Genomic DNA, 144,179 nt, shown 5'->3' with positions numbered 1-144,179 from the left:
TGACCTTTCAGCACAATGTATGATGACAGTCTGTGACGCTTTTGATGAAAGATAGATCTGAACCCTATCACTCTGTTGGTCAAGCTTTCTCCCGATCGTAATGTCTAACGAACACCATCCTAATGCTGAAATGCTTGAAACTCATTTGTTTTATGTGGTAGTAACACAAGTAACACTTATGGTAAAGAATGACGACTATATATATTTTTTTATATATATATATACATATAAGGAAATTGTACAAACAATCCAAGCCTCAATGTAGCGTGAGTCTTTATTGATGGCACTCTTTGTCCCTGCGCTTCCAGGCCAGGAAGGGCATTATTCAGACTTTTCATTGGCAGATAATGGGACTCCTAATTGGGGGCCAGTGCCAAATCGACTGAGTGGTTAAGTTTCCCGAAGGGAGTGTCCCTCTTTCAGTTAGGATGTGTAAAGAACAGAGGAGTGGAGATGTGATGTGACTGGGATGTTTAGGGAGGACAAAGAGGTGAACGTGTGTTTGTGAGGGGGACAAAAAGGAGAAGTGGTTGCAAAGTGATTTCTTAAGTAGCAAGATAGATGTACTCAAATGCAGAACACCTAGCATGTTGACTTTCAAAGTGCTTTGTGGAACTCTACTAGGCACACAACAGTAATATTGAACTAAGTGGCTCAGCATCATGAAAATACAATAACCAGTGAATAAGAACCAGAAACAAGAAGGTACCGAACCATAACCATAAACCGTGTTAGTTTCATAGATCTGCTTATGGGGATATGACTGCAATATGACGACTTCTTATTCTCCATCTCTGTGTCCCCATCCAGGCCCCAGCCCAGACCAGGGGGTTCCAGTGAAGGAGGAACCTGGTTGCCCTGATCGGGGGGAGCGAGGCTGGGCTTCCACAGGGGCCAGGAGAAGGCCCGGGATGCTGGAGTGCATAATGAGGGAGAAGGAGTGAAAAAGGGAGGAGAGAAAGACAAAGGTGCTAAACATCTACTCCAGACTCCAGGACAGCGGGCCCCTCCAGCCCAGCCGCAACAGGGGCCCCTCCAGCCCAGCCGCAACAGGGGCCCATCCAGCCCAGCCGCAACAGGGGCCGCTCCAGGTTTGAGGACTGTGAGTGTATCAGTGTATTCATCCACCCTCACACATTTAAAACCCCAAACTGCCAACCGACACATACTGATATGCCCACTGCCTCGTACCGTAAGGGAGCATGTTAGCAAAACACAAACGCATCTATGCTCAACACTGCGGCCTCTCTACTTGTTTAAATAATTATTCTCCCCAACACAATTGTCCTTTAGTCCAGAGCACAGCATTTGATTTCACCATTTCCATTAGCTGCTTTGTAAACAAGAGTTTACCCTGAAATTCTTCAGTTTCTCCCAAATGTCTAATTTCTGTCATGCCACCCATTGTCACTGCACCGAGCCTGGCAAGTCCCACAATGAGCCTGTACACCTCGGGTCAAGGTTAAGGGGGTGGGGCCCCCAGAATGTTCACAGGGTCAGGGTTTCTCCTGTGTGCACAGCCACTTGTCTGATTGGACAGGTTCATTCAGCCAGTAATAAACCAAGAGGAAGAACCCTGCAGCTGTCCTTCCACACAACAAAAGAAAGTTTTTTTTACCAATGATGAGCTTTTGTGTTTGTGTGTGTGGTGGGGAGAGGGAACTGTTTCTCTTTCATAACTGTGTATTGGCTTCAACTATTTCTCAGTTCTCAGCTCGTTTTGTATTTTTAGCAGTCGTCTTCAAGCATCATCTTTGTCTGCCGGTGTTACTTTCTGTTTTTCTTTGTGGGTTTGTGTGACAATGAGTGTCAGTATGTGTGTGTTTGCACGTGTGTTTGTGTGCTGCTGCCCCTGCCCCTCATTATTGGCTGAAAGGCATTAATTGGCCTTAATTGGCGCCCTCTCGTCTGGCACTGACCACTGGCCAAAGCACTCCTAAAATAGAAACCCCTCCCTCGTTCTTCCGCTCCTCCTCTATGCACTTTTCTCCCACTTTCTTCCTTTATTTCCCCACTCATCCATCCTTCCTGCCCCTAGACATTCACTTTCTCTAGTGCCTGTTTGTGCCACACTCCCTGTTTCCCATCGAGAGTACATGACTGGGCTAGCACAGTAGTAGATAGACTGTAGATTGTAAACAGTAAGTATAAGCAATAGCAGAGTGATGATTGTTTTCATACAGATAAGAGCGGGGTCAGGTCTGAACCTCAATGTTTTCCTAGTAGGCTAGGAACATACAATGCCTGTGTTGACTGAGTGCATGATTGTTTTGGATAGATACACGAGGGATGACTAAGTGCATGCAGGGAGACTGGTGTCCGCTCGGAGCTCCATTGTGTGCTGTTGTCCCATGGAGTGCTGCTCAGTAGCTGTACCTGTGCTGCTGGCGTCAGTGACTCACTCTGCCAGGGTCTCTGATGAATGTCAGTGTTGATGGGGAACACCTGGCGGCCCCGTGACTGCACCACCTCAGCCCTGCCCCCTGGACGCCACTCAGCCTCCCGTGTATTAGTGTTCTATTCAGGTAGGTGGGGAATCCACTGCAGTCGTTTGCTCGGTTGTTTTCACCAAAGTGAATAGCTTCTCAATGAATGAGCAAGGGAGACCAATCACTTAGAAGAGAGGGTGTGTGTGTGTGTGCGTGCGTGTCTGCACGCATGCGCTTGTGTCTGTGTGTATCTGTGTGTGTGTGTCGGTGTGTTTGTGTGTGTGTGCCCATGAGCTAGGGTACAGTGCCTTTATGTAACGGCTGTTTGCTCAGCCTTTGGTCTAGAATACCTGTCTATTTACCATTAGCGCCAAATGACTGGACAAACAAACAGCCAACCTATTGATGAGCATCAGCGTGGAATATGCACGTTAGCTGCTGATTTTTTTTTCAAAGAGAGCAGGGAAGGAGAGAGGCAGAGAGCGGCAAAGTGAATCTGTCAAAGAGTCTATTATATGGTGTCTGAACAGAGGGCCCTCCACAATGGCTTTATTAATGGCATAATGTCAAGGAGAGTCTGGGAAATAATAACACATCATTTGGCTTTGTCAGCTTATCAGTACAGATCAGTTATAGCAGATGATTAGAGGCTTTGAGGACTTATCTTTGTGGATCTGTGTGCGTGTGTAGTAGCGCTAGGTGATTGGATGTAGGCATGTGTGTGTGTGTGTAAGCGTGTGTGCGCGCCGTGGTTTGTGGTGAGGTGGGTGGCGTGCTGCCAGGGTCAGGAGTGTGGCCGCTGCGTGTGTCTTTGTTTGTTTTCCTGACGCAGAGTTTTCCCCCGCATCCTTTTGGGGAAAGTGTAGGGGCGGGGCCACGGGTCCATGGAGAAATAATGAGGCCTGTTGCCAAATTCTGCCCCCCTCCTGAATCCACCACGCTCAAAGGGACTGGAGCACAGTGCCAAATTCTGCCCCCCTCCTGAATCCACCACGCTCAAAGGGACTGGAGCACAGTGCCAAATTCTGCCCCCCTCCTGAATCCACCACGCTCAAAGGGACTGGAGCACAGTGCCAAATTCTCCTCCGACTCAAAAGAGATGTTGAATAACATTTGGTCGGGTTATTAAAGAATCACAAAGTTGATGAACTATCCTGTAAATATGGTTCTAAATTGCTTCCCTGTAAAACGATAACATCACGGAATCATCATTGATGAATTGGCTAGTCTGGCCACTGCTGTTCCAAGACTAGAGGAAATGTACAGTATGTTTAAGTAATGTCCAGACCCCTGTCTTCAGCTAACAGTTGTGTGTGGATGTGGACATTGTCTTAGATACACACTCTCTGTTAAGGAGTTTAAACATTGAATGGAGCTCAGGAATTAAAGGGCGGGTTATTGCATCTCCTCCTGCACCTCCTACTGGCCTACTGAAGCTCTCAACTTCCTGCTTGTATAATGCTGTTACTGTAACATGTAGCCTTCATATAAACCTCATTGGTCGCTCCATTGTGTAATTAATACACTCAAATATACTCTAGAATCATATCATGAAATAATCTAGACCAGTTTGGTTGAATTAATGACAGTGACTGGATGATTTTATCATCCTCATACAACATGTCAAGCTACTCAAACTATAGTGAAGCTTTGGTTTATTTTAAGAATGTAGGACTAGCACTCATGTCATGTTTTGACGCTACAGAATTAAAAGATCACAGCACTTAAAGAGCTTAAAACCCAACGTATCCCCAAATGTTCCCACGTAGTCTGTCTGTTGTGTCACCGTCACAGTGGCTAACGTTTGAGTCTAGCCAACGCCATGGAAAATCCATGCTCATTACATGAATGTAATTACTCTAAATACAGGTTTTTAATCAGACACTGTGCGGGTTAGGTTGGGCTCTGACGTTCTCCCGCTGGAAAAACGGGGTCATTTCTCCTCTAGCACTGAATGTGACCTTTGTTTGGGGAATTATGGACACTTTATACACGTGATGATGAGCAGAAACAAAGGTCTGGGATTAAGCGGGGAAGAGAGGGATTAGAAATAAACAAGAGGACAACACATCATACAACACAATCTATTCTAACCACAGTCCAGACACTGTTTACATACAGTTGAAGTGGGAAGTTTACATACACTTACGCTGGAGTCATTCAAACTCGTTTTTCATCCACTCCACAAATGTCTTGTTAACAAACTATAGTTTTGGCAAGTTGGTTAGAACACCTACTTTGTGCATGACGCAAGTCATTTTTACAACAATTGTTTACAGACAGTGAAATAATCTTATAATTCACTGTATCACAACTCCAGTGGGTCAGATGTTTACATACACTAAGTTGACTGTGCCTTTGAACAGCTTGGAAAATTCCAGAAAATGTTGTCATGGCTTTAGAAGCTTCTGATAGGCTAATTGATATAATTAGAGTCAATTGGAGATGTACCTGTGGATGTATTTCAAGGCCTACCTTCAAACTCAGTGCCTCTTTGCTTGACATTACGGGAAAATAAAAAATAATCAGCCAAGACCTCAGAAAATATATTGTAGACCTCCACAAGTCTGGTTCATCTTTGGGAGCAATTTCCAAATGCTTGAAGGTACCACATTCATCTGTACAAACAATAGTACACAAGTATAAACACCATGGGACCACACAGCCATCATTCTGCTCAGGAAGGAGACGAGTTCTGTCTCCCAGAGATGTACGTACTTTGGTGCAAAAAGTGCATATCAATCTCAGAACAAGAGGAAAAGATCTTGTGAAGATGCTAGAGGAAACAGTTACAAAAGTATCTATATCTGTCACGAACGTCGTCAGGGAAATGACCGGACCAAGGTGCAGTGTGGTGAGCGTGCATTTCTTTTTATTATGAATGTCACCAACAACAACAACAACAACAACAACAACAACAACAACAACAACAACAACACGACCGTGCCGCTTACTAGGGCTATACAGGCCACTAACAAAGTCAACTACCCACAACTAAGGTGGAAAAACAAACTGCCTAAGTATGATTCCCAATCAGAGACAACGATAGACAGCTATCCCTGATTGAGAACCATACCCGGCCAAAACATAGAAACAGAAAACATAGAAATAAAGAAACTAGAATGCCCACCCTAGTCACACCCTGGCCTAACCAAAATAGAGAATAAAAGCCTCTCTATGGCCAGGGCGTGACAATATCCACAGCAAAACAAGTCCTACATCCACATAACCTGAAAGGCCGCTCAGCAAGGAAGAAGCCACTGCTCCAAAACCGCCATAATAAAGCCAGACTACGGTTTGCAACTGCACATGGAGACAAAGATCTTACGTTTTGGAGAAAAAAATAGAACTGTTTGGCCATAATGACCATCGTTATGTTTGGAGGAAAAAGGGGGAGGCTTGCAAGCCGAAGATCACCATCCCAACCGTGAAGAACGGGGGTGGCAGCATCATGTTGTGGGGGTGCTTTGCTGCCGGAGGGACTGGTGCACTTCTCAAAATAGATGGGCAGAACTGAAAAAGCGTGTGCGAGCAAGGAGCCTACAAACCTGACTCAGTTACACCAGCTCTGTCAGGAGGAATGGGCCATAATTCACCCAACTTATTGTGGGAAGCTTGTGGAAGGCTTCCCGATACGTTTGACCCAAGTTAAACTATTTAAAGGCAATGCTACCAAACACTCAATTGTATATGTAAACTTCTTACCCATTGGGAATGTGATGAAAGAAATAAAAGCTGAAAAAAATAATTCTCTCTAATATTATTCTGACATTTCACATTCTTAAAATAAAGTGGTGATCCTAACTGACCTACGACAGGGAATTTTTACTAGGAATGAATGTCAGAAATTGTGAAAAACAGTTTAAATGTATTTGGCTAAGGTGTATGTAAACCTCCAACTGTATTTCCTGACTATAATGTACGGTATTGAGAAATGTTGTTGCAGCCCTTCAGTTATTCAGACTTAACCTTGATTTCGATAAAATAACAGTTATATGCAAACTACTTTCTCTCTTTGAATGATGTTTGTTTTGTTCAGGTTGTGATTCTGTGAGAAAATATGAATCATGCGTTCATGAATGCCTACACGGTGTCAGATCAGCAATCAGGCCGTTTGTCATCTGTCAGCTGGAGTCATTGACAGTGATGTCCAAGTGTGTGTTAAATGAGATGTGACTGGTGGCTTTTCGCCGCCTGCGGAACCGGTGGACGTCTTTGTGGTGACTGAAGAAACCGAACAAAAAGAAGCAAAACAAACGGCAGTAAAAGTGAACCTCCTTGCTCATCATCATCATCACGGCCCCATTGTTCCTCCCTCAATCGCTACTGAATCGCCTCACTCTCATTACAGATTACAGCTTCAGCGGAGTGACTGTCCCCTTTCTCTCGCCTTTCTGTGCCACGGTCCTTCTCTTGATTAACATTTTCTGCTAGGCTTCACACCAAAGGCACAACCTGTGTGCTTTAAAGGCCATCTGAAAAAAAAGCCATCATGCGCTGGAGTGGAATCAGATAAGGCTATCTGGCAGGAGGTTTTAGTGCCTGGGCTTTGTCCCGCTCCTCCACCCGCCTTCGCTTCCTCCCTCAATCTCTCACTCCACTGCACCTTTTGTCCGGCTGATTTCCCGACGGAGTGGCCCCCTCAGTTGCAGACCCCCTGATCTCCCTTCAGCACGGACGTGTGTGTGTGTGTGTGTGTGTGTGTGTGTGTGTGTGTGTGTGTGTGTGTGTGTAAAAGTGAGTGCTTGAGAGGTGCAAGGCAGAGGCCCAGGAAAGAGAGGCAGGCCTAGGATAGAGAAAGAGAGAGAGTGTGGTAGAATAGAGTCCCCATTAGGGGGTTGGAGCACTACCTACCACGGACAGGACTGATGGGACCTGCCTCAGCCCGCCACCATGCTAAAGAGAGGAGACGGGGGATCCATTTACTCTGTCACATAAGCTGTCAATTCACTTCATTGGATTGATCAGTGCACTGATCCAGGCAGTGGAGTGTGTGTGTGTGTCTATTGAAGAGGGTTAGATTGGGGTCTGGGGGCTAGCTAATACCCAGCCCAGATGCTGCTCTGGGACCGAACGTGTGACTCGTGGGTCTCAGCGAAAGCCCCTTCTCGTCACAGATATTTGCAAACAGATGTACACAGCTCCACCGCAGGTTTTGATCAATCAAGCTTTAACAAGTCAAGTTGACTGGATGCGAATGTAATGCTTTGCATGTGAAAGGCGGAGGCTGCTGAAGGCCTGGTTTTGATTAGGCCTAAGCAGATAAATGGCAGATTGAAACGGCCCCCTGCAACCGGGGAGCAACCCAGAGGTCCAGGGGTTTAAGTCAGACTGATATAAACTCTGTTTCTGTTACTTTCTTCTGCTACCCAATGAATAGATCCATTATTCAGTGGACTCTTTCTCATCTCTACTGTATTGAAGTGGAAGCAGCTTAAAGTGCTTTCCCCTTGTCTCCCGTTTCTCTTCTCTCCCCTTCTCTCCCCTTGTCTCCCGTTTCTCTTGTCTCCCCTTGTCTCCCCTTCTCTCCCGTTTCTCTTCTCTCCCCTTCTCTCCCCTTGTCTCCCGTTTCTCTTGTCTCCCCTTGTCTCCCATTTCTCTTCTCTCCCCTTCTCTCCCATTTCTCTTCTCTCCCCTTGTCTCCCGTTTCTCTTGTCTCCCCTTGTCTCCCCTTCTCTCCCGTTTCTCTTCTCTCCCCTTGTCTCCCCTTCTCTTCTCTCCCCTTCTCTCCCCTTGTCTCCCGTTTCTCTTGTCTCCCCTTGTCTCCCCTTCTCTCCCGTTTCTCTTCTCTCCCCTTCTCTCCCCTTGTCTCCCGTTTCTCTTGTCTCCCCTTGTCTCCCATTTCTCTTCTCTCCCCTTCTCTCCCATTTCTCTTCTCTCCCCTTGTTTCTCTTGTCTCCCCTTGTCTCCCCTTCTCTCCCGTTTCTCTTCTCTCCCCTTCTCTCCCCTTGTCTCCCCTTCTCTTCTCTCCCCTTCTCTCCCATTTCTCTACTCTCCCCTTCTCTCCCATTTCTCTTCTCTCCCCTTCTCTCCCCCTGTCTCCCCGTCTCTCCCGTTTCTCTTCTCTCCCTTCTCTCCCATTTCTCTTCTCTCCCCTTCTCTCCCATTTCTCTTCTCTCCCCTTGTTTCTCTTCTCTCCCCTTCTCTCCCCTTCTCTCCCATTTCTCTTCTCTCCCCTTGTCTCCCCTTGTCTCCCCTTGTCTCCCCTTGTCTCCTGTTTCTCTTCTCTCTCCTTCTCTCCCATTTCTCTTCTCTCCCCTTCTCTCCCCTTGTCTCCCCTTCTCTCCCCTTGTCTCCTGTTTCTCTTCTCTCCCCTTCTCTCCCATTTCTCTTCTCTCCCCTTGTCTCCCGTTTCTCTTCTCTCCCCTTCTCTCCCATTTCTCTTCTCTCCCCTTCTCTCCCCTTGTCTCCCCTTCTCTCCCCTTGTCTCCCGTTTCTCTTCTCTCCCCTTCTCTCCCATTTCTCTTCTCTCCCCTTCTCTCCCCTTGTCTCCCCTTCTCTCCCCTTGTCTCCTGTTTCTCTTCTCTCCCCTTCTCTCCCCTTCTCTCCCATTTCTCTTCTCTCCCCCTGTCTCCCCTTCTCTCCCGTTTCTCTTATCTCCCCTTCTCTCCCCTTGTCTCCCCTTCTCTCCCATTTCTCTTCTCTCCCCTTGTCTCCCGTTTCTCTTCTCTCCCGTTTCTCCTATTTCTCTTCTCTCCCCTTCTCTCCAATTTCTCTTCTTCCCCTTCTCTCCCCTTGTCTCCCGCTTCTCTTCTCTCCGCTTCTCTTCTCTCCCGTTTCTCTTCTCTCCCCTTCTCTCCCCTTGTCTCCCCTTCTCTCCCGTTTCTATTCTCTCCCCTTCTCTCCCCTTGTCTCCCCTTCTCTCCCCTTCTCTCCCCCTGTCTCCCCTTCTCTCCCCTGTCTCCCCTTCTCTCCCCTTGTCTCCCCTTCTCTCCCCTTCTCTCCCCTTCTCTCCCCCTGTCTCCCCTTCTCTCCCGTTTCTCTTCTCTCCGCTTCTCTTCTCTCCTGTTTCTCTCCCCTTCTCTCCCCTTGTCTCCCCTTGTCTCCCCTTCTCTTCCCTTCTCTTCCCTTCTCTCCCGTTTCTCTTCTCTCCGCTTCTCTTCTCTCCCGTTTCTCTCCCCTTCTTTCCCCTTCTCTCCCGTTTCTCTCCCCTTCTCTCCCCTTTTCTCCCGTTTCTCTCCCCTACTCTCCCGTTTATCTTCTCTCCGCTTCTCTTCTCTCCCGTTTCTCCTTTCTGCTGCTTTCTCTTCTCCTCCTCCAGATTTGCTTTCTGAAATTGACGTGGATGTGTGATTAGCGATCATAGCAAACAAGCTGTAGGCCCTTCAGTTGCTATCTGAAATGTTGACCACTGTAGACTGGCGTCCTCACCATCCGTATATATCATCTCTAAAACGTGTACTACATGCTCAAACCCTTGTACTTGTATTAAACGTTTCCCCTAAAGTGAGTTATGATGCCTGTTTCTCTTAGTTAAACAATACATTGACCTCAGCCTACCCCAGGTTTGTAAAAACTCCTCTCTCTCTACACACACGAAGATTTAGCAGCCAAGTGCCACAGGAGGCCCCAGAGTGTGCTGCCTGCCCGGCTGGGAACCCCAGTGGACACACTGGCCCTTATTGCCCCCCCACTCACCACCAGAGGGATGCTGCTGGCCTCACATTGATAAAGACCAGACTCTCTCACACACACATACACATACATACACCTGAAGCCTGGCATACTGTATATCTAGATATTATTAGAAAATGTCAAAATGCTCACAGATGTTTCGTGATCAGTATGAAATAAGATATAAACCCAGTTTGAGATAACATTAAGTTTATATTTCAGTTTGGTGATGTGTGAGGATTTGTAAGCAGTGGATTTGAATTGAACACTATAGCAGAGGGTTGTGTGTGGCTTCTCTTCCCGCCAGAGAGCCTGTTAAACACAGAGGTTTGTATTTACTCTCTTTTTCCCTCTTCTCCTCTTCCTTTCTTTCTTGCAGTCGACTTCTTGGCAAAGTATTGCATTTTCAGCCAGGAGAAGCTGGCAGAATACAAAAGGGCTTTTGAAGCGGTAAGTGAAAGGGGATTTAAACCCTCTCTGTTCACACTATGCCTCAGATACACTCCCTCTTTCTTCCTTGTTTTCTGTCTCTCTCTTTTTCTAGTTCTTACTCTCTCCTTTTCACTCTTCCTGTCTCTCTCTTTCTCTCCTTGTTACTCTCCCTCCTTTTCACTCTTCCTGTCTCTATCTTTCTGTAGTTTTTACTCTCCCCCCTTTTCACTCTGCCTGTCTCTCTCTTTCTGTAGGCACCCTCATTTGTTGACTTCTGTGATCGAAAAAGCCTTGGTTTCATGCATGTCAACATCAGAAGCCTCCTCCCTAAGTTTGTTTTACCCACTGCTTTAGCACACTCTGCTAACCCTGATGTCCTTGCCCTGTCTGAATCCTGGCTTAGGAAGGCCACCAAAAATTCTGAGATTTCCATACCCAACTATAACACTTTCCGTCAAGATAGAACTGCCAAAGGGGGAGGAGTTGCAATCTACTGCAGAGATAGCCTGCAGAGTTCTGTCATACTTTCCAGGTCTATGCCCAAACAGTTCGAACTTCTCATTTTAAAAATGAATCTCTCCAGAAATAAGTCTCTCACTGTTGCCGCCTGCTACCGACCCCCCTCAGCTCCCAGCTGTGCCCTGGTCACCATCTGTGAATTGATCGCCCCCCATCTAGCTTCAGAGTTTGTTCTGTTAGGTGACCTAAACTGGGATATGCTTAACACCCCGGCAGTCCTACAATCTAAGCTAGATGCCCTCAATCTCACACAAATCATCAAGGAACCCACCAGGTACAACCCTAAATCCGTAAACATGGGTACCCTAATTGACATTATCCTGACCAACTTGCCCTCCAAATACACCTCTGCTGTCTTCAATCAGGATCTCAGCGATCACTGCCTCACTGCCTGTATCCGCTACGGGTCCGCGGTCAAACGACCACCCCTCATCACTGTCAAACGCTCCCTAAAACACTTCTGCGAGCAGGCCTTTCTAATCGACCTGGCCCGGGTATCCTGGAAGGATATTGACCTCATCCCGTCAGTTGAGGATGCCTGGTCATTCTTTAAAAGTAACTTCCTCACCATCTTAGACAAGCATGCCTGCAAAAAATGCAGAACTAAGAACAGATATAGCCCTTGGTTCACTCCAGACCTGACTGCCCTCGACCAGCACAAAAACATCCTGTGGCGGACTACAATGGCATCAAATAATCCCCGCGATATGCAACTGTTCAGGGAAGTCAGGAACCAATACATGCAGTCAGTCAGGAAAGCAAAGGCCAGCTTTTTCAAGCAGAAATTTGCATCCTGTAGCTCTAACTCCAAAAAGTTCTGGGACACTGTACAGTCCATGGAGAACAAGAGCACCTCCTCCCAGCTGGCCGTGCCTTCCTCCTGGCTACTCCAACCTCGGCCAACAGCTCCGCCCCCCTCCCCCGCAGCTACTCACCCACGCCTCCCCAGCTTCTCCTTTACCCAAATCCAGATAGCACATGTTCTGAAAGAGCTGCAAAACCTGGACCCATACAAATCAGCTGGGATTGACAATCTGGACCCTCTATTTCTGAAACTGTCCGCCGCCATTGTCGCAACCCCTATTACCAGCCTGTTCAACCCCTATTACCAGCCTGTTCAACCCCTATTACCAGCCTGTTCAACCCCTATTACCAGCCTGTTCAACCCCTATTACCAGCCTGTTCAACCCTTATTACCAGCCTGTTCAACCCTTATTACCAGCCTGTTCAACCCCTATTACCAGCCTGTTCAACCCCTATTACCAGCCTGTTCAACCCCTATTACCAGCCTGTTCAACCCCTATTACCAGCCTGTTCAACCCCTATTACCAGCCTGTTCAACCCTTATTACCAGCCTGTTCAACCCTTATTACCAGCCTGTTCAACCCCTATTACCAGCCTGTTCAACCCCTATTACCAGCCTGTTCAACCCCTATTACCAGCCTGTTCAACCCCTATTACCAGCCTGTTCAACCCCTATTACCAGCCTGTTCAACCCCTATTACCAGCCTGTTCAACCCTTATTACCAGCCTGTTCAACCCCTATTACCAGCCTGTTCAACCCCTATTACCAGCCTGTTCAACCTCTCCTTCGTATCATCTGAGATCCCCAAGGATTGGAAAGCTGCCCCGGTCATCCCCCTCTTCAAAGGGGGAGACACCTTGGAGCCAAACTGTTACAGACCTATATCCATCCTGCCCCGACTATCTAAGGTCTTCGAAAGCCAAGTTAACAAACAGATCACTGACCATCTCGAATCCCACCGTACCTTCTCCGCTGTGCAATCCGGTTTCCGAGCCGGTCACGGGTGCACCTCTAAACAATATCATAACCGCCATCGATAAAAGACAGTACTGTGCAGCAGTCTTCATCGACCTGGCCAAGGCTTTCGACTCTGTCAATCACCATATTCTTATCGGCAGACTCAGTAGCCTCGGTTTTTCTAATGACTGCCTAGCCTGGTTCACCAACTACTTTGCAGACAGAGTTCAGTGTGTCAAATCGGAGGGCATGTTGTCCGGTCCTCTGGCAGTCTCTATGGGGGTACCACAGGGTTCAACTCTCGGGCCAACTATTTTCTCTGTATATATCAATGGTGTTGCTCTTGCTGCGGGCGATTCCCTAATCCACCTCTACGCAGACGACACCATTCTGTATACTTCTGGCCCTTCCTTGGACACTGTACTATTTAACCTCCAAACGAGCTTCAATGCCATACAACACTCCTTCCATGGCCTCCAACTGCTCTTAAACGCTAGTAAAACCAAATGCATGCTTTTCAACCGTTCGCTGCCTGCACCCGCACGCCCGACTAGCATCACCACCCTGGATGGTTCCGAACTAGAATATGTGGACATCTATAAGTACCTAGGTGTCTGGCTAGACTACAAACTCTCCTTCCAGACTCATATCAAACATCTCCAATCCAAAATCAAATCAAGAGTCGGCTTTATATTTCGCAACAAAGCCTCCTTTACTCACGCCGCAAAACTTACCCTAGTAAAACTGGCTATCCTACCGATCCTCGACTTCGGCGATGTCATCTACAAAATAGCTTCCAATACTCTACTCAGCAAACTGGATGCAGTTTATCACAGTGCCATCCGTTTGGTTACTAAAGCACCTTATACAACCCACCACTGCGACCTGTATGCTCTAGTCGGCTGGCACTCGCTACATGTTCGTCGCCAGACCCACTGGCTCCAGGTCATCTACAAGTCTATGCTAGGTAAAGCTCCGCCTTATCTCAGTTCACTGGTCACGATGGCAACACCCACCCATAGCACGCGCTCCAGCAGGTGTATCTCACTGATCATCCCTAAAGCCAAAACCTAATTTGGCCGCCTTTCCTTCCAGTTCTCTGCTGCCTGCGACTGGAACGAATTGCAAAAATCTCTGAAGTAAGTTTTATCTCCCTCACCAACTTTAAACATCTGCTATCTGAGCAGCTAACCGATCGCTGCAGCTGTACATAGTCCATCGGTATATAGCCCACCCAATTTACCTACCTCATCCCCATACTGTTTTTATTTGATTTACTTTTCTGCTTTTTTGCACACCAATATCTCTACCTGCACATGTTCATCTGATCATTTATCACTCCAGTGTTAATCTGCTAAATTGTAATTATTCGCTCCTATGGCCTATTTATTGCCTACCTCCTCATGCCTTTTGCACACAATGTATATAGATTATTTTTTTCTACTATGTTATTGACTTGTTTATTGTTTACTCCATGTGTAACTCTGTGTTGTTGTCTGTTCACACTGCTATGCTTTATCTTGGCCAGGTCGCAGTTGCAAATGAGAACTTGTTCTCAACTAGCCTACCTGGTTAAATAAAGGTGAAATAAAATAAAACATTACAAAAGTAGTTCTAACTCTCTCTGTGGTTCTTACTCTCTCTCTCCTTTTCACTCTTCCTGTCTCTCTCTTTCTCTAGTTCTTACTCTCTCTCTCCTTTTCACTCTTCCTGTCTCTCTCTTTCTCTAGTTCTTACTCTCTCTCTCCTTTTCACTCTTCCTGTCTCTCTCTTTCTCTAGTTCTTACTCTCTCTCTCCACTTCACTCTTCCTGTCTCTCGTGATCCTAACTGCTATCCTGCTTACATGATGATGTTGTTGTTGATTATGATCATGTTCATGATGATCCCTTCAGGTTGTCATCGATGCTGATGGTTACATCTCCTGCCTGTAAGTGCTGATGGCACTAAAGAAGGTTATTCCTCCAGAGCTGCCCTCTGATGAAGACGAGATATACGTCTACAGGGTGAATACACACACACACAACACCTTCCGTATCACTTTGACCATGATGGTTTTTCTCTCAGATCCTGGAGATGGTGGATTTCAGGGTAACAGATGGACTTACAGACCTGAGGCTCTCTGCTGTGATTGCGAGCCTGGCGCAGAAAATAGCTACCATGGAGTAAGTAGTCCAAGTCACTAATCCAACTCCCTTTTCACGATGAAGTCGGAAGAGGTGTCACTGACCACCCCACCATAAATAAGAATAATAGTATGTCTGTCCACTGTGTATGCATCGGTATGTCTGTCCACTGTGTATGCCTCAGTGCGTGTGTACTGTTTTGAATGTGTTTGTGTATGCCTGTGAATATATTAAGACTACAACACGCCTAGTCAGGCCATTAAATCTGACCCGGGCAGTCATGATCCCAATACAGAACCCCCTCACACTGATTAGAGTTTGGGGCCTCTGTCACTACATTATGTCCCATATGCCACAGATTCCCACACACTGCACGTTTCTCCCTGGCCGTGGTTTATGGCTGAGTACTAAGTACTGTGAACAGGGCCCGCCTGAAGCTCCAGGGGTCTCCGGGGGTCAGGGGCTGCTCAGGGAGACACAGTCCAGTGTGAGAGCTCCCTCTCAGGGTGGATGCGGCCAGGGTCATGGGTCCCCTGATTTACGGCGGGCCCTTTGTGCTGCCCGGTGAAGAGGAGAAGAGGTTCCTACTCAATCCCATCTATGACTATAGACTGTCTGACTTCTCCATAAATGGAGAGGGACTAACTGGGGTGTTTAGTCTGGGAAGAAGTAATTGTGATCGTGATTCATTTTAACGCCCTGTGCATGGAAATGGTACTCTTTTCAGGGATCTTGTAAATGGTTCCTGGATATTTCTAACAGGGACCATGCCCAATCATTAACATCTCAGATAATACTGGCATATAATACTTCCAGAGTTTCCTAAACCGCCGATTTTCATCTGTAGGTCGTTAGATGGAAGTACAAGCTTCAAGACAAAGATTAGTCATCTTAATACCCTTCCCTAAAAAAACAATAGCGTCAGTCTCTCATCTGGCCCTAGCTGAACTAAATTGATCCTGTTACCTGCTCTAATCCTGTTGACTTTAGTCCTAGCGTAAAACTAATCTGTAACGGTACCCGAAAGATTCTACTCTCTGGTTGCCTTTGAGGATTGACCAGCATGAGTATACCAAATAATGATGTACCATGCCCTTATTTCCCCCTTCCCCCGCAATTCCCTTTATATCCTTCGCAATGTCACTCTACTATTCAATCTAGTTCTCCCCTCTGTGCCTCAGTATCTTTCGCTCTCTCGCTCTCTCTCAATGTCTCTCGCTCTCTCAATGTCTTTCTTTCTCTCTCTCTCTATCTCTCTCAATGTCTCTCCCTCTCTCTCTGGCGTGTTGCCCCCTGACTCAGTCCATCTGTCCCTGTATAACACTGTGCTTCTCAGCCTGCCTTGTACATTGCTATTCCCTCAGGGCAGGTCACATGACCTGAGAGACACATTTCCATACAGCAGCAGCCCATCAGAGCCAGGGTTGCATTCCCTTACAGGACACCAGTGGACCCCCCCCCCCCCCCCCCCCGAACCTGGAAGATCTGTAGTAGAATGTCACTCCTAGTAGTCTTTCCTCACTCTGACCTGTGTGTGTGTGTCACTTCTGAGTCCCTCCAAATGCATTCTCCTCTTCTTCTCCCTCAGACATGCTTTTATTAATTCTCTCCTTCCTTCACACTGCATTCAGACCAACTGTGGCCTGCTCAAATCCCCCTCTTCCAAAAACAAGTCTCAATTTCTCCATGTCACTCGATTTTAACTGGGTCAGCATGCATTTGCGTTCCAACACTGACCCCCAACCTCATCATGCCCCTGCCCCCCTAATGGAGGACTGACCAAAATGTTGGACATTACGTAAGTACGAAGTCTGCTGGGTTGTCCATGGCAGGGTGCCGTAGGAGGGCCAACAAAAGAAGTGGGTTAGGCTGCTATTATCCTCACTGGTCCTTCCCGGACCCATGTTTAGGGCGGCCATTATCATGACTGTCCTTCCCTGCACTGTCGTTTGGGCTCTTTTACGGCAAACCAAGTGCAATTAATGATCATTAGCTGCCCTGTCTCCTCTCGTTCCCATCAAGCCCCTCCCGTCTTGGCCCCGGTTGGGGAAGTGGGCCAATCGCAGAGCTGTGAGCACTCAGGCGTGCGCTCAACTCGGTGGCAGAGTGCTGATTCCATTCTTTCCCACTAACAGGCCATTCAGCGCGTGGGCCTGGCCGGGGAGGGACAAGGGCTCATTAGCACGGGGGGCTCGTTAGAGACCGGGGGACGGCCGTCGCTGTGCCACACGCTGGACAGGAGAGGTCTGTCCCAACACAATCTTCCGTGTCTCTGTCTAATTATTTGAACGGGGACTAGATTGTGTCGGTCAGCGAGTGGTCATATTGCACCAGAGCGTGCCCTGATCCCGGTCTCTCCCTCCTCTTCCTCTAATCTACCTCCACTGAACCCCCCAACCCTACTACCCCTCACCACCCACTCACTGTCTCCATCCAGAGCAGTTTTATCCGTTATCTGTGGCGGGATGTCCCCTTATCCATGGTCATTGTTTTGAGGACAGGCCACTGTGAGCAACCACAATGGGCTCAGAACACTTTACCATCACGTCTCCCCAAACAGCGTCACATGGGAGAGCCCCGCCAAAAAACACGTCGTCCGGGTTTGGCCGGGGTAGGCCGTCATTGTAAATAAGAATTTGTTCTTAATTGACTTACCTAGTTAAATACTTTTTTTTAAATAAACACGGATTCAAAGAACCGGGTAGGTTTTCCAATGCCTCGAGTAAGTAAAAAAACTAAACAGACATTGAATATCTCTTTGAGCATGGTGAAGTTATTAATTACACTTTGGATGGTTTATCAGTACACCCAGTCACTGCAAAGTTACAGGCGTCCATCCTAACTCAGTTGCCGGAGAGTAAGGAAACCGTTTAGGAATGTCATCATGCGGTCAATGGTGACTTTAAAACAGTTACAGAGTTTAATGGCTGTGATAGGAGAAAACTGAGGATAAATCAACAACATTGTAGTTACTCCACAAAACGAACCAAATTGACAGAGTGAAAAAAAAGGAAGTCTGTACAGAATAAAAATATTACAAAACATGCATCCTGTTTACAACAAGGCACTAAAGTAATACTGCAAAAAATGTGACGAAGCAATTAACTTTTTGTCCTGAATACAAAGTGTTATGGTTGGGGAAAATCCAATACAGTACATTACTGAGTACCACTTCCTATTTTCAAGCATAGGGGTGGCTGCATTGGGTTATGGGTATTCTTGTAATCATTAAGGACTGGGGAGTTTTTCAGTAAAGAAAAAACACAGAATGGAGCTAAGCACAGGCATAATCCTAGAGGAAAACCTGTTTCAGTCTGCTTTCCATCAGACACTGGGAGATTAATTTACCTTTCAGCAGGACAATAACGTAAATCAGAGTTTCCCAAACTCAGTCGTGGGGCCCCCCATGGGTACACTTTTAGTTTTTTGCCCTAGCACTACACAGCTGATTCAAATAATCAAAGCTTGATGATGAGTTGGCTATTTGAATCAGTTGTGTAGTGCTAGGGCAAAACATTTAACTTGCACCCAGCGGGGGCCCCAGAACCAAGTTTGGAAAACCCTGACCTAAAACACAAGGCCAAATCTACACTTGAGTTGCTTACCAAGACAACATTGAATTTTACTCGTGGCCGAGTTACAGTTTTGACTTAAGTCTGCTGGAAAGTCTATGTCAAGACCTGAACATGGTTGTCTAGAAATGATCAACAACCAATTTGACAGAGCTTGAAGAATTCTGAAAAGAATAATGGGTAAATGTTGCACATCCAGGTATGGAAAGCTCTTATAGACATACCCAGAAAGACTCATAGCTGTAATTACTGCCAAAGGTGATTCTAACATGTATTGACTACTTACATTACTGAGTAATTTGTGTAGATTGCTGACAAAAAAAATGTCAATGAAATCCATTTTAATCCCACTTTCTGAATGCACTATTCATGTGGTAATAATATTCAATATAATTCAGGTAGTTTGCTTACTCCCTAACTGTAAAGCCCATCTTTACCATGTACAGTATAGTTTAGCATTTACCATAATCACTCTCATGAAGGTATTTTCATGCTTACATCACAATCTCTTCCAACCTGCGGTACCTCTCCCTCTTTCATGGCCCCGGGAGGGTAATTACAGTGAAATAAAGACTTGGTAAACACTTTGAAGGGCATTTCAAATGAAATCTTAGTAAAACTAGCTTTTTCCAGAAGGACCAAGTGCATCTATAGAAAGAGAGAGAGAGAGAGAGGCTCCTTTTCGCTTTCATGGATTGCGGGGCCTTAATCTCGTTAAAGTGCCCAGCGGTGTACCTCCCGCGCCGCTCCGCCCCTCCCTCCCTTTAATCAGCCCTGAGACACACTACCACTCATCTCAGATGGACCAGGGTTATAGGATGGCCATTCACAAGAGGCAAGGCAGCCCGTCACATTCAAATGGGGAGGGCAGGCCGACGGGGCTGCTGAAAGGCACATAGGGAACATGAAAGCATGTGGCCATGGGTGTGGAAACTGAGCCTGGTCTAGGTGGAGGAAGGCTTTGTAATTATAGAGCTGGTGGTAGGGATAAGGTTATTAACTGGGCTGCAGGAGCTGGAGGGTAGAAGTGGGCTGATTGCCAGAGGATTATACCCCCTCCCCCCAATTATTACCTAGAATGCATTTAACTGTGCAAACAGGTGCACTCATACAAGACTAGAAACAGGCCGATGTAACATGAGGCGCTAGAAGAGGCACACACCGACCGACACACACATATACGAGACACACACGCACACCTCTGCCCTGTCTAAACCAAGTCCACACCATTGCATATTGAAAGGGCCTCTCTTTTTTTCCACCATGGTGTTTGTCCCTCCACAGCAGCTGTTCCTGTTCCTGCTGGAGGTGCAGACAGGGGGTGCTGTGGCCCAGCAGGGCTGTATCAGCGCAGAGCAGCTCCTGGTGGACCTAAAGGCCGGGGGCATCCGACCAGAACAAGAAGAAGCCATCAAACAGGAGCTCCGATACATCAGCTCCCTGGACCTGCTGGACTTCCTGGCGTACCAGCCCCTCTTTGTCCTAATCCACAACTCGGTCATCGCCAACCCACTGGATGACTCCAGCAACCTGTGTTGTCATTGGCTACACAGGCTTGATCCCTATTTGTCATTAGCTACCACACACTGTGGCAACAGGGTTCCAGGGTTCTCTTTCTAAAATGCTAGCTAATGCACTTAAAGCTGTTTTTTAGATGTTTTTTTTCGGGGGGGGGTGGGGGGCACATTTCATGTAACAAGGTCGACATTCTGAGACATTTCTTCAAAAGGGCTTTGGAGACACCCTTTGGAATATGCATTGATAAATAGCCTACTGAAGGTGGACATCTAAGCTTGAGAAGGGTGCTGTCTATGGTACTGAAATATGCAGGGCTTTTCAGTTGCGGTTCATGCTGAATCAGTAATGCACTGAATAGGGACATAACACGTTTAGACTCCAGTTAGACAAGGGATACACAATTGATGCTCATGGGGGGGGGGTCCTAAAATGCAAGATGCAGGTGCAACTTCAAACTTTTGCACAAATTAAGCATTGATTTAATGCATGATTTATGCCAAACCTTTGTGCGGGTTCTCCACCGCTTTAGTAACTGAGTAATGTGGCATTATGAAAATAAAATAAATGAAGCATGACCTAACCTAAATCCTCCTATGTGTTTTCAATCATCTCCCTCAGCTTCAAGTGAGAGGGTCCGGCAAGAAATTACAAATTAGATATAGCAGTTCTTTCTTTAATTTCTCTCAGGCTTGACAGAGTCGGGGAGGAAAGCATTAACGCACTCTGACAGGCGGTCACGGAATTGTTCGGACCATTCATTGCTGTTTTCGAGTAACTGTGTCATAGAAATTCTATAATGCCTAATAAGGGTACTAAAGAGAGCTATACATATTACCTGTCGTTTTTGTGTCTTGTGCCCTTCTTGGTAAGCTCTATTTTTATTTCATCTTTATTGTAACCCTTTCCTGCAGTCAAATGATCAAATCGCCCGCTAGAGCAATCCTGGGTGTAATGTTATTTTTTTCATAATTAATAAACATTTTCTGTTTTTTACGCCGAGAATTCGGTGTTTCTATGTCAAACGGTTTTGTTATATTTCAGTCTTCTGTGATGTATAATGTTGGGATGCAAAGTCAAAATGTAATACATTTTCGCTGACGCTTTTCATCTGAAAGCGTTAATGTTTTCAGTTGCCAATTTTTTTATTTGTGGTTTAAGCCCATAACCGTGTGTGAAGTGTATACTTTTGTTTCAAAGTACAGTAGATTTGTTTAAGACTACCAAGAAAGACTGTGTGACCCTGACTTAGCCCACTGCAGTAAAAGGTTAACAGGGAGTTCCATTGAGACCAAGGTTTATTTACCAAGCAAGCCCAGCATATACACAATTTAAAATATAATACAAATAGGCCTATACAAAATGACAAACACATTCAAGCAAAACAATCACATTCCTCAGCAAAGAGGTCCCCAATCAACAATTTCAACGAGAGGCACCACACATCCGGGAACTCTATAGATTGTTCCATACATAGGGTGCTAACAAACTAAAAGCAGAGACCGAAGGGATTTCCAGAGTAAGCCATCCCTGAGACCAGGTATGATACTGTAATTCGTATCTCTAAAAGTGATTAATTATGCTAGGTACGGCCAGAGTTTTTGAAAATAGCGCAATGAATCGACCAATATGACTTCAAAGAGGGCCAGCCTACTTTTTGGTAAAGAAGGCAGTGATGTGTATTGAACCTGCCGCCAGTAATAAAACGAAGTGCGCTATGGTAAACTGCATTTAACGGCGTTAATGAAGTGGCTGCTGCATTCATATAGATGTCACCATAGTCTAGGAACGGTAGGAACGTCGATAAAATGATCTGCGTTCTACAATTAAGCGAGAGGCAGGGCCTATTTCTATAGTAGAAGCCCATTTTTATTCTCAGCTTCCTCACTAAATCATCAATATGCTTTTTAAAAGACAGCCCGTCGTCTATCGAGATGCCCAGATATGTGCATGCAGGGACACAGTCGATGTTAGCACAATCTAAAGTACATGTGCTCTAAAAACATATAATTAAATACTAGTTTGAGGTCAATAAAGGTTTTCTGTAAGTCAATGAAGGCAGATTGATGATCAGATAGAGCCATGTCAACAGAAATGGCAGCAGAACACACAACTGTATGCCCGCGCACACAAGTGAAGGTAAAAACATTTTTTTTACAGACAAACCAATATTGTTTCTGTACTGTAGTTAGTAAAATGTACAGGACCCAAAATCAAACCTTGTATAACACCTTTCCTAATATCAAGGAAAGCTGACTTAACACCATCAGAAAATACACGTTGTGTCCTGTCTATAAAGAACTTGGTCCCAGCAATAGATTTCAAATCAGTATTTGTCCCTCTAGAGAGTTAGATAATGGTGCATTATACACAATGCACAGGCTTGATGTAATAGTAGGCTCCACTCAAATAATATGTAGGCCTAGTAGCCACGCCTTAGAATATATTCTTATATGACTACCATTTTACCGAATAAATCATTAATGAAGCATCAGCTATGATGTTTATCTTGGTGTCAAGGAATTGTATTGTGGTAACATCACAAGTTCATTACTGCTGAGCAATAACCCTTTCAGCTAGAGATAGTGGTGAACAATACCTGGCACTCTTTGACGATATTCCCTCTGGCAGCTGCACGCAACAAATGGTTTAAATTCAGCCAAACTGTTTTTTTTTCTTCCCAAGGACATTTGTTGAGTGCTAGTCGCGCGCTGCTGTAGGAAAGGCACACGCCGTCAGCCAATTCAATGCGCGGTCTCCACTCCACCACCAGACAACCGCATTCACTCATTAAACCAGGCACGCGCCTCGAAGCAAACGCGTCCCTACCTGTCAAACTCGATGCTTCTTGGCCTCGGGGAATAGATAGGTACCTGAACTAAACATATTTTCATCTAAAATATTTAATCAGTCTCTGTTTCATTGATTAAATCTTATGAACCAAGGCAAACAAGACCACCAACTGTCAACTTTTGTAATCAATATAATCAAACAACTACAAATGATTCCCTTCCCCTTGATTATGCTTATTGTGAGTTTCAATATATAGCCTACAGTTACGGTCAAATATACTGTCACCGTAGCACTTTACAGAGTGAAATGGAGCAGAATGTTATGGGCGCTCTTTGCAAAACTGTTTGAATGTCTATTTGTACACTGTAGGCACCTGCAACTTACCACAGGTGAGATCATTTACATGTAGGCTAAACAAGAATAACGTTTTAAGCTTTGCGTTTTTTCTTGTCATCGCAATTAACTTTATTTTCAGAGCTTAAACCCCTACAGTTCTATATGATTCAGAATCCTAATGTTGATGGTTTGCCAACGAAATAAGTATGTTTAAATTAGAAATATGATTGTTTGTTTTACAGAATTGCACAATATATTAGAGGTTCCAAAAACATAGTAAACTGATATAATTCAGTTATTTATACCGTTTCGTTTACTAAAGTTGTTTTTTTAGAGTTTATTGTAATGGATTTGACAAAGAGGATGGCATAGACGGACTGACGGAGTCATTGTCACAACTGGGACTTTTTCAAGTGCTATTTTGGGATGCTGGGCTTAGCTACATATTTTTCTCACTCTGATATGCACGCGCTTGCGCGCTTCAGCATTGAGCTGGTGCACAACAGAATTGACATGCAGCATGAACGCTCCAATATTCATGACACGTCTCCGCTAGCCTAAAGCCAGGCAAGACGTATTATCCCCCCATTAAGTATCCTCGGGCTAGAAACAGGGCTATTGGATTCTTGAGGATTCGAATTTGCTATTGTTATATTACTCTATTTGTATGTTAATAACTTATATTACAGGATGTACCGTTTTTTACGCAAATGGAGCCTCGCATAAAATGTGTTCGTTGGTGGAAGTGTGCGTAAAATGGGTAATATTTGTATAAAAAAATGTAACAGAAATATATTTCATTCCCCCCTCTCCTATATCCTTTCTCCCATTCCATCTCCAGTCAAAACACACTGTAACTAAAAGTGAATGTAAAATGCAAACGTAAAAAAGTCTGAGGTACAAAAGGAAATACTAGAAAAAAATTTATTATGAGACTAGAGTGTAGAAAATATGGTTATAGGCTTTTCTCTTTTCAACCAACATGATATAAGTAAAGGCAGTGTGGAGCTGGCAGTATAGCAATAGACAATGAATCGCCATTGTGCTCTGTTTGGACAATAGCTGCATAACCTTTGATCATCGTGAACTCCATGTACAATAACATGTATTTCCTATTAAATAAGACACATTGGTGCTAAATTCAAACGTCGGAGTGTCAAACCCCTTCTTGAAACCTCATTAATCAATGACCATACACAGAATAGCCAGCTGCAGAGCATCATACAAGTCTAAAATAGGCAAGAGGTAAGAGCAACGTATCAATATAAATATATACAAAAGAAAACATCTAAAAACAATCTCTTTACATACAAAAATATCTTGATATATTTCAAAAACATGTTTGATATAGAATTTCATATAATAAAATCCGCACATTGGAAGCATTTTAGAACTAAATGTCACATGAGTTTACAAAGAAGGGTTGATGTTCTTTGATTGGATTAAGCATAGTTTGAGAACAACATTTTAAATTATGCTTTGTGTGCTGTTGTAAAATCACTTTTGAAATGTTGTTTTCGTGGGCGAATGTGCTGGAAGGTTGGATTCCCACGCTGTCAGACATGGAGAGCCCGTTTTCTTTTTAGTCCTTTGGCGTTTTTGCTCAACACTGGCCTGCATGTCCGCAGTTTCTCTGGTTTCAAGGCGGTTCCTTTAGGTGGACTGGGTCGTGGACGACCGGAGCAGAACGCCAGCTCAGTGCGTCTTGTTCTAGAGGGCGCGAGCTCCTCTGTAATCCTCCCGAGCCATGCTGAGAGCTTACATCATTCAATTGATCCATATTCCTATAGTAACGAACAAGAAAAGGGGGTAAGACATTAGTTCAGTTATTTTCAATTGATCTTGAAAACCTAATAATGCAAATATTTATTATAACAAAGCATAATACAGTACTTGTAGAATATGAATGATAGGCCTGTTATAAAAACATTTTTACCTTATAGGATACAGTTTCTCAGAACCAGTTAGTGAAGTCCAGGAGTTCCTGCTCCTCGGGGCTGAGAGGGTCGTAGGACCCCTCGTCGGACGAGTAGGAGGACACTGGAGAGCCTGCCATGGAGTTCATCTCGTTGGGGTAGTTGTTGGGCGACAGGACCCCGGACTGAAATGCTGCGCTCACGGCGTCGTGCTCATCCAAAAGTTGTTGTAGTGCGCGAATGTACTCCACCGCCGACCGTAACGTTTCCACTTTGCTCATCTTCTTGTTGGCCGCGCCATTGGGGACGTGTTCCCGGAGAGTGGCGAAGCCGTTGTTGACAAGTTTCACTCTGTTGCGCTCCCTCTCGTTCCGCCGCGCCACAGTGTGCGGCTGCTGCTGCGGCAGGCTGTACCCAAAGCCGGCAAAGTTCAGCCTCCTCTTGCATCTTAGCAGCTCGGGCGAGGATGAGCGCTGTCTCTTCACCTTGGATGCTGACTTGCCGCTCCCTTGGCTGCTGGTAGGGCTGAGCTGGATACTCTGCGCTGCGGCAGCAAAGAAGCAGGAGGGCGGCATGAACTGCTGCTGGCTCACATTTATTTCCATCTTGGCTGTGATGTCCATTGGCACGTATTGAAAAATAAAATATAAGAGCTGCAGAGAATCTCAGAGTTCTTCTTTGGATTGATCGGTAGCAGTTGCGTCCTGCTCGTGGCGTTCACGTGTGGCTTAATGCTCACTTTAGCCGTGTTTAATGGGCGGTCTTGTGGGCTTCTGCCTCGCACACTCCTCAGTCTGAACTGAGTCCTGAGAAAGGCTAGTAGCGAGGCTTATACACTGGCAGCCCCACGCGCTGGACCTGACCACGCCTCCTCCTCGTGCTAGTTGTATTCACCTTGGCTCCTGTGCTGTTGCAATGCGTACGCCGGTCGCGTGCCACTTGAACCACTGAACAAACAGTCACCAAAGCACAACTGGTTGCAGCATGCCGACTTGTTCCAGATGTCTTGAGAGTTTTGAGCACTAATAGAATGTTAGTTTTCTTTCAACTCTGCTTTGAAAATCTAGCACCGGATCGCATGATTACGCGCAAAGGTTCCAAAATGCTCCTCATATAAAATGCATAAAAATAGAGCGTCTTTGGTTCAGAAATGGGACCTTATATAATATATATATTGAATTGTTTCATGGCGAATGAGAGATTGGGGGTATTGTTCATAAAAGTTGGCCACAATGTGATAGAATATAAAATAAGATCGAGGTCAAAAGACAAATAAGGCGTAATTTCATTTTATGCGTAAAATGAGTTAAACGTGTCCCTTTATGGGTGACTCAAACAACTGTTGAATTTTTTTGAATATATAATTTTTAAAAATTAGCTTATACAAGCGAACCTATTAGGCTATACTAGCTTTTTACGCATGCAGATAACCAATTTCTCAAGTGGACCGAAAAGTAGTGCTGAAAGGCAGCTCTCAAACTCAGGCGGACCTTAAAGGCGCTTATCAAAGATGTTAAGATGTAGTTGTTTGCATTGTCTTTGCGGTCCATACAGTATGGGCAGTATACTATAAGGTATACCTTATAGACCCCATTGACTGTAAGTTGTTTGGAACACTGTCGGGTTGGCAGGCACAAGCAGACCCCACAGTCTTGGATGACCCACAGTTTATTGTTAACACTTTTACAACCGCATTTGAATGCTTCGTCTTTCGAAGAATGGAGCTTTGTCCAGCAGAGGCGAATTTCCCACTTTCATTAGGCTAGAGCTAATCATCACCCTCGGAGAGGCGGAACGGAAGGGTAAATCTGAGAAGGGGCCATAAAGACGGACGCATTCGAGGATGTTTTGTGTATGATTTGATACACCCTATTTTGTTACAGTAACGACTCGACACAGTGTATTTCGACAATTTTGTTTTCTTTTAAAGGGCAGCATAATAGAACATGCCTTTCACTCAGAACAAAACCAACCGACTCCACTCATGGGGATGAGTGTGTGTGTGTGTGTGTGTGTGTGTGTGTGTGTGTGTGTGTGTGTGTGTGTGTGTGTGTGTGTGTGTGTGTGTGTGTGTGTGTGTGTGTGTGTGTTTTGAGGGGAGGGGGTAAATTGTGAAAATTTTCTGTGTTGGCTGTGGCATTCAAAATCAAGCCTGCATTGAAGAACCCAGCCCCCACCAACTTTTCTTTTCTTTTTCCTCCTTTTTTTGCACAGCAAGAGAGTTTAGAAAATAAGCGTGGGTTCTATTCAGTTTCCCCCAGTCCTCTCGCCATCGTCGGCTTTCTGAAACCTATCTACCATCCCCTGTCAGTGCGGTTCCAGAGTCCAATTAGCGCTTTGTAAAGACTTGTTTCTACTGCAGATCTTCCAGAGGCAGGCAGAGCGCTCCCTCTATTCGAGGGTTCCAGTCATAGCCGAGTGTAATAATTAATATGACATCTGGGCGCCCGAGTCTCCATTGAAACACCTCTGTCTTTCTGCTTTTGGAGTTCACTGAGACATCATAAAACAAAACTCATAAGGGCCCATTTGTCCTGGGAAATAATCCCTATGTGATATGCGGGATTAATTTTCAATTTGTTAGCTGTTAAACTAAATTGTGGTGTTTATTTTTTTAAATAATGTGGTCGTTTGGGGTCGCCCATGGCACTGACTCTACTTTGTATAATTTCTGCAGGTGCATTACAACAGATCAGTCTTATAATAACGTGAAAAGCCGCCACTGAATGCATTTTCAAAGATGCAAACACAGTGATCACGGTTATCAAAATTCTGATTCATCTTTACTAACAATTTATATACATGAATAGGTCTAAATAAAAAGTTTGAAGGGCATAGCCTATATTCAACTGCATTACCTATTCAATTGTGCTAAAAATAGAGTTTTAGATGAAAGACCATATCTGAAATAAAACATTTGAAGTGGACTATAGCATAGTGTTGTCTAGCTGGCGTACATGACAGTAATAGGGGACTTTAATTTTGAAAGTTTTGGACGTTTAAAATTAGGCTACTTTAAACATCTATCTGATGCTTTTGTTTTACTTATTGAGTAAAAGAAAACTGTTGTGCTATGCATTAATTAATTAATGAGACCTGTCAAGAACATCTGGAGTGAATGGTAATGACCTATGCCATCACAAGGCATCTGAGTAATCTGAATCTACTTCTCTCAGCAGTTAGCCTATTGAAGAGATGCTGAACTGAATATTTATCTGAAATTCCCTACAGTCGATGTGGACAATCATCCAGTCCTGTCTGTGGCCAGTGATGTGCAGCTGTTTAATGGGTCGTGACTACCTGTTCTGGTCTTTACACACACACACACACACACACACACACACACACACACACACACACACACACACACACACACACACACACACACACACACACATAATTAGAGAGACAGATCACCAGTGGTAGAAAAAGTACCCAACTGTCATACTTGAGTAAAAGAAAAGCTACTTTAATAGAAAATGATTCAAGTAAAAGTCACCCTGTAAAATTCTACTTGAGTAGAAGTCTATAAGTATTTGGTTTAAAATATACATAAGTATCAAAGTAAAAGTATAAATCATTTCAAATTCCTTATATTAAACAAGCCAGATGGCACCATTTTCTTGTTTTTATTTATTTACAGAAAGCCACGGGCACACTCCAACCTTCAAACATAATTTACAAACGAAGCATTAGTGTGTTTAGTGAGTCCACCAGATCAGAGGCAGTAGGGATGAACAGAGATGTTCGGTTGATAAGTGCATGAATTTGACAATTTTTCTGTCCTGCTAAGTATTCAAAATATTCAAAGTACTTTTGGGTGTCAAGGAAAATGTATGGAGTAAAAAGTACAATATTTTCTCAAGGAATGTAGTGAAATAAAAGTACAAGTAGTCAAAAATATAAATAGTAAAATAAAGTACAGATACCCCCCAAAAACGACTTAAGTAGTACTTTAAAGTATTCTTACTTAAGTACTTTACACCACTGGAGATCACTGAAAACAGCAGCTCTGCTGCAGTAAATATCCACAGGCTGTGCACTGAAATTATTCCGCACTTCTGAGAATATACCAACAAATGTAGGTCTTTCAAACATGTAGGCCTAATATCTAGGCAAAACAGTGGTGGCTTGGGTTCCTCACTCAAAGTGTCATATGGGTCAGAAGGGCCTTGGGTCCCTAGACAGAATGGATGAGGTGAAATAGTTGGAAAATATTTTGTCTTGTACAACAGCACCCTCTAGAGGATTGACAGTGCATCACCCAAATGCACCCGGACGAGTAACCACTTGATGGCAGTTGTACTTAGTTTTTAAATCTTTTGATTTAATGCCCACAGCAGTTTACCACGTTATTATTTTAGTTTACTGACATTATAATTTATCATTTACACTCATAGAATATTCTGGAATTACTAGGCTACATGTGAGTGTGACAGTCTATATTATGAACAATTGAATAATTAGCTAGGTGGGATTCAGTATTTGTGCATAAATACAAATGCAGGGATTATGTTACAATATCACATTTCCGTTGGCTGTTTCATTTTTTATTTACTTCACAATAACTAACGATATCTGTGGGATTATAATAAATATCGCCACGTGACCATACGAATCGCAAAATACAAAACGCATGAAGTCTGTCTCAAGTATGTTTCCGTACTGTTTTTGTCACGTGAGCGTTGTTTAAGGAGGAGCGTACAAATCCTCAGGTCTTACAAGTTTAGTATAGCTTTCTGTTATTTTTAGTGGTTATGGTTGATAACAGTTATCACGCCAAGTTTAAAAGCAGAAGCAACGCTTAAATATACGCTTTAACACAGCTAACTACTTGACGTTTATCTAACTTGCATCTGGATGTTGCAAATTGCAGCTGTCAGTGTCCAGCTCAGCTGTCAAACTGTTGTCTGGTGATATGCGGTCCTTGAGCTATGTTCAGCTTGTTAGTTTGGATTTCACCGGAACCCTTTTCCCTCGTGCAATTTGTCTTGGGGAGGCGGACAATGACTCAGTAAAATATCAGCAGCTAGACAATTATTCAGCGATCTTTCATTGTGTCCATGTTTTCAGACATAGGCCATCCTTGAAAAAAATGTGTGTAGTCGCAATGCTCACGGCGTTAGTGTATCCACCTGCTAGGGCCAGTTATACATACTGTAGCCTACCAATGACATGTATCAACTCGTTTTTTTGCCAGTTATTTACCCACCTACGTGGCAACATATAAATCATTTTCCAGAAGTCATAAACTGCTCTGCCCACTCTCCAATTGCCCACTCGTTGTCCAGCTGTGCCTTTCTAGTCCCTGTACTGTAAATAACAACTCTTGCTTTAGAGGGTCTCTGACTCATTCCCTCCAGTCACGATAAGAGGGTCAAGAGTGAAATAGTAGATGCCATAACAGTCCTCTTATCACATTCCTTGACCTTCAACATATTTATGACAACATATCTTGTATCTATGGAAACAAAATGTACCCATGGCCTTGACACCAAAACCTTGACATGAACTGTTATTATTTTTGAACAGCTGAATGAACTTATCGTGGGTGACACCAGTGGAAAGCTGCATGTGTACAAGAACGATGAGTCCAAGCCTTGGATCACTAGAGCATGTGTGGGCATGGTAAGTGGCTGCTTAGAGGGCATTTCATCACCTCTCTTTGAGTTCAAATATCGTCACATTTAAGTACAACTGTAGTGGCGTTAAAGAGGGAATTAGAACACCCCTGCCTGCACATCTGATTTCTGTTGTTATTTGAGCAGATGTAGACAAATATTTAATGAATTCTCTTTTTTGTTTCTTCTTTAGCTCACCTGTGTTGGTGTTGGAGACATCTGCAACTACGGAAGGGTGGGTGTGCAGAAACTGCATAGTCCTCCAGTCAGATGAGGAATAGTTGTGTTTTTCCCCCTTGCATCCAAAGAGTGCTATCATCTAACTATTCACCGCCTTAACTCATCCATCAGAAATGTGTAGTTGCTGTGGGTGCAGAAGGATGGTTTCACCTGTTTGACCTGTCTGCAGTGGCAGGAGCCAAGTCAGATTCATCCAGCCAGCAGGAGGCGCTGTTCTCTAATGACCAGAAACCCTGCTTCTCTCAGCACATTTCTGCCAGCACCAAAGTCATCCTTATTAGTGACATAGGTAACCTCTCTGTTCTGCACCCATTTCATCCTAGATGTAGGGACCCTCAATGCAATTGACCGTTTCTGTTTTGACTGCTTTATTCTCAGCCGTGTGTGTGTGTGTTTTGCAGATGGGGATGGGCGCAGTGAGCTTGTAGTGGGATACACAGACCGTGTGGTGAGAGCGTTCTGCTGGGAGGAGCCTACCGATTCTTCAGACCTGAGCTCTGGACAGCTGGTCCTGCTGAAGAAGTGGCTTCTGGAGGGACAGGCAGGTCTATACACAAACATGGAATATGTCAATCAAAGGCTGAAAAACTCCTGAGGGGTTTCCTATGGAGTAATCTAGATGACTCTACTCAGGGTTTTCTTACCATCTTCAGCAAGCTTTACATTCCAGCTCAGGCTTGGTCCGTTCTACGACGGTGGATATTGCTCGTCCGACTGCCGCTAACTCTAACAGGCTAGTAAACGGCGCATGTCGCACATGGCTAGTCGAACTCTTCATTGAGACAATGCTGAAACCTTCATCTATGAATTAATCAGTGTCACATTTTTATTTGTTCTGAGAGAAAAATTCTCTTGCAAGTTCAGCAGGCTATGGTGTGAAATAGGCTCTTAAAAGTGCCGTCTTTATTTTCCAACTTTTCGTTAAGGCCGGTGTGTTTATCAATGCACAAGCACCTTCCCACTCCTATTGATATTTGTTATTTATTAAGTCACACAAAAGTGTTACATTGCGTGAAGTTTAAAATGCATTCTATCATTACTAAATGTGAAATGTGATATCTTAACATTAGTATTTTGTAGCACACAACAAACATTTGATTAATAAAATATTGAGTCAGTCGTCTTCCTCAAATGGAGGGGATGATGCAGTCTTTGCAAGAGGGAGTGAATCTGAGTTAATTGATCCTCAACTCGTGGCTCAGTCATTTCATACAGGGTAAGTGGAGTTAGCTTGCCCAGGAGCAGGTTCGTTCTGAAAGATTCGTTGCCATAGAAATTGACCTGGCTAAAAGCTGAGCTACTTTTGTATGACCGGTTATCCCAAGTTGAACTCTGGCCCGACATATAAACCCCACATAACACTGGATGACTTCACATCCTGTAAAGTGTACACTCTACTATTTCTAATCCATTATTTCCTCCTGTGACAGGTGGACAGCCTGTCAGTAAACCCAGACCTAGAGGGTCTTCCTGAACTGATGGTGACCCAGCCTGGTTGTGGCTTTGCCATCCTGCTGTGCACATGGACGGACACAACAGGGCTCCTCTGAGGCGGGGCCTGGGGAGGAGGCTCCACCCACTCCTGGCAGGTACATACCACTGGACATGCAGAGCACCTAATACTTATGCAGAGAACCTAATACATCTTTAGATGACTAGGTTGGTGTCCAGCACTGAGTGCTGCTGTAAACGTATGAATAATTCATTCCATTTCTATGGCTTTAATGTTTTCCTTAACCCCGTGAGAACCAGTGATCTGCAGGTCTTGAGCTGTTTTAGTTCTTTAAAAAAATGTATCAGACTGTCGTATTATTATTATTATATGCAGTTTAAACAATACTCTTGATGCCATTAACAATTTTAAGCATAAAATGTTGGTAATTTTAGTATGTAAACAATGTGATCGTGTAGTTTTTTGTGTTCCAGGCACACTGAAACTGATGGACAGTTCAGAGCAGTTGAGGTGCTCAGTGCAGGTGGATCACCAGCTTTTTGCTCTGCAGAAGCTGGACATCACAGTGAGTTTATAAAAACAGTAAATGTTTTTTTTTAAGTGACTGCCTGTGACCGTGCGGTTTTTGACTGTGCCTCTTGTCTCCAGGGCGACGGCAGAGAGGTGGTGGTGGCGTGTGCCTGGGATGGTCAGACCTACATCATCGACCACAACCGCGTGGTGGTGCGCTTCCAGTTTGACGAGAACGTCAATGCTTTCTGTGCAGGTGAGATCTCATTCTGAACCACACATTCTTGTCAGATCCCTCACCTATGTATACCTGATTTACGTGATGACGAAGCAAATGATATTGACAGTATTAATACAAAAAATGTTTCCAGCTCATGTCACCATTAGATGGCAGTGTTGGACTTCAGGCTCACATAAACAAGCTACATCCTCTCTATCTCCCACTCTCTCGCTCGCTGTCAAACGCTGTCTCTCCAATTTCTGCACGAGCCCCACTGCCTCTGAGAGCAGAGAGAGATCCTATTGTTATCTAATAAGAGGATTAAAGAAATGGGCAAGAGAGAATCAAATGAAATTCTTTTTGTCACATGCTTCTTAAACAACAGGTGTGGAGTAACTGTGAAATGCTAATTTACGGGCGCTTTTCAACAGGGAATAAATGCAGAATGTGTAACGATGACTGCATGTTGAAGCTACAGACAGGACTGTCAGAGTCAGTGTGTGAACAACACACACTCAGGGGTCATCCATGCTTTGTCTCTGTGGTTATTGGAGTGAAATAGTTCAGCCTCACCACTGTTGGCATTGCTTGCGAAACACACATTATTATAGGCCAGTGTTCACAGGGCCACAGTGATGAGCAAATATTTTCTTACAAGAAAACCTGCATTGTTGGTTAAGGGCTTGTCATTTCATGGTAAGGTCTACGACACCTGTTTTATTCGGCGCATGTAACAAATAACATCTGGTTTGATTTATTTGATTTGAACAATCCTATTTCTAAGCCTCTCCTATTGTCACTGAATGTATATTTTACTGTAATGACTAGGGCCTGGAGTTTTTCCTGATTAAGACATGTGATTAGGGGAAACCCTTGTTGTCTAACCGGCCTTACATGTTGGTGTTTAACAGGTCAGTACACCTGTAAGGATGGCAAGAACAGCCCCTGTCTGGTGTACGTCAGCTTCAACCACAAGATCTATGTGTACTGGAGGGTGGAGCTGGAGCGCATGGAGCCCACCCATCTCCTTAGGGTCCTGGAGGAGAGGCCAGAGTTCAAGGCCCGGCTGGAGCAACTGGGAGTGGGTGAGTTGGAGTTAGACAACAATATAAACCTAAAAGCTACTCTCACTCAAACCATATCAAGGGAAAAAATGAGTTAGTTCTAACCTCCTCCGCAGGCTCGTTACTAGAGAGAGCCGACAGGTGGGCTAAGTAGGTCAAAATACAAAAATAATCTTGCACGTAATTTAATTAGAACACAGCACCAGGTAGAAAGCTCCTGGTTTTCCCTGTCCACCATTTTGTTTAGTTCCCCATTAACTCAGCTAATGCTACCTGACACACAAATAGTGCATGTACTGTTCTGTATTCATGTCCTCTAACTGAGAGTAAGGGAAACAGATTAAATGTGTGTGTCCTCTACTCGTCTAAATGTATGTAAAAACCTGTCCCCGCCAGCAGACTTTTGTTCTGATGCGTGACTGGAGTATTTATAGAGGCAGAGGCTGGAATCCACGCATTCACTCCTGTGGAGCAGACGGGACCACTCTCTACATCTCTCTCTCTGCCTCTCTCTTCTTTGCTCTCTATATCCCAGGGGAATTCTCTCTCAGCAGGCTAGCAACACTGTCAAAGGGCTGCCCAGATTCACAAACACATACATCACACACACACACACACACACACACACACACACACACACACACACACACACTGAGGGACACATCTAGAGACGTACAGAAGTTCCATCACACAGCTGTTCATTGTAGGGTGTGGGTGGACATGCACAGGACAGACTGGGGATATACAGTTGAAGTCGGAAGTTTACATACACCTTAGCTAAATACATTGTTATTCACAATTCCTGACATTTAATCCTAGTAAGAATTCTCTGTCTTAGGTCAGTTAGAATCACCACCTTATTTTAAGAATGTGAAATATCAGAATAATAGTAGAGAGAGTAATTTATTTCAGCTTTTATTTCTTTCATCACATTCCCAGTGGGTCAGAAGTTTACATACACACAATTAGTATTTGGTAGCATTGCCTTTAAATTGTTTAACTTGGGTCAAACATTTCGGGTAGCCTTCCACAAGCTTCCCACAATAAGTTGGGTGAGTCAGTTTTGTAGGCCTCCTTGCTCGCACACGCTTTTTCAGTTCGGCCCACAGTTTTTCTATGGGATTGAGGTCAGGGCTTTGTGATGGCCACTCCAATACTCCAATACCTTGACTTTGTTGTCCTTAAGCCATTTTGCCACAACTTTGGAAGTATGCTTGGGGTCATTGTCCATTTGGAAGACCCATTTGCGACCAAGCTTTAACTTCCTGACTGATGTCTTGAGATGTTGCTTCAATATATCCACATAATTTTCCATCCACATAATTTTCCTACCTCATGATGCCATCTATTTTGTGAAGTGCACCAGCCCCTCCTGCAGCAAATCACCCCCACAACATGATGCTGCCACCCCCTTGCTTCACGGTTGGGATGGTGTTCTTCGGCTTGCAAGCCTCCCTCTTTTTCCTACAAACATAACGACGGTCATTAATGACAAACAGTTCTATTTTGTTTTATCAGACCAGAGGACATTTCTCCAAAAAGTACGATCTTTGTCCTCATGTGCAGTTGCAAACCGTAGTCTGGCTTTTTTATGGCGGTTTTGGAGCAGTGGCTTCTTCCTTGCTGAGCTGCCTTTCAGGTTATGTCGATATAGGACTGGTTTTACATTTTCCTCCAGAATCTTCACAAGGTCCTTTGCTGTTGTTCTGGGATTGATTAGCATTTTCGCACCAAAGTGCATTCATCTCTAGGAGACAGAACGCGTCGCCTTCCTGAGCGGTATGACAGCTGCGTGGTCCCATGGTGTTTATACGTGCGTACTATTGTTTGTACAGATGAAGGTGGTACTTTCAAGCATTTGGAAATTGCTCCCAAGGATGAACCAGACTTGTGGAGGCCTACAATTTTTCTTCTGCGGTCTTGGCTGATTTCTTTTGATTTTCCCATGATGTCAAGCAAAGAGGCACCGAGTTTGAAGGTAGGCCTTGAAATACATCCACAGGTACACCTCCAAATGACTCAAATGATGTCAATTAGCCTATCAGCAGCTGCTAAAGCCATGATGTCGTTTTCTGGAATTTTCCAAACTGTTTAAAGGCACAGTCAACTTAGTGTATGTAAACATCTGACCCACTGGAATTGTGATACAGTGAATTATAAGTGAAATAATCTGTCTGTAAACAAGTGTTACAAAAAGTACTTGTGCCATGCACAAAGTAGATGCCCTAACCGACTTGCCAAAACTATAGTTTGTTAACAAGAAATTTGTGGAGTGGTTGAAAAACGAGTTTTAATGACTCCAACGTAAGTGTATGTAAACTTCCGCCTTCAACTGTATTATACATCATGTGAATAGAGAGAAATAGTAATGGTGTCTTTTTGTAGGCACCACTCTGCCATGGTTCGTTGGGAAAGGCCTATGGGTAAATGAATGGAGGTTTTGGATATACGCCATGAAACAAGGTTGGTGGTAAACACAGGCTTGTTCTATGAGACGATCTTCATCTGCTAACATCACTTTTTTTTGTGTATTCTGAAGCATTTATGTCGTCAGAAAAAGCACACAGTGCACATGAAAGGCTTCATAATTCATAAAGCCCATGTTTACTGCCTGATATTATCTCATCGAACAAAACGTAGAAGATCTCCTAAGCCTGTGTCAACCTCAGACCTTATTTTCGGCGTTTATCCCAAAACCCCGTTCTTTCCCATTCATTTCCCCCAAAGAAACGAACCAGAGGTATCTCTTTTCCGTTTTTTTCAGGACGACAAGCTGCCGAGCTCTATACAGGCTTATCTTTCTGCTACATGAGCACTATCTCCATCTGTCCCTGGGCTCCCACCAATGAATGACATAGACTGCACTACATAATACAGTAGCTAGCTTCCTGTCTGTTTATGTTTGTGTTGCGTATGCACGTACTGTGTGACTGTTCGTTTGTACTATACTCTGCTGCTCTGCATGGCCCTCTCTGTCGGAACCAGTAGCTGCTGTGCTCACAGAGTGACAGATGGTCCAGCTACGGCTCATAATAATGGCCGGAACGGCGCAAATGGAATGGCATCAAACCCCTGGAAACCATGTGTTTGATGTATTTGATACCATTCCCTGATTCTGCTCCAGTCATTACAACGAGCCCGTCCTCCCAAATTAAGGTACCACCAACCTCCTGTGCACGACACTGACAGCTTCTATATAAACACTGCCATCCTGGCTACAGGGCAGACACGCTGTTGAACTGTCTCCTGTTTCAACAACAGAATGAAGCACTAGCAGGGTAAATCAATTTGGCCCAAAGAAATGATCATTAATCCCTTAATTAGCCTCTTGATTAAATCAAAGGTCTGGTGAGCTGACTGCTCGCCTAAATGATTACATAGTCTGCAGATAGCCATTTCAGGTAGGCCTTATTCATAAAAATAAAATAAAAAGATTTCCTAACAGCAGCTAAGCCTAGTGGCTTCCTGTTCCTGCAGCGTGTTAATAATTCAACCCCTGGGCGTGTTGGTGCTCCTTCCTGCAATTTCAGAGAACTGTTACCTAACTCGCCATGAGACACATAGTGGTCATGGAGAAGGGGCTGGGGGGGGGGCAGAGAGAGAGAGGGGGTAGGGACAGAGGGGCAAGGACAGAGAGAGACAGAGGGGGTAGGGACAGAGAGAGAGAGGGGTAGGGACAGAGAGATAGAGGGTGTAGGGACAGAGGGGGCAAGGACAGAGAGAGACAAAGGGAGTAGGGACAGAGAGACAAAGGGGGTAGGGACAGAGAGAGAGAGAGGGGTTGGGTCAGAGAGATAGAGGGTGTAGGGACAGAGGGGGCAAGGACAGAGAGAGACAGAGGGGGTAGGGACAGAGGGGGGGACAGAGAGAGACAGAGGGGGTAGGGACAGAGAGAGAGAGAGAGAGAGAGAGAGAGAGGGGGGGTAGGGACAGAGAGAGAGTGGGGGTAGGGACAGAGGGGGTAGGGACAGAGAGAGACAAAGGGGGTAGGGACAGAGAGAGACAGAGGGGGTAGGGACAGAGACAGAGGGGGTAGGGGCAGATAGAGAGAGGGATAGGGACAGATAGAGAGAGGGGTAGGGACAGAGAGAGAGAGGGGTAGGGACAGAGAGAGGGTGTAGGGACAGAGGGGGCAAGGACAGAGAGAGACAGAGGGGGTAGGGACAGAGGGGGGGACAGAGAGAGACAGAGGGGGTAGGGACAGAGAGAGAGAGAGAGAGAGGGGGGGTAGGGACAGAGAGAGAGTGGGGGGTAGGGACAGAGAGAGACAAAGGGGGTAGGGACAGAGAGAGACAGCGGGGGTAGGGACAGAGAGAGACAGAGGGGGTAGGGACAGAGACAGAGGGGTAGGGGCAGAGAGAGAGAGGGGATAGGGACAGATAGAGAGAGGGGTAGGGACAGAGAGAGAGAGGGGTAGGGACAGAGAGAGGGTGTAGGGACAGAGGGGGCAAGGAAAGAGAGAGACAAAGGGGGTAGGGACAGAGAGACAAAGGGGGTAGGGACAGAGAGAGACAGAGGGAGTAGGGACAGAGAGACAAAGGGGGTAGGGACAGAGAGAGAGAGAGAGAGGGGGTTGGGACAGAGAGATAGAGGGTGTAGGGACAGAGGGGGCAAGGACAGAGAGAGACAGAGGGGGTAGGGACAGAGGGGGAGACAGAGAGAGACAGAGGGGGTAGGGACAGAGAGAGAGAGAGAGAGAGAGGGGGGGGGTAGGGACAGAGAGAGAGTGGGGGGTAGGGACAGAGGGGGTAGGGACAGAGAGAGACAGAGGGGGTAGGGACAGAGACAGAGGGGGTAGGGGCAGATAGAGAGAGGGGATAGGGACAGATAGAGAGAGGGGGTAGGGACAGAGAGAGAGAGGGGGTAGGGACAGAGAGAGGGTGTAGGGACAGAGGGGGCAAGGACAGAGAGAGACAGAGGGGTAGGGACAGAGGGGGGGGACAGAGAGAGACAGAGGGGGTAGGGACAGAGAGAGAGAGAGAGAGAGAGGGGGGTAGGGACAGAGAGAGAGTGGGGGGTAGGGACAGAGAGAGACAAAGGGGTAGGGACAGAGAGAGACAGCGGGGTAGGGACAGAGAGAGACAGAGGGGGTAGGGACAGAGACAGAGGGGGTAGGGGCAGAGAGAGAGGGGATAGGGACAGATAGAGAGAGGGGGTAGGGACAGAGAGAGAGAGGGGTAGGGACAGAGAGAGGGTGTAGGGACAGAGGGGGCAAGGAAAGAGAGAGACAAAGGGGTAGGGACAGAGAGACAAAGGGGTAGGGACAGAGAGAGACAGAGGGAGTAGGGACAGAGAGACAAAGGGGGTAGGGACAGAGAGAGAGAGAGAGAGGGGGTTGGGACAGAGAGATAGAGGGTGTAGGGACAGAGGGGGCAAGGACAGAGAGAGAGACAGAGGGGGTAGGGACAGAGGGGGGGCAGAGAGAGAGAGAGAGAGGGGGGGACAGGGACAGAGAGAGACAAAGGGGTAGGGACAGAGGGTGGTAGGGACAGAGAGAGAAAAAGGGGTAGGGACAGAGAGAGACAGAGGGGGTAGGGAGAGAGAGAGAGGGGGTAGGGACAGAGGGGCAAGGACAGAGAGAGACAGAGGGGGTAGGGACAGAGAGAGAGAGAGTGGGGTAGGGACAGAGAGAGAGTGGGGGTAGGGACAGAGAGAGACAAAGGGGTAGGGACAGAGGGTGGTAGGGACAGAGAGAGAAAAGGGGGTAGGGACAGAGAGAGACAGAGGGGTAGGGACAGAGAGAGACAGAGAGAGGGTGTAGGGACAGAGGGGCAAGGACAGAGAGACAAAGGGGTAGGGACAGAGAGAGACAGAGGGGGTAGGGGCAGAGAGAGAGAGGGGTAGGGGCAGAGAGAGAGAGGGATAGGGACAGAGAGAGAGAGGGGGTAGGGACAGAGAGATAGAGGGTGTAGGGACAGAGGGGGCAATGACAAAGAGAGACAAAGGGAGTAGGGACAGAGAGATAAAGGGGGTAGGGACAGAGAGAGACAGAGGGGTTGGGACAGAGAGATAGAGGGTGTAGGGACAGAGGGGGCAAGGACAGAGAGAGACAGAGGGGGGGGGGCAGAGAGAGACAGAGGGGGTAGGGACAGAGAGAGAGAGGGGGGGGGGTAGGGACAGAGGGGGTAGGGACAGAGAGAGACAAAGGGGTAGGGACAGAGGGTGGTAGGGACAGAGAGAGACAGAGGGGTAGGGACAGAGAGAGACAGAGGGGGTAGGGACAGAGAGAGACAGGGGGATAGGGACAGAGAGAGAGAGAGGGGGAGGTAGGGAGAGAAGGGGTAGGGACAGAGAGAGACAGAGGGGGTATGGACAGAGAGAGACAGAAGGGGTAGGGAGGGAGAGAGAGAGGGGGAGGTAGGGAGAGAAGGGGTAGGGAGAGTAAGGGAGAAGTAGGGAGAGGGGGTTGGGAGAGAAGGGGTAGGGAGAGTAAGGGAGAAGTAGGGAGAGGGGGTTGGGAGAGAGAGAAGGGAGTGGAATAGAAAGAGGCTCAAAGAGAGGGAGATGTTAGAGAGAAAAGGAGTGACAGACTGTAGCTAGAGAGAGAGAGGTCCTTATGGCTAAACCCAGTTTGCAGTGCGACATCAGTTTATTGCTGATAGATAGCGCTGCCTGTGTGTGTGTGTAGCTGTCGCCTGTCACCAAGTCTGAGTTCCACACACAATGGTAGACATCTTCACCCACCCATCACAAATAACAACCAAACGCATCCCCCTTCTCTGACTGTCGACAGACCTGAGGTATTATATATGAGTCATTTCTTAATAACACGGAAGGGAGTAAAGTAAATGTATCTACAGTGTGTTTTATGTTTATCAGGAAGCTTATTTTCTCTGACTTCACAATGTGACAATGCAGGATAATTCTGGCTGTTGCTGTACAAGGCGTCGTGAGGAGAGATGCATGTTGTTATACCTATGGGGACTTTTATCTCTCTCTGCTTGTGCTTATTTCTGCAGTAAATGAATAACCCGAGCGGCGTTGCCATGCAGACGGTACAGTTGACTTTGTACCACCACTCTCAGGTGTTTCACTGTGGCAAGCTGAAACATTTATGTTAAGTGAACCTGTGTACCTGTCTGCAGTATGTCATTACTATGTAAATATGGGTTTGAACAGCACTTACAAAGTTGGGCCCTCAACAAGAAAGCTCAGACATGCAGCTACTACATACTGTCTGTCTGCATCTCTTGATTTAACATGCTGCCCTAATGCATTTTCTTTAAGGGGCCAGCTATATGAATGGCCCATCCGTAATGCATGGCATCCTGCTTCTGCATGATGATGTCACACTTTTTTCTGCATTACCTTCCCTAAGCAACCATGGTCATGCATTCTAAACTCCCCAGTTTAAGTGAATGCCGGTAGAAGAGCTCCTCAGAGCAGCAGGGAGCTCCTCCACTGGCTCAGCCGTGATTTATTCATCTAAAGCAGTGCTCTCATCTTGATAGAGGAAATGATGGTTGAAATGACTAATTATGTATACATTCCAATCAGAACTGACTAGTCCAAATGCTATAATGTACTGTACATGTGAGTTTTCTCTCTTGCTCCCTTTCCCAATTGTATATAATGTAGTCAGGAGTTTAGTAACAATGAAGGTCTGTTCCTTAGTTCATTCAGTTGTACAAATCTCCAGGTGGTGGGAACGGGCCATCTCCAGATTGTCGGGAATGTTGATTTATGCTGACTGGCCTTGACTTCGTGCTGATAACGCGAGGGCTCAAGAGCTAGAGGGGCCCTCTGTTTGTGAAATGGAACGTTTGGAAAACGCTGACGTCATTTTCAGTTTATAACCTGTGGAAATGTGTGTAAGCATTTAGTACTCTCTGGAATAAAACGCTCTTACCTGGCTTTTAAGACTGGTCTCGATCTACTTCATGCATAATTAATGAACTTACACCTCATTAATGAATTAGAAACGAGTGCGATTTTGGTTTTGGCAACAAAATACATAGGAATCTAGAATTCCTCTATCACATCTACATTTCAAAACCCCACTAAAGACAGAGTTTAATACAGAGCGACTCGGTCGAGCCACTGCGGTCGTTCGTGAGGAGTTCAGTTTTTTTGTTGTGGCCCTTCCCTGCCCTAAGGCAAGATGCCGGTTTGACAGAGTTAATGTAGCGATGGGTTCAACCACCAATATTTATTCCCGGCTTTTCATCTTGTAAATTATACCAAATGTGGGCCATTTTAGTCCCATTCTCTCTGTCTTTTTGTTCTGTGATCGTTGATCCTCAAGGATCTGGAGTGGTACTGCTGTTACATAATTACCAACAGCGTTATGTAACTTGACCATCAGCGTAGCAGCAAGACTGTACTCTTGTTTGTCAGTTTTGTATTGCAGAGGACTTCTAAGTCGAGGCAACAAGTGTAAACGCTGGCTGACTGCTGGATGGGTCTATAAGGGAAAATCCTATATCAGCTTCTAGTCTGTCTACTCTGGTTCTCATGTATTATAAATGAGGAGGGACGAGTGGAGGACTCAGTGGCTGCCTCAAGTGTGTACTGTATGTGTGTGTCTAGACTCTGGGCTCAGGTGTCTCTTGGGTATCCTACTCTGGAGCTCCCCTCCCCTTTATGGGCCAAGGCCCTGCAGTGCAGTGTGTACCAAAGCATGGACACTTTGTTTTTCATCTGTTTAGTTTCACTTCTCCAGGTTAGAAGTTGCATACAGGTAGCTGCCAAAATAATGGAAACAAAGGGAAATTGACAGCAGGTGCTTCCACACAGGTTCCTGAGTTAGTTAAGTGTTTAACATCATGCTTAGGGTCATGTAAAAAAATTAATCTGGGCAGGCCATTATTTCTCCTACCATGACTATGCCCCCATAGGATGACTATGCCCCCATAGGATGACAATGCCCCCATAGGATGACTATGCCCCCATAGGATGACTATGCCCCCATAGGATGGCAAAGCCCCCATAGGATGACAAAGCCCCCATAGGATGACTATGCCCCCATAGGATGACAAAGTCCCCATAGGATGGCAAAGCCCCCATAGGATGACAAAGCCCCCATAGGATGCCAAAGCCCCCATAGGATGACTATGCCCCCATAGGATGACTATGCCCCCATAGGATGACAAAGCCCCCATAGGATGACAAAGCCCCCATAGGATGACTATGCCCCCATAGGATGACTATGCCCCCATAGGATGACTATGCCCCCCCATAGGATGACAATGCCCCCATAGGATGACAAAGCCCCCATAGGATGACAATGCCCCCATAGGATGACAAAGCCCCCATAGGATGACTATGCCCCCCATAGGATGACAATGCCCCCATAGGATGACAAAGCCCCCATAGGATGACAATGCCCCCATAGGATGACAAAGCCCCCATAGGATGACAAAGCCCCCATAGGATGACAATGCCCCCATAGGATGACAAAGCCCCCATAGGATGACAATGCCCCCATAGGATGACAAAGCCCCCATAGGATGACAAAGCCCCCATAGGATGACAAAGCCCCCATAGGATGACAAAGCCCCCATAGGATGACAAAGCCCCCATAGGATGACAAAGCCCCCATAGGATGACAAAGCGTTTTCCACCACCATCAACAAAACACTAAAGGATGGAATTTCTTGTGGAGGAGGTGTGTCTCATCCCTCCAATAGAGTTCCACGCCCTATTAAGATATTTTTATGTTGGTGTTTCCTTTATTTTGTCAGTTTCCTGTACGTTCATTAAGGTATTTAATGAACCGGTGATGGGAACTGTAGAATGTGTGTTCTATGTCCTCCTTCCTCTCTGTTAATCATTATATTCATGGGTCTGGCCAGGCTGTTCAACAAGTTATGTGATTATGTTTTTAGGTTGATCGTTACTGTTACTGTGGCATGAGAAAAACAACGCTGATATATGCCCTTATATGTAGCCGGCTCATTGGTCAGCAGCATTCCTATCAGCTTTGTCGAGACTTGTTCCTGTTTTGCCCGTTAATGGTCAAACGGTTGGCACGTCCGTGTGTCACGCTGCTTCCCAGGACCTGTGTCTCTGTGCGTCAAGACTGAAGGGACAGAAAAACACTGCATTCTATAACTGGGTTCCACTTTGACTCCGTCTGCCGACTAAGGCCTCTGACTGCAGTCCCAGTACTTGCTACATCATGTTATTCAGTATATCAAATCTACTAATGTTAGGTTCTTAAGTGTTTGTCTACTTTATGTAGACGTGTGTCAAGCCCCTGCAAATAGAGTAATGTCAAGGCCAGCAATTGGTTCCATATTTTATTTGTTTATTTTCCACATAGGACACAGCTGGCCTGGTATAATAAATGCAACATGGAGGAGTGGAATGGTTCCTGTGTGAATTTGACCTTTGCCCTGACATTTACCCAATGCCATCAGGCTGGATGTTACACTATCTAATACAGAAGCAGCAGACAGATGACCCTGGGAACTAACCACCCAGGGGTAATGTCCCCACCAGCTGTGTGTATGTGTGTGTGTGTGTGTGTGTGTGTGTGTGTGTGTGTGTGTGTGTGTGTGTGTGTGTGTGTGTGTGTGTGTTTTAAGCAATGGGAGCTATTCTTGTCTCCACTCTCCTGTAGTTTTTACACTTTGTATTGATAGTCAGTGTTGACATCTGTTTCAGTGTTGACATCTGTTTGGTCTCACTTGTCCAGGTTAGAAGTTAGAGCTCGTAACAGAAGTTCATTAGGGAATAGAGTAAACCGACGACGGGGACTGTAGAATGATGTGTGTGTTCTATGTCCTCCTTCCGTTCTGTTAATCATTATATTCATGGGTCTGGCCAGGCTGTTTTGGGATTATGTTTTTAAGTTGTCTCTCCCATTACCGTGGCATAAGAAAAACAACACTTTTTTTGTGTGTAATGGACGGAGGACTTTTTTTTGACTGTGTGTAATGGACGGAGGACTTTTTTTCTCTCTCAGAGATAGAGAATGTTATCATTTCATGTGCTTCCACAGAGCATGGCTACCGGGTTAGTGTAATTGTAGGAAGGTTGAAAACAACTGTTCTGATGAAGCAGAATGGTGAGGCTATGATCAGGGCGTCTCTAAACACACTCTATAATGGATGCATTTGTATCATTGTAAATGAAGGATATATATATATTTTTTTGTCTGCTGTTATTGAAGTTGATTTGCAACATGCCATTTTATTTACACTACATAATATAATTTTGGGTAAAGCATCAACAGCTATAATTACCTTAGAAGAAAGGGGTATATTTGAATGTCATTACAAATGATAATAATCTAGTTATAATTGAAGTTAAAGCTGGAGGGGGAAAAATGTGATATGGTGTTGAAAGCATTAGGCTGTAAGAGCTTTAGCCAACATAAAAGGGTTTGGAAAACGTTCCCCTTTGAGTCCCATCTAAGCTCAAAGACAGGGCTAATAATAAGTACTGTCGGAAATAGTATTTCCTCTTTGCGGGAAAAGAAAATGGTCCTACTATGAAAACTGACAGCCGCCTCTCGTACAAACAGCCTTTACGGAAAAACCCCATGAACTTCACGTGATCTTATGTGAAATGAATGTGACATGTAAAGCGACATGTGATTAACATCAACCGACACATGAAAATGTGATCACGTGAAGTGTTCCAAAAACATGATTTCAACGTGAAATATCGTTTTCTGTGTAAGGGAGTATCCCCCTCAAATCCTTCACCTTCGCCATCAGGTCACTCGGTTGTCATGGCAGTCTCCTCACACGACTAATAATAATATTGCGGGTCAGATAGCACTTGTGTGACACTAAAGAAGCCCCCTGATCCCTAGCACTGAGACTGATTCATATTTCAGTTCAGCCATCATTGACCCTTCAAGGTCTCCTCTCTATCAAACACTGTATATCAATTCAAGGCGCTTTATTGGCATGTGAAACATACAGTTGAAGTCGGAAGTTTCTCACAATTCCTGACATTTAATCCCAGTAAAAATGTCTTGTCTTAGATCAGTTAGGATCACCACTTTATTTTAAGAATGTGAAAAGTTCGGGGAGCACGTGATGCCGCGGAGCTGAGCAGACGTTGACAAACCGAGCTCTTCAAAGTTATTCTATTTTTACCTAAATAACAACGTTGAAACAATATTCTAACATCGGCTGATAAATTGTCAAGTACTTACCTTCCCAAAGAGCCATGGACCTCCGACCGAGAGGCGAGAAGGACGACCAAAACGTTGTTGATTCCCAAGATAACGATAACGCTACAGCTAGCAAGATTAGCATTAGCCCTCATAACTCAGACGACAGTTCCAGGCTTTTGCTCTCGGCAGCCTCTTGCGAGCCTGCCGACATGCTGGCTACTCTCCTCCGGGAAATTCAGGATGGTAACAGAGGTCTTTCTCTGAAAATCGATAAGAAATCGGCTGAACTCCATTCTTCCATTGACGACCTGAAATCCTCCATGAATGATCTCCTTTTGAGAACGACTGAGGCAGAGTTGCGCATTAGCACAGTTGAAGATACCATCGCTAGACATGACCAGGTCTTGACACAACTGCAAAAGGACAATGTCTACCTCAAAAACAAAGTAGATCAGATGGAGAATCAGAGTAGACGTAGTAATATCCGTGTGGTGAGATTGAAAGAGGACAGCGGGGGCCGTGACCCGGTCCGTTTCTTCACACAATGGATCCCGGAGGTCCTAGGCATAATCAACTTCACCAAGCCGCTGGAAATCGAACGCGCCCACAGAACATCAGCGCCGAAACCCCGGCCAGACGAGCCCCCACGAGCCGTCCTGATCAGGTTCCTCCGTTTCCAAGACAGAGAGAAGACACTGCAACTCGCAAGAGCCAAAGGGGACATCACCATCGATGGAAAGAGGGTCAGCCTTTTCCCAGATATGAGCACGGATCTCGCCAGACGCCGCAAGCAGTTCAGACCTGCCGCCAAAGCACTGAAGGAGAAGAACATCACCGGCTACCTCATCCACCCTGCGCGGATGAAAGTTCAGGTCAAAGGCCGAAGCCATCTCTTCAACACACCGGGAGAAGTGCACACTTTTCTCAAAGAACTGAGCAACGTCTGAGTCTGAGCCAGGACGGTCTCTCTGGGGGATAAAATGCAGTTCGTTTGTTTTCTCTTATCCGGATTGAACTGCTGGTATCTCCCGGTCACTTTAATTGATTTGTACATTTTCAACTAACCGTATCTTCCCGGGGTGAGTTCTATTACATTTACAGGAGAGTATATTTTGGTTTAGTCCATATCTACTGGGCGAAGCAATAAGTGGGTTTAGGCCCACTGCTTTCCCCCTCATTTATGTTAATCTTTCGTAAAGAGACTCAAGCATCCCTTACCGTGGGCAGTAAATATTCAGCCATAAATATCTATTCACAACGTTTGTTTTCAATTTAGAGAGCTCGCAGGATTTAGTTTACGCCAAGGTTTAGCTAGTTAAGAGCAAGATGGAAAGCGAGCAGCAACGTAATCTCTACAAGTGTATTCATGTTTGATTGTTGGGATTGTTGTTTTAGTCTGACAATCGGGGTGGGTGGGATTTTTATTATTTTTTTCTTCCTTTTTTCTATGTTTATTGTTTCCTTCCTAAAGAGACACACAGGTCACTTTTGTGCTCAAACCAAAGTTGAAACATTTCCTAATTATCTGCATATGATAGATTTCTATTCAGTTACATATTTGAAACCCAACCTATGCTTAATCCACTAAAATATGTCACATTCAACGTAAAAGGTCTTAACAGCCCGATTAAAAGGAAAAGAGTCTATACATACCTTAAGAAATGAAAGGCTGACATTTGTGTTTTTACAAGAAACACATCTTACAGCCAGTGAACACAAGAAATTGAAGAGGGAATGGGTAGGACAAGTTTTTGCATCCTCTTTTAACTCCAAAGCATGCGTCAACAACACCATCTCTGATCCCTCTGGCAGGATTGTTTTGGTGCAGGGGCATATGTTTTCAGAGGCTTGGACCCTATTGAATATTTATGCTCCTAACTTCGATGACCATATGTTTATTCAGAATGTCTTCCTTCAGGTTGCTCAAGCACCACCAGGATGGCTACTGGTTGGAGGAGATTTAAATTTTTGCTTAGATACAGTTCTTGATAGGTCTTCTGATAAACCCTCACTTCTTACCAAAGCCGGCAAGCTCACCATGTCATTCATGAAAGATCTCAATTTACTAGACATCTGGAGACAGTTGCACCCACAGGATAGGGACTACTATTTTTATTCACACACACACAAGACACACACACGCATAGATAACTTTTTACTTTCGACACAACTGTTTCATAGAGTGTTAGATGTCGAGTATCTCCCCAGATTTCTTAGTGACCATTCTCCTCTGGTATTATCAATCTCCATTCCTACTAAGGTAAATGGAGCACATAGATGGAGACTAAATTCTACACTTCTAAAATAACCTGAATTTTGTGCATTCATCAAAGGGCAGATCAATATTTTTACTTTGACAAACAAACCCTCTGCTCCTGACAGCTTCATTCTTTGGGACACATTGAAGGCCTATCTGAGGGGACAGATTATTTCCTATACTAAAGGGCTGATGAAAAAACACGGTGCGGAACTGAGTGCCCTTGAATCTGAAATCTCTGAGCTAGAGAAAACCTACCAAAGAGGCCAGACTAAAGATCTATACAGGCTTTTGGTAAATAAAAAACTTAAATATAATATTCTGAACACATATCAAGCTGAGAGGGCCATCACTAAATCAAAACAGCGTTATTATGAGCTTGGAGAGAAAGCTCACAAAGTATTGGCATGGCAACTGAAAGCAGAGGAAAGTAAGAGGACAATTAATGCCATAGAAACTCTTACTAATGAGATATCTTTCCACCCTACTGAAATTAATAATACTTTTAAGAAATACTATGAAGACCTCTACACTTCCCAATCAAGCGATGATCTATCAGAGATAGACTCCTTTCTCTCCTCTCTCAACCTCCCATGCCTGTCAGGGGAAGACAGCGAGCGCCTGAGTGAACACTTCTCAGTTCCTGAATTGTTGGAGGCCATTAAATCCTTACCTTCTAATAAATCTCCTGGGGAGGATGGCTTCCCTCCAGAGTTCTATAAAGAATTTAGGGAGCTGTTGGTCCCCTACCTTATGGAGGTACTTAAAAAAGCCAGAGAAGACAACTGCTTTCCAGAGTCCTTCTCTCAAGCAGTGATAACTGTAATCCACAAGAAAGGGAAAAACCCGCTAAAGTGCGCCTCCTATAGACCAATCTCTCTCCTTAACACAGATTGTAAACTGGTCACCAAGATGCTATCTAAGAGACTGGAGTCATGTCTTCCCCTGTTGGTCAACCCAGATCAAACTGGCTTCATAATTAATAGATTGTCCTCCAATAATCTCAGAAGGTTCTTTGATATAATTCACCTTGCTAACAAAAACAAAATACCTAGTGTCGCAGTCTCCCTCGACGCTGAAAAGGCCTTTGATAGGGTTGAATGGCCATACCTCTTTCGCGTCTTGGAAAAGTTCGGTTTAGATACCGTGTTTGTAAATTTGATAAAATCACTCTACAAATCTCCTAAAGCTAGGATTGCTACCAATGGGATTACTTCCTCCTATAGGGGGAACAGACAAGGTTGCCCAATTAGCCCCCACCTCTTTGCCCTCGCCATCGAACCGTTGGCTGAGGCTATTAGAACGTGCCCTGACATACATGGCTTTGAGGTGGGCCCCCATACCCATAAATTATCACTCTTTGCGGATGACCTTATCTTATTTCTATCAAACCCAGAACACTCCCTCTCTCACTTGCAGATCCTACTACAGTGTTATAGTTCTTTCTCTGGATATAAGAGCAATTTTGATAAAAGCCTAATCTTACCGTTGTCTGTCTTTGACCATCATACCATCAAGCACAAGTTTCCTTTCAGATGGTCGCCTATGGGCTTCACATATTTGGGCATAATGGTGGATGGTAATCTGAACAACCTCTATAAACTCAATCTGGCCAGTTTGTTGCAAAAGGTGGAGGTTGACCTTTGTAAATGGATGGACTTACATCTCACTCTTATGGGTAGAATCAATGTAATTAAAATGAATGTCCTGCCCAGGTTTCTATATCTGTTTCAATCTCTCCCTATCCCTGTTCCCGCAGCATTTTTTTCCTCTCTCGACAAGCTGACCAGACGGTTTATCTGGCATGGCAAAACCCCTAGGGTTGGCCTGGATAAACTGACCCTTGATTACAGTCAAGGGGGCTTAAACCTCCCCAATTTTAGAATGTACTACTGGGCTGCACAGTCTAGGTTTCTGGCTCAGAGGTTTGACAATGGTCCCTCTCCCTCATGGTTGAACATTGAAAAGCTTGAGGTAAATGATGACACTGGGGCAGATTTGTTTTACAAATGGGACATAAAATCTATAAAAACCATCACAGATAACCCTTTAATCATACATCCTGTCCTGGCATGGTGCAAACTGCATGAGCTGTTCAGACGAGGGGGATTCCTTTCCCCTAAAACCCCTTTATGGAACAATAGATTGATCCCCCTCGTCTTGATAAGCTCCTTTCCTGAGGACGGCTCACCTCTCACAGTTCTGGGCGACTTTAACCTCCCCACGCCTACCTTTGACTCATTCCTCTCTGCCTCCTTCTTTCCACTCCTCTCCTCTTTTGACCTCACCCTCTCACCTTCCCCCCCTACTCACAAGGCAGGAAATACGCTCGACCTCATCTTTACTAGATGCTGTTCCTCCACTAACCTCGTTGCAACTCCCCTCCAAGTCTCCGACCACTACCTTGTATCCTTTTCCCTCTCGCTCTCATCCAACACTTCCCACACTGCCCCTACTCGGATGGTATCGCGCCGTCCCAACCTTCGCTCTCTCTCCCCCGCTACTCTCTCCTCTTCCATCCTATCATCTCTTCCCTCTGCTCAAACCTTCTCCAACCTATCTCCTGATTCTGCCTCCTCAACCCTCCTCTCCTCCCTTTCTGCATCCTTTGACTCTCTATGTCCCCTATCCTCCAGGCCGGCTCGGTCCTCCCCTCCCGCTCCGTGGCTCGACGACTCATTGCGAGCTCACAGAACAGGGCTCCGGGCAGCCGAGCGGAAATGGAGGAAAACTCGCCTCCCTGCGGACCTGACATCCTTTCACTCCCTCCTCTCTACATTTTCCTCTTCTCTCTCTGCTGCTAAAGCCACTTTCTACCACTCTAAATTCCAAGCATCTGCCTCTAACCCTAGGAAGCTCTTTGCAACCTTCTCCTCCCTCCTGAATCCTCCTCCCCCTCCCCCTCCTCCCTCTCTGCAGATGACTTCGTCAACCATTTTGAAAAGAAGGTCGACGACATCCGATCCTCGTTTGCTAAGTCAAACGACACCGCTGGTTCTGCTCACACTGCCCTACCCTGTGCTCTGACCTCTTTCTCCTCTCTCTCTCCAGATGAAATCTCGCGTCTTGTGACGGCCGGCCGCCCTACAACCTGCCCGCTTGACCCTATCCCCTCCTCTCTTCTCCAGACCATTTCCGGAGACCTCCTCCCTTACCTCACCTCGCTCATCAACTCATCCCTGACCGCTGGCTACGTCCCTTCCGTCTTCAAGAGAGCGAGAGTTGCACCCCTTCTGAAAAAACCTACACTCGATCCCTCCGATGTCAACAACTACAGACCAGTATCCCTTCTTTCTTTTCTCTCCAAAACTCTTGAACGTGCCGTCCTTGGCCAGCTCTCCCGCTATCTCTCTCAGAATGACCTTCTTGATCCAAATCAGTCAGGTTTCAAGACTAGTCATTCAACTGAGACTGCTCTTCTCTGTATCACGGAGGCGCTCCGCACTGCTAAAGCTAACTCTCTCTCCTCTGCTCTCATCCTTCTAGACCTATCGGCTGCCTTCGATACTGTGAACCATCAGATCCTCCTCTCCACCCTCTCCGAGTTGGGCATCTCCGGCGCGGCCCACGCTTGGATTGCGTCCTACCTGACAGGTCGCTCCTACCAGGTGGCGTGGCGAGAATCCGTCTCCACACCACGTGCTCTCACCACTGGTGTCCCCCAGGGCTCTGTTCTAGGCCCTCTCCTATTCTCGCTATACACCAAGTCACTTGGCTCTGTCATAACCTCACATGGTCTCTCCTATCATTGCTATGCAGACGACACACAATTAATCTTCTCCTTTCCCCCTTCTGATGACCAGGTGGCGAATCGCATCTCTGCATGTCTGGCAGACATATCCGTGTGGATGACGGATCACCACCTCAAGCTGAACCTCGGCAAGACGGAGCTGCTCTTCCTCCCGGGGAAGGACTGCCCGTTCCATGATCTCGCCATCACGGTTGACAACTCCATTGTGTCCTCCTCCCAGAGCGCTAAGAACCTTGGCGTGATCCTGGACAACACCCTGTCGTTCTCAACTAACATCAAGGCGGTGGCCCGTTCCTGTAGGTTCATGCTCTACAACATCCGCAGAGTACGACCCTGCCTCACACAGGAAGCGGCGCAGGTCCTAATCCAGGCACTTGTCATCTCCCGTCTGGATTACTGCAACTCGCTGTTGGCTGGGCTCCCTGCCTGTGCCATTAAACCCCTACAACTCATCCAGAACGCCGCAGCCCGTCTGGTGTTCAACCTTCCCAAGTTCTCTCACGTCACCCCGCTCCTCCGCTCCCTCCACTGGCTTCCAGTTGAAGCTCGCATCCGCTACAAGACCATGGTGCTTGCCTACGGAGCTGTGAGGGGAACGGCACCTCAGTACCTCCAGGCTCTGATCAGGCCCTACACCCAAACAAGGGCACTGCGTTCATCCACCTCTGGCCTGCTCGCCTCCCTACCACTGAGGAAGTACAGTTCCCGCTCAGCCCAGTCAAAACTGTTCGCTGCTCTGGCCCCCCAATGGTGGAACAAACTCCCTCACGACGCCAGGACAGCGGAGTCAATCACCACCTTCCGGAGACACCTGAAACCCCACCTCTTTAAGGAATACCTAGGATAGGATAAAGTAATCCCTCTCACCCCCCCTCCCCCTGAAAAGATTTAGATGCACTACTGTTCCACTGGAGGTCATAAGGTGAATGCACCAATTTGTAAGTCGCTCTGGATAAGAGCGTCTGCTAAATGACTTAAATGTAAAATGTAAATGTATCCCTATGTTTTTCCAGAATAGTAACTTTAGACCATGGTCTGATAAGGGATCACTCTTCTGGAACATTGTTACGAGGAGGGAGTTCTTATGTCTTTTGATCAGCTGAAACAGAAATACCACTTGCCTAACAGGGACTTCTTTAGCTACCTACAACTACGAAACTTTATTAGGGTGACTCTCAAGGGACAATGGAACCTACCTAAGATGTCACCTATTGAACAACTCTGCCACGCAGACCAACCACTGTTCAAGACCATTTCCCGTGTTTACAATGCTCTTATGTCAGGACTAACACTGCCTGGGCTAGATAAACCCCGACTTAGATGGGAGAAAGATCTGGGTATTGATCTTGATGAGGATCTATGGAGTGACCTATGCAGGGATGGGGTTACATCCACATTGAACTCCAGATACAGACTGATCCAGTTTAATTTCCTCCATCAGCTCTATATCACCCCATCTAGACTGCACAGGTTCAACCCAGATATCTCCTCTCTATGTTTTAGATGTGGCTCAGATGAAGGAACATTCCTCCATTCCACTTGGCAGTGTTCAAAACTATACGGTTTCTGGCAGGGGGTATGCGATACCATATCCTCAATTCACGGGGTTGCATTCCCTTTAGACCCGGAGGTCTGTCTACTGGGTAACTTTACTAACACCAATCTTAGGCAAAGCCATACTATAAAGCTAACAGAAATATTGCTAGCGATTGCCAAGAAATGTATTGCCTTGAAATGGAAATTGGATTCCTCCCTGCCAGTTGCAATGTGGCTTTCGGGAAGTTAATAGTTGTATCCCTTTGGAGAAAATCACTTACTGCTTGAGGAATAAGTTAGACATTTTACAGAATTTGGCAACCTTTTATTGACTATATGGAGAATCTCCCCCCACATCTCATTGATTGAATCTATATATAATCCAACCTTTTATTGACTATATGGAGAATCTCCCCCCACATCTCATTGATTGAATCTCTATATAATCCTCACATAATGTTTCACACGTAATGTATAATATGTAGCCTACGGAAGGTGATCCAATGTCTCGTTATTTTGTTATTTTGTTATTTTTATTATTATTGTATGTTTGTTTATATAATTATAATTTATTTTTGTTTACGTTCGTCTGATACTGTCACTTTGTCCTATCGTTGTCTAATATCTTTTCACTTTTGTTTTGAATGTTCTTAATTGGAAAATGCAAAAATATATATATATATTTTTTTTTAAAGAATGTGAAATGTCAGAATAATAGTAGCGAGAATGATTTACTTCAGGTTTTATTTCTTTTATCACATTCCCAGTGGGTCAGAAGTTTACATACACTCAATTAGTATTTGGTAGCATTGCCTTTAAATAGTTTAACTTGGGTCAAACGTATCGGGAAACCTTCCACAAGCTTCCCAAAATAAGTTGGGTGAATTATGGCCCATTCCTCCTGACAGAACTGGTGTAACTGAGTCAGGTTTGTAGGCCTCCTTGCTCACACACGCTTTTTCAGTTCTGCCCACAAATTTTCTATAGGATTGAGGTCAGGGCTTTGATGGCCACTCCAATACCTTGACTTTGTTTTCCTTAAGCGATTTTGCCACAATGTTGGAAGTATGCTTGGGGTCATTGTCCATTTGGAAGACCCATTTGCGACCAAGCTTTAACTTCCTGACTGATGTCTTGAGATGTTGCTTCAATATATCCACATCATTTTCCTTATGATGCCATCTATTTTGTGCAGTGCACCAGTCCCTCCTTCAGCAAGACAGTCATTATGGCCAAACAGTTCTATTTTTGTTTCATCCGACCAGAGGACATTTCTCCAAAAAGTATGATCTTTGTCCCCATGTGCAGTTGCAAACCGTAGTCTGGCTTTTTTATGGCGGTTTTGGAGCAGTGGCTTCTTCCTTTCTGAGCGGCCTTTCAGGTTATGTTGATATAGGACTCGTTTTTACTATGGATATAAATACTTTTGTACCTGTTTCCTCCAGCATCTTCACAAGGTCCTTTATTGTTGTTCTGGGATTGATTTGCACTTTCGCACCATAGTGTCTCCTTCCTGAGCGGTATGACGGCTGCGTGGTCCCATGGTGTTTATACTTGCATACTATTGTTTTTTCAGATGAACGTGGTACCTTCAGGCGTTTGGAAATTGCTCCCAAGGATGAACCAGAATTCTGGAGGTCTATAATTATTTTTCTGAGGTCTTGGCTGATTTCTTTTGATTTTCCCATGATGTCAAGCAAAGAGGCACTGAGTTTGAAGGTAGGCTTTGAAATACATCCACAGGTACACCTCCAATTGACTCAAATGATGTCAATTAGCCTATCAGAAGCTGCTAAAGCCATGATGTCATTTTCTGGAATTTTCCAAGCTGTTTAAAGGCACAGTCAACTTAGTGTATGTAAACTTCTGACCCACTGGAATTGTGATACAGTGAATTATAAGTGAAATAATCTGTCTGTAAACAATTGTTGGAAAAATTACTTGTGTCATGCACAAAGCAGATGTCCTAACCGACTTGCCAAAACTATAGTTTGTTAACAAGACATTTGTGGAGTGGTTGAAAAACCAACCTAAGTGTTTGTAAACTTCCGACTTCAACTCTAAGTTTACATTGCCTAAGCAAATGAAGTAGATAATATACAAAAGTGAAATTAACAATAAAAATGAACAGTAAACATTACTCACAGATGTTCCAAAAGAATAAAGACATTTCAAATGTCATTATGTACAGTATATATACAGTGTTGTAACGATGTGCAAATGGTTGAAGTACAAAAGGGAAAATAAATAAACATAAATATGGGTTGTATATACAATGGTGTTTGTTCTTCACTGGTTGCCCTTTTCTTGTGGCAACAGGTCACAAATCTTGCTGCTGTGATGGCACACTGTGGTATTTCACCCAGTAGATATGGGAGTTTATCAAAATCGGGTTTGTTTTCAAATTCTGTGTAATCTGAGGAAAATATGTGTCTCTAATATGGTCATACTTTTGGTAGGTGGTTAGGAAGTGCAACTCAGTTTCCACCTCATTTTGTGGGCAGTGTGCATAGCCTGTCTTCTCTTGAGAGCCAGGTCTGCCTATGGTGGCCTTTCTCAATAGCAAGGCTATGCTCACTGAGTCTGTACATAGTCAAAGCTTTCCTTAAGTTTGGGTCAGTCACAGTGGTCAGGTATTCTGCCACTGTGTACTCTCTGTTTAGGGCCAAATAGCATTCTAGTTTGCTCAGTTTTTTTTGTTGATTCTTTTTGTTTTGTCATTCTCATTTGGTTGGGTCTAATTTTGTTGCTGTCCTGGGACTCTGCGGGGTCTGTTTGTGTTTGTGATTAGAGCCCCAGGACCAGCTTGCTTAGTGGACTCTTCTCCAGGTTCATGTCTCTGTAGGTGATGGCTTTGTTATAGAAGGTTTAGGAATCGCTTCCTTTTAGGTGGTTGTATAATTTAGCGGTTCTTTTCTGGATTTTGATAATCAGTAGGTATCATCCTAATTCTGCTCTGCATGCATTATTTGGTGTTTAACGTTGTACACGGAGGATATTTTTGCAGAAGTCTGCATGCAGAGTCTCAGTTTTATATCTCTAAAGGCCTACCTACCCCATTTCCATTCTATATCACAGTTTTTATGTGCCATTCTGTGCATTACTAGCCCACATGTTCCCCTGATCTCTGTAGCACAGAATGAAATAGAACAGTAAAGTATGCATGTATCTATGCTCAGTAGCCCCTCTGTGAGAGCCTCCATGCATAATCTGGGTCTGTTTGTACAATAAAGCCGTATTGATTTTCACATAATTATCGCTGCAATGTTGCATTCATACAGGCTGAATAGCATCCATACAGGCTGAATAGCATTCATACAGGCTGAATAGCATTCATACAGGCTGAATAGCATTCATACAGGCTGAATAGCATCCATACAGGCTGAATAGCATCCATACAGGCTGAATAGCATCCATACAGGCTGAATAGCATCCATACAGGCTGAATAGCATTCATACAGGCTGAATAGCATCCATACAGGCTGAATAGCATTCATACAGGCTGAATAGCATCCATACAGGCTGAATAGCATTCATACAGGCTGAATATTGAAGTAGTGTTGGTAGTTGTTTACAGACGCTTCATGCATTGTCTCAACCTGAATAGACATGGTAGTGTACTGTAATCAGTCCTGGTCCTTGTGAGTATATGAGAGCTGTTAGAAAGATGAGCCATAACAAAGTCCCTAGCCCATGAGACAACACTCATCTTCTTTTTTTTTATATATATATTTTTTTGCATTTTCCAATTAAGAACATTCAAAACAAAAGTGAAAAGATATTAAACAACGATAGGACAAAGTGACAGTAACAGACGAACGTAAACAAAAATAAATTTTAATTATAATTATATAAACAAACATACAATAATAAAACATTTTAAAAAATTTAAATAACGAGACATTGGATCACCTGCCGTAGGCTACATATTATACGTTACGTGAAACATTATGTGAGGATTCTATATAGATTCAATCAATGAGATGTGGGGGGAGATTCTCCATATAGTCAATAAAAGGTTGCCAAATTCTGTAAAATGTCTAACTTATTCCTCAAGCAGTAAGTGATTTTCTCCAAAGGGATACAACTATTAACTTCCGAAAGCCACATTGCAACTGGCAGGGAGGAATCCAATTTCCATTTCAAGGCAATACATTTCTTGGCAATCGCTAGCAATATTTCTGTTAGCTTTATAGTATGGCTTTGCCTAAGATTGGTGTTAGTAAAGTTACCCAGTAGACAGACCTCCGGGTCTAAAGGGAATGCAACCCTGTGAATTGAGGATATGGTATCGCATACCCCCTGCCAGAAACCGTATAGTTTTGAACACTGCCAAGTGGAATGGAGGAATGTTCCTTCATCTGAGCCACATCTAAAACATAGGGAGGAGATATCTGGGTTGAACCTGTGCAGTCTAGATGGGGTGATATAGAGCTGATGGAGGAAATTAAACTGGATCAGTCTGTATCTGGAGTTCAATGTGGATGTAACCCCATCCCTGCACAGGTCACTCCATAGATCCTCATCAAGATCAATACCCAGATCTTTCTCCCATCTAAGTCGGGGTTTATCTAGCCCAGGCAGTGTTAGTCCTGACATAAGAGCATTGTAAACACGGGAAATGGTCTTGAACAGTGGTTGGTCTGCGTGGCAGAGTTGTTCAATAGGTGACATCTTAGGTAGGTTCCATTGTCCCTTGAGAGTCACCCTAATAAAGTTTCGTAGTTGTAGGTAGCTAAAGAAGTCCCTGTTAGGCAAGTGGTATTTCTGTTTCAGCTGATCAAAAGACATAAGAACTCCCTCCTCGTAACAATGTTCCAGAAGAGTGATCCCCTTATCAGACCGACAACACTCATCTTGATGGAGATGTGCTTTTGCTGAGTCTCTGTGGTGGCTACAGTCTGTTCCAAACTGACATGGTACCCCTGTGCGTGCTTAGGCTTGATGCTGGTGTGTGTGTGCTTAGGCTTGATGCTGGTGTGTGTGTGTGTGTGCGTGCGCTCTCGCTCAGGCTTGATCCCAGTGTCACCGTGACGGGTTCTGATCTTGACTGACAGCCCACCGGCCCCTATCTACCTCACAAGGGTCCTTGATGTGAGGGCTAGTCTCTGTTTCCTCCACGGCCCCCATCACGCGGAGAGAGAGAGGAGGAATCGAAACCCAGAGAGTAATTTCTCTTTGACAGGCAAGCCAAATCATCACATTGTGAGTTGACATACAGACAGACAGCGTGCAGAATACAGACAGACAGGTTTCTCCTCCACCCCACCAACCCTGTCTGTTTATTCTCAGGTCTATTACAATAGGAGCAGGTAACATGTCAATTATAATACTGTGTGTCAACACTGGCCTGTAATTTTGACTGCAACTGTGCTGTCTTGTCCAATATTTATTTTCATGTCATGATCTAGGACATGATTTGAAATAACACTTTTCTTTCAATTGCCATAGTTACACCATTTGGCCTGCGATGCTTAAAAGCAATGAAGGCTCTTCCATTCGTGACCGGTTGGACACAGTCACACATTGACCATCTTTCATCAGTGGAACGCCTATGTAACCTGAGATAGATCCCATGTGTAGTGATGAAGACTCCGAGAGAGATTCAGTGTGTGATGGTTCTGTGAGTGGGAGATTCAGTGTGTGATGGTTCTGTGAGTGGGAGATTCAGTGTGTGATGGTTCTGTGAGTGGGAGATTCAGTGTGTGATGGTTCTGTGAGTGGGAGATTCAGTGTGTGATGGTTCTGTGAGTGGGAGTGTTGTATCAGCCTTTCATTCACTGGGTCTGACTATGTCTCCTGCTAGGCTCTGCAGAGCCCCTCTCCTTCCAGTAAGTGAGAACGGTCTCCGGTACGGTGTCTATTTGTTGAGGCGGTCTGAAAATGGACACCGTACTCAAGGTCTGCGGGGAGGTGCTCTGTTACCCTGCAACACTCTTCTGAAGATGGAGAGAGACTTCAGACGTGGCTAGACTTTAGTGTGGGAGGCAAAAGAGGGTTAGATGCCTCTAGTTTAATGCATTTTTAACCATTTTTAACCATATGACTAACAGAATCACAATTGAGCAATAATACTTACTCTTCTGTTTTATTCACAGCAGTTTTCAAGTAATCAAGCAAGAAAATAGCTTGGCGGAGGTCCAGAGGTGTCAAAAGCCCCAAAGTACAACGGAGACTACCATTACTGTTTCCTGTGTTCAGCGTTTACACCCCTGAATTATGCCGTTGTTCTCTGCAGAGGAACAAATGATGTGGTGAGTTAGAGCTGTGACAGGATGTGGCCTGTGCACTGGCTCCAAAGGAAAGTTGCTACTGGCCTCCCAAAGCATGCTGCAACGGCAAACTACAGTTTAGACACAGATGACTATGCTTTGGGTTATCTGTAGGGTGCTCGGGGGACGTTCTGTACCTGGCTTTGATATAATGTAGCTCCGCAGAGTTCCCTCTCTCTGTGGGCCTACACTTTTGAGCCCACGCGTTGCGTTTAAACCTAGGATAAGCCAGGGACGTCCCATGGCTCAGATGAAACAGTTACTGAGAGACAGTTCAGATGAGATGAATGGACTTGGCTTTTTTTGTGACATGACAGCGGATACATCTGTAAAACAGACAGCAGACAGCAGCAGCAGCACAGGACAATAGCTTTTTAAATTGACACTGATCTGATTAGAAGTTTCCTTAGCTGAGGTCCATTTCTCTTCCAAATTTGACATTAGCAATGTTATTCTGAATCCTGTGTACTGCAGTACCTTTTCTTAATTCATCAGCACTGTGGACATGGAGAACAGTGAGAAAATAGTCTCTTGTGACAGCCTTAACATTGAAGCTGATTTGGTTCTGGGTGCCAAGGTAACAACTTGGTCATAGAGACCTCTGCTAGTAGCATTGTTTTGAGCTTGTAGTCCTTTGCTGTCAGAGATACATCTGTGTAATATGTGTGGCTCTAGTCCTAAGGCTGTTTGTTGGTAGCAGTGATTCAGCAGAGCACCTGGGGGCTGGGCTAGCATGAGGGATTAACAACAGAGGCAGCCTGCCTCCCTGGTTCCTCTCTGATTGGGGGGGGGAGCATGCATAACAGGGTTGGTTATGTTTCCACTTGCCACTGAAGAAATATGTATTCAGTGTATGTATTCCTATTGGTTGGTTGAATTTACATATCAATAAGGTGTTATGCCATTGGTCATGCTTGCAGATAGGGGGAGATCGTGAAATGTAAATTCTAAGCAGTCTGAGGGTGAATGGGCAAGACAAAATATTTAAGAACCTTTGAACGGGGTATTGTAGTAAGTACCAGGCACACCGGTTTGAGTGTGTCAAGAACTGCAACGCTGCTGGGTTTTTCAAGCTCAACTGTTTCCTGTGTGTATCAAGAAAGGTCCACTACCCAAAGGACATCAAGCCAACTTGACACAACTGTGGGAAGCATTGGATCAACATTGGTCAGCATCCCTGTGGAACTCTTTCGACACCTTAAAGAGTCCATGCCCCGACGAATTGAGGGTGTTCTGAGTGCAAATGGGGGTGCATTCAATATTAGGAAGGTGTTCCTAGGGTTTTGTACACTCTGTGTGTGCGCGTGCGTACCTGTTAGATATTGCGGGCTTCCTGGGATTTGCTTTTGTATGTTAGCGCTGTAAGAGGGTTGTTAGCTAGCATTTACTAATTGTAGTGGACACATTAGCTCCCTGCTTATTCAGTTATTTTCATGCTAACAGACGAATCACAAATCTACAGCAATCAACATACTGTTGCTCCTGCATTTCTAATGTGCTTCCTTGTGTCTATTGTCAGGTACTTACATTTATTGTATTTTGTACTCATTTTGTCGTTATGACGTTTGATTACAAAATACCCAGTCTGATATTGACATGCAAATGACTAATAACGAATCTACAGCCGTCAACCTACTGTCCGTCATATCTAATGTGCTTCCTTGTGTCTATCGTCAGAATAAACACCAATCAACGGGGATCTCTGGCTGAACAGTCTTTTCTTTAAGAACACAACGCAAGAGTTCCGTAGTACGATCACATCTGTTACACATGTTAGCATTAGCACAGGGACGCAGCCAGCCAGGGACCTGCTCCCTAGTCAGAGGAGTCATCCCTCCAGACCCCAGTCCCTCGCTGTGGGAACATCTGCTTTCTCTGCTGCGCCAACTTGAAAAGGTTATTTTTATAACGACGTCACAGCAACACAACCATGAGAATATCATAGCTATTAAAAAAAAGAAAATGGCAGCACAGTGACTCATGTTTTAGTTAGTGCTGCATATCCTCTCTTCTTCCCTCCAGTTGATCAGGTGGTGGTTATTAGTGATACTGCTTGTGGTTTGATGTGTTTTGAGCAGATAAATGGTTGTACTGTTACTGTAGCTTAGTCTTGTTTTTGTGTTATAACAGGCATTCGTCAAGATGTGACTGGCACATCTTAGTCTTGGCATAGTAAATGTGTGCAAATTAGACCTATAAAAAAACTGCAAGCATAGCTAGCCAGAATACATCTTTTAATAGGCAGAGAAAATACTGTTCAGAAAAAACACAAAAAATAAATGTATTTCATACGTCGATTACCATCGCACAGCATATTAGGAAGTACACTAGTACGAAACATTAGCAATTATTTGTGGGTGACCTCCATAGAAAGAGCTAGAGGTCAGATGGATATTGTTACACAGTTGAGAGCATGGCACTGTCCAAGACCCATCTTCACAAAAAGTCTGAGTTGGAGTGCTGATCTAGGATCAGGTCCATGTGTAATATTGTCCATTATGAGCTGAAAGGCATGACTGATCCGATATCAGCACCTACTCGGGGTAGTCACTAGTTACCACAGCCACAAAGTCATAAACCCAGCCTATTTCTACTTCTCTTCCTGAAACCAGATTTGTATACCTAACCGTAACCACACTGCAAAACTTATGTCTAATCTTGAATTAAGACCAAAAAGCTCATTTTTGTTTTCATTTGTTTTTTTCCCAATATAGACAATCTTGACTGTGGCTGTGCTAACTAGTGGAAACCCGTACTCAGAGACTCTTTGAATACAGGCCCAGATGGTAAAAGCAGAGTATTGAAGACCTTTTTGAGGGCGTCTGAAGCGCTTCTCGATTGTCCAAACAATGCGAATGGATCAAGGCAGAGTGTAATGCATGTTAGTGGGAAGATTATAGCGTGGCCTTTTGGCTTTCTCACATGCCTGATTCACACCATAGGGTCAAACTGAACCAAGCCGAGCTGTACAGTACTGGATTGGACTCGTTACGTATCCACCATAGTAGCTGGAACTGTGCTGTAAAGGATAATGAGAAAATACGATATTCAAGCCAGCACAGTACGTTTCGGTCCTGTAGTCGACCCTGTAGTGTGAAACTGTCAGTCAGGCAACAAGCAGGGGCCTGATGATGATTCTGTGCCGCTGCGCCGGTCCTAGTAAAATACCAAATCAGCAAGCAAGGCGAATAACGTACGTCAGCAAAAGTGGAACGAATGAGAAGAGGAAAAATGTATCTATCCTCCTGATTCCTGCTTGCAGGCAAAAATTCAAGCAGGAAAGACCAGTGACTAGATTGATAAAATAAAAAGTGGTCAGATGAAGCAGATGCTAAACTACAGGACTGTTTTGCTATCACAGACTGGAACATGTTCTGGGATTCCTCCAATGGCATTGAGGAGTACACCACATCCGTCATTGGCTTCATCAATAAGTGCATCGATGACGTCGTCCCCACAGTGACTGTACGTACATACCCCAACCAGAAACCACGGTTTACAGGCAACATTCGCACTGAGCTAAAGGATAGAACTGCCACTTTCAAGGAGCGGGACTCTAACCCGGAAGTTTATAAGAAATCCCGCTATGCTCGCCGACGAACCATCAAACAGGCAAAGCTTCAATACAGGACTAAGATCGAGTCGTACTACACCGGCTCTGACGCTCGTTCGATGTGGCAGGGCCTGCAAACCATTACAGACTACAAAGGGAAGCACTGCAGAGAGCTTCCCAGTGACACGAGCCAACCGGACGAGCTAAACCACTTCTATGCTCACTTCGAGGCAAATAACAGGGCCAGACGGATTACCAGGACATATACTGCGAGCATGCGCTGACCAACTAGCAAGTGTCTTCACTGACATTTTCAACCTCCCTGTCCGAGTCTGTAGTACCAACATGTTTTAAGCAGACCATCATAGTGCCTGTGCCAAAGAACACTAAGGTAACCTACCTAAATAACTACCGACCCGTAGCACTCACGTCTGTAGCCATGAAGTGCTTTGAAAGGCTGGTCATGGCTCACATCAACACCATCATCCCAGAAACCCTAGACCCACTCCAATTTGCATACCACCCCAACAGATCTACAGATTATGCAGTCTCTATTGCACTCCACACTGCCCTTTCCCACCTGGACAAAGGGAACACCTATGTGAGAATGCTATTCATTGACCACAGCTCAGCGTTCAACACCATAGTGCCCTCAAAGCTCATCAATAAGCTAAGGATCCTGGGACTAAACACCTCCCTCTGCAACTGGATCCTGAACTTCCTGACGGGCCGCCCCCCAGGTGGTAAGAGTAGGTAACAACACATCCGCCACACTGATCCTCCCCTCAGGTGCCCCTCCTGTACTCCCTGTTCACTCATGCCTGCACGGCCAGGCATGACTCCAACACCATCATTAAATTTGACGATGACACAACAGTGGTAGGCCTGATCACCGACAACAATGAGACAGTCTATAGGGAGGAGGTCAGAGACCTGGCCGTGTGGTGCCAGGACAACAACCTCTCCCTCAACGTGATTAAGACAAAGGAGATGATTGTGGACTACAGGAAAATGAGGACCGAGCACGCCCCCATTCTCATCGACGGGGCTGCAATGGAGCAGGTTGAGAGCTACAAGTTCCTTGGCGTCCACATCACCAACAAACTAACGTGGTCCAAGCACACCATGACAGTCGTGAAGCGGGCACGAAAAAACCTATTCCCCCTCAGGAGACTGAAAAGATTTGCCATGGGTCCTCAGATTCTCAAAATGTTCTACAGCTGCACCATCGAGAGCATCACTGCCTGGTATGGCAACTACTCGGCCTCCGACTGCAAGGCACTACAGAGGGTAGTGCGAACGGCCCAGTACATCACTGGGGCCAATCTCCTGCCATCCAGGACCTCTATACCAGGCGGTGTCAGAGGAAGGCCCTGAAAATTGTCAAAGACTCCACCCACCCTAGTCATAGACTGTTCTCTCTGCAACCACACAGCAAGCGTTACCGTAGCGCCAAGTCTAGGTCCAAGAGGCTTCTTAACAGCATCTACCCCCAAGCCATAAGACTCCTGAACATCTAGTCAAATGGCTAGCCAGACTATTCACATTGCCCCCCCCTCCCCTCTCCACACCACTGCCACTCTCTGTTGTCATCTATGCATAGTCACTTTGATTATCTCTACCTACATGTACATACTTCCTCAATTAACCGGTGCCCCTGCACATTGACTCTGTACCGGCACCCCCCTGTATATATTGTTATTTTTTACTGCTCGTCTTTAATTACTTGTTACTTTTGTCTGTTATTCTTATATATATTTTTTGAAACTGCACTGTTGGTTAGGGGCTCGTAAGTAAGCATTTCACTGTAAGGTCTAAACCTGTTGTATTCGGCGCATGTGACTAAGAAAATGTGACTTGTTTTGAAACTGTCAGTCAGGCAACAAGCAGGGTCCTGATGATGATTCTGTGCTGCTGCACCGGTCCTAGTAAAATACCAAATCAGCAAGCAAGGCTTGTCAAAGTGAATAACGTACCAAATGAGAAGAGGTAAAAATGTACCAAGCAGATTTGTTTCCTGAACATAAAAAATGAAGGGAGAGAGAGAGAGAATATGCTTAAACAAACATCTATGAGGGCCTTGACCCAGAGAGCAGCCTCAGAGCAGAGTGATTCATGTCCCCTGAAGAAGACGAGGGAAGGAAGGCAGCTGGGGTCGGCTCCGTTTTGGCAGCTCCCTCTGACTGGAGCTGGGAGGAGTAGGAGGAGCTGGGAGGAGTAGTAGGAGATGGGAGTAGGAGGAGCTGGGAGGAGGAGGAGCTGGGAGGAGTAGGAGGAGGAGAAGTAAATAGAACTCATCCCTTTTTCTTTCCCATGTGAAACACTAGCCACTAACCATATCAAAACAGAAAAGCCCCTCGATTGACATGCATCCAACACACCCACACACACACAGTGCACATCTACCAGTACGTACACGCACTCGCACATCTCCAAGTCACACACACTGACACACTCTCACAGGAACACTAACATCCAGACGTATACAAAAGCAGACTTCTACAAAAAATCATGCGGAATTATGGAATGTTTGGATCTTTTTGCTGTGCTGTCCGTCTGACACACACAACTCCAGGACTCTTAACATTTTAAGTGGAATTATTGAGAACTAGTTTTGATGTGGGTCATCGTGACATTCTTAGGAGCACTCTTCATTTGGGAAAATAAATGAGAGAGAGTCTTCACTTGGCTGAAGGCAGTTAGTTCAGGAGTAGCAGTAGTCTCCTCACATCTCTTCCAGAATTCCCTGTCTGTCCTGACTCTCAATTAGATTTTTTAACAGGCAGATTCAAAGGTTTCATAAGACCTGTTTTTTGTTCACCGTTTCTCTTGAGCACGTTTGAGAGGACATCTAGAAGACTATCTCTCTGTAAAGGGATGTGAGGGAAATATCATTTTTTTCCTCTAGGCTGAACTGATTTTGATTTTAAACAGTTTGGGCATTTAATTGATGATCAATGTAAATTATTTTATACCTCCAAATCACAATATGTTCATTTCAAATGATAATCATCGTCTGACTCCTCCGTATGTTTCAGTACAGTCTTAGGGGGAAAAAGGTGCTATCTAGAAACTAAAAGGGTTCTTCGGCTGTTCAAATAGGATAACTTTTTGAAGAACCCTGTTTGGTTCCAGGTAGAAACCTTTTGGTTCCAGTTTATTTTTTTTTATTTTTTTTTGAGATCAATGTAGAACTCTTTACAAAGAGGATTCTACATGGAACCCAAAATAGTTCCACCTGGAACCAGAAAGAGTTCTCCTAAGGGGACAGTCAAAGAACCCTTTTGGATTCCTTTTTTCCATGAGTGCATTGAACAATGATGCACTGTCTGGCAGATAAAAAACACCTTGATTAAGTACATAATTATGAAGATTGTTACATAGAATTGTCCCAATCCTTGAGCTCCATCTGCTCCATAAACTAGTCTAATTCAATACAGGGGTAACATCATGGTAATGTCTTAATTCCACAGAAACAAACACAATGGTGTAAACTGAAGAGAATTGGAGTGGTCAACCATGTTCCTGGCAGTGCGAGACACTGATTGGACAGTCCCGACCCGGACCGCATTATGTTTTTTCAGCGCCAGCCAATCAGAGGAGGGCGTGGGACGGCAGGGAGGTTGTGACACGCCAGCGTCACAGGTTCTCATTGCTGTCTTGGTTATGGCACTGGCTGACCAATGGCGGCTCCAGGAAAGGCAGCTCCTCCCCTGAGCCCTGGAGCTTTAGGACTCTACTGCTCAGGTCCACACAGCACTGGAGATAAAGGATGGATAAGGGAGACGTCAGATGGGTGACCGTGACTGACTATAGGGTCAAAACATGGTTTAACATCAACTCTACTACAGATAGAGTGCAGTGCCATGGAAACTCCATTCGTTTGCAGAACTGCCATCATCCAACAAAGTGCCATTTTAGACAACAGAGGGTTAATAATGTTATGTAAACCAATATCCTCGGAAAGGTCGCCTCGTCTGCTCCAAATAGCAGTTCAATCGGTCTGCACATGGTGATATTAAAGGGAGACACTGTACTTTTTTCAGTTATGTACTTTTCCATCCAAATGGTTCTCTTGAGGGGCACAACATTAAATATGCCCCAGTGCGCATGCATATGTGATCACAATTCACACAATGGCTCTGAGATGCACCTGAGTCTAGCTCTCTGCTTTCCATTGGGCCTAACAGATTCCACTGAGCTTTGTGTTTTACTTCCAGGTCACCAGAACGGCCCAGGGACTAAACTGAACATTTTGTCTCTGTTCTAACAGTTGTCTTTAACTTTAACTCCAGGCTTCCTCCATCTCCATATATGGGTATCTTTCCTTGCAGGCATACGTGATAATTAAACTGGGATTCACCCTTTTTTCCAAGCCACCGGTCTATTTAAGGAGTATTTTGAAAACTTTTCAGCTATGATTTAAATTGAGTTAAAGTTCCCATCTTGAGTTTTGCCGAAGGAGCAGAATACTGAGACTGGGTGCACTAGGAAGGAAAATTGTCTCCGGTATCGCAGATCCTCCGGGGGTGCTTTTGCGTAATCATAGATCTGGTTTGCAGTGCACCCTTAAAGTCTAATTAGATTCTCTGTGAGAAATGGTCGCAATTAGTCTCGTGCCTAATTCTACTTTCCCTCTCAGACCCTCTACGACAGAATTCTGTTCATGTAATTTCCCCTTCTGTTCTGTTTGTTGACTGTCACATTGTGTTGCCATTTCCTGGGATATCCTGGGGAAAGGGCAGCATTCTAAACCTCCTCAGGGAGATGTGCTGATCTGAAGTCTGTCTTATCTGTCTGCTTTCACCTGCAGCCCTGTCCTCACCAGGAAGCGCCAGCAGGGCAGCCGTAACCCTCAGATAACAACACAAACCTGTCTGTCTCTACCTCTGTCTTAACCTGGCATTACTTGATGTGTTCTGATAGGAACCGGCATCTTCAATGTGTTACTAAGGTCTCTGCTTAGTCTAATCGGTACAGCTCAATGTCTGCCTCCTTTTTCCCTATCATTATTTTTAGCAGCTGTTTTCGTTATCTGTGGAGTTCAAGTTGGGGGAGATTTAGGGAGGACGGCAGATTCAAAATACTAAAGGCACTCGCACATCTGAGCAAACGTTTTGCAGGTGCATGGCAACAGTTGAGCAAGATGAATGAAAAAGGAAACCGCACACGGCTCTTGATAGAATCACTGATCTTTAATAAGCTTACGTAATCGGCCTCACGGCCTTCGTCAGCTTTTGTGAGGTTTTTAAAAAATTAGCACCCTTATGTAGACCTGGCCCCACCCACATCCGTTCCACGCATGGAAAGGGGTTGGAGGCGAAAGGAAAAACAAAATAAGTGCTACCAAATATAACAATTTGCATTTCATAAATATTCGAATAAAGTGTGTAAATAAGACGTAGGACGGCAGATCAAACACAGCATTTACATATTTGCGACACTAATGAGGACTTACTTTGAGTTCCTGCAGAGTCTGAAGACCCAGGCACAGCTCAAACACCTCATCCTCTGTGGGGAGATGGAGAGGAGAGACAAATAGAGGAAGAGAGAGATAGAGAGGGGAGCAGAATAAGAAACAGTGAATTTCTAACCTGCCGTGTCTCTCGCTGACTGATTAATTAACACTGCATAAATGAGCTCAAAACTAACAGAAATCATCAGCACATCTCCATTCTCCCATCTGCATTGTGTGTGTGTGTGTGTGTGTGTGTGTGTGTGTGTGTGTGTGTGTGTGTGTGTGTGTGTGTGTGTGTGTGTGTGTGTGTGTGTGTGTGTGTGTGTGTGTTCAACCATTAAGGTATTAGTCTCTCTCTGCTTGTCTTTGTGATTTGTCCCTGGCTGCTGAATAGGAAAGGTCAGGAGCACATGCTGCATACTGAGTACACACTCACGCACACTCACTCTCTCTCACACACACACACACACACGCTGTCACATACACATTGGCTGCCAAGCACATCTCCAACACCTTTTAAGACCGCTGCCTTTTTAGAGCAAGCATTCAGAAATAACACAGCCAGTAAGCAAATCTATTACCATCTGTTAATGTTACTGTCTGAAACAGCTTTGTACCTAGGCACTGATTTGTTGGGGGGGGGGTGATTTACCAAGGGGTTTTGTATTGACATTGGTAAAGGGACATAATCTTGAGGGTGTGGAAAATGGCTTGTGGTCATTGTGAGAGAGCACCCAGACGTTTTGTATTGATCACTGACAGGAACATTACAATTTAACCCCAGCGATTTATATAATCAAGTTTACTTATCCAATCCATAGCATTATTCGATTCAATGTTGTTTGCCACGCCTTCAGTCCAGATAATGCTGAACAGAATGTATGTTTACGGAGAAAGACAAACAAAAGTGTTTCATTGACACTGCCATAACACCTGTATTCCTACCCTGTATGAGTGGACTCTCTCTTGCTTCATTGACAGTCATTACAACTGGCTGCAATGCTGCTTTAAATGTTTATGTGACGTAATATGTGGTCTCCCCTTCCTTACCGGTGACGTGGGCAGAGCACTGGACACTCTGTCTGCCCAGCTGCAGCTGCAGGCCCCTCACAGAGCCCTGGCCCTCTGTCTGCTCACAGGGTGGACCTTCCTGGGTGGGAACCAATCTGGCAACACACAACACGGCCATGGTAGAGGTTTTTAGGACGCTACTCTGTTCTGTCTCTCACAGGCCAGTTTGTTGATGCTGATGCAGTCTGATGTTGGTTGTGGTTGTGTGAGTGCCTGTGGAACTCAAATGTGTTTGTTGGCGCTCTGTATTTCGGTGCTAGTTGGCAAACCTGGACCCGGGAGTGTTATGTGATGGGTGTGGTAGAGGTCGACGGAGAAAGAGATAGCGAGGGAGAATAAGGCCTCTCACCCAAGCCTCCTGCAGCAGGAGCTGGATATGCGGTTGTGTTGACTCCCGGTGTTGATGGAAGCCTTCACCTCAGTGTCGCAGCACTGTGGAAACACAACATAACAACTACTGTGTTAACTGATAGTATAAGTGTATAGTCAACACACTTATACTCCCACAAAGGAGAGAACAGCAGACAGGAACGCGTATATTTATCCTGCAGCTATAGGGAAATATATCTGTTTGATTACAAAAGGCTTCTCATCATATGGGTCCCAACAGCTCGGCTGTTGAAAAAAACTGCCAAACTATGATATAAAGTCTGAATTAAAGGCTTATTGACTCGAGTTTTGGTCAAATTTGTGCTAGTAGTCCATTATTAAGCCACATTTCCCAACCAATTACAGGTAGTGTTTAAGACTAGGCGTTTTCTAGGTTTGGCATAGTTGTTTATATGCAATCACGTTTGTATTGATCCTCTGTCTGAGTCAGAGACTATTGGATCATGAAGCCTGTGCTGATGTTGCAGGACTTTGGCTATTCTGCCTCATGGTTAGAGATAATACCAAACCAACCATGACTGTTTTAGAAAAAAACACCTATGAAATCATTCGTCTCACTCCAGTGGATGTGTTGACTATTAGTTCAACCATTAGAGCCAATGACTGTGTTTGTTTTCTGAAAAAGATCTGAGAGATCTTATCTGAGGCCTGTCCATGCTTTTATAATCCTGAATACATTACTAGACAGTGAAATATTAGCCCAATCAGCAGAGCCTGTGGAATATTCTTCAACTAATCAGCGAACCGGTCAGTTCCTGTTTTGAAAATAGTGCTCGTCCAAAACCATTATGCTCAAGGGCAACATCTTCTGTACAAGAGCAACATGATGTTGTCTTCTGAGCCAGAACCATAGAACAGTTAACAACACAACAATACTTCTGAAGTAAGGATCCTGTGTTTCAGCAGCGCTGTCTTCTCCTGGGTGCCTAAAGCATCCTATCTGTCACACTCCCTGTCATCCAGCGTGTGTGTGTGTGTGTGTGTGTGTGTGTGTGTGTGTGTGTGTTCACCCACCCAGCAGAGCTGCTAACAGCCAGGGTGGTGGTCCTTTATCCTCCTCCACATCTCCCAGTGGTTCTGTCGTAGGGAACTTCATGTCACAATGCTGTGATTCACGGTAAAGGGGAAGCAGACATTGCGGCAGATTCTAATGACTGCAGAGGCCTGGCGGCATGTAGCCTAGTGGTAAGAGCAATGGGCCAGTAACCGAAAGAGCGCCGGTTTGATTCCCCCGAGCCGACTAGGTGACAAATCTGCCGATGTGTCCTTGAGCAAGGCACTTAAACCCATAAATGTAAAATGTTCTATAATGAAGTTTCTGTTGTAAATCTCAAGGCTCTTATTAGAATATTGCATTTAAATGTAAGCTTTTTTTTAAACTAGGCAAGTCAGTTAGCATATCATACTTCTGCGAGTGGAAGGCAGAACAGGCAATGTTGCTGAAAACATGCAACTCTGGAGGGAGGATTTAAAACATGTTCACACTTCACAGCATATGGTGGATCTGCGAGAGTGAGAACGGAACAAGATGTCACACCCGCCCCCTCTCGATGGAGAGGGAAAGACACCGAGTGGACACATAATGATATGCTTCCCTGAACACGAGTTAACACAACCCAGTGACATAACCTCTGTGTCCTTGTTAGGTCAGCAGTACTACCTTGTGGTTTCTGAGCCAGTGTACCTCATCTCAAGCCTTCTCTAACATCCACCATGTTTTGAATGAATGGTTCGATTGGTAGATGGATGGAAGGATGAATAAGGGTTGGATGGGTGGATAAATGGATCCTAGATGTATGGATGGATAAAACATCCTGAGAAAAGCATGTTTTCACTTGTCTTTTTCCTGCCATATTATGACTGTGTATCACAGTACATACATCGACTTGGCTTTAGGGTGTTTTTTACCCCCTAGATTAAAGCCCACTAGGACATCAAATCCCATTGCTGTGGCTGAATGTAAAAATGTATTCCCCGACACACAATAATGGTGATAGTTGAGCTTTCCCTCTTAATCCCTGCAGGCTTCTCACGGCCAGGCTTCTCAGCAGGCCTGCGAACGTACGTTTTTGTCTCTGCCTGAGTGGTGAAAAATTCCTTCCCTTCTGTGAAGTTTAAAAATGGCTCCGGAATTAATGGGTAAATATGGAGCGTGTAACCGCTTTTAAAAACAGAATTAAACAAAGATAAGCTGAGCCCCATGGAATGTTCCCTGGCGAACCACTTACTTCAAACACATACACAGTAGCTGTGTTCGCATACTCAGACTAACCGTACTATTTGTGATGTAAATTGAGAATATAAACTCAGCACAAAAAGAAACCTGTCTTTCAAAGATCATTCGTAAAAATCCAAATAACTTCACAGATCTTCAATGTAAAGGGTTTAAAACACTGTTTCCTATGCTTGTTCAATGAACCATAAGCAATTAATGAACCCTCTGGGGTTTGTGATATATGGCCAATATACCACGGCTAAGGGATTTGTCCAGGCACTCCACGTTGCGTCGTGTGTAAGAACAGCCCTTAGCCGTGTTATTTTGGCCATATACCACACCCCGTCGGTCCTTATTGCTTAAGTATTCACCTTATTTAAGAACCCGGAAACAAAACAATGTCCGAACGTTCTGTTTTGTGGAGGACTTTCGTTGTGGCGTTCTTGCCGTTTTGTGATCGTTAGCTAGCTAGCTCAAAATGTTGTGGGATCATACCAAGAAAAACCTTTCAAAGTCTAATGGCAAGTCTGTGCCACATCCACGGATTATTCAAGGGTAGGAGGGCGATATGAAAAAATGGCCACATATCACCTATGAAGACATCTTCAAATATTTAGTCTCGTCTCTCGGTGTGGATGAGTCAGAGGTGAGGAGCTCGATATCAATACCTCCACAGCGGCAGAGTTGGGCGGGTGCTTATTCACTGTCTTGAGGATGACAACTTGGTGTTCCTCAAAGCAGATGTCCAGCCCAGTCAGAGCAAAACACACCATCATTCTGCCTGGATTCTTGTATCATCTGTCGGTAAGGTGGAGACTGCAGGGTGTTCTTGTGTTGGCTTTTTGTTTATCATAACCCTTTCTATGAATTATATGTTTGACGTTAGCTAGTTACTTAGCTAGCTAATTAATTGGGATGATACCATATCACTGACCAGAACTGATAACGTTAACTATTACAGTAATGGCTCATTGTGTAAGTATATCAGTCTAATCTCGAATGGCAATGAGGTAAGTACAGAATCAAGGTGAGTTTTACAATCAAATAGAAAATGACCAGCATAACCTAAACCTACCAGTTAAAAGGAGACTGTGTAAACTAGTCAGCTGTGAACACCATGTAAGCTTGTGTTCTGTACTGTAATTGACTATTCTAACAGTAGTGTTTTGTTGAAGGTGCTGAATGCTGTGTATGGAGGATTGACAGGGGTGTCCTGTACAGATGAGCAATACCAGTGGAACTCGGGGGACGCAGCGGAATTTAGCTCCAAAAAGGTTGAGCGAGATCTGTTTCAAACGTCACAAACCAAGTGACGAGTTCTCTGACAGCACCACAGCCGCTTCTCCACCTCTACCTCCAACTCCTGCATACCACTCCCACAACGCACTTAAACGTTTGAAAGGAGCCAATGTTCCAGTGTGGAGCTTTCTACACAAGTGCATCAAAGCTTAACCAAACAGTCATTAGGTTCCAGCAGCAGCTACAACAGCCTTATGGTGAACATGGCATCAACATGCAGTGTCAGAAATGCTTGTCATATTATGACATCTATGTTAAGCTGGAGGAGTGTAAATGTGCCAGCTTGGAGGAGGTCACTAAAGCACAGAGTGCCTCCCATGCATTGTATGACGCGCGTTAGCTTTGGATCACTGCTAGCTCAGCAAAGAAGGTTCCTGTGCGCACCTCAACAAATCCCGACTTCGTTGTGCGGGAGAATCTCTTCCCCCGGGTTCCGCAACCACATATAGCAAAGAGAACGAGCAGGTGGCCTACACATGGATGGAGAGCTGAGGGTTTAGTCTGGAGAGTGGAGGCACAATAGTGAGTGTCAAGGAGCCATGTTTTTTTTCTGCAAGCCCAGATCGAGTGTTTAAACTCTCAAGAACTATTAGAAATCAAATGTCCCCTTCTGATTAAGAAGTGTGAGTCTCTGACTGAAATGTTCTCTGGCAAACTCACCGATGTGAAGCTGGTGCATGGGGTTACTCAACCTAATGGAGCCCGTGGGTACTACATGCAGGTGCAAATGGGCATGTTCTGCACAGGACTGGAGAGATGTGCTAGCAGTTGATGTTATTCTTCAATAACACAGACCCCAAAGCAAATCAGGGGGAGAAAAATATATTTATTTAAAGAGAACAAATCATAGTTGAAAGTAGATGGTAGATGTTTATTCTTCCCTGTCCTCAATGTTTCTCCTCTGAACAAAGAGACTGGATGGAGTTTATAACCCAACCCTAGCCCGTGGTTGACCAATTAGAATGTCTTGCAATAAAACTGGGCCAATGGCCAAATAACAAATATCCTGTTTCAGGCTCAATGTTTAGACAATTCGGACCAATGAGAACTTGACACATGTAGCTATGAGTCCCAGACTGAAATTCCTCCCGTGTCCCTGACCCATTAATCTTCAGTTCCCCATTAGAGAAAAACAACTATTTCCATTGATAATGAATTCCCTCTTGACCTTTAGTCCTCTGAGTTGTGTATTTATCTTTGAATATTCGTACAGATGCAAACTGCTTGTCTGGGCTCCATCCGAGCAGGTTGTTATTGATGTGCCTTTTGATGTGAAGTTCTGTGCTGATCTTATCCCTAAACTAAAGACATTCTATTTCACACACATGCTGCCAAGGATAGTAGATGAGTTCCAGTCAGGCAGACCAACCCTGTGCTCCAAATATGTTCATCTATGTGGTATCTAGGGGTCTTATACTTCTCAGTTTTTAAATGGTTCATATATTTTGTGTCTTGTAAAGCTCTGTCAGCTCTACCTTATTATCTAAGCATAACTCTTGATTGGTGTTTTTGTCTGTCACAGTTCACCTTCATATGCACATTTACCTGATTTTATATTTGCATAATTCTTGTTTTTTTATATCTTGCCTTGTACAGCTCTCTTCATACTTGTTTATCTAATGCCTACGGATAATGATTTATGAATGTTTTTATTGTCCCTTGTATAACTCTCTTTTCATATGGCACTTTATGAATTTATCTCAGCATATCATAATTCATCTTGCACTTGGCAAATGATGGTGTTAATAAAACCACTATGAAATTCAACTTTGTTGACATTTTCTTTGATACTTAACATTTTGAAATGAAGGACGAGGAGGCATGTCTAAAGGTTTCAAATGTGTTTTCAGTTTGATTCTGGGTTTGGTTTTCAAGGGCACAAATTAAGAAAGCTTTGCACAGTTATCATCGAGGCAAAGGGTGGCTGCTTTGAAGAATCTAAAATACAAAATATATTTTGAATTGTTTAATAGTTTTTTTGTTTACTTAATGATTCCATATGTGTTATTTCATCGTTTTGATGTCTTCACTATTATTCTACAATGTAGAAAATTGTAAAAATACAGAAAAGGCCATGAATGAGAAGGTGTGTCCAAACTTTTGACTGGTATGTGTTTACACCCCTTTGCTATGACACTCCAAATTGAGCTCAGGTGCATCCAATTTCCTTGTATCATCCTTGATGAAGTCCACCTGTGGCCAATTCAATTGTTTGGGCATGATATAGAAAGAAACACACCTGTCTATATACAGTAAGGTCCCACAGTTGACATTGCATGTTAGAGCATAAACTATAACATGCAGTCCAAGGAAATGTCTGTAGATCTCTGTGATATAAATATGATGAGGCATATATCTGGGGAAGGTATAAAGTGTTCAACGTTTCCAAGAGCACAGGGGTCTCCAGCATTGGGAAACTGAAAAAAATATGGAACTACCTAGATTCGGCCAAGAACCCAATGACCACGCTGACAGAATTACATAGTTCCATTGGCTGAGAAGGGAAAACCTGCTAGAAGGATAACAGTCTCTACAGCACTTTACCAATCTAGGCTTCATGGGAGAGTGGCTAAGCGGAAGCCACTCCTAAGAAAAAGGCACATGACAGCAGGCAAATCCTTCATGAGAACTTGGTTCAGAGTGCAAATGACCTTAGACTGGGGTTAAGATTTACGTTCCAACAGGACAATGACCCCAAGCATGGATCCAAAGCAACGCTGGAATGGCTTCAGAACAAGAATGGGAAAGTCCTTGAGTGGCCCAGCCAAAGACCATACTTGAATCCCATTGAAAGTCTGTGAAAAGACCTGAAGATTGCTGTTCACTGCTGCTCCCCATTTAACTTAACAGACCTTGGGAAAATCTGCAAGGAAGAATGGGAGAAAATACCCAAATCCAGATGTGCAAAGCTGATATAGACATACAGTTGAGGTTGGAAGTTTACATACACTTAGGTTTGAGTCATTAAAACTAGTTTTTCAACCACTCCACAAATTTCTTGTTAAAAAACTATAGTTTTGGCAAGTCGGTTAGGACATCTACTTTGTGCATGACACAAGTACATTTTCCAACAATTGTTTACAGACATATTATTTCAAGTATACTTCACTGTATCACATTTCCAGTGGGTCAGAAGTTTACATTCAATAAGTTGACTGTGCATTTAAACAGCTTGGAAAATTCCAGAAAATAATGTCATGGCTTTAGAAGCTTCTGATGTCATTGGAGTCAATTAGAGGTGTACCTGTGGATGTATTTCAAGGCCTACCTTCAAACTCAGTGCCTCTTTGCTTGACATCATGGGAAAATCAAAAGAAATCAGCCAAGACCTCAGAAAAATAATTATAGACCTCCACAAGTCTTGTTCATCATTGGGAGCAATTTTCAAACGCCTGAAGGTACCACGTTCATCTGTACAAACAATAGTACGCAAGTATAAACACCATGGGACCACGCAGCCGTCATACCGCTCAGGAAGGAGACGCGTTCTGTCTCCTAGAGATGAACGTACTTTGGTGCAAAAAGTGCAAATCAATCCCAGAACAACAGCAAAGGAAATTGTGAAGATGCTGGAGGAAACAGGTACAAAAGTATCAATATCCACAGTAAAACGAGTCCTATATCGACATAACCTGAAAGGCCGCTCAGCAAGGAAGAAGCCACTGCTCCAAAATAGCCACACAAAAAAGCCAGACTACGGTTTGCAACTGCACATGGGGACAAAGATCGTACTTTTTGGAGAAATGTCCTCTGGTCTGATGAAACAAAAATAGAAATGTTTGGCCATAATGACCATCGTTATGTTTGTAGGAAGAAGGGGGATGCTTGCAAGCTGAAGAACACCAACCCAACCATGAAGCACGGGGGTGGCAGCATCATTTTGTGGGGGTGCTTTGCTGCAGAAGGGACTGGTGCACCTCACAAAATAGATGGCATCATGAGGCAGGAAAATTATGTAGATATATTGAAGCAACATCTCAAGACATCAGTTAAAGCTTGGTCGCAAATGGGTCTTCCAAATGGACAATGACCCGAAGCACTTCCAAAGTTGTGGCAAATTGGCTTAAGGAAAACAACGTCAAGGTATGGTGTGAATACTTATGAAAATTAGATATTTTCTGTATTTGTTTTTAAATACATTTGCAAACATTTCCCCCCAAAATTGAACTTTGTCATTATGGGGTATTGTGTGTAAATGGGTGCAATTTCTTTTTTTATTGTAGTTAATCCATTTTGAATTCTGGCTTTAACAACAAAATGTGGAATAAGTCAAGAATGAATACTTTCTGAAGGCATTGTATGTGTATGAGTTCATCAACATCTATCCCAAACCACATTGATTTGTTGGAACCTGCTTCAGGCAGGTATGATTCAGAAAGCCAGTCAGTTAAAATGCTACACAACACTACCTTGAGATGACAGCCAGAAATTAAGCAACTGAGTGGGTGTTTTTTTTGTGTGGCAGTCATCATTGTTCTATAGAGTGACTCAGGTGAGGTGATCTGGAGGAGGGAAAGAACACAGTAGTCTGCCGCCCGCCCACCCACTCCCCAAGGTCAAACTCCTTTATTTGGGGGTATATTTCCGTACCTCTCTGTGGAGTTGATGCCTGGTTAGTCTCGTGTATGTAGGTGTTGTTTCATCAGTCTGAGCCTGTGTTCCAGACAATCAATACTTGTGGGTGGGTGCAGTATGGTGTTTTAAAGTTAGTCCAATTATTACGTTGCAGTAGGTGGGTTGTCAGTGGGTTGTCTGCAGGAATAATATAGCCTGAACATACTGAGTCAGAAATTACTTGGATGGTACGTTTGCTCATGTTCACTAATAACATCTTAATGACTGCTATTCATTCACTGAAATTAATGATGTTGCCAGTGAACTCAATGCATTTGCATTGCTGGTTTGTCTTCCCATCTTGCATATAGATTGATTCTACCAATGTTGTTCGTATGATTATCTTGTGATGTTAGTATGATGGGGTCTTCAGCTGTGTGTTGACTTCATTATGAGGCTGTTGTTGATCCTGCATGTGGAGGAGTCACTGTTACAGTATGTTACATTAGCTCTTCATTTAGCCACAGACACAGTGTGATGAGAGTGTCTGAGGGGTGCAGAGGGTCGATATGGGGACTCTACAAACCCTAGAATCAAAGCCATTTAGAATTGACGAGACCGGGCTCAGTGGAATACAATGAGGGAATAAATCATCTGGATAAATGATGAGTCACTGTGGTCTCTCTGAGTGCTTCTCTCTCCTCCTATCCCTTTATCTCCCCCTTTCACTCCTCTTTTATCTTCATATGGAGTGGAACTGAATAGTATTTGAGATTTCATTTAGGTTAATAAAAAAAAACATGACGCAGAAATGAAGGAAGGATGGGTGTTCAAGCGTACCTTGCACTGGACCAGCAGGGTAGAGAGAGGCCTCTCCTTCCTCCCCTCCTCTGTTTTCTCTTTCCCCGCCGTGCTGCTTGTCTCCCCCCCGGCCTCGCTGCTGTCCTCCTCCTCGTCCGACCTCGTCTCGAGGCTCCTCTCGCTCTCCTCCGTGGAGTCGTCAGCCGTGCTCTCGCTCTTCTCCTCTGCGTCGCCGGCGCCCCCTTCCTTGCTGTCGACCAGGGGCGAGGGTCTCCCCACGCGGGCCTCGCCCCGCAGCTGTGTGATGTTTCCCGCCATGAGGCGGCGCTGCACGATACTGTGGGGCTGCTGTAACCAGGAGACAGGGCAGGTAGAGGGATGTCAGACACCATTTTCAGTGGAGTCAGAAAAAAGCTATGCATTTAGGGCTGGGTTAAGGCTGGGTTAAGCCTAGTCCTGAACTAGATTAGATTAGAGAGTTTATAGTCACATGTATAGGCTGGCAGATGTAATTACAGGGTACAGTGAAATGATTGCGCTCCGAGCTCCAACAATGCTGGACAAAGAGAAAAAAAATGAATACAAATCGATAATAAAATAATAATATATACATATTACAACTGTGGCAATGATAAATGTCCATTGGGGTGGGGGCAGGGTGACTCAAAATGATGTCACTAGAGAATCTCCATTGAAAGTGCTTTTTAGTCTTGGACTAGGCTTAATCTGTGTCTGAGGATGGAGGATGTCAGTGATTTCAGATATAACTGCTGCTGAAAAACGGTGCTGCTACTGACGGGATGGAAACATCCATTCTCTCTATGCCAGAGGCACATCGTTAGCTGTAGATAGCGTGTGTGCGCGCTTATGTGTGGGTAGGCGCGCCTCCAATCTGTGTTATCTGCACTGTGCATGTCTGTACAGTATGTAGCCTACAAAACAGTTGTTCTGCTTGTATCACACAGTTGCTGGTCTCAAATCTCACCTTTGGGGCCTCATTGTGAGTTCAGTTGAGGTGTTGAAATTTTCAGGTAATGACCACAACATCAGAGCATATCAGAGCCAAGCCGAACTGTCTGTCAGTCTCCTCCTGGGCTCATTTCACCCTGTGCTCCAGCTCTCCCTGTCAGCCCGTCAAAGTGATGACTGGTCGGTGCTCTCACACTGGCTCACACAATAGATTGTATCAGGCCTCTGTATACCTCTGTCGGTAGGCGTTCTATTGATCAGGGAGGAAGTACTCTCTGGAGGGGCCAGTTTTGCTAAGAGCTTCTCTGTTATAGGGCTTATTGACACTGTAAACAGGCAGATATGCACTCTCTCTCTCCCTCTCATATTTAGCTCTCTCTCTCACACACACACACTCTCACACGCACACAGAAGCAAGTCTGCGTATGTGTGATAACCTATTCATTTGACCTTGTTCATGTGGTTAACAAAAACAAGAAGCTTGTTTGCTCTGACTTTTCTGAGACATTTAGTGGGTATACTGTATATAGTGAACTCCAAAAGTATTGGGATGTTTCCTTTATTGTTGTTGTTTTGGCTCTGTACTCCAGCACTTTGAATGTGAAATGATACAATGACTATGAGGTTAAAATACAGACTGTCATCTTTAATTTGAGGATATTTTCATCCATATCGGGTGAATTGTTTTGGAAATGACAGCCCTTTTTGTACATAGTCCCCCCATTTTAGGGGACCAAATTATTGGGATAAATTCACTTATGTGTATTAAAGTAGTCAAAAGGTTATTATTTTGTCCCATATTCCCGGCACGCGATGATTACATCAAGATTGTGACTCTACAAACTTGTTGGGTGCATTTGCTGGTTGTTTTGGTTGCGTTTCAGATGATTTTGTGCCCAAAATAAACTATTGTGTCATTTTGGAGTCACTTTTATTGTAAATAAGAATAGAATATGTTTTTAAACACTTTCTACATTAACGTGGCTGATACCATGATTACGGATAGTCCTGACTGAATCATGAATAATTATGAGTGAGAAAGTTTGACTCACAAATATCATACCCCAAGACATGCTAACAATTACAATAACAGCATTTTTTTGTGTGTGGGGGGGGGGGGTGTATGATATTTGTGCATCTATAACTTTCTCATCATTATTCACGATTCCTTTCAAAATCTCTTAAGTGATGGCTACTGTAAAGTCAGCTAAATTGCATTAGGGGAGTAGGCTCAAATGACGATCCTACATCTGTAGGTGGGTTCTGCTGCTGGTATTGTGGGAGACTGCAGTTTCTCTAAAGGCTCTGTGTCACACCGGAAGTGTCTGGGGAGAGTTTACACAGACGTGACCCTTGACCTCCTCAGCACCTTCAGTAGACGAGCAGGTGTCCGTTGTGTATACAGCCTTGAGTCTGTAGTCTAGTGCCTCCTCTAAAAGATACTATTACTGAGAGCAGCTGCAGGACAGCACAAACAGCCTCATTACTATGTTGTGATACAATGCCACCTCTGATAGAGTTATTTTATAGTTCTATAACAAATTATGTTATTTTACATTTCCTCCGTATGTTCGTGTTAATAGAAAACCTTGGTACCTTGTATCCTTTCTCTGCACATAAATGAAGTATTACATGGCCCACTCCTGTAATCACAGTATTGTATTGTATTGCACCCAGATACGAAGAGCACAAATCCCCAGAGGGTTGACTGTCCAAATACTGCGATTGTGCAATCATACCCAATAGCCCGAGGAACAGATGGAGCAAGACGGAGAGGAAGGAGGAGGATAAATGCCACGCTGGTATTTTGTCCCGTTCTTTTCTCAACTGATTGTTTTGTTTTCATCATCATTTCATCCTTGTTTTGTATTGTGCAACGTGCAGGGCTAATTTACCATTCTCTACACGGGGCTGGAAGCTGCAGCTTGTTCTGCCTGTTTACAATATGAATGAAGATAAGAGGGGAGAATTATAGGAGGGTAGAGAGAGGGAGAGAATGAATGAGAGAGAGAAAGAGAGAATAAGAGGGATAGAGAGATCCCAGTAGATCCTGGCTATAATATTGTCCTCTCATGCACTCCCGTGTGTTTGTGTGTATGTGTGTGTATACACTGTGTTTATAATGGCTTTCCTCCTGCTCCACAACACTGGTTGACATCTGTCTCTCAGTAACACACCCTATCATCCTAGAGGTCACCTAGGGATCACACTGTATTCCTCTCCCAGTCCTGTCATCCCTTTATCCCCCCCACATCTCCTACCATTTTGCCTCCATTTCTCCCCTCCTTCACTGTTGTCTGCCAGTGCGAAGGCAAAAGTATATTGTTGCTGTTGCTACCTCATAGTCCAGCCAAGGTTTGTGGATACGGGAACCGACTGGGTAAGATGTGAGGGGTATTCAATCACTCTCAGAGGACATGGAACTTGTAAAAATCCTTCTGTATTGTTCCAAAGCAACTAGTTTGGGCATTACACAATTGATCTGGGTACTTTAGAAGCTACCAGTCTGTAGAATTGTCCTCCCAACCCAGCCTCAGTTCTAGCTGATCATGTAGTTGTTAGGCTGATCTGTGTTAGTCAGCTCTGACACAAGCTGTGAAGAAGGCCTCTCCACAGGAGCCCTCCCCAGAATAGGCTTTTCACAGCAGCTCGACGTCCGCTCCACACCACTCCCCATCAATCAACAGCGTCACTTGGACCGGGCCTGAATCATACTCACCCCCTTCTGGTCCTGGAGCGAAGGGGACAGTGTTTTCTGACTCTGTCATATCTGACAACCGTTCAAATCAAGCCCCATGTGGTTCCTTTGACCTCACACTCACCTTCCCAGCTATCAACACCCATAGAGACGGGTTTTATCTCGATGTCCGCAGCCCTTTATCAAAGATGTCATTGGAAAACCAGCGTACTGTGTGTCATTCTCGTTTGACCCCCACCATTCAGCCTTCTATCTTCCATCAGCACCAGCGTTGTTGAAGGCAACACAGAAAAGGTGTAATTTCAGCAAAGTTTTCTCATTTACATTTCTCAAAGCTTGCAGGATCAGATAATTTATGATCTAAATCCGACAATGATTAAGGGTACTTCAACACGTATCCCCCCACTCCTTCCTGCTGTAATGAACAGCATGTGTATGGAAACACACACAGGGAGATAGATAATGAACCCAGGTAAATGGCTGGCTGGCTGATGGAGGGGCTTCCCTGGGCGAACTACTAAAGGTTTATCTGGAGGGAGGAGTCACAGTCTGGAGGGAGGGGCCACAGGCTAGAGGGAGGAGTCACAGGCTGAGTCCACAAATGGCTCCCTGTTCCCTATTTTGACCAGAGCCCCATAGTATCCAATAGGGTGTCATTTCAGACACAGACACAGTCTGTGGTACTGCTGATTTATCTGACTTCGTCCCAGTGTGTTACTTTTTTACATTTATGGAGTTTTTGTTTGGTCCTTGGGAGGAGATTTAAAAAATGAAGAAATAAACATATTTCTCTTTGACAAGCATTAATTAGTCGAGGGAGGGAGGGAGGGAGGGAGGGAGGGAGGGAGGGAGGGAGAGAGAGAGAGAGAGAGAGAGTTGCCTGGTTGCCTGCCTCCCCTCCCAAGGGGAAAACCCTCCTTTAAATCCCATTATTATTCATCAGTTATCAAAAAACTCCATTACCCATACTTCCCCTCCTCAGTGCTCCTCTCTGACTGGCAAAGAGCAGAGCAGATTGAAGCTGACAGCAGTGTACCCAATGTAATTCCCCCTGCTCCATGTGAGTGAGGAGGCAGCTGGCTGTTGTAGGTTCCGATTGCCCTGCAGCTACAGTGAGGTCAGACTGTTTGGATGCAGATCCTCTGTCCACAACAAGCGGCCTGTGTACAGTGGTTGTGAACTGCCATACAGTATGTTCCCTGGCCTTTTCATAAAGTTCAAATGCAATTCCCTGTTCTAGCGCTGCACTTTGGCGGATGTGCTTAGTCTTTTGTCTGGTTTCAGGGACAGGGATGAAAGTGGCTGTAAAATAACCCGTTTGGAGACAAAGATTATAATAATGTCTGATGTTGCATCTGTCTGGCCTCTTTTCTAGCCATGACATTCTCAGAGACAAGATGGTGTGCTAAAGTAAGCAGTATGATTTCAGGGCTTTTGCAACATGACATCCTCAGAGACAAGATGGTGTGCTAAAGTAAGCAGTATGATTTCAGGGCTTTTGCAACATGACATCCTCAGAGACAAGATGGTGTGCTAAAGTAAGCAGTATGATTTCAGGGCTTTTGCAACATGACATCCTCAGAGACAAGATGGCGTGCTAAAGTAAGCAGTATGATTTCAGGGCTTTTGCAACATGACATCCTCAGAGACAAGATGGCGTGCTAAAGGTAAGCAGTATGATTTCAGGGCTTTTGCAACATGACATCCTCAGAGACAAGATGGTGTGCTAAAGTAAGCAGTATGATTTCAGGGCTTTTGCAACATGACATCCTCAGAGACAAGATGGCGTGCTAAAGGTAAGCAGTATGATTTCAGGGCTTTTGCAACATGACATCCTCAGAGACAAGATGGCGTGCTAAAGTAAGCAGTATGATTTCAGGGCTTTTGCAACATGACATCCTCAGAGACAAGATGGCGTGCTAAAGGTAAGCAGTATGATTTCAGGGCTTTTGCAACATGACATCCTCAGAGACAAGATGGCGTTCTAAAGTAAGCAGTATGATTTCAGGGCTTTTGCAACATGACATCCTCAGAGACAAGATGGCGTGCTAAAGGTAAGCAGTATGATTTCAGGGCTTTTGCAACATGACATCCTCAGAGACAAGATGGCGTGCTAAAGTAAGCAGTATGATTTCAGGGCTTTTGCAACAACAACAAAATAATATATTGACCGAATGCCGCGAATGAACGTTGATTATCTATTCAGTTTCAGCCGTCACAGTGGACACGTTCATCACTTTTGTGCCAACCGTCAAATGGCAAAAGCATGAGTACATGTAAAACTGTCTCGTTTTGCCAAATAGCTCATACAAAGGCTTTTATTTGATTTGTCACACTAAATATGGAGTTATCCCTATTGAATCCCCCCTGGGATAACCTTTATGGCTGTAAATGCATGCTGATGGGTGGTAGTCTTTATTGGCTAAGTGGTTCACTTGGAATTGGCGTCCCTGCTATGACTTAGGCTCATCTTTGTCTGCATCCATCAGCGTTCATGCAGATGAGATTATATTGGCTGATATCATGATTAGCCATCATTCATTTCAGCCAGCAGAGATGATGACTGGATGAGTCTTAAATAGTGATTTGTGATGGTTGGTTAAACATGTACAAAGGATGTGAAGGTTCCTGTCCCTTCCTGTTCCTCCCCTAGTTGGTCTCTAGAAATCAATTCTCTCTTCAATTGGCTGTAATTAAAGAGAGTATAACTTCCCATAGCCTTTCTGGTACTGAAAGTATGGAGCAGAGATTGAAATGAAAACTTTATTGACATGACATATAATATTTCTATGACTGTTTTTAACACTGTATGACACTATTGATGAAGGCCAACTGTTGTCCCCCGTAGGCTAGATGGCCATTGTTTATTTTATTTTTAAAAATTCTATTTGAATTGACTAGATACAGAAGCAAACTGACCCAGTTAGACAACCAGTCCAGTCAAACCACTAGACATGGCACAATAGGTAGAGAGGAAAAACAAACTGGGATGTTTATAGAATATCAATCATCAATGACCTTGTCCTTTCCTGTCTGTCATATTCTAGCATTCCATCTAGCATCTTTTCAAGCCCTCCTCAAACACACATACACATATATACACACACACACACACACACTGTTCCTCTGTGTTCTTAATACATATTGCAGACTGCTGATTCTGCTGCTGAGTGTCCTGCAGTGACCTCCCTCGGAACATGTCCACAGTGTTCCAGTTCAAACCGGTCACTATGATGCTCACTCTCTCTCTCTCTCTCTCTCCCTCCCTTTTGTCATGGCATGTCCTCTTTCCTCTTTTCTTCTCTCACTCTCTCGGAGAGATTAGAGCCTAATTGCCGTGTGGGCTAATTATCTGACTGCAACAGGCTCCTCTCTCTGTCATGGCTGAAGTCACATGACTCTGCTAATGCCTGCTTTCCCATTCGGATCAAGGTCCCCAGCCGCTGGCTTCCTGTCATACAAACCATCAGGGTGTAGCCAGCAACACATCTGCTCTCTCTCTCATCTCACTCTCTTTCTACTCTCGATCTCTCCCTCTGCCATCCCCTCGGTCTCTGTGCCGGTCTGTTTCACCCAGGTATTTTTAGCCGGCTGTCTGCCTGCGGAGCGCGGACCAGCTCTGGGTGAACCAACGCTGCCGCCCATCAAAGCTTTTGACAACTGGCAGCGAGAGTGGATGAGAGAGAGCGGGGAGGGTGAGAGAGTGCAGAGCAGAGAGAGAGAAACAGATAGAGAGAGGGTGGAGGGATAGAGAGAAGGGTCCTCACCTCCGCTCTCGTCAGCCAGGCTAATTGGCTCAGTGCTGGGTTCTAATGGTAATCACTAGAACCTTCCTGAGATGTCTCCTGAATCAATTTGCCATGGCCCTCCACAGTCAGAGTTAGGGCACTTATCTCAAACTTCTTAGTGAAATGTCAAGGGATTCCATTGAGTGAGTGAAGGTGCCATGTCGCCGCCTGGGAGAGAACTCGGTCTAATGTTGTCGTCCTTGGATGTTATAAACAATTTAATGAGATAATTACCACCAATTAAATCCAAGCCCAGACACTTCCACTTGATGTGGAGAAGGATATGCCCTGCTGGGTTTGTTTGCCTGGTGCTGTAATGCACTCCTCTGAGCTTCATGCTGCAGTGAGGTGATGAGAAGGGAAGGTGCTCTACATTCTGCTCCACACTGGAGCATGCGGACGCTGCAGCCCGGCTCCGACCTGACAGAGACACCTGGAGCCTCCCATTTAGACAAGCCTCACTGGGTCTGTCAGGAAAGAGGATACACAGATACACTCACACACAGCTTATTCACACACACAAAGTTAAAAAGAGTGGGAGGCAGAGCAGATGGAGGGATATAACTGAGGAGTGGTGAGAGGGATGCTGCTTCCTCTCTTCCTCACTGTTTTTCTAGAACTCATGGCTTTCTGATATAAATAACACTTGTGCTAAAAGGGGCCACAGTCTACCACTTCCCCTCTTGTCCCCACCCTCCTCCACTCTGCTTTTCCCTTCCCTCGCTCTTGCGATTGAATGGTGGGTGGGAGGGAGGGAGGGAGGGAGGGGAAGAGAGAGAGAGAGAGAGAGAGAGAGAGGGGGAGAGAGAGAGAGAGAGAGAGAGAGAGAGAGAGAGAGAGAGAGAGAGAGAGAGAGAGAGAGAGAGAGAGAGAGAGAGAGAGAGAGAGAGAGAAAAAACACATTCACTCTTATATAACTGGCCCTTTACTGTTAAATGATGTACTGGCTCAGTTGAAGTGGAGGGGCAAACCAGGCTACATCTAAAGAAGCCCTGCGTGGTTCAATGTGCGCTTTTACACCAGGTTTAGTTCTATTTTAATGACTTGAGAATGATAATGAGGACAAATGTCTTCATCCTTCCTTAATAGGGGAAGGAACCCATGAGACTGATAATAGAGCATTCTTGAGATATGAACACTATTTCAGAATGACAGACAGACACACATATGTGGGCGGCAGGGTAGCCTAGTGGTTAGAGCGTGGGATCAGTAACCGAAAGGTTGCTAGGTCGAATCCTCGAGCTGACAAGGTACAAATCTGTCGTTCTGCCCCTGCACAAGGCAGTTAACCCACTGTACCTAGGCCGTCATTGAAAATAAGAATTTGTTCTTAACTGACAATGCAAAGTTAAATAAAGGTTAAATAAATAAAAAATATACACACATACTGCCTGTCTATTCAGCTGTGAGGTGACATCACTACTCTGTTGGTGCCCATCAGCTGGCTTCTGTTTTATCTCAGAGTAGCCCGACGCACCTTAGGGACACACCTGCTGCTCTTCTACAATTCACTTTAGCCATGTCTCCACCCGGAGCGTGATTGCTTTTGACAGTCAGTACGGAGAGCGAGGCACGGCGGGGGAGCTGTAACAATGGCTGCCTCTCTGGCGTTCTGCCGTCCAGGCTCCGAGGCCATTACAATGCGAAGCAGGGCCGTGAGATGACATGCAAATCATTCTGTAACCCCTGGGGCCTGTTACCTCCATCGAATGGGGTTTCTAGCAAATGAGGTATGAATCAGAGCGAGTTATTTTCTCTCTCATATGAGCAGATAATTGGTATTAGCATAAGAGGGATTTATCCCAGTAGCGTCGTTGAATTAAATACTGCCGTTCAGCAGATGTGGTCTGCATGTTGGAGGGGATGCAGAAAAGATTCAGCTCTGACTGCATTACATCGTGACAAACTGCCATAAAGTTATACATGTGACTGTAAATATACACTGAAGAGCCTGAGTGTGTGTGTCAGTGGCATCATCCTCTCTTGTGGTCACCCTTGTAATCAAATATTCCCCTGACTATTTGCTTGTTTCTATTCAGAATAATGGAGACACTCGTTTACAAGTCAGACACCATGGGTGAATCCCAAATGGCACCTGATTTCCTACTGTATATAGTGCACTACTTTGAACCAGAGCCTTATGTGTATAGGGCATAGGGGTGCATTTAGGATACAGAAGATGGTTACCTTCAGGTTCTCTCACTGCATAAGGGATTTCATATTTTCTCAAGAGTGTGAATAGAATCCACAGCACCAGACAGGCTCCAACAAATATTTAATTTCGCTCTAAATAACAGCTTGTTATCCTCCCACAATGCTCGTGTGAGAGAATTCAACTCTGAGAGCAAAGGGAAATAGATTTAGATATAACGTGAGAGGGTTGAGAGAGATGGAAGTTCGTCGTGGAGATGCTGCTGCCTTCTGCGAAAGCTGTCTTTAAATACACAGTGTAATCACACACAGACACACACACACAGTGTAAACACACGCACACACACACACAGCACACTTCTGATGCTCTCCGCTCCAGTCATTCTGGAGATTCTTGGAGTGCGTTCTGGGAATTTGGGAGGCAGCCATCTAATCAAGACTGTGTCAGGAGTTGACAGTGGGGCAACAAAGCCATTATCACAGGAAGCCCTTGTGTCCATAGAGGAGGACTGGGAGAGAGAGGACTGATTGAGCAGGAAGTGGGAGGATGTTGGGGGACGGGCGGACACTTACTAACAGGGACTGTCGCTCTGTCTTACAGTGTGTTCTGTCACTGTGTCATGCATTGATTAGAAGAATGTGGCTGCGTGGGTGACTGTGTGGGTGGCTGTGTGGGTGGCTGTGTGGGTGGCTGTGTGGGTGTGCTCCTACATCTTAATCTAACTTGCCTCGCTCTGTTTGTTCTGTCCCTCTGGCCTCATAGCTAGTGTACTGATGGAAGGAGACGTGTGACGACCACACTGTGTCTCTGAGGCTCCATGTTCTCTGACGGTGTTTGACAGGCAGTCCTCTCATCTACTGTACTGAGTCTCTTACATGGCCTACCATCTTCTCTAGACACCTCGTCAGATAATGGAAATTGCAGTTGATGTTGCAGCGATAACAGTGAACGGTAGATCCATGATAAGCAGCTGGTGTCAAACAGAGGACAGCCTCTTCAACTAACTATCCAAATAAGCTTATTTCAACATCTTCTATCTGCCAAGTCTCATCCAAAATGCCATTAGCCACCATTTAGCCACCATTTAGCCACCACCACTAAGAGTCAAAGGGACACAATACAAGCAATAGAGTGTGATCTAATGGGACTTTCAGACAGCCACTGACCAGGGTCGTATTCATTAGGTAAAGACTGTAACAGGGAGGGACTATTTGACCTTGTTCAATAAGAGCAGGGCACACTGTAGTAAAGCATTCTACAACAGAAAACAGACGTTTTTCCTTGCAAAACATTTTGCTACAGTGTGCGTTAATAGATACAACTCATGTAAGAGACAGTGCCACCAATAACAGAATAAGAATAGCCCAATGGGACATTGACAGCCACTCACCAGATCTTTGGAGGTGCCCAATCTCTTGAGCCCATCCAGGGGCAGCAGGTCGGCTGAGTCTTTGTGTGTGAACTGGGTGGCCTGCTTCAGACGCCTCTGCTGGCCCAGGATGGCTTTATCCCGGATAGCCAGATCACCCTTCTTCGACTCACTCATGGTCAGTCAGTCAATCCGTTAGTCAGTGCAGTACAGCTAGCTAGAGTGTAGAGCAGAGCTACTACCTTCAGCGTACCACTGTCTGATGTAGCCTGGTTTGGAACAGCAGGAACAGCAGTAGCAGCACAGAAGGGTATGAGTGTTGAAGGCAGAGCAGCCCAGTGCCCTGTACTGTAAAGTCTCTTCTTTTCGCTTCCAAGAGATAGATCGCAGAGAGTAGATGATACCGTTGATTACTCCTGTTTTAGTTGGTCTTCTTCCAGAACAAATGTCTTCCTTTACCGTGTCCGTCTTCAAACTGTTCCACCTTCAAAATGTGACCTCCCTCTCTGTGAGGGTGAGGTTGTTTTGAGGTGCTAGTCCTTGGCATCTATTTGTGTTCTGTGTTGCTGTCAGTGTCCAGAAATGATTAGTGTGCTGATGGTCCTGTTATGTAGACATGTCTCTCTTCAGGCTGGGCTGTGTGTGTGTCCCCTCCTCTGTCAGTGGAGTCTGTCCTTGCAGCACTGCAGGAGCAAACTGTGCCCCTCTCTTTCTCTGCGCTCGCTCTCTCTGTCTCTCTTTCTCTCTTTGCTCCCCCCCCTCTTTCTCGCTCTCTCTCCTCTCTCTCTCTGCTCTCTCTGTGCTCTCTCTCTGCTCGCTCGTGCCCCTCTCTTTCTCTGCGCTCGCTCTCTCTGTCTCTCTTTCTCTCTTTGCTCTCCCCCCCTCTTTCTCGCTCTCTCTCCTCTCTCTCTCTCTGTGACTGTCTCTTCCTCTCTCATTGCTGCTCTCTAGAGGAGTACATACCCACCCCCTGTCCGTCCCCTCAAGCCCTCTTTCCACCACACACTCTGACACACACACACACACACACATCTCGCCTAGTTTCAAAACACGACACCCACATGTTCTCGGTTAGTGGGGGGGGGGGAACACAAAGAAGTAGAAAAGCAACCAGCTGCCTTCTTATTACCTCCTTACCCTCTACACACAGAGCTGGAATACCTTTCTGCCCTGGCTGACATGCTGAACATGCTGCTATAGAACATCAGAGATGTAACATGTCATAATGCCGTCAACCAATAGAGATTCTAACTCCTGTACAGTGGTAGTTCTATGTGATGGATAAAACATTGAGGGATCCACTCGGTCAGCTATATGTGTATTTAGCTGAGTTCTAACCAGTTGTCATTTGGTTCCTCTGGGTTTTCAGTGGTTCCGGCACCTATGCTACGGTTGTGTCTGTGATTGGTGTCTGTGATTGGTGTCTGTGATTAGTGTGTGTGTGATGGGTGTCTGTGATTAGTGTGTGTGTGATGGGTGTGGTTGCTCCAGCATTGATCTCCACTCAATCAAGCTCCATGAATAAATGAACAGGCTCCAGCATGAGATTCACAAACCCCTTCAGTTCAGACCCCCCTCATTTATATATATATAACCTCATCTATATATAATTATCAAAAGGGAAGAAATCAATCCCTCAATGAGCATCGGTGTAATAGAACCTTGATGTGTCAGTAAAATGGTCATATATATTTTGCAACTCATTGCTTTTGACCTTGGGCTAAGCAGGTGAAGTCATAAACAACATTTATCTGGTTCAGCAAGAATGCATGTAGCCTACTCAATACATGTAAATGTACTCAACATTTACATGTCAAACAGAGTATAATGTCCTTAAAATGTCCCCCTGCACAGAATTTCCACATATCCAATTAACCTGTTTACCAGTTTTTATTTATGGGACTGTTGGACTTCCTAAGGTGATTGATTGGAAATGGACTGTATTGAAATTCTAAATACTCAGACAGGGATATACTGCCACCTTCTGGTGATATTTTTCTTTGACCCTGGTTGGATTGTTACGTTTGTTTTTGTCGAAGATGTGCGCGCTCACACACTGCCATTTGCGGTTGTGTTTTAGCCTTGGCGCCAGTCTGTTTTTGCTCTCTTGCCATCTCCTTATGGAACTGTCTAAAAATCCAAAAGCACAAACAAATCTGAGACCAGGCTAGTTTTGTTTATGTAGTTTAAGAGAAATGTAATCTAAATGGATGTGTTTGGTGGGGGCTGCAAAATGCTTTTAGCATTGATTTGCAGCTGTGTAGAATAGTAAACATAGTTGCACAAATGTTGTAGATTAAAATCTCAAAGGACGCAGACGAATGCCAGATGTTTTAATGGCCACTATTTTAGAAGTCTACTAATGTGCAGAGCCATTCCATTAGAATTCAGAATGATTTCCAAATGATTGTTTCCATAAAGACATTACAAACCAAGAGCTAGATAAAAATGGTTTTAATTCAAATAAGCGTTGACTCACTGCAAGACATGGAGGTGGTTTAGCTCTATGCAGAAAAATATCTTATGAGGCTGACATTCTATGCAGGAGACAATCCTGCTTTCAATTTAGGTATAAAAAAAAGTGTTTTATGTAAATTGTGACATAGCCACCAATTTATAATTTTTCTGTCAGGGTTATTTCAAACAATTTCATAGTTCCGTTCTTTGTTTCATGATTGGGCAGATTTCATGAAGGAAACGTACTCCTACCCAACAAACACGACTGTGCGACTGTCCAATACAGCAGTGAAGCCTCTGACACAGCAGAACCTGCAGTGTGTGGCCCTCAGCATCCCAGACCTCCACTAGCGTCTCACAGGCCATCCTTATGCCCCGGGTCTCCTCCACCTTCAGACAGACCCTCTACTCCTGGACTATAGCTCTCCAGCTAGACCAACGCTGGATCCCAGAAAGCAGACACGAGATAGTGGAATGTTCCAGTGAGACTATTCCCCTGACCAAGATGTCTCTTCCTGAGGACCAGTTCCATAGCTCTCAAGGGGATAGCGAGAGCAGCAGTAACACTGACTGGTTCCTCTGTGACAGACTTCCCAGGGAAGGAGTGGACCTCTGTGAACTACAGAGGCCTGGAGTTTATAAGGGTTTTCTCCCCAATCAGACAGACTGACGATGCAGCTGATATACTGGGAAGGTGTAATATCACCGATTACACTGCTTACGAGCAGTTTGTCTTCTCTGTCGATGTGGACATCCTCAAGGCAAAACATCCTTCAGGGACAGAGGAAGCTAGTACCACCTCCAAAATGTTAGAAGAGAATAGTTTTGTAAGAGAGGAAGCTAGTACCACCTTCATAAGGGAAGAGGGGAATAGTTTAGAAAGAGAGGAAGCTAGTACCACCTTCATAAGGGAAGAGGGGAATAGTTTTTTAAGAGAGGAAGCTAGTACCACCTCCATAAGGGAAGAGGGGAATAGTTTAGAAAGAGAGGAAGCTAGTACCACCTTCATAAGGGAAGAGGGGAATAGTTTTGTAAGAGAGGAAGCTAGTACCACCTCCATAAGGGAAGAGGGGAATAGTTTTGTAAGAGAGGAAGCTAGTACCACCTCCATAAGGGAAGAGGGGAATAGTTTTGTAAGAGAGGAAGCTAGTCCCGCCTCCATAAGGGAAGAGGGGAATAGTTTAGAAAGAGAGGAAGCTAGTACCACCTCCATAAGGGAAGAGGGGAATAGTTTTGTAAGAGAGGAAGCTAGTACCACCTCCATAAGGGAAGAGGGGAATAGTTTAGAAAGAGAGGAAGCTAGTACCACCTCCAAAAGGGAAGAGGGGAATAGTTTAGAAAGAGAGGAAGCTAGTACCACCTCCATAAGGGAAGAGGGGAATAGTTTTGTAAGAGAGGAAGCTAGTCCCGCCTTCATAAGGGAAGAGGGGAATAGTTTTGTAAGAGAGGAAGCTAGTACCACCTCCATAAGGGAAGAGGGGAAAAGTTTAGAAAGAGAGGAAGCTAGTACCACCTCCATAAGGGAAGAGGGGAATAGTTTTGTAAGAGAGGAAGCTAGTCCCGCCTCTATAAGGGAAGAGGGGAATAGTTTAGAAAGAGAGGAAGCTTGTACCACCTCCATAAGGGAAGAGGGGAATAGTTTTGTAAGAGAGGAAGCTAGTACCACCTCCATAAGGGAAGAGGGGAATAGTTTTGTAAGAGAGGAAGCTAGTCCTGCCTCCATAAGGGAAGAGGGGAATAGTTTAGAAAGAGAGGAAGCTAGTACCACCTCTATAAGGGAAGAGGGGAATAGTTTTGTAAGAGAGGAAGCTAGTACCACCTTCATAAGGGAAGAGGGGAATAGTTTAGAAAGAGAGGAAGCTAGTACCACCTCCATAAGGGAAGAGGGGAATAGTTTTGTAAGAGAGGAACTAGTCCCGCCTCCATAAGGGAAGAGGGGAATAGTTTTGTAAGAGAGAAAGCTAGTACCACCTCCATAAGGGAAGAGGGGAATAGTTTTGTAAGAGAGGAAGCTAGTCCCGCCTCCATAAGGGAAGAGGGGAATAGTTTAGAAAGAGAGGAAGCTAGTACCACCTCTATAAGGGAAGAGGGGAATAGTTTTGTAAGAGAGGAAGCTAGTACCACCTTCATAAGGGAAGAGGGGAATAGTTTAGAAAGAGAGGAAGCTAGTACCACCTCCATAAGGGAAGAGGGGAATAGTTTTGTAAGAGAGGAAGCTAGTCCTGCCTCCATAAGGGAAGAGGGGAATAGTTTAGAAAGAGAGGAAGCTAGTACCACCTCTATAAGGGAAGAGGGGAATAGTTTTGTAAGAGAGGAAGCTAGTACCACCTTCATAAGGGAAGAGGGGAATAGTTTAGAAAGAGAGGAAGCTAGTACCACCTCCATAAGGGAAGAGGGGAATAGTTTTGTAAGAGAGAAAGCTAGTACCACCTCCATAAGGGAAGAGGGGAATAGTTTTGTAAGAGAGGAAGCTAGTCCCGCCTCCATAAGGGAAGAGGGGAATAGTTTAGAAAGAGAGGAAGCTAGTACCACCTCTATAAGGGAAGAGGGGAATAGTTTTGTAAGAGAGGAAGCTAGTACCACCTTCATAAGGGAAGAGGGGAATAGTTTAGAAAGAGAGGAAGCTAGTACCACCTCCATAAGGGAAGAGGGGAATAGTTTTGTAAAAGAGGAAGCTAGTTTTGACGACAAATGGGACAAGGGGAATAGTTTAGAGAGAATGCTAGTTCCGCCTACACATGGGAAGAGATGAATCATTTAGACAAGAGAGGACACTAGTTCCACCTACACATGGGAAGAGATGAATCATTTAGACAAGAGAGGACACTAGTTCCACCTACACATGGGAAGAGATGAATCATTTAGACAAGAGAGGACACTAGTTCCACCTACGAATGGGAAGAGATGAATCATTTAGACAAGAGAGGACACTAGTTCCACCTACGAATGGGAAGAGCAGAATAGTTTAGGAAGAGAGGACACTAGTCCCACCTACAAAATAAAAGACAGCAATAGTTTAGGAACAGGTCACTAGTTTTGCCTACAAATGTGAAGAGAGAAATAATTTAGGAATAGAGGAAGCTAGTTTCGCCTACAAAGGGGAAGAGGGGAATAGTTTCAGGAGAAAGGCTGTTAGTTCCCCCTACAAAAGAAGAGAGAGGACAAAGTACCAGGATGTACAGAAGCGAGGACCAAACCAAAGACAGGGAAGAAAGATAACTAAATGATCCATAAGGCTTTAATATGGCCAGACTATGACAGTTTAGATGTGATTCAAAGTATTTTATGTCGCTTCACTTGCAGAGATGAAAAGACAAAGCCTTCTACATCCAAAAAGGCACAATCACTGAATGCATGGTTTCAATGTTTTTACAATAAAACAGAACGACACCTACTCCCTGAATATTTTCTTTATTCTTCTAAGTCAAAGTCCAAGGCATCTGTCAGAACATAACCAGAGGTGACAAAACAATATACAGTACCTTCATCAAACTCCAACACATCTTTAGAAGCCAAACGACGTAGTTGTATTATCAGCAGAAAGACAAACCATCTCCACAGAAAAGGTCTGTAAATCCCCTTTAATTAAAAGTAGACTCAGCAAAGTTACGTTGCCACAAGCAGCGCCGGAGATATTGAGATGAGTGACAGTCACACACAGTATCTGTGCACGGGTTCGCGTCACCCTGTTCTCAGCGTGGTAGCCAGGGCACCAAAATAGCTGAGAAGTCGAGCCTCACGCTCCTACGCTTCTTAGTTGTGGAAATTGACCCACTATGTTGTCTACTTTCCTGCATAATATCGCGGAGTCTACCTTTAAACCAAAACTACATTCTCATTGTCTTTCATCAATTTGTCCTTAACGTACCCTAATGAAAGCCCTTTCCTGATAATTCAACAGTGAATTGGGAAAAAAAGACACAGTTTTGGTTGGTCACTTACAATTCAACTCTTGTTCATCTGTACAAAATCCCCCCAGGTGAGGGAGAAGGCACGTTCCTTATCCATTTCTTTGAACTGTACTGCTGCTGAGTTTAGCATTTGTTTTCTAAACAATGTTCATAAGTTAAATCAAGTCAAGGAATTTCTCAATTTTGCCCGTTCATGATTCTACCATTATATCTTCTCACGCAAGAGTTAAAACATTAGTTTAGTTATTAATTGTGGTCCGGCATCAGCTTAGCATTTTATTTAAGTTCTTCAATTGCACATTGCAAAACAAGCAGTGTAACACCAAAGCCACTTCTTGGCTACAAACTTTCTTCAATATCCAATATGACGTATTAATTATATTACTTATTTGCATTAGCGTTTAATGTTTGTAGTGAACACTAAAACGAAGATTTTTGCAAATCTTTAATCTGCAGTGTAAACAATAGGGAATGTTCTATATAATTCAAGTCTACTTCTAATCAAAGAATCCGAAAATGGATCTCGATAGTAGCCCAATGCTGCTATGCTAACTTAGACATTGACCCACAATGCATGACTGTTGCTTTGCCTGTGCTTGTAGCTACTTTAAGGTTTAAATAATGTAACAAGTCTGTGTCTTTCTAGATTTTGCCCCACCAACGGGGATTTGGCCATTCTGTTTCATACTGCAGCCATCTACAGCTCTACCGTTACCACTTCTCTTTATGGGAGCTATGTAGCCGCAGCACGCACAAACAAGCCTCTTGTGGCATATGATGTAGTCTCTCTCATTCCATCCGCAACGCTCATAGAACGTTGGGCAGATAGAGGGAGCAGAGTAGCATATTCTGGCCCAGCGCGGGGAAGCGTCTGAAGGCCTCCCAGGCGTCTGAGAAGATGTTGTACTTGAGGAAGACGCGGTGCTCCAGGCTGGTGGGCAGGCTGACGTCGCGCGACATAATATAGACCCCGTCGTTGTGCAGTGTACACGTGAGGTTCAGACCCGACTTGGAGGTGTTGTCCTTCAGGTGGAGCCACTCCCCCGTGGTCACGTTGTAAGACTGCACCGTCAGCATGTCCTCCGTCTGGCTGGCCCGCCGCCCCGGACCCGGCTCCAGCTCGTGGGTGTACCCCCCCACCAGGTAGATGGTATCTTCCACCGAGAGCATCTGCTGCTTACGCACGTGGGCCGAGCAGGAGCGGAACACTGTCCAACTGTCAGAGGTGGGGCAGTAGCGGAGTACGCTGGTATTCCTGTCTAATGGATAGAGAGAGAGAAAACAGCATTTGTTCAAATAATTGAAAAAACAGTTGATATTTTGTCAAATGGACAAGCACTATTTGTGTAGCCTACAGTTCTTCATGTCTGCTGTGTGCATACATTGGACATTTGAGAAAATGTTCTCACTTCTGCTGGGAATGAAAATCACCCCCACTAACCTCTGGCAGTATATCCTCCCATGACGTAGATCATGCCCTGGCACTCGCAGGCAGAGAACTCTGCCAGGGGGTCAGGTAGTGACGACACACAGGTCCACCAGTCCTGCTCAGGGCTGTAGCACTCCACAGTGCCCTGACACTGGCCTCCCACTGCATACAGCTTTCCTCCTACCGCCAGCAGCTTGAAGTTGGACCTGACCGGAGGAGAGACGGATATACAACAACGTTACAGGATGGAGACATACTGTAGCCTATGTAGTTTGCTGGCTCAGCATCAAAACAGATTGAAGCTCAAGACATCAGAACAGACTTGATATTGGAACTCAAGACTGGGACAGACTGCATAGAGATCTATTCATATAGCTGACCTGTACTGACCTCTTCTGGTTCAGGGGGGCTACCTGGTTCCATTCATTTCTACAGGGGTTGTAGCAGTGTGCCGCTGAGATCTCCTGGCTGGTCATTCTGTACCCACCGACAATGAACAGGTAGTTGTCCAACACGGCCGAGCCGTAGCCTCTCACATTGACCATGTCAGAGGGCAGGTTGTTAGCAAGCGGCTTCCAACGCTGCTCTACTTCCCCATACCTCAGCATGGACCAGGGCTCGTCCTGGTCTGGTAGGTCCAGAGCCAGACAGGTGAAAAGTCCGATAGCCACCAGAGTGGCTGTGCCTTTCATACGCATCTCTCTAACCTGGTTGCGCAGGGCCGCAGGTAAGTCGCTGAACTCTGGTCTCCGCAGCATCGGGTGGTAGTGACAGCTCATATATCTGAGACAAGCGTTGCGTAGATCATGAGTTCCATATACCTCAGATAGGCTGTAGAGTTCCACACAATTCTCTTGTCGAATTTCAGACGAAAGGAGTTTTAGGATAGAGGTGACTTGCAAAAAAGATGCAGTCTCAATCAGGTCTTCCAGGGTCTCGTTGACTACTTTCACTTTGGAGGTGTTGATAAACTCCAGGACCAGCTCGAGCCCTGGCACACTCAGCCCCTGCAGTTGCACTGAATCCTCTCTGGACTCGCGCATCCCAGAGCTGTACAGTGCCCGGAAGTAGTCGCTTTTTTCTATCAACTTGCCTTTGTTGACGTTGTACGTTTTGTCATCCATGACAATTACGATTATTTGTTCAGATGACATGTTTAGTGGTTGGGTTAGCTAGCTAATGTTGTCAAGTGATCTGTTTTGTTGACTGTCTTTTCCGGCCTCGATCTGTTAATGACGGCCTGCCACAGTTTACATTTCTCAGGCGCAAGGGTGGTCTGCAACTCTAGTCGCACCGCAGTCACCAGCCCTATATATGGTAATGTTCAGCCCATACGTCTGGATGATGCCTGGTTAATTTCAACTCAGTTATGAGTGGGCTAGCTAGCTAGCTAGCAAGAGGCTAAGAGTGACTTGGAAATCTTGCTAGCCACTTTATCTTTCAAAAACACCAGGTATTATCTCGACGTACATCCAAAGAAGATGTTTTGCTGGACCATGTGGTCAATTTTAAGATGTTTATATTGGGTAACACACTTTCCTTGCATTGTCGAGATAATCTGCAGAAAGCTACAGTTGGTTTTTGAGGAGAAATTGGCAGCATATTTCCTGTTTTGATCCTGTGGGTTGCGTCACTTGCTTGCTCAACCGGAAACCACTGTTTTCTTCTTCGTGTTAAAACAATGCCATGCAGATTGGTACAAGATGTGTTGCTGACACCAGCTGGCTTGGGGTATACTCTACCTGCTATCGACAGGTGCAAGCCACCCGTAATACATGTTCCTATACTTTGCTTCCCGAAATTTTCAGGGAACCAGGTACATTAAATCCCACAGTTTCCAACTATCAACAACATAAACTTGCAATGAAGTAAGATATCAGTGTATAGCCTCTGTGGCACCCAACACACAGCTCATCTAGCCTCCAATCTCAGGCTGAGCCTACCCAACAGGGACATGTTTATTGGTGGTTGATGTAGGATACAGTATTTTACTGTTAACTTAATGGCTATATGGACTGGAGGCAAGCACTACCCAGTGATGAAATATGTAACTGTTTTGCACTTCGCTGAGTAGGCCTTTTGGAGTACCAATGATATATATTTGAATCACAATTTAACAGTAGAGTAGTAGGAAGCTGAATCTGATACTGTTGTTTGGCATGACTATTTTGCCGCTCTACTTTTCTCTTTCTCAGGGGCATCTGTTAGTGGAACAGCGGGTTTTGGGGAGAGTTAAAACAGAGAGACTTTCTGCATTCTTCACCCTTCTGCTCCGTGGAAAAAACACTCATCGAGGGAGTAGAAGTCTAGATAATGGCTGATTGCACTCTTCAAGAATGCGGATGGCCATGTATAGGGGCAGGCAGCTTGTGTGTGTGTGTGTGTGTGTGTGTGTGTGTGTGTGTGTGTGTGTGTGTGTGTGTGTGTGTGTGTGTGTGTGTGTGTGTGTGTGTGTGTGTGTGTGTGTGTGTGTGTGTGTGTGTGTGTGTGTTGGTATGAGGGGGGATGGGTGGTGACACGACACTATGGCAGACCCAACTACTTCAGGCTGGGACTTACAACAGATATTCACACCTGCAATGGGTCTACCCTATATGGGTCTTATGAGCTGGACTGTCAGGTGTCCACACGTTATAAACACTGCCCCAGAACTGTGGCTTGCTGCACCTCTACAGACAACCATCTGCCACCTCCTTCCCATGCACCATACCATAGAAATTGTATTCCTATGGCATACATGTTTCCAGGGCAAAACTGCCTAAATGTTTCCCGGTTAAGGTTGCAAAGAGAGGTTATATTACTGGTAACTTTCAAAGTTTACCAGTAAACTACCAGAATTTTGATAACTTTCAAGGATTTTTTTGTCATTTATCAAAGGACATCTAGTGGCCCTTTTGGGTACTTCAGATTTTATCACAGGCATCTGTCAATATATACCTCTGTGTGGCCTTATCACATGTAAAATATATAAAACATTAAATTAAGATAATTTTTACCATAAACTCGGTCAATACCATTGGCCTTTATATAAGGGTTTCAGCACAAAATACGCTTAATATATTTTATTTACACACTTTCATTTATTTTACTATGTCAATATATCTGTGTTAATGTTTTGCCACCAAACTGGTGGCAGTTGTGAAAAAAGTCAATAGTTGAAAGAGTTGCAGAGTTTAAAAAATATATGCCTGGTATTTCCCCAGTCATCTTGTATTCTACTTCATTGATGTCAGATCTTGTATCTGGCACAACTCCTCTTGAGAATCAGGACAGGCCTACAACTGGTTTAGTGTGGTTGTTAGCTGACAAGTCAGCAGCTCAGTATCTTTCTGGTGGTTCATTTAAGGTGGTGTGTGGTGCCAGGGTCTGCTGCTTGACCCAATGCTTGACCCATCTGTCTGCCTATTCAGACTCCCCATTTTGACCAACATTCACCCCATTCCATGTTATTGGGCTGCTGGAAGATTTTTTTGAATGTTCGCCTAATCATTTATGGTAATAAAAAGTCATATATTTTAACAGTGAACACTGATGGTAATAGGTCTATACACAGATGGTGGACTTAATAACAAAACCCATTGTTCTTGCTGTCAATTAGACCGAGGTAAAGTTGGTTTTATATTCACACATTCAGACATTCAACAGACATTCAACAGATATCCATTTAAAGCTGTATAAATCAATAACTAATTCACCGTTTGTCACAGAAACATAAAATAAGTATGGTTTATTCTATAAATGTCTAGCATACTTTTACAACCTTTTGTTTTGAGTAAACATTCCAGCTTTGACTTGATAGAAATATATAACATCAATGGACTTGGTGTATGTAGGAGCCATTTATTTTTGTGAATATGGTGGCGAACCTAATAAAGTAAATCTGATCCCCAAGGTCCTCATAGGCTCACTTGGACATATAGAGCTGGAGGTAAAGATAACAAATATGAAACTAGGACCTTAAAACACTGGCAGAATTCTTTCATCCACATCCATTCACACAAAGTCTGTCTTTTAAAGAATAAATACCCTTCTAAGACCACTGTCTTTATGGATGTTTTAAAAGGTTTGCAAATAGTTATTTCTGCAAGGAATGTGAATTGAAAGGGATATGGTAATACCTATGCAGGTGACATATTTCTCCACTGGTATAATGTGTGGTAGTTGCTCACCTCCCTGCTGATTTATGAAGAGCTGATTTGGGCCAGTTGATTTTTTTTCTCCTCATGATCTTTTGTGGGAAAAAAACACATGTAGGCTTTGTGCTAGCAGTTTAAGAGAGAAAGAGAGCAAATAGCAAAGGGACAGCCCGGTTGAAGTCCTCATTTTTAATGGTTAGTGCCAGTAGATTGCAGAGGGGTTCACATACAGTTCAGAGGCAAATCATAATGTATACATTTAGCCCAAAAACAAAACATGTACCGGCCACTTCTTATATTAGTGGTTTTTTTTTGTCATCCACCCTCTGTTATCTTTCACTACCCAATATATATATACATTATATATGTATACAGTATATATGTACACTACCGTTCAAAAGTGTGGGGTCACTTAGGAATGTTCTTATTTTTGAAAGAAAAGCAACAAAAAAAAAGTGCATTAAAATAACATCAAATTGATCAGAAATACAATGTAGACATTGTTAATGTTGTAAATGACTATTGTAGCTGGAAACGGGCAGATTTTTTTATGGAATATCCACATAGGCATACAGAGGCCCATTATCAGCAACCATCATTCCTGTGTTCCAATGGCACGTTGTGTTAGCTGGAATGTTTACTCAAAGCAAAGGTTGTACAATTATACTAGACATTCATAGAATAAATCATACCTAGTTTGAAGATTCTGTGACAAGGGTGAATTAGTTATTGATTTATACAGCTTTAAATTGCATTTTATAGATTGTATGTATTTCTATCAAATCTAAACATTTGTATTCAAAACAAAGGTTGTAAAAGCCTGCTAGACATTTATAGAATATATCATATCTAGTTTGATGATTCTGTGACAAACTGTGAATTAGTTATTGATTTTTACATTTGTGAATGGCATTTTGGCGAATGTCTGATGAATGTCTGATGAATGTCTGTTGAATGTATGAATGTGTGAGTATAAAAGCAACTTCACCTCGGTGTCAATTAGCTGTCTTAAAATAACGCAAAGCCAGTACTTTAGCAGAGTGACGTCGCCGCGTGCCTCTGACAGGATGGCTCTTGAGCGCAGCGTAGCGGAGTGGGTGGAGAGAACCGCGCGCATTCATAACGAGTGGGCACCATAACCAAAATCACGCACTGTCATTCATGCGTTTGGTCTTCATCCGATGCTTTTGACGGACTGTCTTAAAACAAAACGAGGATGAGGGAAGAGTCACGCGGGTTCTGTTTTCTTAAATGTTTTTTATTCATCATCAGCGCCCGGCAATGGGTGTCCGCGAGCAGGAACCTGCGCCCGTGCAATGAGGTAAGAGCGCGCAGCTCGACACGAACGGCATTGGCTGTCACTGTTATTTAGAACGCTGTTATTAAACTACAATAAATAAGCAAGCCATGACATTGCCACCAAGTGCGCTGCACACACAATGTGTCATCATCTTATTCTATGTCCCAACCATATGTATCATGTTTATGTTACGAACGTTATCATAAGGGTCAATAATAAACATTAGCCAGGGGATTATAGGCTACAACCTTCTGCCAATCGTTGTTATAAAATACATATTGGCGTGGAATGGAGTTGAAATATACGATGTTATGGAGGCCTTCTTTGTTAATGGTGGGATTTAAAATGTGTTGGTCGCCTATTCTTCTTAAATCCTAAGCATGTTGACAAAATATAAGGCTCCATAATATGATGACGCGGCGCACTGAGCCGATCACTTGGCATCCATCCTCGTCCGTGCTGCCTTCCGTCGATGTGCGGGAGTAATATTACCGCTGAGTAAGGGAAAGGGGAAGGACAGCTGAACAGCAAGGGCCCTGGCATAGCATTATACGGTTAGATGTATATATTATGGCTATGATATCAGCTCTCTAAGGACAATAGCTGCCAGGAAGCCATCTCTGTCCCAGCCTTCTCCATATTATTTGAGCTGAAAATTATTGAGTGCTGTCAGATTTGTGCCCCAGAGTGTGTCCCATTACACTGCCAGATCTACACACACACACACACACACACACACACACACACACACACACACACACACACACACACACACACACACACACACACACACACACACACACTGATGGATTCATGGATGATGGATAGGTCACTCTGGCACTAAATATCTCCTCTTGTGGCACATGGTCTCCTCTGTATCCATGGTGACCATGATGAGTCACAAGGAGACAAGTTATGCACATTAATCTCAATCCCCTTTTATCTACCTCCAATTCCACTGCACAAGGCCCATATCCACCACAGTACCAACATTTACCCACCAGCAGGTGCAGTCCACTTGAAAGGGGTTCTTGCCGGCTTAAATCCTAATATATGGCCTCACCTATTGAGAGTTTGTTATGCGTGTGTTCAATACTTGTTAGAACTAGAGAGAGATGATGATCTATACAAAAGAGCCCAGGCGTATCTATACTCCACACACAGCCTTAAACTGTCTCTCTCTCTCACTCTCTCTCTCCATCCTCAGATTCTCCACCCCTCTCTCTCTCCATCCTCAGATTATACACCCCTCTTTCTCTCTCTCACACACTCACTTACTCACTCACTCTCTCACTCTCGTTCTCTCGCTCTTTCACACACAAACACACACACATTTAACATTAACAGAACCACATACAGTCAGTATATACACACACTCACCCACTTTGAATGCAGTAATGATTTGGGTGGCAGTGAGCTGTTTGTCGGTGGTCCTGATTGATTGCCATGGCAATGCTGGGTGAACAGAAGGTTTGGGAGGATGGGGGAAGGGGATGGTGAGCAACATGGTGGTGGAAGTGAAGTGTTGCATGACTGGCTGCAGATAGAATGCTTAGAGACAAACCACCATGGCCTCCAAAACAAGATGGCCATCCAGTCTCCTTATGCCTTTTCTCTGTGGGGATCCTCCCTCTCTCACCCTTTCTCTCTAACGTTCTCTCTCTCTCTCTCTCTCTCTCTAACGTTCTCTCTCTCTCTAACGTTCTCTCTCTCTCTCTAACATTCTCTCTCTCTCTCTCTCTAACTTTCTCTCTCTCCCTCTCTCTCTCAATTCAATTCAAGGGCTTTATTGGCATGGGAAACATGTGTTAACATTGCCAAAGCAAGTGAGGTAGATAATATATAAAGTGAATATATAAAGTGAAATAAACAATAAAAATTAACAGTAAACATCACACATACAGAAGTTTCAAAACAATAAAGACATTACAAATGTCATATTATATATATACAGTGTTTTAACAATGTACAAATGGTAAAGGACACAAGATAAAATAAATAAGCATAGATATGGGTTGTATTTACAATGGTGTTAGTTCTTCACTGGTTGCCCTTTTCTCGTGGCAACAGGTCACAAATCTTGCTGCTGTGATAGCACACTGTGGAATTTCACCCAGTAGATATGGGAGTTTTTCAAAATTGGATTTGTTTTAAAATTCTTTGTGGATCTGTGTAATCTGAGGGAAATATGTCTCTCTAATATGGTCATACATTGGGCAGGAGGTTAGGAAGTGCAGCTCAGTTTCCACCTCATTTTGTGGGCAGTGAGAAGACATAGCCTGTCTTCTCTTGAGAGCCATGTCTGCCTACGGCGGCCTTTCTCAATAGCAAGGCTATGCTCACTGAGTCTGTACATAGTCAACGCTTTCCTTAATTTTGGGTCAGTCACAGTGGTCAGGTATTCTGCCGCTGTGTACTCTCTGTGTAGGGCCAAATAGCATTCTAGTTTGCTCTGTTTTTTTGTTAATTCTTTCCAATGTGTCAAGTAATTATCTTTTTGTTTTCTCATGATTTGGTTGGGTCTAATTGTGCTGCTGTCCTGGGGCTCTGTAGGGTGTGTTTGTGTTTGTGAACAGAGCCCCAGGACCAGCTTGCTTAGGGGACTCTTCTCCAGGTTCATCTCTCTGTAGGTGATGGCTTTGTTGTGGAAGGTTTGGGAATCGCTTCCTTTTAGGTGGTTATAGAATTTAATGGCTCTTTTCTGGATTTTGATAATTAGTGGGTATCGGCCTAATTCTGCTCTGCATGCATTATTTGGTGTTCTACGTTGTACACAGAGGATATTTTTGCAGAATTCTGCGTGCAGAGTCTCAATTTGGTGTTTGTCCCATTTTGTGAAGTCTTGGTTGGTGAGCGGACCCCAGACCTCACAACCATAAAGGGCAATGGGCTCTATGACTGATTCAAGTATTTTTAGCCAAATCCTAATCGATATGTTGAAATTTATGTTCCTTTTGATGGCATAGAATGCCCTTTTTGTCTCTCAGATCGTTCACAGCTTTGTGGAAGTTACCTGTTGCGCTGATGTTTAGGCCAAGGTATGTATAGTTTTTTGTGTGCTCTAGGGCAACAGTGTCTAGATGGAATTTGTATTTGTGGTCCTGGTGACTGGACCTTTTTTGGAACACCATTATTTTGGTCTTACTGAGATTTACTGTCAGGGCCCAGGTCTGACAGAATCTGTGCATAAGATCTAGGTGCTGCTGTAGGCCCTCCTTGGTTGGTGACAGAAGCACCAGATCATCAGCAAACAGCAGACATTTGACTTCGGATTCTAGTAGGGTGAGGCCGAGTGCTGCAGACTTTTCTAGTGCCCGCGCCAATTCGTTGATATATATGTTGAAGAGGGTGGGGCTTAAGCTGCATCCCTGTCTAACCCCACGACCCTGTGTGAAGAAATTTGTGTGTTTTTTGCCAATTTTAACCGCACACTTGTTGTTTGTGTACATGGATTTTATAATGTCGTATGTTTTACCCCCAACACCACTTTCCATCAGTTTGTATAGCAGACCTTCATGCCAAATTGAGTCGAAGGCTTTTTTGAAATCAACAAAGCATGAGAAGACTTTGCCTTTGTTTTGGTTTGTTTGGTTGTCAATTAGGGTGTGCAGGGTGAATACATGGTCTGTTGTATGGTAATTTGGTAAAAAGCTAATTTGACATTTGCTCAGTACATTGTTTTCATTGAGGAAGTGTACGAGTCTGCTGTTAATGATAATGCAGAGGATTTCCCCAAGGTTCCTGTTGACGCATATTCCACGGTAGTTATTGGGGTCAAATTTGTCTCCACTTTTGTGGATTGGGGTGATCAGTCCTTGGTTCCAAATATTGGGGAAGATGCCAGAGCTAAGGATGATGTTAAAGAGTTTTAGTATAGCCAATTGGAATTTGTTGTCTGTATATTTGATCATTTCATTGAGGATACCATCAACACCACAGGCCTTTTTGGGTTGGAGGGTTTTTATTTTGTCCTGTAACTCATTCAATGTAATTGGAGAATCCAGTGGGTTCTGGTAGTCTTTAATAGTTGATTCTCTCTCTCTCTCTCTCTCTCTCTCTCTCTCTCTCTCTCTCTCTCTCTCTCTCTCTCTCTCTCTCACTCTCACACTCACACTCACACTCACACTCAAACACACACACATGCTTGGTTGTGTGGATTAACAGTTTTTTTCCCGGTAGAGGTTATAATGTTATTTACCTGAAGTGACCTGTTCACACCTGGCTTACTACTTAGTAGTAAACAAACAGAAGAACAAATGCACACGGCTGAGACAAAGATGAATGGTGATAACCCAGAGTATTGACTTAACATACAGCAGAGCCGACCCCAGTCTCTGACTCAGAGACCCTGGTGGTGACTCTCTGTCAATTATTAATGGAGCTTTCTTTCTGTCTGATTTAGTTTTCCTTATCTGCCAAGCCTCACTGATGACAACCTGCTCTACCACTGGCTTTCCGTCATACTTGATGTTGGCTGTTTAGTACGCCAATGCAGCTTATTAGATTCATTTGGTGCATGCTGTCCTGCAGCTTATTAGATTCATTTGGTGCATGCTGTCTTGAAAAACAACTGCATATGAAGAGTGAATGGGTGTTCTGGCACATTGACAAAGTGGCAAGGAGGTGTCACTAAAATGAAATCCTTGCAACCTGTTCTGTCACTGCAGATTTAAGTGTGTCTTAGATTGTTTTATCTACTGGGTCATGTGTGACTGATTGTGACTGTGTTTTAGGTGAGTGTGTGTATCATGCTCTAATATGACTACTGTGAGATTGTGTATCTTCCAGACAGACTACTACTATGAGTATACAGAGTGTGACAGTGCAGGGTCTCGATGGAGGGTGGCCATCCCCCACAATCTGGGCACCTGCTCAGCCCTGCCTACTCCCACCAGAGGAACAGACTGCTGTGAGTACTGTGCGCGGGTGTGAGTGCGCACGTGCGTGTGTTTGTTAATTCACATTTATTTCACCTTTATTTATTCAGGTTTTCCTCATTTAGATAAAAAATATATATTTTTCCAGAGAGACCTGTTCAAGATAGCTGCGTATGTTCATGAGAGAGAGATACTGTCTAGGTGTGAATGTGTCTGTCACATTGGGTGTGTGACCCTCCTCTCTCTGTCTCTCTGTCTCTCTGTCTCTCTCTCTCTCTGTCTGTCTGTCTGTCTGTCTGTCTGTCTGTCTGTCTGTCTGTCTGTCTGTCTGTCTGTCTGTCTGTCTGTCTGTCTGTCTGTCTGTCTGTCTGTCTGTCTGTCTGTCTGTCTGTCTGTCTGTCTGTCTCTGTCTGTCTGTCTGTCTGTCTGTCTGTCTGTCTGTCTGTCTGTCTGTGTCTCTCTCTCTTTCTCTCTGTCTGTCTGTCTGTCTGTCTGTCTGTCTGTCTCTGTCAGCGTTCTCGTGTGCGGCGGGAGAGTTCCTAGAGATGTCCGCTCAGCAATGTACGACGTGTGCGGCCGGCTCCTATTCGCTGGGCAGTGGGGTGCGTTTTGACCAATGGGACACTATCCCTGCCGGCTTCACCAGCCTGGCCACCTACATGGACCCAGGACCCAGTGGAGAGGAGAGTCAGGCCTGTAATAGGTAACACACATGTCGGTTTTACTGTCCTTGTGGGGACCAAACAGTTGATTCACATTCAAAACCCTAACTCTTAACCCTAACCTTAACACCTAACTCCTAACCCTCATTTTAACCCCTAAACCTAATTCTAACCCTAACCTTAACACCTAAATCCTAACCCTAACTTTAACGCCTAAACCTAATTCTAACCCTAACCCTTAACTCCTAACCCTAATTGTAACAATAAACATAAAATAGCCTATTTCCCTGTGGTGAAAATCTTACATTTTTTCCCTTGTTTTACTATCCTTGTGAGAACTTCTGGTCCCTACAAGGATAGTTAAACCCAAAACACACACACACACACACACACACACACACACACACACACACACACACACATATACATACACACACACATATACTACACACACCTGTCCTACACATACAGCCACACACACAAACTCAGTCGTCCTGTATTCTCTTTCTCTCTGTGTACTGTAGCTCGTCGTGGACGCCGCAGGGCGTGTATCTGGAGTCTAGTCGTGATGAGTGCACCGTGTCTCTGGTCTACGCTGTGCATCTGGAGCAGCAGGGCTCTGTCTCCTTCAGCTACCAGTACCCTGACAACAACATCTTTTTTGAGTTCTATGTGAGTCTGACTCTCTCCTCCCTGATAAAGTCTATATCAGTTCATTTATTACCCTTTTATTTAGCTGGTTGACGTCCGTAGAGATGAAAAGTGGGTCTGTTTTGCGGCAGCAGGGAAGACTTTAATTGTACATTTATATATTTTTGTACATCAATGGCTTTACATTAATGGGTTTTACATCGATGGCTTTACATCAGTAAATGTAAAGCGAGAGAATCAGTAAAGCGAGAGAATCATGTGATGCAATGTTCTGAGTGGTTACCGTGGTGATGTGTGTTCAGGTCCAGAACGAGCAGTGTCAGGAGATGGCCCAGACCGACGATCAGAAGTGGATCAAACTCACCACCAACGGAGAGTGGGACACACACACGGTGAGGAGGAAGGCAGTGTGTGTGATACGTGTGTGTTATATGATTGGTGTGTGTGATGTGTGTAACATAATCTGTGTGCAACATATTGTGTGACATGTGACTCAGGTGAATCTGAAGTCTGGCACTAACATACTGTACTGGAGGACGACCGGGATCCTGGTCGGAGGGAAGATGGTTAAACCAGTGTTGCTCAGGAACATCCAGATTGAGGGTAAAGACCGCTCGTACCCCTACTCCCTATCTTCACACTCACCTCTATTCTCTCTCCCATTCTGCATGCCTCTGTAATGTTGTTGGTCAAGGCAGTGTAGTATCACAGGTTCTTACCCACTCCAGAACTCGCCCTTCTTAGATCTAGGAAATGAGACCACAGTGTGAGACGACAGCAGAATCTACATCCTAATTAATTAATTAATGTGTCTCTGTCTAGGTGTTGCCTACACCTCGGAGTGTTTCCCGTGCCGACCAGGCTGGTTTAGCTCCGCCCCTGGCTCCTCCTCCTGCCAGCCCTGCCCCAGGAACACATCGTCTAACAAGGGAGCCGCCTCCTGTACTCCCTGCCCCGACACACAGTACTCACGTATGTACTAGACACACACACACACACATTCAAATGTATCAGTAAAGACCAGTTAAAATATCCACGGTCTCTCTCTCTTTCACTCTTTCCCTCAGATGAAGGATGGTCACAATGTAAGGAGAGGCCTCCGTGTTCAGAGAAGGATTACTTTCAGATACACACAGCCTGCGACAGCGAGGGAAAGGTAAGTCACACACACATATAGTGTGCATATAGAGAGAAGGCTGTGGTCATATACATTAGATTACAATACATAGGACATCCTATGTATAGTATCTCTATGGTTGTGATGTGACTGCTGTGGTTGCTGTGGTGACAGACGCAGGTGATGTACCGGTGGGTGGAGCCGAGGATCTGTGAGGAGAATGTGACGGGCGCTGTGGCACTGCCCCCTACAGGGGAGAGAGAGGCCTGCCCACCCTGTAACCCTGGTTACTACAACACCGACGACTCCACCTGCTTCCCCTGTCCTCCTGGAACACACTCTGACGGCACCTCAGGTACACACACACACACACACACACATACTATATATGTATATTCACATGTGTATATACAGTACATTAACAGTGTACATACACACACTTACAGTAGACACACACAAGCCACTCACGTTTGTATTGCTGTATAATGAAATGTGTTGTTGACGGTTGTGTATGTCTGTCCCAGTGTGTGAGGAGTGTCCTGCGGGGACAGAGCCAGTACTGGGGTATGAGTATAAATGGTGGAACGTCCTCCCTTCCAACATGAAGACTTCCTGCTTCAACGTGGGCAACTCCAAATGTGACGACATGAACGGTGAGACAGAGACGTGTCTCGGGTGATTAGGGTCAAGAGATATGTGATATGTATGTAGTAGTACACATGGGTGAATAGTTAATATGTCTAATATAGACATCCTCCTGGGGATGTAATATCTCTGTGTCTGTCTGACTGATGGGAGCATAGATGTCTTTTTAATAGATATGTGGTGTCCCTCAGATTGTAAGGAATATAGATGTGTGTTTAATAGAATGTGTAATCACAGTAATATGTTGTTGTTCAGGCTGGGAGGTGGCAGGGGATCACATCCGCAGCGGTGCTGGAGGCTCGGATAACGATTACCTCATCCTGAACCTGCATGTTCCTGGCTTCAAGTTAGTCTTGGCTTGACTGCGTATTATTGTTAGAGCGCTCAGGTTTTTCATGGTTAGGTCATGTGGTCAGAATGAACACATGGCTATGATTATTGTGAAACATAATTTTATTATTGGCCCTGTGTGTTCACTGTGTATGTGTGTGTGTGTGTTAACTGTGTATGTGTGTGTGTGTGTGTGTGTGTGTGTGTGTGTGTTAACTGTGTGTATGTGTGTGTTCTGTCAGGTTACCCACATCACTTGCTGGGATGACCGGGACTGAGTTTGGCCGGATCACCTTCGTCTTCGAGACAATCTGCTCTGCTGACTGTGAGCTCTACTTCATGATGGTGTGTGTCGGGTGATTCGCATCTGCACGAGTGTGTGTCTAGGTTCTCAGGGAAATGTTACTGACAATATCAACAGTGTTTTAGTCAGTAAATCAATATTACCCAACCCAACATAGCCAGTATGACATAGCCAATACATGAGTGACCTTCTTTCATCCCACTTTTGGATAAATACATATCAATATCTATGTTTGTTAGTACAGCCATATAAAGCAGAACAGGGTTCCCCAACTAGCAGCCCGCAGCCCCCAAAGTTTTCTGAGCCCAAAGAAATAATACAAAATGTAATTGTTGGAATAAAACACTGTTAAAACACCAGAAAATCAGCTACAAGTGATTTTAATTTAGGAAATCTGTTCCCGCGTATAATAGAGAGTTATAATGTTTTAGTCAAATATTATGTTTGTGCTTCTTGCGGTCAATCCGCTCAAGAAAACATTGTCCCTCGGCTAAATTGAGTTGATAATCCCTGCAGTTATAACAATCCATGTATCTAAATGAAACCAAAGTATATTTGAACAAACACAGCCAATCACAGTACACAATATACACAACTAAATCACAGTAAAGCAGTGAGATTTCAGATAAACCCGTCACTGTGTAAATTGTAAACTAGAGTGATCCGCTCCCATATAAACCCTGTGTGTGTGTCGCCCCTGCAGGATGTGAACAGGAAGAGCACCACGGTGGTGGAGTCATGGGAGGGCAGTAAGGAGAGACAGAGTTACACACACATCATGACCAGGAACGCATCCGTATCATACACTTGGGCCTTCCAGAGGACCAACCAGGCTCAGGACGTGAGTACACACACACACACACACACACACAGTGACACTGCACACACACATACTTCACAGACACACTCACATACTGCACTATAATATATTGACGTGGGTGTATCTAGGTGCGGCGGTACATCAGTGACGTGGTGATACTCTACTCGGTGAGCGTGACAAATGTCCAGGATGGCGTGGCATCTGCGTGCCGGGCCTGCGCCCTCTTATCCCAGAGTTCTCAGCGGCCTGGGTCGTGTATTCCATGCCCAGCTGGGTTCTACATTGACAGAGACACCAACCGGTGCCAGGAGTGCCCCCCCAACACTTACCTGTCTGGTCACCACACATATGGAGAAGACGCGTGTCTGCCATGTGGCCCTGGGAGTAAGAGCAACAAGGTATTATATTACACACAAACACAAACACACAACTCATATCATCACACAACCATTAGTTACAACCTTAGAAAGTAACCTTAGGCAACCATTATAATCATTAGAACCACTTTATAACATTAAATCCTCCTAATCTAAAATCTCAGGGCCATAGTTATGAGTTTTACTCTCATCCAGATCAACAGTTAACCGTCTCTGGTCTGGATATGAATGTTTTTAGCATTGGTACTACCATGTGTGTATCATGTGAGCCACTATTTGTGCAATGTGTGTTGACTTGATGCTATTGTGCCCCCTCCTAGGAGCACTCTCGTTGCTATAGCGACTGCTCCTTCAGTCACACGGAGCACAACCGCACCCTGACCTTTGACCTGAGCTCTCTGAGCCCCGTGGCCTCGCTCACCATCGGCCCCAGCTTCACCTCTAAAGGCACAAAGTACCTCCACGTCTTCAACGTCAGCCTGTGTGGACACCAGGTAACACACGCACACACACATTCGCACACCCACACATTCATGCAGGCACACATCAGTTGTGTGGACACGAGATAACACACATACCTCAGGGTTGTCGTTGTGTGTTCTGTTTCAGGGGACGATGGCAGCTGTCTGCACAGATAATGTCACCGATATCGCCAACAAGGACATGGGGAGTGATTCCACCCAGTTCGTCAACTCAGTGGACAGCTTCATCTGTCAATCAACCATCATTCCTGCGGATGGGCGGGGCTTCAGGATGGCTCTGGCATCCCAGTCTATCAGTCTGGCTGATACCTTCCTCGGTGAGATGGCAATCGAATAGTGCCTTCATAATGATTATAGGACAGTGCCACAACCACAAGTAGTCATCTAGCCAGAGTACAAAGTATACTCTTCATCTAATTTATTTTCAACAATTTCATTTGAAACTTGTTTTCTCCATCTCTTCCCGTCTCTCTCTCAGGAGCGACAGTGGACAGCGATTTAGACGGAATAGACGCTAGACCAGAACTCTTCTCTGACAACTCAAAAACCATACCAGACATCAACTTCTTCTACAGGTAGGCCAGCGTAGAGCTAGACGCCATAGAACAGCATTCAAAGTTTAATGGTTCCAGTGAATATCAGTCATTGTGGTTGAAAGTGGGTGGAAAATGTATTTTTTGTACACTGCTGCTACGCGCTGTCTATTATCTATGCATAGTCACTTTACCCCTACCTACATGTACAAATGACCTCGGCTAACCTGCACATTGACCCTGTATATAGCCTCGTTATTTTATTGTGTTACTTTAAAAAAATGTTTACTTAAGTTTATTCCGTAAACATTTTATTCACTCTTTCTTGAACTGCATTGTTGGTTCATTAAGGGCTTGTAAGTAAGCATTTCATGGTAAGGTCTACACATGTTGTATTCAGTGCATGTGACAAATACAATTTGATTTGATTTGTGTGTGTGTGTGTTTTGACTGTCTCAGGTCTACTCAGGCGACTGGATCCTGCCAGCGTGGTCGGAGTGCGGTCATGACCATACGCTGCAACCCAGAGAAGATGGACCGCGGGAAACTCACAGTGCCCAGGTACACACACCTGTCTGACTGTCTGACTGTCTGCTCAACGTCACCTGTCTGACTGTCTGCTCAATATCACCTGTCTGACTGTCTGCTCAACGTCACCTGTCTGACTGTCTGCTCAACGTCACCTGTCTGACTGTCTGCTCAACGTCACCTGTCTGACTGTCTGCTCAATGTCACCTGTCTGCTCAACATCACCTGTCTGACTGTCTGCTCAACATCACCTGTCTGACTGTCTGCTCAACGTCACCTGTCTGACTGTCTGCTCAACGTCACCTGTCTGACTGTCTGCTCAATATCACCTGTCTGACTGTCTGCTCAATGTCACCTGTCTGCTCAACATCACCTGTCTGACTGTCTGCTCAACGTCACCTGTCTGACTGTCTGCTCAATGTCACCTGTCTGACTGTCTGCTCAACGTCACCTGTCTGACTGTCTGCTCAATGTCACCTGTCTGCTCAACATCACCTGTCTGACTGTCTGCTCAACGTCACCTGTCTGACTGTCTGCTCAACGTCACCTGTCTGACTGTCTGCTCAACGTCACCTGTCTGCTCAACATCACCTGTCTGACTGTCTGCTCAACGTCACCTGTCTGACTGTCTGCTCAACATCTCCTGTCTGACTGTCTGCTCAATGTCACCTGTCTGACTGTCTGCTCAACGTCACCTGTCTGATTGTCTGCTCAACGTCACCTGTCTGACTGTCTGCTCAACGTCACCTGTCTGATTGTCTGCTCAACGTCACCTGTCTGACTGTCTGCTCAACGTCACCTGTCTGATTGTCTGCTCAACGTCACCTGTCTGACTGTCTGCTCAACGTCACCTGTCTGACTGTCTGCTCAACGTCACCTGTCTGCTCAATGTCACCTGTCTGACTGTCTGCTCAACGTCACCTGTCTGACTGTCTGCTCAACGTCACCTGTCTGACTGTCTGCTCAATGTCACCTGTCTGCTCAACAACTCAGCTGAAAATGTTTGTGTATTTTCATTAGCTCCTTCTACATTTATCCTCTGTGTGTGTGTGTGTGCGCAGTGCGTGCCCTGCAGGTACGTGTGACGGCTGTACGTTTCACTTCCTGTGGGAGAGTGGGAGCGCCTGTCCCCGCTGCACCCAGGATGACTATCACCAGATAGAGGGAGCCTGTAAGGGAGGAGCCCAGGTAACCTGTTCCCTCTCTCTTCATCTCCTTTAACACACTCATGCTACTCTTACTTTCACCTCTTGGTATTTCAATTGAACCTAGTTTCTCGCCTTCTCTACTCTCTCTCCCTCCTTCCCCCTCGCCTTCTCTCTCTCTCTCTGTAGGAGACTCTGTCTGTGTGGAATGAGCCAAAACTGTGCATCAAAGGCATTTCCCTGCCAGCTAAGAGCTCCGCCCCCTGCGAGGCCATTGCTCTATGGCTAAAGGTGGGGGTAGGGGGCGGGGCCTTCTTAGCTGTGCTGCTCGTCTCTCTCACCTGCTATTTCTGGAAAAAGAACAAGAGGTGATTGACTGACACCTGTTAATCAAATAACCATCCTAGCCATAGGCTGTAGTACAACGTTCCTGACTCCTGCATCTCTGTGTCCTGTGTGTTTCTGTGTCACTGTGGCACCCCCTGTTAGGCTGGAGTATAAGTATTCTCGGCTGGTGATGTCAGCCAATAAGGAGTGTGAGCTGCCGGTGGCAGATAGCTGTGCCCTGGCCGAGGGGGAGGAGCCTGAGGATGACGTGGTCTACTCCCACAAACCCTCACTGCTCGGCAAGCTCAGGGCCATCGCCAACAAGGTGTGTGTGTGTGTGTGTGAGTGTGTGCGTGTGTGTGTGTTAACCCTGTGTGTATTTCTATCCTTCAGCAGAGGGAGGGAGACAGCAGTGAGTCGGTACAGCTGAAGTCATCCCAGTCTGAGAGATGGGTCTGGGGGTAACGACGAGGGAAGGAAGGAAGGAAGGAAGGAAGGAAGGAAGGAAGGAAGGAAGGAAGGAAGGAAGGAAGGAAGGAAGGAAGGAAGGAAGGAAGAAGAGAGAAAGGGAAATAGAGAGAGAAAGAAGAAGCAAGAGTTGGTAGGGTTGGCACTGAGTTCCACTCCTCTTCATGTCTCCTGGACTCTGCTTATTCCTGAGGACTCCATCATGGCTCCAGCTGCTCCAGTTTCCTCTTCAAAGGTACCTGTTCCCATGATTCTGACTGAAACTGGAAAGTGGTTTGGCTCCCCACCCTAGACCCTACCACACATGGGAACACAACCATGCTTATTGCCATGGATATTGAAGGGCTGCAAATGAAAGAAACTCTCACTGTTTTGTATATTTTGTATTGTCATTTGGAGTTTATCTGTACAGTCATGTCCAAAGTATTTATAATTATTAGTGGTGTTATGATTTATCTTTATTAAATTCTCACTTGCCTTTGGGACCGTGTTTGTATTTGTGTGCAGTTCTGTTAGGCTACACATTATTATTATTATTAATAATAGTAATACAACAATGGAATACTCTTGAGAATACCATGTCTTGTAGAATTAGACCAGTTTGTTGGCTATTCGACGGCTATTTGCGCTTTCAAACCTCAATAGCTTTCAAACCAATTGAGCACAACATTGCACAGGTCTTATTTTCACAATTTGGGCATTTATTTTCTCTCCAAACCTAATAAACATGTGGAAATGTGGGCAGCATTTTATATTCCTAATTGAATTAGTTAGGGAGCGTAAACAAAGTACAAACATTTTTTACATTCAAATTTCAATAGCTCCTTGGTCATGTGACCTGCTGACTTCAAACAAGGTTCAGAATGTCCACTCAGTGGGCCTACACATTGCACACCCTTTAGTTTGTCCATTTTCATCTCACAGGATTTTACATGAATTTTTCAACATTTAAAGTTTCAATAGCTCCTTGGTCATGTGACCTACTGGACTCAAACAAATTTCATAATGTCCACGAACTAGCCTTATATATTGCACACTCTTGTTTGTGTACTGTAAAATCACACAGTGTAACATACATTTTTCAAAGTTTTACATTTCAATAGCTCCTTGGTCATGTCAATTACACACCTAGGAAGCGTGCAGTGGATAAACACCCATATTGCATAAACTCTAGTCATGTATCTTCTGTGTTGTTGTACATGAATATTAGTTTGACAATTAGGGGGTTCAGTCCAGTGATGTGTTTACACTTTTCTTTAATATTTATATGTAATAATTGGTAGTTCTAAGTACTTATTTTCCCACAGTATTTAACAGCGGTACACAATAGGAGAGAGACAGATAATATCTCCTTTCATCGTTAATATTAACCATAATGGAAAAGGGCAAAGTACGAGAGTCATGCTATTAATTGTCCAAAGCAGGGATGGAGAGTGAGCTAGTGAGGTAGGCTGCAGTGGGTTTGCTGGTCAATACATACAGTGGGGCAAAAAAGTATTTAGTCAGCCACCAATTGTGCAAGTTCTCCCACTTCAAAAGATGAGAAAGACCTGTAATTTTCATCATAGGTACACTTCAACTATGACAGACAAAATGAGAAAAAAATCCAGAAAATCACATTGTAGGATTTTTAATGAATTTCTTTGCAAATTATGGTGGAAAATAAGTATTTGGTCAATAACAAAAGTTTATCTCAATACTTTGTTATATACCCTTTGTTGGCAATGACAGAGGTCAAACATTTTCTGTAAGTCTTCACAAGGTTTTCACACACTGTTGCTGGTATTTTGGCCCATTCCTCCATGCAGATCTCCTCTAGAGCAGTGATGTTTTGGGGCTGTTGCTGGGCAACACGGACTTTCAACTCCCTCCAAAGATTTTCTATGGGGTTGAGATCTGGAGACTGGCTAGGCCACTCCAGGACCTTGAAATGCTTCTTACGAAGCCACTCCTTCGTTGCCCGGGCGGTGTGTTTGGGATCAATGTCATGCTGAAAGACCCAGCCATGTTTCATCTTCAATGCCCTTGCTGATGGAAGGAGGTTTTTACTCAAAATCTCACGATACATGGCCCCATTCATTCTTTCCTTTACACGGATCAGTCGTCCTGGTCCCTTTGAAGAAAAACAACCCCAAAGCATGATGTTTCCACCCCCATGCTTCACAGTAGGTATGGTGTTCTTTGGATGCAACTCAGCATTCTTTGTCCTCCAAACACGACGAGTTGAGTTTTTACCAAAAAGTTCTATTGTGGTTTCATCTGACCATATGACATTCTCCCAATCTTCTTCTGGATCATCCAAATGCTCTCTAGCAAAGTTCAGACGGGCCTGGACATGTACTGGCTTAAGCAGGGGGACACGTCTGGCACTGCAGATTTGAGTCCCTGTCGGCGTAATGTGTTACTGATGGTAGGCTTTGTTACTTTGGTCCCAGCTCTCTGCAGGTCATTCACTAGGTCCCCCACTTGTGGTTCTGGGATTTTTGCTCACCGTTCTTGTGATCATTTTGACCCCACCGGGGTGAGATCTTGCGTGGAGCCCCAGATCGAGGGAGATTATCAGTGGTCTTGTATGTCTTCCATTTCCTAATAATTGCTCCCACAGTTGATTTCTTCAAACCAAGCTGCTTACCTATTGCAGATTCAGTCTTCCCAGCCTGGTGCAGGTCTACAATTTTGTTTCTGGTGTCCTTTGACAGCTCTTTGGTCTTGGCCATAGTGGAGTTTTGAGTGTGACTGTTTGAGGTTGTGGACAGGTGTCTTTTATACTGATAACAAGTTCAAACAGGTGCCATTAATACAGGTAACGAGTGGAGGACAGAGGAGCCTCTTAAAGAAGAAGTTACAGGTCTGTGAGAGGCAGAAATCTTGCTTGTTTGTAGGTGACCAAATACTTATTTTACACCATAATTTGCAAATAAATTCATAAAAAATCCTACAATGTGATTTTCTGGATTTTTTTTCTCATTTTGTCTGTCATGGTTGAAGTGTACCTATGATGAAAATTACAGGCCTCTCATCTTTTTAAGTGGGAGAACTTGCACAATTGGTGGCTGACTAAATACTTTTTTTGCCCCACTGTATACTGAACATGTAACCACAGTGAAGGTGGCCAGAAAATCAATGAATAAAAATTGACCTTTAAACTTTTCCCACATGTCAACAGACACTTTACTTTAAATAAGTACAAAACATTTCACAGTGTTAACTTTCTCTTTATCCCTGGTTGATGTACATTTCAGAGCCTCTTCAGTGTGGATGGGGTATAGCATACATTTTCAACAACAAAGACAGCACTTCCAGTTGATGTTCTTCACTCTGTTGAACTCCTTTTGGCATGCAAAACATTCAATCTAAATCAAAACGTAACACGTTATAAATAATATCACATTTCAATGCAGTATGACAAATTAGCCATCCATTGTGTTATATCATAAATTGTCTTACATGCCGTCACTGTTTTCAAAAGATTATAAACATGTTAGATAAAGTTACTAACCCAGTCAGTCTTTGAGCCACATCCAGGTTCTTTATCAGTGGCACACATGAAGCAGTTGTAGGCTTTGTTGAACTTTGAACTCATAGACATGAACTGAACAGATGGCTGTCCCACACGACATCATAAAAATAAAGAATTTACATTTACTTTGAATTAAATCTCATTACATACCAGACATTTTTAGTATATCCTCGGCCATTTCTTTTCCCAGTTGCTCCATGTGTTTTTGTGAAGGTTCTATATCAATTTGGGAGGGGATGTTGGGGAAGTTCTGTGCAACTTCCTTGGCCATCTACACCCCAAAAAATAAAATAGAGTTTTTGACATAATTGTCACATAACAGCTAACCATTCATTATCGAAAATATAACTATCAAACCTGCATTACAAAGACCCTGCAGTTGAAGGTGTCCTGCTGCATGGTGGGAGTTACTTCTCATTTCCACTTTATGTCCACACAGTCGTCATTTCCATGGCAGGACCTTCTCATTTTGAAATATTCTTTTTTATGTAAACATAATGGAATACTGATTAGTTATAGAGAAGTGAATACACAGGCCAAAACTGTATGCTGATTTCCTCATCACTATAATCTAATAGAGGTCATTTCCTTCATGCCCCATTCTACACACAGCCTAAATTATAGGCACTGAACCATTTACAGGAGAACAATAAAAGTAGCATATAGGATCCAGCCCCATCACAGAGTGAATACATGTAGAGCGTCTGTAGACTTTAAGAAAAAAAACAGGAAGTGACCGTTTCATCAGTACGTGCTTAAAGAAAGTCATATCACAAAGACCACAGGTGACAGTGCCCACCAAGTCTATGAAAATAGAGAATGAATTGTAAACACCAAAGTGTGTTAAAGTGTGTTAGTCAAAATAATATCTGAAAATGTCAGTTGTTGAACATAATACAATTTATGATAGATGCAGTTGAGGAATATTCCATGTACCAACACTACATGCAGGACAGACACAAGACATTCCCACATACAGTATACACATAGATAGAGGCATTATTCAGCTGTGATTTTACCACTCAGAATCCAGAAGGGATATGACAATGGGACCATCACAGGATGTAATACACCCTTACTACAATCTACTTTCTGAACGTGATTTCTTATCTGGTAAACTGTTACTGTGTGTCAAGGAAAGAGCCCCAATTAAAATGAGTGTACTCCAGTAAAAAAGGTCTGGTTTAGATTAAAAACTATTGCCCTGTGTCCCCGTCCATAGGGGCATGAGAGACTAGTCAGTGGTAGAATTGAGTTGGCCCAAACACACACAAGGTTGAGGTTACTCATGTATAGTAATTTGTAAAAAAATAAATTAAAAAATTAAAAAATTGGCATTGACATATTGTGTCTTCTAACTGTCCAAGAATAGGATCCAAAGTGTTAGGAAATATTTGTTCCCATGAAGAAAAAGGATGATGTCTGTCCTCATACCTCTGTCCACTTTAGTCAGACTACCAGAGTGTGTAAAAACGTTATGATGGGGCCGGCAACAGAGTTCCTATTGACTAAGCACCACGGAGACCAATCAGGAGAGAATACATACAGGTCAGGGGTGCCAATTGAAAGTCAAGGGGTGTGTCTGTGCCTTTTGGATTACTCTCTCTTTACAGAGAACCCCTGGGGTTCAAGTCAAGAGCTACCCTTCCCCTTTCAGTCTGCTCTGCGCATGTCTGAAAGTGACAGAGCCAGCAGCCAAGAGAGTTTTTCACAGTATGTCATAAAACATTATTACACTTATGAATGTATGTAAAATGCTAGAATGTATTAGATCCAGTAAAATGGAATAACTATAGTCCACTAACTATATAAGGGTAGTCAGTGGACATTCTGAACCTTGTTTGAAGTCAGTAGGTCACATGACCATTGAGCTATTGAAATTTGAAAGTTTACCATTTGAATGTAAAAACGTGTGAGATGAAAATTGACAAACTAAAGGGTGTGCAATATAGAAGGGTAGTCAGTGGACATTCTGAACCTTGTTTCAGGTCAGTAGGTCACATGACCAAGGAGCTATTGAAATTAGAAACATTGAAAATTCATGTAAAAATGCCTGAGATGAAAATGGACAAACTAAAGGGTATGCAATGTGTAGGCCCAATGAGTGGACATTCTGAACCTTGTTTTAAGTCAGTAGGTCACATTACCAAGGAGCTATTGAAATTCAAAAATGTAAATAAATAATTTAAAGTAGTGCGAGATGTATATCAACAAAAATAATGTGTGCAATGTGTGTCTATGCCCTCGGGTTAGCTACAACCAGTTTTGAAAGTTTCAGGAGTAATGTTATTTTTTTTAAAATTATAATATTTTTTAGGAGTAATGGTTAAAGAGCTATTGAAATTTTACCTCGGTCAAATAAATCCATTATCTCCCAGGACGTCCCATACTCTCGTTGCAGTTCCATTCGGAAACGTAATTCCTCCCCGCCACCAGACCAGTTTCCGCCCTTCTGAGAGAAAATACTTCGCATGTGATTCATTGACGACTGCAATAAAGTTTAAATATAGCCTACAAAAAGAATACAATCGGATTTAACTTTTGCGTTATCGCGGATTCTACGCTGGAAAACCGGATAGAGGTCGGTCGCAGTAGTCAGGAGATGAAATGAGGATGAGCTGAACTCGAGCTGGTGCAGTTACGGTACGGAATCTCTTTGGTTGGTCTGGATACTCCGGCCATGCTGTTTAGGACAAGTCTAAAATCATCCCAGCAGTTTTTGGGTATCAAATCCAGTCCGTAATTTTCTAAAAAAATATATGAGAATATATGCTTGTAAATTATGTTAGATTCACGCACGACCAACGTTTTCTGTTTACAACGTCAACGAATTAAATTAGAGGTGTAGCCAAAACCATTGGACCTGGCTGCTAAACAATGATGACATTTTCTTTGAACAGAAGTTACATCATAACACTATTAGATTCAAACAGTAGCAACACATTCTAGAGCGAGCAACAATGCTTCTTTCTCGATCCTCACCAAATGTCACTTCCTGTGGTGGCGATGAAGACAAAAGATGAAGGGGGAAGTGCAATCTGTGATTTATTATTCTGTAGTTGGCCTAAAAGTGATAGTAGATTTATCTCTCGCTCTTTGTGTGTGTGTGTCCACTGTGATTGGCTCAGAAAATTATTTCCAGAAAAACATAACTACTACTACATAGAACAACAGTAGGCCTACATGAAAGAGTTGTTTGTGTGTGTGTGCTTTATTTTACAGGTCCCTCCGCTGAAAGCACGACGGCATCATCTAATTCCTTATCTAAGTGGTAAAATTATTCAGAGAGAGGGAAATTACATTTAATCATTCTGAATTTTGAGAACAATTGACATGTTCAAATAGTATCAATTGTCATGCCCCAACACAACCCCAAGGGGGCAGCACTTTCCCAGGAAATAAGTGACTAAATCAAAACACTGTTCATTAATGTTCTTTAGTTTTTCAAATGCATTTTCTGTTATTTCTCCGGGGCTATCTGGAGGTTTTGGCGTAAATACGACGCTCACAAGCACTTTTATATAAGGAGTGAACTGAATAGCCTACACAATTATTTAAACGTTGCTTTAGTCCTTAGGACTCCAGTCACTTGAATTATTGAGCGAACGCTGCCCTCTTGTGGTTCCGTTGAATAATTACAGCAGGGTAATATTTTCACAGGTAAATGTCAAACAGATGGATAGGAGCTAATAATCTTTGTGTCAAACTGTACATTCACCTGGGAAAATGTAGGCCCTAGTTTGTTGTAATCTCTCAAGAGATCAACGAAGTGTTTTTTTTTACAGGGACGAGCAAAAAAAACATGACGTTTTAATAGATGGGTTAGCTGGAAATGTCACGAAAACAAATGTGCACGTTTCTATGGGGGCAGAAGTCAGTGTTGTTGTGATTCTGGATGGCCAGATTGCTAGCAAGAATGAGGGGGGAATGCCATGTCGGGAATCGTAAGTGGCTTGTTCTTGATACCATGTCCTGTTTTGACAGATTTCATGCCAATGCTAATATGGCCCAAATTCGCAAGCTAGTCAACAACTGTAACGATGTATTTGAGAGAAAACAAGTGCACATTGTGCACATGTATTTCTGTTTTTAATAAACATTGAATTCGAAATAGTGTGTACATGTTGTCAGCAATGTAAAGCCAACCCCGTGTGTTTTGCCCTATAGTTGTGCAAGCGTTGATTTTGTTGCAAAACAACCAACCCTTCTATACCTGCGAGTTTTGATTTGTTTACTTTGTTAACGCTGCACTGGTGGTTTGTTGAGGAATTACACGAGTTTCGCAAGTGAGGTGAGTGCAGTATTACTATTTACTAGTACCTATGGAAATACACTCGGTTGTAACGACTTAAAGGAAACAAGTTCGAGCAGTGTTTGAAGTAATATAGATATTCAGTCACATTTGAATTGTAGTCGATTGCTGATAATTTGCAAGGGAGAAACGTACACATTCTTCACAAAAGCTTTGCATAATAAACACTGCCGTTTTATTTGCAGATTGTCACAGCTTCACCATGGCTCGCGGCTGCCTCTGCTGCGTCAAATACATGTTGTTCCTCTTCAACCTGCTCTTCTGGGTGGGAGAATAAACTCACTGCACACATCATTTTCAAACAAATTGATCTTCTGATTCTGAATTCTATTTTATTATTAAATCATAGTATACTAAATGTATAATAATGATTAGAGTAATGACACTCATGTATTTATATGTGATTCTGCCTCTCAGTTGGGGGGCTGTGGTTTGTTGGGTGTGGGAGTGTGGTTGTCTGTGTCCCAGGGCAGCTTTGCCACCCTATCACCATCCTTCCCCTCCATCTCTGCTGCCAACCTCATCATCACCCTGGGTGCTGTCATCATGGTTACAGGCTTCCTGGGTTGTCTGGGTGCCATCAAGGAGAACAAGTGTCTGCTGCTGAGTGTGAGTGAACAACACTAACCACGATGCACCACACTACATTGCTTGGCACATTGGCAACCTCACCTGCCTCTCTCTCTCTTCTCTCGTGTTCCCTGTAGTTTTTCATCACGTTGTTGGTTATTCTGTTGGTGGAGCTGATCCTACTCATCCTGTTCTTCGTATACACAGACAATGTAAGACTCCCATAGAAAGCCACCTGTCAATTCAACCCCTGGTTATCCTTCCACCTATGGTTCCTGTTCCCATAGTGCTCTGTGCCTCTGCCTACATTTCTCATGATCTACTGTGTGCAGGTGAGTGAGAACGCCAGACAGGACCTGAAAGAGGGACTTACTCTGTACAGCACCAACAACAACGCGGGCCTCCGCAACGCCTGGAACACCATACAGACAGAGGTACGGTACCTAACTACTAATGATCTACCATACAACCCCACACTAATAGCATAGCATTCCATCAAGGGAGAGGTGCAATATATAACCCTGTCTCCTCTCTCTCCCTGTCAGTGGCATTGTTGTGGGGTGAATGGGTACACAGACTGGCACACTGCCCTGCAGGAGAAGGTGGTTCCTGACCACTGCTGTCAGGATATCTACCAGGACTGTGGGCGCAATGCCACCAACCAGTTCTGGACACAGGTCAGTTTGTGTTTGTTTAAAAATGTCTGATCTTCTCCCTCCCACCAGGGAGGGTGTGTCTGATCTTCTCCCTCCCACCAGGGACTGTGTGTCTGATCTTCTCCCTCCCACCAGGGAGTGTGTGTCTGATCTTCTCCCTCCCACCAGGGAGTGTGTGTCTGATCTTCTCCCTCCCACCAGGGAGTGTGTGTCTGATCTTCTCCCTCCCACCAGGGAGTGTGTGTCTGATCTTCTCCCTCCCACCAGGGACTGTGTGTCTGATCTTCTCCCTCCCACCAGGGAGTGTGTGTCTGATCTTCTCCCTCCCACCAGGGAGTGTGTGTCTGATCTTCTCCCTCCCACCAGGGACTGTGTGTCTGATCTTCTCCCTCCCACCAGGGACTGTGTGTCTGATCTTCTCCCTCCCATCTGGGAGTGTGTGTCTGATCTTCTCACTCCCACCAGGGAGTGTGTGTCTGATCTTCTCCCTCCCACCAGGGAGTGTGTGTCTGATCTTCTCCCTCCCACCAGGGAGTGTGTGTCTGATCTTCTCCCTCCCACCAGGGAGTGTGTGTCTGATCTTCTCCCTCCCACCAGGGAGTGTGTGTCTGATCTTCTCCCTCCCACCAGGGACTGTGTGTCTGATCTTCTCCCTCCCACCAGGGACTGTGTGTCTGATCTTCTCCCTCCCATCAGGGAGTGTGTGTCTGATCTTCTCCCTCCCACCAGGGAGTGTGTGTCTGATCTTCTCCCTCCCACCAGGGAGTGTGTGTCTGATCTTCTCCCTCCCACCAGGGAGTGTGTGTCTGATCTTCTCCCTCCCACCAGGGAGTGTGTGTCTGATCTTCTCCCTCCCACCAGGGAGTGTGTGTCTGATCTTCTCCCTCCCATCAGGGAGTGTGTGTCTGATCTTCTCCCTCCCATCAGGGAGTGTGTGTCTGATCTTCTCCCTCCCACCAGGGAGTGTGTGTCTGATTTTCTCCCTCCCACCAGGGAGTGTGTGTCTGATCTTCTCCCTCCCACCAGGGAGTGTGTGTCTGATCTTCTCCCTCCCATCAGGGAGTGTGTGTCTGATCTTCTCCCTCCCATCAGGGAGTGTGTGTCTGATCTTCTCCCTCCCATCAGGGAGTGTGTGTCTGATCTTCTCCCTCCCATCAGGGAGTGTGTGTATCTGCATGTGTAGGAGTGTCCTTTTTCACTTCTCAGAATTGTTTCTCTCTTGTCAGGGTTGCTATGAGAAGGTGGAGGAGTGGCTGGATGACAATAAACACCTGCTGGGAACCATCGCCATGTGTGTTCTGGTCATACAGGTAAGTGTGTGTGCATACAGGAAGACATACAGATGTACATGTAATGATGTTGCAGTGTGATTGATGTGACTTTCTGTCTGCAGCTCCTGGGTATGGCCTTCTCCATGACTTTGTACCAGCAGATCCACCGATCCGGGAAGAAGTACGAAGCTTAGAACACATACACACACACAGTTTGAGACCCATTACTTGTATACAAAATTATACTCTAAAAAGACACACACATGCCACAAAACAGCTTTTTATTTAGTGTTTTGTATTTACACACCCTTGTATCATTTTGTGCACAAAGGCAATATTGTTTTTTAATTATCATCTTTATCATTATAATCAGTGTTCTTGGCCAGGATTCAATCCGACCGCGGTTTGTCAACAATGCACCGTAAATGGGTTATTCCACAAATAAAGTGCCAACAATCAGCATTTGGACATTGTCCCTCGTTATGTTTTTCCGACTTCTGGGAAGATTTCAACCAACTTCACCCCAAAATTCCTCCATGTTTTCAACATCATTGAAATTCTACTGTAAAAAGTTGAACTAGTTATGTTGTTGCTTTGACAGTTTTTTTCTGAAGGTTATTATTTATTTATGCGATTTCATTTGTTTTCCCCTCATTTTAAGGCCAACCCTGTTACATAAACCTGACTCTTTATATATATATATATATATATATATATATATATGGTGAAACTATTCCTTTTTAATATTTTTTTCCCAAAACAAACTGTCAAATCAGTGTAAAAGCAGGTGAGCTGGTTCTACTCTTTTTGGCAATTTTCTGGTGTTTTGTGGATAAACTGAGCGTGTTGATTATAACGCGTCATACCCGTTACCCATAGATTGGATTTGTTAAAACATTTCTAGCCAAAAGTGTTGTGAGGCTTGAATTTATTTTCCCCTCCCTGTTGCACACAAGTGTCCATTCCCCCTGTCACAAGTGTCCATTCCCCCTGTCACAAGTGTCCATTCCCCCTGTCACAAGTGGATTTATGGCTGATTTCAGATAAACCTCAACCCTTATATGGTCAACCCTGTTACTTTAAAGACACTTAGTCATTTTTTTATTCAACCGCTTATGTGAAATTAGTTTGTTTTGACCAATTTTAACTGCCCAAAGTGTTATCATTTTGTGGAAGGACCCAAATGCTACATATAGCTCAATCAGAAATTCCCTTTAAAAGCTGAATTGTCGACAACCTGCAGTCGGATTGAATCCTGGCCCTAGTTCAGTTATGGGGGGACTAAGGGTGGGGGAGGAAGGGGGGTTGGATTGTGTGTATGGGAATAGGGACACCCCTCAGTCATCCAGGATAGAATGGCTTGAACACAAAATAGAGTAATGGGAAAGAGGTTCGATTTCATGCCTTAGAAATCCTTAAACGGATTACATTTATATTGTATGGATGTATTATTGTAAAACCAGTTACTGTGATGGGTTCAATAAAAGTTAAGCTTATTCTGTCAAAATGCTGGCCATTTTTCCCTCAGTTCAAATTCCAATTCTGTTTACTAAAGCATCATCTTCAATTGAGGGGGAGGTGGAATGAACTATCATCATCTAGTACTGTTACAGAAGTGAACTATTATCATCTAGTACCGTTACAGGTGTGACCTCATCATCTAGTACTGTTACAGGTGTGACCTCATCTAGTACTGTTACAGGAGTGAACTATTATCTAGTACTGTTACAGGTGTGACCTCATCATCTAGTACTGTTACAGGTGTAAACTCTCCCCTAGTACTGTTACAGGAGTGAACTCTCATCTAGCACTGTTACAGGAGTGAACTCTCATCATCTAGTACTGTTACAGGTGTAAACTCTCCCCTAGTACTGTTACAGGTGTGACATCATCTAGTACTGTTACAGGAGTGAACTCTCATCATCTAGCACTGTTACAGGAGTGAACTCTCATCATCTAGTACTGTTACAGGTGTGACCTTTCATCATCTAGTACTGTTACAGGAGTGAACTCTCATCATCTAGTACTGTTACAGGAGTGAACTCTCATCTAGTACTGTTACAGGAGTGAACTATTATCATCTAGTACTGTTACTGGTGTGAACTATTATCTAGCACTGTTACAGGAGTGAACTATTATCATCCAGTACTGTTACAGGAGTGAACTATTATCATCCAGTACTGTTACAGGAGTGAACTATCATCATCATCATCTAGTACTGTTACAGGTGTGAACTATCATCATCTAGTACTGTTACAGGAGTGAACTATTATCATCTAGTACTGTTACAGGAGTGAACTATTATCATCATCTAGTACTGTTACAGGAGTGAACTATCATCATCATCTAGTACTGTTACAGGAGTGAACTATTATCATCATCTAGTACTGTTACAGGAGTGAACTACAATTTAGTACTGTTACAGGAGTAAACTATTATCATCATCTAGTACTGTTACAGGAGTGAACTACAATTTAGTACTGTTACAGGAGTGGACTATTATCATAATTTAGTACTGTTACAGGAGTGAACTATCATTTAGTACTGTTACAGGAGTGAACTATCATTTAGTACTGTTTCAGGAGTGAACTATTATCATCATTTAGTACTGTTACAGGAGTGAACTATAATTTTGTACTGTTACAGGAGTGAACTATCATCATCATATACTACTGTTACAGGAGTGAACTATTATCATCATCTAGTACTGTTACAGGAGTGAACTACAATTTAGTACTGTTACAGGAGTGAACTATTATCATCATTTAGTACTGTTACAGGAGTGAACTATTATCATCATTTAGTACTGTTACAGGAGTGAACTATCATTTAGTACTGTTACAGGAGTGAACTATCATTTAGTACTGTTACAGGAGTGAACTATTATCATCATTTAGTACTGTTACAGGATTGAACTATCATCATCATCTAGTACTGTTACAGGAGTGAACTATTATCATCATTTAGTACTGTTACAGGAGTGAACTATCATTTAGTACTGTTACAGGAGTGAACTATTATCATCTAGTACTGTTACAGGATTGAACTATCATCATCATCTAGTACTGTTACAGGAGTGAACTATAATCATCATATACTACTGTTACAGGAGTGAACTATTATCATCATCTAGTACTGTTACAGGAGTGAACTATCATCATCATCTAGTATTGTTACAGGAGTGAACTATTATCATCATCTAGTACTGTTACAGGAGTGAACTATTATCATCATCTAGTATTGTTACAGGAGTGAACTATTATCATCTCGTACTGTTACAGGAGTGAACTATCATCATCATATACTACTGTTACAGGAGTGAACTATTATCATCATCTAGTATTGTTACAGGAGTGAACTATTATCATCATCTAGTACTGTTACAGGAGTGAACTATTATCATCATCTAGTACTGTTACAGGAGTGAACTACAATTTAGTACTGTTACAGGAGTGAACTACAATTTAGTACTGTTACAGGAGTGGACTATCATCATTTAGTACTGTTACAGGAGTGAACTATTATCATCATTTAGTACTGTTAAAGGATTGAACTATCATCATCATCTAGTACTGTTACTGGAGTGAACTACAATTTAGTACTGTTACAGGAGTGAACTACTATTTAGTACTGTTACGGGAGTGAACTATTATCATCATCTAGTACTGTTACAGGAGTGAACTATTATCATCATTTAGTACTGTTACAGGAGTGAACTATCATTTAGTACTGTTACAGGAGTGAACTATTATCATCATTTAGTACTGTTACAGGATTGAACTATCATCATCATCTAGTACTGTTACAGGATTGAACTATTATCATCATCTAGTACTGTTACAGGAGTGAACTACAATTTAGTACTGTTACAGGAGTAAACTATTATCATCATCTAGTACTGTTACAGGAGTGAACTACAATTTAGTACTGTTACAGGAGTGGACTATTATCATAATTTAGTACTGTTACAGGAGTGAACTATCATTTAGTACTGTTACAGGAGTGAACTATCATTTAGTACTGTTTCAGGAGTGAACTATTATCATCATTTAGTACTGTTACAGGAGTGAACTATAATTTTGTACTGTTACAGGAGTGAACTATCATCATCATATACTACTGTTACAGGAGTGAACTATTATCATCATCTAGTACTGTTACAGGAGTGAACTACAATTTAGTACTGTTACAGGAGTGAACTATTATCATCATTTAGTACTGTTACAGGAGTGAACTATTATCATCATTTAGTACTGTTACAGGAGTGAACTATCATTTAGTACTGTTACAGGAGTGAACTATCATTTAGTACTGTTACAGGAGTGAACTATTATCATCATTTAGTACTGTTACAGGATTGAACTATCATCATCATCTAGTACTGTTACAGGAGTGAACTATTATCATCATTTAGTACTGTTACAGGAGTGAACTATCATTTAGTACTGTTACAGGAGTGAACTATTATCATCTAGTACTGTTACAGGATTGAACTATCATCATCATCTAGTACTGTTACAGGAGTGAACTATAATCATCATATACTACTGTTACAGGAGTGAACTATTATCATCATCTAGTACTGTTACAGGAGTGAACTATCATCATCATCTAGTATTGTTACAGGAGTGAACTATTATCATCATCTAGTACTGTTACAGGAGTGAACTATTATCATCATCTAGTATTGTTACAGGAGTGAACTATTATCATCTCGTACTGTTACAGGAGTGAACTATCATCATCATATACTACTGTTACAGGAGTGAACTATTATCATCATCTAGTATTGTTACAGGAGTGAACTATTATCATCATCTAGTACTGTTACAGGAGTGAACTATTATCATCATCTAGTACTGTTACAGGAGTGAACTACAATTTAGTACTGTTACAGGAGTGAACTACAATTTAGTACTGTTACAGGAGTGGACTATCATCATTTAGTACTGTTACAGGAGTGAACTATTATCATCATTTAGTACTGTTAAAGGATTGAACTATCATCATCATCTAGTACTGTTACTGGAGTGAACTACAATTTAGTACTGTTACAGGAGTGAACTACTATTTAGTACTGTTACGGGAGTGAACTATTATCATCATCTAGTACTGTTACAGGAGTGAACTATTATCATCATTTAGTACTGTTACAGGAGTGAACTATCATTTAGTACTGTTACAGGAGTGAACTATTATCATCATTTAGTACTGTTACAGGATTGAACTATCATCATCATCTAGTACTGTTACAGGATTGAACTATTATCATCATCTAGTACTGTTACAGGAGTTACAATTTAGTACTGTTACAGGAGTAAACTATTATCATCATCTAGTACTGTTACAGGAGTGAACTACAATTTAGTACTGTTACAGGAGTGGACTATTATCATAATTTAGTACTGTTACAGGAGTGAACTATCATTTAGTACTGTTACAGGAGTGAACTATCATTTAGTACTGTTTCAGGAGTGAACTATTATCATCATTTAGTACTGTTACAGGAGTGAACTATAATTTTGTACTGTTACAGGAGTGAACTATCATCATCATATACTACTGTTACAGGAGTGAACTATTATCATCATCTAGTACTGTTACAGGAGTGAACTACAATTTAGTACTGTTACAGGAGTGAACTATTATCATCATTTAGTACTGTTACAGGAGTGAACTATTATCATCATTTAGTACTGTTACAGGAGTGAACTATCATTTAGTACTGTTACAGGAGTGAACTATCATTTAGTACTGTTACAGGAGTGAACTATTATCATCATTTAGTACTGTTACAGGATTGAACTATCATCATCATCTAGTACTGTTACAGGAGTGAACTATTATCATCATTTAGTACTGTTACAGGAGTGAACTATCATTTAGTACTGTTACAGGAGTGAACTATTATCATCTAGTACTGTTACAGGATTGAACTATCATCATCATCTAGTACTGTTACAGGAGTGAACTATAATCATCATATACTACTGTTACAGGAGTGAACTATTATCATCATCTAGTACTGTTACAGGAGTGAACTATCATCATCATCTAGTATTGTTACAGGAGTGAACTATTATCATCATCTAGTACTGTTACAGGAGTGAACTATTATCATCATCTAGTATTGTTACAGGAGTGAACTATTATCATCTCGTACTGTTACAGGAGTGAACTATCATCATCATATACTACTGTTACAGGAGTGAACTATTATCATCATCTAGTATTGTTACAGGAGTGAACTATTATCATCATCTAGTACTGTTACAGGAGTGAACTATTATCATCATCTAGTACTGTTACAGGAGTGAACTACAATTTAGTACTGTTACAGGAGTGAACTATCAATTTAGTACTGTTACAGGAGTGAACTATCATCATTTAGTACTGTTACAGGAGTGAACTATTATCATCATTTAGTACTGTTACAGGATTGAACTATCATCATCATCTAGTACTGTTACAGGAGTGAACTATTTAGTACATTTTTAGTACTGTTACAGGAGTGAACTATTATCATCATCTAGTACTGTTACAGGAGTGAACTAGTACTGTTACAGGAGTGAACTATCATTTAGTACTGTTACAGGAGTGAACTATTATCATCATTTAGTACTGTTACAGGAGTGAACTATCATCATCATCTAGTACTGTTACAGGATTGAACTATTATCATACATCTAGTACTGTTACAGGAGTGAACTATCATCATTTTGTACTGTTACAGGAGTGAACTATCATTTTGTACTATCATTTAGTACTGTTACAGGAGTGAACTATCATTCATCTAGTACTGTTACAGGAGTGAACTATCATCATTTAGTACTGTTACAGGAGTGAACTATTATCATCATTTAGTACTGTTACAGGAGTGAACTATCATTTTAGTACTGTTACAGGAGTGAACTATCATTTAGTACTGTTATTATATTATCATCATTTAGTACTGTTACAGGAGTGAACTATCATTTAGTACATCATCTAGTACTGTTACAGGAGTGAACTATCATTTAGTACTGTTATCATCTAGTACTGTTATTTAGTACTGTTACAGGAGTGAACTATTTTATCATTTAGTACTGTTACAGGAGTGAACTATCATATACTGTCATGAACTACAATTTAGTACTGTTACAGGAGTGAACTAGTACTGTTACAGGAGTGAACTATTATCATCATTAGTACTGTTACAGGAGTGAACTATTATCATCATTTAGTACTGTTACAGGAGTGAACTATTAGTACATTTTAGTACTGTTACAGGATTGAACTATCATCAATCATCTAGTACTGTTACAGGAGTGAACTATTATCATCATCTAGTACTGTTACAGGAGTGAACTATTATCATCATATAGTACTGTTACAGGATCATCTAGTACTGTTACAGGAGTAACTATCATTTAGTACTGTTACAGGAGTGAACTATCATTTAGTACTGTTACAGGAGTGAACTATCATTTCATCTAGTACTGTTACAGGAGTGAACTATCATCATCATATAGTACTGTTACAGGAGTGAACTATTATCATCATCTAGTATTGTTACAGGAGTGAACTATTATCATCATCTAGTACTGTTACAGGAGTGAACTATTATCATCATCTAGTATTGTTACAGGAGTGAACTATTATCATCATCTAGTATTGTTACAGGAGTGAACTATTATCATCATCTAGTACTGTTACAGGAGTGAACTATCATTATCATCTAGTACTGTTACAGGAGTGAACTATCATCATCATATACTACTGTTACAGGAGTGAACTATTATCATCATCTAGTACTGTTACAGGAGTGAACTATTATCATCATCTAGTACTGTTACAGGAGTGAACTATTATCATCATCTAGTATTGTTACAGGAGTGAACTATTATCATCATCTAGTATTGTTACAGGAGTGAACTATTATCATCATCTACTACTGTTACAGGAGTGAACTATCATCATCATATACTACTGTTACAGGATTGAACTATTATCATCTAGTACTGTTACAGGAGTGAACTATTATCATCATCTAGTACTGTTACAGGAGTGAACTATTATCATCATTTAGTACTGTTACAGGAGTGAACTATCATTTAGTACTGTTACAGGAGTGAACTATTATCATCATTTAGTACTGTTACAGGAGTGAACTATCATTTAGTACTGTTACGGGAGTGAACTATCATTTAGTACTGTTACGGGAGTGAACTATCATTTAGTACTGTTACAGGAGTGAACTATCATTTAGTACTGTTACAGGAGTGAACTATCATTTAGTACTGTTACAGGAGTGAACTATCATTTAGTACTGTTACAGGAGTGAACTATTATCATCTAGTACTGTTACTGGTGTGAACTATTATCTAGCACTGTTACAGGAGTGAACTATTATCATCCAGTACTGTTACAGGAGTGAACTATTATCATCATCTAGTACTGTTACAGGAGTGAACTATCATCATCATCATCTAGTACTGTTACAGGTGTGAACTATCATCATCTAGTACTGTTACAGGAGTGAACTATTATCATCTAGTACTGTTACAGGAGTGAACTATTATCATCATCTAGTACTGTTACAGGAGTGAACTATTATCATCATCTAGTACTGTTACAGGAGTGAACTATCATTAGTACTGTTACAGGAGTGAACTATCATCATCATATACTACAGGAGTGAACTATTATCATCATCTAGTACTGTTACAGGAGTGAACTATTATCATCATCTAGTACTGTTACAGGAGTGAACTATTATATCATCTAGTACTGTTACAGGAGTGAACTATTATCATCATCTAGTATTGTTACAGGAGTGAACTATTATCATCATCTAGTACTGTTACAGGAGTGAACTATCATCATCATATTTATTGAACTATTATCATCTAGTACTGTTACAGGAGTGAACTATTATCATCATCTAGTACTGTTACAGGAGTGAACTATTATCATCATTTAGTACTGTTACAGGAGTGAACTATCATTTAGTACATTATCATTTAGTACTGTTACGGGAGTGAACTATCATTTAGTACTGTTACAGGAGTGAACTATCATTTAGTACTGTTACAGGAGTGAACTATCATTTAGTACTGTTACAGGAGTGAACTATCATTTAGTACTGTTACAGGAGTGAACTATTATCATCTAGTACTGTTACTGGTGTGAACTATTATCTAGCACTGTTACAGGAGTGAACTATTATCATCCAGTACTGTTACAGGAGTGAACTATTATCATCATCTAGTACTGTTACAGGAGTGAACTATCATCATCATCATCTAGTACTGTTACAGGTGTGAACTATCATCATCTAGTACTGTTACAGGAGTGAACTATTATCATCTAGTACTGTTACAGGAGTGAACTATTATCATCATCTAGTACTGTTACAGGAGTGAACTATTATCATCATCTAGTACTGTTACAGGAGTGAACTATCATTTAGTACTGTTACAGGAGTGAACTATTATCATCATTTTGTACTGTTACAGGAGTGAACTATTATCATCTCGTACTGTTACAGGAGTGAACTATCATCATCATCTAGTACTGTTACAGGAGTGAACTATCATCATCATATACTACTGTTACAGGAGTGAACTATTATCATCATCTAGTACTGTTACAGGAGTGAACTATCATTTTGTACTGTTACAGGAGTGAACTATCATTTAGTACTGTTATCTATCATCATCTAGTACTGTTACAGGAGTAAACTATCATCATCATCTAGTACTGTTACAGGAGTAAACTATTATCATCATTTAGTACTGTTACAGGATTGAACTATCATCATCATCTAGTACTGTTACAGGAGTGAACTACAATTTAGTACTGTTACAGGAGTGAACTATTATCATCATCTAGTACTGTTACAGGAGTGAACTATTATCATCATTTAGTACTGTTACAGGAGTGAACTATCATTTAGTACTGTTACAGGAGTGAACTATTATCATCATTTTGTACTGTTACAGGAGTGAACTATTATCATCTCGTACTGTTACAGGAGTGAACTATCATCATCATCTAGTACTGTTACAGGAGTGAACTATCATCATCATATACTACTGTTACAGGAGTGAACTATTATCATCATCTAGTACTGTTACAGGAGTGAACTATCATTTTGTACTGTTACAGGAGTGAACTATCATTTAGTACTGTTACAGGATTGAACTATCATCATCATCTAGTACTGTTACAGGAGTAAACTATCATCATCATCTAGTACTGTTACAGGAGTAAACTATTATCATCATTTAGTACTGTTACAGGATTGAACTATCATCATCATCTAGTACTGTTACAGGAGTGAACTACAATTTAGTACTGTTATGAACTATTATCATCATCTAGTACTGTTACAGGAGTGAACTATTATCATCATCTAGTACTGTTACAGGAGTGGACTATTATCATCATTTAGTACTGTTACAGGAGTGAACTATCATTTAGTACTGTTACAGGAGTGAACTATCATTTAGTACTGTTACGGGAGTGAACTATCATTTAGTACTGTTACAGGAGTGAACTATCATTTAGTACTGTTACAGGAGTGAACTATTATCATCATTTAGTACTGTTACAGGAGTGAACTATCATTTAGTACTGTTACAGGAGTGAACTATCATTTAGTACTGTTACGGGAGTGAACTATCATTTAGTACTGTTACAGGAGTGAACTATCATTTAGTACTGTTTCAGGAGTGAACTATTATCATCATTTAGTACTGTTACAGGAGTGAACTATATTTTGTACTGTTACAGGAGTGAACTATCATCATCATATACTACTGTTACAGGAGTGAACTATTATCATCATCTAGTACTGTTACAGGAGTGAACTACAATTTAGTACTGTTACAGGAGTGAACTATTATCATCATTTAGTACTGTTACAGGAGTGAACTTTATCATCATTTAGTACTGTTACAGGAGTGAACTATCATTTAGTACTGTTACAGGAGTGAACTATCATTTAGTACTGTTACAGGAGTGAACTATTATCATCATTTAGTACTGTTACAGGATTGAACTATCATCATCATCTAGTACTGTTACAGGAGTGAACTATTATCATCATTTAGTACTGTTACAGGAGTGAACTATCATTTAGTACTGTTACAGGAGTGAACTATTATCATCTAGTACTGTTACAGGATTGAACTATCATCATCATCTAGTACTGTTACAGGAGTGAACTATAATCATCATATACTACTGTTACAGGAGTGAACTATTATCATCATCTAGTACTGTTACAGGAGTGAACTATCATCATCATCTAGTATTGTTACAGGAGTGAACTATTATCATCATCTAGTACTGTTACAGGAGTGAACTATTATCATCATCTAGTACTGTTACAGGAGTGAACTATCATCATCATATCTACTACTGTTACAGGAGTGAACTATTATCATCATCTAGTACTGTTACAGGAGTGAACTATTATCATCATCTAGTACTGTTACAGGAGTGAACTATTATCATCATCTAGTACTGTTACAGGAGTGAACTATCATTTAGTACTGTTACAGGAGTGAACTATCATCATCTAGTACTGTTACAGGAGTGAACTATCATTTCTAGTACTGTTACAGGAGTGAACTATTATCATCATTAGTACTGTTACAGGAGTGAACTATCATCATCATTAGTACTGTTACAGGAGTGAACTCATCTAGTACTATTATCATCATTTAGTACTGTTACAGGAGTTGAACTATTATCATCTAGTACTGTTACTGGAGTGAACTACATCATTTAGTACTGTTAGGAGTGAACTATTATCATTTAGTACTGTTACAGGAGTGAACTATTATCATCATTTAGTACTGTTACAGGAGTGAACTATTATCATTTTAGTACTGTTACAGGAGTGAACTATCATTTAGTACTGTTACAGGAGTGAACTATTATCATCATTTAGTACTGTTACAGGAGTGAACTATCATCATCATAGTACTGTTACAGGAGTGAACTATTATCATCATCTAGTACTGTTACAGGAGTGAACTATCATTTAGTACTGTTACAGGAGTGAACTATCATTTTGTACTGTTACAGGAGTGAACTATCATTTAGTACTGTTACAGGAGTGAACTATCATTTAGTACTGTTACAGGAGTGAACTATCATCATCTAGTACTGTTACAGGAGTGAACTATCATCATCATATACTACTGTTACAGGAGTGAACTATTATCATCATCTAGTACTGTTACAGGAGTGAACTATCATTTTGTACTGTTACAGGAGTGAACTATCATTTAGTACTGTTACAGGATTGAACTATCATCATCATCTAGTACTGTTACAGGAGTGAAATCTTTATCATCATCATCTAGTACTGTTACAGGAGTAAACTATTATCATCATTTAGTACTGTTACAGGATTGAACTATCATCATCATCTAGTACTGTTACAGGAGTGAACTATCAATTTAGTACTGTTACAGGAGTGAACTATTATCATTCTAGTACTGTTACAGGAGTGAACTATTATCATCATCTAGTACTGTTACAGGAGTGAACTATTATCATCATTTAGTACTGTTACAGGAGTGAACTATCATTTAGTACTGTTACAGGAGTGAACTATCATTTAGTACTGTTACAGGAGTGAACTATCATTTAGTACTGTTACAGGAGTGAACTATCATTTAGTACTGTTACAGGAGTGAACTATTATCATCATTTAGTACTGTTACAGGAGTGAACTATCATTTAGTACTGTTACGGGAGTGAACTATCATTTAGTACTGTTACAGGAGTGAACTATCATTTAGTACTGTTACAGGAGTGAACTATCATTTAGTACTGTTTCAGGAGTGAACTATTATCATCATTTAGTACTGTTACAGGAGTGAACTATAATTTTGTACTGTTACAGGAGTGAACTATCATCATCATATACTACTGTTACAGGAGTGAACTATTATCATCATCTAGTACTGTTACAGGAGTGAACTACAATTTAGTACTGTTACAGGAGTGAACTATTATCATCATTTAGTACTGTTACAGGAGTGAACTATTATCATCATTTAGTACTGTTACAGGAGTGAACTATCATTTAGTACTGTTACAGGAGTGAACTATCATTTAGTACTGTTACAGGAGTGAACTATTATCATCATTTAGTACTGTTACAGGATTGAACTATCATCATCATCTAGTACTGTTACAGGAGTGAACTACAATTTAGTACTGTTACAGGAGTGAACTACAATTTAGTACTGTTACAGGAGTGAACTATTATCATCTAGTACTGTTACAGGATTGAACTATCATCATCATCTAGTACTGTTACAGGAGTGAACTATAATCATCATATACTACTGTTACAGGAGTGAACTATTATCATCATCTAGTACTGTTACAGGAGTGAACTATCATCATCATCTAGTATTGTTACAGGAGTGAACTATTATCATCATCTAGTACTGTTACAGGAGTGAACTATTATCATCATCTAGTATTGTTACAGGAGTGAACTATTATCATCTCGTACTGTTACAGGAGTGAACTATCATCATCATATACTACTGTTACAGGAGTGAACTATTATCATCATCTAGTACTGTTACAGGAGTGAACTATTATCATCATCTAGTACTGTTACAGGAGTGAACTATTATCATCATCTAGTACTGTTACAGGAGTGAACTACAATTTAGTACTGTTACAGGAGTGAACTATTATCATCATTTAGTACTGTTACAGGAGTGAACTATCATTTAGTACTGTTACAGGAGTGAACTATCATTTAGTACTGTTACAGGAGTGAACTATCATTTAGTACTGTTACAGGAGTGAACTATTATCATCATTTAGTACTGTTACAGGATTGAACTATCATCATCATCTAGTACTGTTACAGGAGTGAACTACAATTTAGTACTGTTACAGGAGTGAACTACAATTTAGTACTGTTACAGGAGTGAACTATTATCATCATCTAGTACTGTTACAGGAGTGAACTATTATCATCATTTAGTACTGTTACAGGAGTGAACTATCATTTAGTACTGTTACAGGAGTGAACTATTATCATCATTTAGTACTGTTACAGGATTGAACTATCATCATCATCTAGTACTGTTACAGGAGTGAACTATTATCATCATCTAGTACTGTTACAGGAGTGAACTACAATTTAGTACTGTTACAGGAGTGAACTATCATTTTGTACTGTTACAGGAGTGAACTATCATTTAGTACTGTTACAGGAGTGAACTATCATTATCATCTAGTACTGTTACAGGAGTGAACTATCATCATCATATACTACTGTTACAGGAGTGAACTATTATCATCATCTAGTATTGTTACAGGAGTGAACTATTATCATCATCTAGTACTGTTACAGGAGTGAACTATTATCATCATTTAGTACTGTTACAGGAGTGAACTATTATCATCATCATAGTACTGTTACAGGAGTGAACTATTATCATCATTTAGTACTGTTACAGAACTATCATATCATCATCTTTAGTACTGTTACAGGAGTGAACTATCATTTAGTACTGTTACAGGAGTGAACTATCATTTATCATTCATAGTACTGTTACAGGAGTGAACTATTATCATCATCTAGTACTGTTACAGGAGTGAACTATCATTTAGTACTGTTACAGGAGTGAACTATCATCATCATCTAGTACTGTTACAGGAGTGAACTATCAATTTAGTACTGTTACAGGAGTGAACTATTATCAATTTAGTACTGTTACAGGAGTAACTATTATCATCATCTAGTACTGTTACAGGAGTGAACTATTATCATCATTTAGTACTGTTACAGGAGTGAACTATCATTTAGTACTGTTACAGGAGTGAACTATTATCATCATTTAGTACTGTTACAGGATTGAACTATCATCATCATCTAGTACTGTTACAGGAGTGAACTATTTATGTTACATCTATTATCATCATCTAGTACTGTTACTGTTATTTTAGTACTGTTAGGAGTGAACTATCATTTAGTACTGTTACAGGATTGAACTATCATCATCATTTAGTACTGTTACAGGAAACTATCATCATCATCTAGTGAACTATTATCATCATCTAGTACTGTTACAGGATTGAACTATTATCATCATCTAGTACTGTTACAGGAGTGAACTATTATCATCATCTAGTACTGTTACAGGAGTGAACTATTATCATTTTACTGTTACTGTTACATCATTTAGGAGGAGTGAACTATCATTTTGTACTGTTACAGGAGTGAACTATTATCATCTATCTTTAGTACTGTTACAGGAGTGAACTATCATCATCATCTAGTACTGTTACAGGAGTGAACTATCATCATCATATACTACTGTTACAGGAGTGAACTATTATCATCATCTAGTACTGTTACAGGAGTGAACTATCATTTTGTACTGTTACAGGAGTGAACTATCATTTAGTACTGTTACAGGATTGAACTATCATCATCATCTAGTACTGTTACAGGAGTAAACTATCATCATCATCTAGTACTGTTACAGGAGTAAACTATTATCATCATTTAGTACTGTTACAGGATTGAACTATCATCATCATCTAGTACTGTTACAGGAGTGAACTACAATTTAGTACTGTTACAGGAGTGAACTATTATCATCATCTAGTACTGTTACAGGAGTGAACTATTATCATCATCTAGTACTGTTACAGGAGTGGACTATTATCATCATTTAGTACTGTTACAGGAGTGAACTATCATTTAGTACTGTTACAGGAGTGAACTATCATTTAGTACTGTTACGGGAGTGAACTATCATTTAGTACTGTTACAGGAGTGAACTATCATTTAGTACTGTTACAGGAGTGAACTATTATCATCATTTAGTACTGTTACAGGAGTGAACTATCATTTAGTACTGTTACAGGAGTGAACTATCATTTAGTACTGTTACGGGAGTGAACTATCATTTAGTACTGTTACAGGAGTGAACTATCATTTAGTACTGTTTCAGGAGTGAACTATTATCATCATTTAGTACTGTTACAGGAGTGAACTATAATTTTGTACTGTTACAGGAGTGAACTATCATCATCATATACTACTGTTACAGGAGTGAACTATTATCATCATCTAGTACTGTTACAGGAGTGAACTACAATTTAGTACTGTTACAGGAGTGAACTATTATCATCATTTAGTACTGTTACAGGAGTGAACTATTATCATCATTTAGTACTGTTACAGGAGTGAACTATCATTTAGTACTGTTACAGGAGTGAACTATCATTTAGTACTGTTACAGGAGTGAACTATTATCATCATTTAGTACTGTTACAGGATTGAACTATCATCATCATCTAGTACTGTTACAGGAGTGAACTATTATCATCATTTAGTACTGTTACAGGAGTGAACTATCATTTAGTACTGTTACAGGAGTGAACTATTATCATCTAGTACTGTTACAGGATTGAACTATCATCATCATCTAGTACTGTTACAGGAGTGAACTATAATCATCATATACTACTGTTACAGGAGTGAACTATTATCATCATCTAGTACTGTTACAGGAGTGAACTATCATCATCATCTAGTATTGTTACAGGAGTGAACTATTATCATCATCTAGTACTGTTACAGGAGTGAACTATTATCATCATCTAGTATTGTTACAGGAGTGAACTATTATCATCTCGTACTGTTACAGGAGTGAACTATCATCATCATATACTACTGTTACAGGAGTGAACTATTATCATCATCTAGTATTGTTACAGGAGTGAACTATTATCATCATCTAGTACTGTTACAGGAGTGAACTATTATCATCATCTAGTACTGTTACAGGAGTGAACTACAATTTAGTACTGTTACAGGAGTGAACTATTATCATCATCTAGTACTGTTACAGGAGTGAACTACAATTTAGTACTGTTACAGGAGTGAACTACAATTTAGTACTGTTACAGGAGTGGACTATCATCATTTAGTACTGTTACAGGAGTGAACTATTATCATCATTTAGTACTGTTACAGGATT

General features: G+C 43.3%; 6 protein-coding genes and 1 long non-coding RNA gene across 12 annotated transcripts; 4 read left to right on the top strand and 3 right to left on the bottom strand.

Annotated features, from left to right (window-relative positions):
- Positions 1–24,007: 24,007 nt before the first annotated feature.
- Positions 24,008–25,800, bottom strand: ascl1a (achaete-scute family bHLH transcription factor 1a). Its single transcript, XM_029667194.1, has 2 exons — positions 25,034–25,800; positions 24,008–24,881 (listed from the first exon to the last, which is right to left on the bottom strand). Exon 1 carries the CDS (start codon positions 25,634–25,636, stop codon positions 25,052–25,054), a length of 585 nt encoding a protein of 194 aa, XP_029523054.1. The 5' UTR covers positions 25,637–25,800; the 3' UTR covers positions 24,008–24,881; positions 25,034–25,051.
- A 4,727-nt stretch (positions 25,801–30,527) lies between these two features.
- Positions 30,528–41,981, top strand: LOC115133804 (KICSTOR complex protein ITFG2-like; the record flags this gene model as incomplete). Its single annotated transcript, XM_029667285.2, is given in 10 exon segments — positions 30,528–30,641; positions 30,828–30,869; positions 30,986–31,163; positions 31,276–31,415; positions 32,305–32,403; positions 32,405–32,459; positions 32,801–32,892; positions 32,976–33,093; positions 33,969–34,142; positions 41,761–41,981. Coding segments are annotated over 10 exon segments (1,053 nt in total), but the record flags the coding sequence as incomplete, so codon positions are not given.
- Positions 41,982–58,069: 16,088 nt separating this feature from the next.
- On the top strand, positions 58,070–75,763 carry LOC115133029 (uncharacterized). The gene is made up of 3 exons (XR_003864167.2): positions 58,070–59,735; positions 59,837–59,992; positions 73,873–75,763. It is a non-coding gene; the product is annotated as an uncharacterized LOC115133029 (long non-coding RNA).
- Positions 62,228–91,212, bottom strand: LOC115133028 (nuclear receptor-interacting protein 2-like). The gene is made up of 6 exons (XM_029665853.2): positions 90,349–91,212; positions 79,391–79,699; positions 70,442–70,524; positions 70,072–70,187; positions 69,022–69,074; positions 62,228–67,322 (listed from the first exon to the last, which is right to left on the bottom strand). Exons 1-6 carry the CDS (start codon positions 90,502–90,504, stop codon positions 67,203–67,205), a joined length of 837 nt encoding a protein of 278 aa, XP_029521713.1. The 5' UTR covers positions 90,505–91,212; the 3' UTR covers positions 62,228–67,202.
- A 4,967-nt stretch (positions 91,213–96,179) lies between these two features.
- Positions 96,180–99,766, bottom strand: LOC115133027 (kelch-like protein 42). The gene is made up of 3 exons (XM_029665852.2): positions 98,515–99,766; positions 98,137–98,330; positions 96,180–97,954 (listed from the first exon to the last, which is right to left on the bottom strand). The coding sequence occupies exons 1-3, from the start codon at positions 99,276–99,278 to the stop codon at positions 97,503–97,505; spliced, it is 1,410 nt and encodes a 469-aa protein (XP_029521712.1). The 5' UTR covers positions 99,279–99,766; the 3' UTR covers positions 96,180–97,502.
- Positions 99,767–103,342: 3,576 nt separating this feature from the next.
- LOC115133026 (endosome/lysosome-associated apoptosis and autophagy regulator family member 2-like) lies at positions 103,343–117,311 on the top strand. 3 transcript variants are annotated; one of them, XM_029665851.2, is made up of 22 exons: positions 103,343–103,581; positions 108,349–108,469; positions 108,951–109,140; positions 109,624–109,771; positions 110,053–110,142; positions 110,248–110,353; positions 110,573–110,722; positions 110,818–110,906; positions 111,042–111,222; positions 111,392–111,520; positions 111,768–111,858; positions 112,085–112,187; positions 112,850–112,987; positions 113,095–113,364; positions 113,664–113,837; positions 113,953–114,142; positions 114,304–114,400; positions 114,818–114,919; positions 115,948–116,074; positions 116,221–116,399; positions 116,521–116,683; positions 116,755–117,311. In XM_029665851.2, the coding sequence occupies exons 1-22, from the start codon at positions 103,477–103,479 to the stop codon at positions 116,821–116,823; spliced, it is 3,012 nt and encodes a 1,003-aa protein (XP_029521711.2). In that variant the 5' UTR covers positions 103,343–103,476; the 3' UTR covers positions 116,824–117,311. The 3 variants fall into 3 exon arrangements, with proteins under 3 accessions (XP_029521711.2, XP_029521710.2, XP_029521709.2); XM_029665850.2 differs by having other exon boundaries at positions 116,752–117,311; XM_029665849.2 differs by having other exon boundaries at positions 116,521–117,311.
- Positions 117,312–122,786: 5,475 nt separating this feature from the next.
- On the top strand, positions 122,787–128,662 carry LOC115133025 (tetraspanin-9-like). Of its 4 annotated transcripts, XM_029665845.2 has the most exons (9): positions 122,787–122,989; positions 123,569–123,617; positions 124,844–124,923; positions 125,076–125,267; positions 125,366–125,440; positions 125,561–125,662; positions 125,774–125,905; positions 127,111–127,194; positions 127,278–128,662. In XM_029665845.2, exons 3-9 carry the CDS (start codon positions 124,861–124,863, stop codon positions 127,347–127,349), a joined length of 720 nt encoding a protein of 239 aa, XP_029521705.1. In that variant the 5' UTR covers positions 122,787–122,989; positions 123,569–123,617; positions 124,844–124,860; the 3' UTR covers positions 127,350–128,662. The 4 variants fall into 4 exon arrangements, with proteins under 4 accessions (XP_029521705.1, XP_029521706.1, XP_029521704.1 ...); XM_029665846.2 differs by lacking the exon at positions 123,569–123,617; XM_029665844.2 differs by lacking the exons at positions 122,787–122,989; positions 123,569–123,617 and adding an exon at positions 124,152–124,290.
- Positions 128,663–144,179: the final 15,517 nt, after the last annotated feature.

This window comes from Oncorhynchus nerka, linkage group LG8 (assembly GCF_034236695.1).
Source record: "Oncorhynchus nerka isolate Pitt River linkage group LG8, Oner_Uvic_2.0, whole genome shotgun sequence".
NCBI classification, from domain to species: domain Eukaryota; kingdom Metazoa; phylum Chordata; class Actinopteri; order Salmoniformes; family Salmonidae; genus Oncorhynchus; species Oncorhynchus nerka.
The sequence above is the reverse complement of the archived record's forward strand: the minus strand, read 5'-3'. Positions and strand labels throughout refer to the sequence as shown.

What these genes read in the sequence shown, in the direction of transcription:
- ascl1a (XM_029667194.1), bottom strand. Translation starts at nt 25,636, where the DNA reads ATGGACATCACAGCCAAGATGGAAATAAATGTGAGCCAGCAGCAGTTC.
- LOC115133028 (XM_029665853.2), bottom strand. Translation starts at nt 90,504, where the DNA reads ATGAGTGAGTCGAAGAAGGGTGATCTGGCTATCCGGGATAAAGCCATC. An exon ending in TCCTGCTGCAGGAGGCTTGG is followed by an intron (nt 70,188 to 70,441) that starts GTGAGAGGCCTT and finishes GTGTGTTGCCAG; the next exon opens with ATTGGTTCCCACCCAGGAAG. An exon ending in AGACTCTGCAGGAACTCAAA is followed by an intron (nt 67,323 to 69,021) that starts GTAAGTCCTCAT and finishes CTTTATCTCCAG; the next exon opens with TGCTGTGTGGACCTGAGCAG.
- LOC115133027 (XM_029665852.2), bottom strand. Translation starts at nt 99,278, where the DNA reads ATGTCATCTGAACAAATAATCGTAATTGTCATGGATGACAAAACGTAC. An exon ending in GCCCCCCTGAACCAGAAGAG is followed by an intron (nt 98,331 to 98,514) that starts GTCAGTACAGGT and finishes TCCTCCGGTCAG; the next exon opens with GTCCAACTTCAAGCTGCTGG. An exon ending in GGGAGGATATACTGCCAGAG is followed by an intron (nt 97,955 to 98,136) that starts GTTAGTGGGGGT and finishes TCTATCCATTAG; the next exon opens with ACAGGAATACCAGCGTACTC.
- LOC115133026 (XM_029665849.2), top strand. Translation starts at nt 103,477, where the DNA reads ATGAGGGAAGAGTCACGCGGGTTCTGTTTTCTTAAATGTTTTTTATTC. An exon ending in CCCCGACACACAGTACTCAC is followed by an intron (nt 110,723 to 110,817) that starts GTATGTACTAGA and finishes TCTTTCCCTCAG; the next exon opens with ATGAAGGATGGTCACAATGT. An exon ending in GGACCAACCAGGCTCAGGAC is followed by an intron (nt 112,988 to 113,094) that starts GTGAGTACACAC and finishes GGGTGTATCTAG; the next exon opens with GTGCGGCGGTACATCAGTGA.
- LOC115133025 (XM_029665844.2), top strand. Translation starts at nt 124,242, where the DNA reads ATGGCCAGATTGCTAGCAAGAATGAGGGGGGAATGCCATGTCGGGAAT. An exon ending in GGAATGCCATGTCGGGAATC is followed by an intron (nt 124,291 to 124,843) that starts GTAAGTGGCTTG and finishes TTTTATTTGCAG; the next exon opens with ATTGTCACAGCTTCACCATG. An exon ending in ACAAGTGTCTGCTGCTGAGT is followed by an intron (nt 125,268 to 125,365) that starts GTGAGTGAACAA and finishes TGTTCCCTGTAG; the next exon opens with TTTTTCATCACGTTGTTGGT.